Source organism: Pygocentrus nattereri, chromosome 14 (genome assembly GCF_015220715.1).
Source record: "Pygocentrus nattereri isolate fPygNat1 chromosome 14, fPygNat1.pri, whole genome shotgun sequence".
Classification (NCBI taxonomy): Eukaryota; Metazoa; Chordata; class Actinopteri; order Characiformes; family Serrasalmidae; genus Pygocentrus; species Pygocentrus nattereri.
In genome coordinates, this window is record NC_051224.1 from 10,898,116 (window position 1) to 11,033,170 (window position 135,055).

The 135,055-nt window shown below is 38.4% G+C and overlaps 7 protein-coding genes and 1 pseudogene across 11 annotated transcripts; 5 read left to right on the forward strand and 3 right to left on the reverse strand.

Annotated features, from left to right (window-relative positions):
• Positions 1-7,380: 7,380 nt before the first annotated feature.
• ube2z (ubiquitin-conjugating enzyme E2Z) lies at positions 7,381-22,628 on the reverse strand. Its single transcript, XM_017685307.2, has 7 exons — positions 21,808-22,628; positions 19,051-19,123; positions 16,094-16,281; positions 13,011-13,122; positions 11,309-11,421; positions 10,213-10,303; positions 7,381-8,471 (listed from the first exon to the last, which is right to left on the reverse strand). Exons 1-7 carry the CDS (start codon positions 22,239-22,241, stop codon positions 8,295-8,297), a joined length of 1,188 nt encoding a protein of 395 aa, XP_017540796.1. The 5' UTR covers positions 22,242-22,628; the 3' UTR covers positions 7,381-8,294.
• A 2,294-nt stretch (positions 22,629-24,922) lies between these two features.
• On the reverse strand, positions 24,923-35,613 carry atp5mc1 (ATP synthase membrane subunit c locus 1). The gene is made up of 5 exons (XM_017685319.2): positions 35,485-35,613; positions 33,036-33,083; positions 32,605-32,682; positions 27,021-27,208; positions 24,923-25,279 (listed from the first exon to the last, which is right to left on the reverse strand). The coding sequence occupies exons 2-5, from the start codon at positions 33,072-33,074 to the stop codon at positions 25,165-25,167; spliced, it is 420 nt and encodes a 139-aa protein (XP_017540808.1). The 5' UTR covers positions 33,075-33,083; positions 35,485-35,613; the 3' UTR covers positions 24,923-25,164.
• A 15,739-nt stretch (positions 35,614-51,352) lies between these two features.
• On the forward strand, positions 51,353-67,362 carry LOC108412128 (annotated as a pseudogene).
• Positions 67,363-73,711: 6,349 nt separating this feature from the next.
• eve1 (even-skipped-like1) lies at positions 73,712-76,051 on the reverse strand. Its single transcript, XM_017684299.1, has 3 exons — positions 75,980-76,051; positions 75,299-75,543; positions 73,712-74,537 (listed from the first exon to the last, which is right to left on the reverse strand). The coding sequence occupies exons 1-3, from the start codon at positions 75,981-75,983 to the stop codon at positions 74,058-74,060; spliced, it is 729 nt and encodes a 242-aa protein (XP_017539788.1). The 5' UTR covers positions 75,984-76,051; the 3' UTR covers positions 73,712-74,057.
• Positions 76,052-92,143: 16,092 nt separating this feature from the next.
• Positions 92,144-93,353, forward strand: hoxb13a (homeobox B13a). The gene is made up of 2 exons (XM_017684308.1): positions 92,144-92,810; positions 93,106-93,353. Exons 1-2 carry the CDS (start codon positions 92,144-92,146, stop codon positions 93,351-93,353), a joined length of 915 nt encoding a protein of 304 aa, XP_017539797.1.
• Positions 93,354-109,472: 16,119 nt separating this feature from the next.
• On the forward strand, positions 109,473-116,451 carry hoxb10a (homeobox B10a). Of its 3 annotated transcripts, none has more exons than XM_017685346.2 (3): positions 109,473-109,513; positions 111,173-111,770; positions 113,109-116,451. In XM_017685346.2, exons 2-3 carry the CDS (start codon positions 111,179-111,181, stop codon positions 113,384-113,386), a joined length of 870 nt encoding a protein of 289 aa, XP_017540835.1. In that variant the 5' UTR covers positions 109,473-109,513; positions 111,173-111,178; the 3' UTR covers positions 113,387-116,451. The 3 variants fall into 3 exon arrangements, with proteins under 3 accessions (XP_017540835.1, XP_017540828.1, XP_017540820.1); XM_017685339.2 differs by having other exon boundaries at positions 109,490-109,513; positions 109,629-111,770; XM_017685331.2 differs by lacking the exon at positions 109,473-109,513 and having other exon boundaries at positions 109,520-111,770.
• Positions 116,452-120,359: 3,908 nt separating this feature from the next.
• hoxb9a (homeobox B9a) lies at positions 120,360-125,926 on the forward strand. The gene is made up of 2 exons (XM_017685360.2): positions 120,360-121,088; positions 123,748-125,926. The coding sequence occupies exons 1-2, from the start codon at positions 120,575-120,577 to the stop codon at positions 123,981-123,983; spliced, it is 750 nt and encodes a 249-aa protein (XP_017540849.1). The 5' UTR covers positions 120,360-120,574; the 3' UTR covers positions 123,984-125,926.
• A 5,210-nt stretch (positions 125,927-131,136) lies between these two features.
• hoxb8a (homeobox B8a) lies at positions 131,137-133,906 on the forward strand. Of its 3 annotated transcripts, XM_017685380.2 has the most exons (3): positions 131,137-131,427; positions 131,505-132,021; positions 132,820-133,906. In XM_017685380.2, the coding sequence occupies exons 2-3, from the start codon at positions 131,598-131,600 to the stop codon at positions 133,134-133,136; spliced, it is 741 nt and encodes a 246-aa protein (XP_017540869.1). In that variant the 5' UTR covers positions 131,137-131,427; positions 131,505-131,597; the 3' UTR covers positions 133,137-133,906. The 3 variants fall into 3 exon arrangements, with proteins under 3 accessions (XP_017540869.1, XP_017540861.1, XP_017540880.1); XM_017685372.2 differs by having other exon boundaries at positions 131,137-132,021; XM_017685391.2 differs by having other exon boundaries at positions 131,139-132,021; positions 132,823-133,906.
• The last annotated feature ends 1,149 nt before the right edge of the window (positions 133,907-135,055 follow it).

Here is a 135,055-nt window from a genome sequence, read left to right on the forward strand (position 1 = left end):
ATTTTAAGAGAAGGCAAGAAAGCAGGAGAGGGAGAAAGAGAGAAATGAGAGCACATAGTGACTGTAGTTGTACATACTGAGGCTGCACTAGCTGACTATTCCAGAGATGGTATGGTAATAAAAACTGTGCTAGGCTAAAGCTTTAGCCTGTAACTGCTCTATATTCCTTAACGAGTCGAACAAAAAAAAGTTTTCCAACGACCAACGATCAAAACAGCACTATCTGCTATTTACTGGTTACAAAATGGAGAGAGCTGGGGGGAGGGGGCTCCAATCAGGAGGCCAGCTCGACTTCTACACTGTTGACGTCATTAACACACCCCCGCGCGCAGGTCCTCTCCATTTCCTTTAAAAGCTGTTTTCCAGCTTGAATATGAGGTAGGAATTCAACAATTGTCATTTACTTAGAACTTTTCTTTTACCAATGTAGGCTATCTCAGTTGGCTTACGGTGCAACCAACCACGAACTCGTGAAAGAGGAGGTTTTCGCTGAAAACATGCAAAGAAAGGGGTGAAGAGACGGGATTTTCAGTCATGAATGAGAACTCTGGAATGTTTTTTGTACTACGTTTAGATCATTCAGCTTCTTTTAGCTGGTTGGCTTTTGGCCTCTCCCGCCACTGTTGTACATGGACTGATACGCCTGATATAAAAGCCACAGCTGATGAATTGCTTAAACGAGATGCAATTTATTGGGCAAAGCTTTCAAACTACGCGTGTTTGGTGAGCTAGGCTGCATTATTCGCCGTTCCAATGACTTACACGTGGCTGCTCCCACCAAGTGGGCATTTAGAGATAATGCAGGCTTCAGAAAACGAGTCACGGACACACAGCTGCACTTCCACTACAACAGCCTTAAAAATAGTCGTTCTGGCGTGCTCCTGGGTCTTTCCCTCTAAACTGTACTTTATGTTGTCCAGCAGAACCATTTTGTTCGGAACAAGAGGGACAGAGGCTAGCCGGATTGCTGTTGGGGATGGACTGATTTGCAACGTTAAGAGTTTTTACTACTAAATTGTCTCCGATTAATTTCTTACACGCCCCCTTTAATCTCATAGTTATGAATTTCGTTAGCATTGGGCGCGAGCTTTTTTATAAGACTGTGTCGGAAACAGCCAGGTGACTTTACTGGAGTTTATTTAGCTTAACGTTCATTGTAAAAATGAACTGCTCACACAATTTCCATTCAACTGTTTGTGTGTTGTCGTTTTGTGGCTGGCAAATGCGGATAGGCAGCTAGAGCAGTTATTGTAGTTGTCATGACAGTTATCGGATATAATCGAAAATCGTTTAGTAGCGGAACCCGAACACAAAAGCACAAACCCACATAACAGCTTGAAACGTCAACATTGCATCACGTTAACATTTTTTCCTCTTTGGTTACTGTGAGAAACCTTGCTTTAACTGTATAATCAATGGGCGGTTCTGATCTCAGTGTTCTGTACCATGTATTTTTATGCATCTCGTTCAAATTAGTCGACCAACAACAACGTTTGTAAACACAAGTACATCGTGTGTAGATGTAAATCAGCTTCGTTGGGTCGATTTCGTTTGTTAAGAGTTGTTTTTTTGACAGGTTAAACGGCGAGAGACTGACACTGGCATAAGCAGAACTGTAACATTATACTAATGAGTGTGTATTAAATTAAAAAGCCAAATAATAACCAAAAACTCACCAGTTAGTTACGAATTAAATACAACTAGCATAAATAAATCCTCCTGTACTCTCAAATTAAAGCAAGAATTCGTTTAAATGAGAGGTGTAGATAGGGAAACAAGACCCAGATAGGGGAATGAATGATTTCAAAAGAAATGTGAACAGAATCTTGGAATTGATAAACAAATATTGAGCCTATAAAAAGTGCATAACCGCGGGAAGACATCTGAAAAACGAAATCAGGTGACTGTAACGTAAATTTCTGACGTATTTCTGAAAACCAACAAGCAACATTCCTTCTTTTAGGGAGCAAAACGTTTTGTTTAGAGTGCTTTCTTCAGAGGATGTAATGGGGGTAGGGGTGGGGGTTGGGGGTGCTGCTTTATCTGGAGTCCTGTCCAGATCTTTTGTTGTTACCTCAGACTTCTTGTAAAGTCTTGTTTCTAACGTCTCGCAGGGGGAATTTTAAAGCATTTGCGTTCAGTCGAACTCACGTTTGAACGAAATCACAAGGATTTTGGTTTCTGTTGGGTTCATTTTCGTTCGTCTACGCTTTTTCCCTCTAGGTTTGCTCTGTCGCTTCCTAGTCTAAACGAACAGCTTCAAATCCCGCTGTAAAGTTGACGGCTGTGACGTCACCAACGTAAATGTCCCCGCGTAGCCCCTCCTATGGGCGCGATGGCTGGGGCGGAGATGACGTAACAATGGACGGAGTTCTGTAGTTAATAATCACTCAGAATATTGTGCCAAATCACACGGGCTGTTTCGGTAACATCCCTGACGGAGATTCACCGTCACACTGCTAGTCATGAATACTAAATGAATGAGCCTATTATATTGCTTTGTAGAGCTGGATGGCGTCTGCATGCGTAAGAAAAATTATTACCACTACTATGAAATAATGAGTCGAGTAAAACTGAAGATGTTTTTCCAGGGAAGCAGTACAAAAGTATCAAGAAACAAACAAACAAACCAATAAATAAATAGTGGAACTGCAGTGGAACTTAACATATCCAGCATAGATCAGTACAGGAAGGTGCCATTAATCTGGCACACTTTCCTCTAAAATAAAATAATAAAAAAAAACTGGCATGACCAATCAGAAAGCAGTATGCATGTAGGAGTACAAAGTGTAAGCTTTTGAAAGTAGTTAGGAAAAAACAACAAAAATAATTAACTAAATGCAACAAATGCAAATGTAACAGACCTACACACTTAAAGATGGCTCTTCAAAGATTCTTCAGGAAAAGCAATGGTTTTATTTAGAACCATGAGTTCTCTATAGAACCATTTCATGCTTAAATAGTTCTTTGCATGGTGAAATTGTACTTCAGATTGATGGAGAATGTGTTGTACACAGAAAGGCTCTTCGACTGTTACAATGTCAGGCTTGTAGCAGAAGAATCACTTTGGTGCTATGCAGAACCGTTTCAAAAAGGTTCTATATAAAACAATATACAACACCTTCTCCTTCAATCTGAAGAACATTTTCACCTTGCAACCATTTAAACATGAAATGGTTCTATAAAGAATTCTAGGCTCTTTATAGAACCACTGTATTCTGAAGAACCACCGAAAGAAGTTTTTTTTTGTGTGTAAACTTACCAGCAGTGTAATTTCTGTATGGTTATGTTATAAAATATGAGGCAAATTTTGTGATCTGAAGAGCTGGAGTTGAGTCAAACACTTCAGTGAGATTTTTTTACATTAGATGAGATAATAAAACAGTAAAAAATGCATGTCAAATTTGAGGTTTTGCTCAGTTTGAACTAATAATACCCATGAAATAAAGATATAATTAAAGGGGGTATTTCTTTAAAGAGTCCATAGTCTGGTAGTAGATGGTCCCTCTCATTTCAGCGTCTGGACAAGAACAAATTGACATCAACTTTAAGATGCATCTCTCTGCCTCTTTAATTGGCGTTGGTTGGTGATCAAGGTTGTTCTTTGGCTTCTAATCTTGAAACAGTTTTGCAGTTCTATTTATATGGTTTATCGCAGGGTGACTGTAGAGGTAACAGGAATGATGGCAATATAAACAGATAACAGTTGACAGATTTACCTTCTGACTTGTCCCTCTTAGATCTAGGAAGAGCTTTGCAAGATATTGTTTATGGTGTTAACTATGAAATCCAGTTTATTAATCTGTCATTTTTTAATCCTGAGGCATGCAGCCATAACTATTATCAAAATTCTGCACTTGAAGGCTGAAGTTTCTGCCAAAGGGATTTTGGTGGTTCCCACATGAGGTGTTCCAAAGTATCACTATTTTGTTAAACAGGTGCTTCATTAATAGGCAGTTCTGGGAAACTGTTGTAGGATTGGAAATATTTGTGAGCAGCAGTGACCAAGTTTGTTAGACATGTTAGAGACCATCCCTCACACATGGGCTAGTTTGAATCCATTTACTGGATTAAGTGTTTTAGACTGATTTGGAAGTGAGCTTGTGTTGGAAATACAGTATGGATGGGTTTCTAGTAGTGACCACTCTTCCAGAGGAAGAATGAATTTCATGAATTTAGGAATATTTTGGTAAGATCTTTATTTAGAGGGTTTCATTTTAAAGCACATTATAGGCAATTTTTTTGGTGATTTGTTGTTGGTAGCGAGCTTAACACCCACTAAACATATAGATACTATTCAAAATTATTTTAAGTGGATATTTTATAATTTCACAATAGTGAGGTAGTTGGTGTAGAAACAAGGGCAATGTTTATGGTGGGCTGAACGTAAAAAGCAACATAATATGCAAATAAGACAGATTTCACATTAAGTTTTTATATCTTATAATTCATTAACATTCTATATCTATCTTACATACAATTTTGTTACTAAAATTCTTTAAAATACTGTTTTAAAAGAAAAAATGACATTGAATGTTATTTAGTGTAAAGTCTGTTCTCTCAGTGGCTAAGGGGGCAGATAAACAGTCATTTGCAGGAACTTCTAAAGCAGAAATGTTTTTGTGAATCACCAAACTGAAATTTGCTACTGGGTACATATGTTCTACTGCCATCTAGTGACTTCCCATTTTTATTAAGTGGACATGGAGAGAAAACTTCATTTCACCTAGCAGTGATCTTACATTACACTGAACTTTAATGAGCACGTTTTAATATAGACCTTATTGCTTTGTTAATTTAAATGGTCAGTATTCTGATTTTACAGTGAAAAGAGTCTCTCTGTAATATTTTCTGAAATATTTAGGATTTCATGAAATTAGGTGTGTATACACTTTGTTGTGTATATATACACACTGTATTTACACATGTAAGCAGAAACCTAAAAACAAATTAATTTCTGCCCTAAAGCAGCTGGTTGCTGAATATGCAATACATAGAATATATATTTATATATTTAAACACACAACTGAGGTTCTGAGCAATTTGGATCTGTTATATATTTTTATTGTAATAGCATGCTTAAAATAAAAATCATTTAAACTTGAAAATATTCTGCCGAAGCTAGCGAAGTAACATTAACATATAGTAACATTTCAGTTGGATTTCTCAGAATGGCACTAACTAATCTGGGTGAGTTTCCCTAAGGTATTTTAATATTTTTGGGTTTGATATAAATAATCATTATACTTGTATATTACTCGTCCTTTAAATATTTCAGAACACCTCAATAAGTCAAATGTCTGCTGAATATTTTAGAAACACATCTGAGAATGAAGTCTGATCATGTATGCTTATTCCAGGACTAAACAACACAACAGGACTAAACTAAACAACTGGGGGTCAAGATTCGCAAACAAAAACTGTGCCTGGATCATCTGACCACACAATATTGCATATAGTACAAATAAATTAACGGATTCCCAGTACAGAAATACAGTGAACCCTTATACAATGAAATTAACACAAAAATACACTCCCTTAAAAATTTCTCATATTGGCCTTTATTTCCTAGATGAATAATCCTGATTCGATTTAAACTATATGGCCTTATACACCTTTGTGTATTTATAGCAACAATTTCATTTCAAAAATAAAAATACTGAGACATATTTAAAATGCCTAGCCAAACCTATTGAATGTTTAAGATCTCCAATAAAAGAAATCTTTAATTCACAGAATAAAAAGGCAAAATCAAGCTTGCAAAAAGTGCTTACATTTAATTTGCAATAACATGTATTTCTAGATATATATAATTATTTTGGAACTATGTATATATGTGTAATTGTGTATAATACAATTTTACACTAAACAAAATGGCTATTTTTCATAATTGGAGGACCAACCATTTTTTAATCTGAAATTGAAACATCTCTTTTAAAGCTTTCTTACCACTAAAATGTGTTTTTCTGCAATGTTGGCATGATATAAAATCTATCAATCAAAGAAAATATAAAAGTCATGAAATTAAAACATGTTTAATAAGAAAAATCCATAAACAAACCTGCTTTGAGCCAGTGGAAGGGAAAAAAGTGTAGTTAGAATTTATACTATATATTTTGCAGTGGATTCATACATTGGACTATTTACACAACTTGTTCTCAAACTGCAAACAAGGGAAAGCATTAGTACATCACACAAGATCAAACCCACAATTAGACAATTGTCTCCTGTTATAGGGAGTGTTTAGGGACCTATGGCTTTCAAGTGTTCCCCCCCCCCCCCCAAAAAAAAAAAAAAAAAAAAAAAATCAATCAATTTAGAGGAAAAATAGTTGCCTAGTTATAACTGGATGCCATTTTTCTAAGTAAACAACTGCATTAAAACTACAGCACATGCAAAACCACAGGGATCAGTACCACGGTCCATCCTAAGATCAGAAATGCTATTTGTTCATTTTCTTTTTGATGTGTGAGGCCATGACTCATAAAATCAAACCCCATAATCTGACAGAAATTACAATGGATTGGCTGAGACGCCCGTTTTTCCAAAAGGGAGAGATTATTTTTTCTGTTCTCTGGTACCTTTCTGGCTCCCTCAATCTGGGTTACAGTTGCTCACTAGCATCACCCGTTGGGCAGTTTAAAAAGTTGTCTTTAAATGCTTGTATTAGTGTGTCGATTTTGATTGAGAGAGGAGCTTCTTGTTGATGCCGTATATCTGGACTTGTGGACCATCTCATTTCATCTAATGCAATTTACCCTTAATTACGCTGAATCTCTATTGGAGTTTAACAGTGCCTCCACCGTAGGAAAAGAGAGGAAACGTACAGTGCCCAGATGTTTTACTTCTGTAACCATAATTTCTTGCTTTGAATGGAAAGAACACTACACTGTTACAAAAAAATGTTCTGAATGGTCCTTGGCTTGGATACCTTTACATCATATTAAAGTTCTCTTCTCCACTTAAAGGAAAAAAAGGTTCTTTACACTCACATCCATTGAAAAGGAAAATAAAGTGGTTCTTCTATAGCATTACTCTAAATACCCCCCCCCTATAGTTTAAAGATTTAACATAGTCTTTTACAGTGGTAAAGAGGGGATGAGTAGTTTACAGTTTGACTGTAAATATTAGTGGCATGTCCTGAGGGAGTCAATTTCAGTCCACTGGAGATCTGCTGAAGATCATGTTGTGTAGTGTAAAACAAGAGACCACTGTTGCCTCCTTAATTAAAAAAGGAAAGAACAGTGCCAGACATTTCTCATTAAAGCACACATTTCAGGGCAATAATGATGGAGCAGATGGACAAGTCAGTCTCATAAAAAGAGGTCAGTTCAAACTTTTTTTGTCTCCTCATACCCATCTTAAAAGAAAGGAGAGCCCTTATGTTCTTATTCAACCAGCGTATTTAATCAATCAGGCTGAAACATCATGGACAATGTCCTTTGACTGTACAAACAAAAACTCTCATAGGACAACTGTTCCCATAAGCGCAAAACCACTGATCAGTTTACTGGCCGAATATTGATCACACCAGACCCATTCAAAAGCATTTAATGCACATAACATTAAAATAAAACTTTTCTATGCACAATATTTAAGTATATACATTTATTTTATAGTTGCATCAGTTTCTTTTTTTAAATCATGTAAAGCAATTCATTATGAATTCATGTTGAAATTATGACTCCGTTCATAATATTCAAAATATTTTTTTTTTAATGATTCAATTAATGTGGAGATATAAATGTTGAGATTACTATCAAGACATAAGTGAAACAGAAGAGACTAACAAACCGTTTCCAGGAGTGGAACAGGTGCACTAAGTGTATGACGACCTGGTCTGGGGTGAGGTGTCAGTAACTCTTAACCTACCTCTGCATCGTGTGGCTGACCACCAGAAGAACAAAGAGAGGAGCGGGGGGGCACAGAAACATGTGCTCCAGAAGGCAGAGTGTGTTCTGACCTGCTGCGGAGCTTGCATTTACATCAACACTCATACACACAAACACTCATACGCCAATCTTCTAGTCCCATTCTCACTACTCACTGGACTTCTCTCTCTCTCAGAGAAAAAAAACAAAAACAAAATGAAAGGCAGCCATTGGCTAGCAGAGAAGGAGAGGAAAAAAAGGACCAATCAAAAGAAACAGGGGACAGACTAACCCCTGTGCTTCACAACCAGATCTACAACTTCTCTCAATGCTCTGTGCATGTTGCTTACTTTAAAGCGTCCAGAGCTACAAGTAAAGAGAAATGCTTTCTCGTACTCCTGCTGTGTGCCCCTAGTGAGCAACCTATGGCTGGGAGCTGCCCTGGCTGTCTGGGTCTGTTCCAGATGAGCTTGTGTCAGAGTCTGAGTCTCCGTCATTGTCATCTGGTGGACACTTCTCTCGCAAACGTTTCTGAGTGGCACCGAGACGGGTGAGAAGACCCTGGTAGTCAAAGCGACCTCTCTTTTCCCCGAAGGGATCCTGTAGAGAACAGAAAACAATATGGGTAAACCCTAAGCTGAATATTTACCTTATGCAACGTGTTAGAGCATCAGGGCACAAACTGCCTAGAAGGGCGTCAAGGTGAGCTTTGCTTTCCATACAAATTGCACTCATTTGTACATCCAGACTATTGGACTGGACAAAAAAAATCTGGACACCTACACATTACACCCACAGGCGCTTTTATAACATCACATTTTAAATTCATAGGCAATAACATGGATTGGTCTCCATTTTGCAGCTATATCCACCTTCTGGGAAGCATTCTACAAGGTGTTTGAGTGTGTGTCTGGGAATTTTTGTTCATTCATCCAGAAGAGCACTTGTGGGGTCAGACACTGATGTTGGACAAGACGGTCTGGCTCACAATCTCCGTTCTAGTTCATCCAAAAGGTGTTTAATGGGGTTGGGTTCAGGACTCTGTGTGGCCCCGTCAAGTTCTTCCATACAAACTTAACTAACCACGCCGTTATGCATCTTACTTTGTGTACTGGGGCTCAGTTACGCTGGAACAGGAAAGGGCCTTCCCAAACTCTTCCCAAAAAGTTGGAAGCATTCAGTTGCCCAAAATGCCTTGGTCTCCTGAAGTCTTAAGATTTTCCTCCTCCATCAAACTACAGTTGGCACAATGCAGTCAGTCAGGTAATGATCTCCTGGCATTTGTCAAACCCAGACCTGTCCATCAGGCTGCTAGATAGAGAAGCGTGATTCATCTCTCTACAGAATAGATTTCCATTGTTCCAGAGTCCAGTGGCATTGTACGGTTAGTCAACTTTATACCCTGTTCTTCCGTGGTCAGGATCACCACAGAGCAGGTATTATTTGGGATTTAGGTGGCAGATCATTTTCAGCACTGCAGTGACACTGATGTGGTTGTGGTGTATTAGTGGGTGTTGTGCTAATATGAGTGGATCAGACACAGACGTGCTGCTAGAGCTTTTAAACACCTCCCCGTCACTGCAGAATAGTCCACCAACAAAAATATCCAGTCAACAGTGTCCTGTGACCACTGATGGACACAAAGACGTTTAAAAACGCTAGTGTCTGATCCATTTGTAACAGCACAACACACAAACATGCCAGCACCACGTCAGTGTCACTGCAGTGCTGAGAATGATCCACCACCCAAACAGTACCTGCTCTGTGTGGCCCTGTGGAGTTCTTTAAGGGTTAGGAACAAGGTAAAAGGGGACTTGCAAAGTAATTGTAGAACTACGTAGTACAATGGACAATGAGTGTAGATACAAGGAGTGTACTCAAGTGGCCAGTCGGTGTGTGTACACACAGTAGTCATTCACTTTTTACCAATTCAAGAAAGAACTGCTGATTTTCTGGCATGCACTTTTTTCCCCTCACATGTGCCAGAGTCAAATTTCTGTGTAATTAAAGAAAAAACTAGAGTAAATACAGGTACACATGTATCAGCTGTGTTATGCCAGTTTAAACAGAAGGCTTTGCACCAAGTCTCACAATGGCTGCTGAAAACAGAATGGTGTGTAATTAGAGAAATGCATTCAGTATGACTGTGTTTAGGTCTCTGTCAACAGATGTAGTGTGAAATAGCTTCTTTATTGTACTTCAACCCAAAGGGGTGGATTCAGCATTCCATTCAGTTCTATTTTTATGTGTTTTGTTGTGTGGCTGGTAACCAGAATGTATTATAAAATGTCCTTATTTCTGAACAGGCGTGGTTGTTGTAGTCACTTAACACAAAGAATACCTGCATGTTTTGTCCCTGTAGATGCAGCCGTTCTTTGCAAACTCCTTCATAGAAGTCATAGTACTCCAAGAAGGATTTTTCCATCACACTCCTGAAATACAGAAAAACAAAGGAGTCCCTTATTGGTTTTGAGAAAATAATTTTGTACAGAATGAGAACATCACTCCTGCTTAATCCTCTTAAACTCATTAATAATCTGATCTGTGCCAAAACATCAAAGCCTTAGCACAGACAAAATGATGAGAAATGATCTTTGCTAATATAATGCATGCTTATATAGCACCAGCTTAATTTTAGTCCAGTGATATTATTTATACATGGATTCTGTGACCAGTAACATTGCCACTTATTTTTGTTTGTGTGTTTAACAGCGCCAGCTAGAGTCAGACTTAAAGACTGCCAACCGCTACTGAAGATAGAGGTAAGCAATATATTTATCATCATCATAATAAATGACATCACAATATGTTAGTATATACCTTTCTGCACATATTGTGGATTTTGTCATTACTTGAAGAACTGTGGTAAATGTGGTACTGCTGTGGCACTGCTTTTGTCTGTTCCTACTTATCAAACCTAAAATACCTTACAAAACTTTGTATTATGTGTCGTGAAAATGTCCAAGTTTATGGACATATTTCTCACCCCTAACTGAAGGGTTTGCAAAAGAAAGCACAATCAGAGTTTGGGGTAGAAAAGAACACACAAATGCAAATCACTATGTATGTATGTATGTATGTATGTATGTATGTATGTATGTGTGTGTGTGTGTATGTGTGTGTGTATGTATGTGTGTATATATATATATATATATATATATATATATATATATATATATATATATATATATATATATGTGTGTGTGTGTGTGTGTGTGTGTGTGTGTGTGTGTGTGTGTGTGTGTATATATATATATATATATATATATATATATATATATATATATATATATATATATATATAATGTGTGTGTGTGAATGATGTGTGTGTATTATACACTTAACACACAGTTAACTGTATAATATATTGCCATATTAATAATAATAATAAAAACCCACACACACATTACGTCTTAGTGACATGCTGTGTTACTCACCACAAGGCCTCTGGGCATGGCACCTTCCCTTCCAGCATGTCACAGACAGCCACACGCATGGTCTCATGGCGAATGCACTCATTATAGTTTTTGCTATCACCTGGGTGCCTCTCCTAATGAACAGAGAAACACTATGTCTGTCAAGTTTAACCTTCAAATCCAAACAAAGGGCACTCAAATCCAACAGTCTCTGAACATTTAATAACTATGACTGTACTGGGAGAGATGGGGGCAAAATAACATATCAAAGCTACCAAGTAGTCCATTACCTGGGTGTATGATTATACCATTACATTCTCTTATGTTGTGCCTGCCAGCCTGAAACTGTTCCATTCAGCCTGCCTCTGTGCATAATGAAATTCAATCTATTGGGTGGGATAAGAGTATGCCATAGTAAGCAATAATGAGGGCCAAATATACTCTGTCTGTGTTCGAAATAGCCTACTACATACGGCTTGTGTACTGATTGTGCCCAAAAATTGGAAGTAGTATGCAGTATATGACCAACATAGATTATGTAGTTAAAAGAATAACTTAATACATAATAAAGCTGGCCTCAACCAACCAGTCCCCTCGATGTTGGCTTTTCCAAGTTTAAATGTGAAAAAAAAAAAAAAAAAGGAATGACTTGCAAATGGAGGAAAATAGGTATACATGGAAACTATACTGATTTACCTCACATACAAATCCAAAGGTAATTTTTAAAATTATTAATTTATTTATTTGTGTATTTTAAGACAGGAATAAAACAAAATCCTCTACTTGGGCAGGTCACACTGTCAAAAAAAAACTTAAGACCTCTCTTGACCAAAACCTATCCACACATGCTTTTAAAGACCTGACCTGACAAAGACCTGAAAAGCAGCTAGCAACGGTTGCAAAGCAGCACTTGGAGAGCTGAGGGAAACAAGTCTTGTTTTGGGATGGGTCTGACTGACTCATGTTGGCAGTCTAGTCACACACCTTTCCTGTGGTATGGCACATGACTTTTGTTGTATCCTTGACATTGAATCATGTACTACTACGAAGAACAGGATGTATTGTACATTATATACACTTTTATATACTGGTGCAGTATGTAGTACAGTAATATGCCATTTTGAAAACACCCACTATATGTGCAAAACTATTGCCTTTTAATGAATTAATCCTGCTACATAGAAGTGCAGCCACTGCTAACCCATTCAACCAGCTGCTCACACAACTATGTAATCTTCATAGAAAAGCACCGTTAACAGAACGTAATGGCCTGAAGCAGCTATAAATGAGGCTAAGGTCACCAAGCACTGAAACCGCATTCTCTGGAGGGAGCTCCATCCAGTACCTTTGGGATAAGCTGGAGTGGTGTTTGTGATCCAGATCTAATCATCCAACATCAGGTTCTGACCAGAAAATACTCTTGTGGCTGAATGCAATCAAATCCTTATAGCAATGTTCTAACATCTAGTACAAAGCTTTCCCAGAAGAGTAGAGGCTGACACTACAGCAAAAGTAGGACAAATTCCCTATTAATACTTCTGATATCAAAAGAAAAACAGAATGAGCAGTCGTCTACAAGTTTGACATATAATGTACCAAATCACCCACTTTGGAAAAGTGACATTTGTTTAACTTTTTCCATCTGAAAGCTGGTAGTGCAAACCTAAGAGAAGTAATCACGCTGTACTCTATGTACTCTGCACTGAGTCTCAAACTTGAATACCTGCTCAAAGCCAGGCTCATTGTGGTAAGGGTTCTCTGTCATCAGGGACTGGATGGAGATAAGGACTGAAGAAATGCTCTGAGCAGGGCTCCATGCTGGACCTGTCCATGTGCTAAAGATGAGAAACATGACATGGATGAGTCACACTGAAATGACATTTTCTGGCATTTAAAAAGTTAGAAAACAAGCCTATCACAAATGAACATGAGCCTCTGGCCTAAAGACAAACACAACAAAAGATTTTTTGTTTCCTCAACCAGTGTAGTTTCTGAATCAAATTACATAAGAGTTGCAGATATACTTGTCATTAATCATAGGCCAAAAAGTCAGACACATCAGTTTATTTACTTTGATGCCTAACCTTGGTAAACCAATGTGAGGTGTTGTCTCTTGCCATGACATGCTAAATAATTTTAAAAATGTTTAATAACACAAAACAATTAGGCCAGGATTAAGACATACTTCTTCACATAAGTCCATGAATGATTTTGAACTAGATTTCTGACATTCACTTTTCATACACATTACTAGTAATATTGTAATAAAAAGACAATAGGAATTATTTTTGTGTCAAGTAAAAAAAAAAAAAAAAAAAAAAAAAAAAAAAGAAATTATATATATATATATATATATATATATATATATATATATATATATATATATATATATATATATATATATATATATATATATATATAAAATCAAAATAAAATCAAATCAAACTGTCCACAACACTGATTGACAATCAATTTCACAGCTGTTGTGCAAATGGAATAGACAACAGGTGGAAATCATTGGCGATTAGCAAGACGCACTCAATAAAGGAGTGGTTCTGCAGGTGGGGACCACAGACCACTTCTCAGTACCGATGCTTTCTGGCTGATGTTTTGGTCACTTTTGAATGTTGGTGGTGCTTTCACACTCGTGGTAGCATGAGACGGACTTTACAACCCACACAAGGTGGCTCAGGTAGTGCAGCTCATCCAGGATGGTACATCAATGCGAGCTGTGGCAAGAAGGTTTACTGTGTCTGTCAGCGTAATGTCCAGAGGCTGGAGGCGCTACCAGGAGACAGGCCAGTACACCAGGAGACGTGGAGGAGGCCGCAGGAGGGCAACAACCTCGCAGCAGGACCGCTACCTCCGCCTTTGTGCAAGGAGGAACAGGAGGAGCACTGCCAGAGCCCTGCAAAATGACCTCCAGCAGGCCACAAATGTGCATGTGTCTGTACAAACGGTTAGAAACCGACTCCATGAGGATGGTATGAGGGCCCGATGTCCACAGATGGGGGTTGTGCTCACAGCCCAACACACTGCAGGACGCTTGGCATTTGCCAGATAACACCAGGATTGGCAAATTCGCCACTGGCGCCCTCTGCTCTTCACAGATGAAAGCAGGTTCACACTGAGCACATGTGACAGACGTGACAGAGGTGACAGAGTCTGGAGACGCCGTGGAGAGCGATCTGCTGCCTGCAACATCCTTCAGCATGACTGGTTTGGCAGTGGGTCAGTAATGGTGTGGGGTGGCATTTCTTTGAAGGGCCGCATAGCCCTCCATGTGCTCGTCAGAGGTAGCCTGACTGCCATGAGGTACTGAAATGAGATCCTCAGACCCCTTGTGAAACCATATGCTGGTGCGGTTGGCCCTGGGTTCCTCCTAATGCAGGACAATGCTAGACCTCATGTGGCTGGAGTGTGTCAGCAGTTCCTGCAAGATGAAGGCATTGAAGCTATGGACTGGCCTGCCCGTTCCCCAGACCTGAATCCGATTGAGCACATCTGGGACATCAAGTCTCGCTCCATCCACCAACGCCACGTTGCACCACAGACTGTCCAGGAGTTGGCGGATGCTTTAGTCCAGGTCTGGGAGGACATCCCTCAGGAGACCATCCGCCGTCTCATCAGGAGCATGCCCACGCGTTGTAGAGAAGTTATACAGACACGTGGAGGCCACACACACACACACACACACACACACACACACACACACACTCACACTCACACAATACTGAGCCTCATTTGACTTGTTTTAAGGACATTACATCAAAGTTGGATCATCCTGTAGTGTGTTTTTCCACTTTAATTTTGTGTGTGACTCCAAATCCAGGCCTCCATTGGTTAATAAATTTGATTTCCATTGATGATTTTTGTGTGATTTTGTTGTCAGCACATTCAAATTTGTACAGAACAAAATATTCAATGAGAATATTTCATTCATTCTGATCTAGGATGTGTTATTTGAGTGTTCCCTTTATTTTTTTGAGCTGTGTGTGTGTGTGTGTGTGTGTGTGTGTGTGTGTGTGTGTGTATATATATATACACACACACACACGCACACACACACACACACACACACACACAAAGACATAACATAATTTTGAATTTTTTTAAACTGACAGACATTTAAATGGGTTTCATATATGCAAAAAAGTATTGAAAACAAACAAAGAAACTGAATAAATACGTCACACAAAACCTGTTTTAATGGAACACGTCCCAAACAATTTGTGAACAGTTCTTTAATGCATCATGTTGTAGAAACTGAACGAGCTGTGTGTACAGTTTTACAGGTAGTGGAATACATGGAAGTGTGCTGGACATTTTATAGTCACCATAGATGTTTCTCTTTAATATATTGTGTAATGTAACTTTTGCCAATAAATATAATACTATTGTGTAAGCTGCAAAATAAAATGTAGCTAATTAAGTTAAATGAAGCTCAAATACATTTACCATCTTCAATTAAAGCAGAAATTATGCATTAATGTGTTGCATGTTTCAGATTTTCTTCACATTTGTTAATAACACAGAACACAAAACATATTCACTTGCTTGTAATTACCTTGAGATAGCAAACAAATGTGCCTGACAGGCTGTTCCAAGTCATCATAAACAACATGGTCATAACTTTTTTTTGTTTATTGAATGACAGTCCAGATCTTTTAAATATGATTTAAACGACTTTCATTCACTAAATGCAACCAGCAAGTGACTGCAGAAACATCATCAAAAACAAACTTTATCACACCGATATGTTAAAGTACCCAGATCAGTTTATTGGCTGGAGAACGTGACACTCACCCGAGAATGCTGAGGCAGACTTTGCCATTGCGGTAGAAGTTGGGATTAAAGCGCACTGTGTTGTGCCCAGTGGTGATGAGTTTGACACGTGGAGGATGGATGGGGTAGTCAGGTGGACAGCGAATCAAGAATAGAAAGAATCCACCCTCATATGGTGTGTCAAATGGACCTGTGATGAGGGCATGGATCTGCGGTGGAAGACACAGGTAGGTGAGCGCAGTCAATGTTTTAGATATTTTGGTGTATTAGTTCACCCCAGGGTTCAGTCCTCAGTTTCTGGTCCACAGTTGAATTTGTTAGTGGTTCAGTATGGAAAAATGTAACTTTTAGAAAACTTTTGGAAAACAAAAAGCAAAAACAAAAAATGTACGTTAACATCAGCAAGCAGAATAAAACGTCAACTGGAATAAATATGTGAACATCAAGTGGTTGAGCAATTGTACCAAATAGTGTATATAATAAAAAATATATAGAAAGGAAGCAAATAAAATCAAAACCTCAAGTGAAATAAATCTAACCACTCACTTTTAAGTTTTACTTTTATCAAGAGAGTAATCTGATAGAACAACGAGATATTCAGCTACTGTTGCTCTAGCACATTTAACAGTGATAGGAATCTCATTCTCTACAATCTGAAATGGCTGCATATAAGTAAAACTGAAAGGCTGTGAATCAAACATGCTATATAAATACAACACTAATAATAATGATAATTCTTATTATAATTATCATCATTATCTAAAGCTAGGAAGAATGTGTTAGTCACAGGAGAGTTTGGCACCGACTGTAACTGAAAGTGTTGGCTGTGCCACCAGTAACCTGCACACACTGTATTCAGAACCGTTATACCACTGGTAAACAGGGAAAGAAAAAAATATCATATTTGCACTATATTGCCAAAAGTATTAGCTCGTCTGCCTTCACATGCACGTGAACTTGAGTGACATCCCATTCTTAATCCATAGGGTTTAATATAACGTCGGTCCATCCTTTGCAGCTATAACAGCTTCAACACTTATGGGAAGGCTTTCCACAAGGTTTAGGAGTGTGTTATGGGAGTATTCCAGAAGTGCATGTGTGTGGTCAGACACTGATGTTGGATGGGAAGGCTTGGCTCACAATCTCCACTCTAATTCATTTCAAAAGGTGTTCTATTGGGTTGAAGTCAGGGCTCTGTGCAGGCCAGTCAAGTTCTTCCACACCAAAATCGCTCATCCATGTCTTTATGGACCTTGCTTTGTGCACTGGTGCGCAGTCATGTTGGAACAGGAAGAGGCCATCCCAAAACTGTTCCCACAAAGTTGGGAACATGAAATTGTCCAAAATCTCTTGGTCTGCTGAAGCATTATGAGTTCCTTTCACTGGTACTAAGGGGCCAAGCCCAACTCATGAAAAACAACCCCACACCATAATCCCCCTCCACCAAACTTTACACTTGGCACAATGTAATCAGACAAGTACTGTTCTCCTGGCAACCGCCAAACCCAGACTCATCCATCAGACTGCCAAACAGAGAAGCATGATTAGTCACTCCAGAGAACACGTCTCCACTGCTCTAGAGTCCAGTGGCGGTGCTTTACACCACTGCATTTGATGCTTTGCATTGAGTAATGATTGACTCTGCAGAAAATCGGCGACCTCTGTGCACTGTGTGCCTCAGCATCCACTGACCCTGCTCTGTCATTTTACATGGCCTGCCACTTCGTGGCTGAGTTGCAGTCGTTCCCAATCGCTTCCACTTTGTTATAATACCACCGACAGTTGGCTGTGGAACATTTAGTAGCAAGGTAACTTCATGACTGGACTTGTTGCACAGGTGGCATCCTATCATGGTACCACTCTGCAATTCACTGAGCTCCTGAGAGCGACCCATTCTTTCACAAATGTTTGTAGAAGTAGTCCGCATGCCTACGTGCTTGCTTTTATACGCATGTGATTGGAACACCTGAATTCAATGATTTGGATGGGTGACTCAATACTTTTGGCAATATAGTGTATTTAAAACGGTACTTGATTTTTGTGGTTTAATAAAGAATCCATCAATATAACGTGTGGTCAAACTGCCACCAGTGTAAAGTACTTAAAATTATGCTTTTCAGTTCTATTTTAATCACCGACATGATAGGAAATGTTTATAACCCCCATCCCTATTCCACAAGCGCTCACTTCAGGAACATATTTAATGCGAGGTGGAGAACAAAGGAATGAACAAAACTGTGTTTTCCAAGCTCAGATAAGCTAATATTAAGTAGATTAGAATACAAATTCATGATGTCCAGATTAAAACTTCATTTCAGGCTCATTCTCAACCCAATATGCTACCATTATTTAGCTCCCCTCTGTGTTTCCAGATTATATTTTACTTGAGAGTCCCCACTTCACACACTTGCCCAGTCAGATAAAGCTCATATGTTAAGTTTTAACAATTAATTTGAGCGTGTAAACCCACCAGGCTATAGAATATAATAACAAAATGGAAGTTTTTCCACATGTTTCAAAGGTAGCTGACTTTGCACTATTTTTATAGACTGTATGGCTTATTCTGTGTATTTATGAAGGAACCTGATTTTGAGCCAATATCAGCTGAAGCTCCTGAAACATTATACCTACAGTATAAATTTACATTGTATTGCACGGATATAGGGGACAGTGCTTAGGCTAACAGTCTTTAGGAAGAACAAATGCAAGCAAATATTTTTTCACAAGCTTTAATTTCATCACAAAAATAGGTAATGGACAGGTATGGCAGTGACAGCCTTCACCAGCCTAACATGTTTTCAGTTATCCCTACTGTACATTAATAGCAAATGTATGAATAATCCTTATTGTATAGACAGGTCATCACACAGAGTTAGAAAGGCAAAATTACTCACAACCTGTAACAAGTTGTTAAAATAAAACATAATTTAACATACAACTGGAGGTTTTAATTATAGCAAATTTTAGGCAAAGCTTACCTTGGTCATATCATGAGGATCAGGAACCACAAACATTCCAGGGGGAGGCTCCTTATAGATCGACATAATGTCTCTGTGTGGGAAAAAAAAAACAGATAAAGATTAAAACACAATAAGGGTGAAGAGAGAGGGTACAGGAGGAAAACAAGGAAGATCTTTCTCCTTACTCTCCTCTCTGCCAAGATATAAAAATAAAAGGCTTCCATAACTGCATCCCAACACCCCCTTCATTAGCACCCAGTCCAAGCTGAGTCTTACAGCAGGGAAGCTTTGTGCCACGTGCCTTTTGAGGTGGCCAAAAATGTGTTGGCTGCTCTGGAAGATTATATGATTGGGTTCAAATGTACTGGAGATGTCTACAGGTTTTTGTCTCCCCTTCCCTACAGCTGATACTGTGGGCTAACAGGGAAAAGTCCAAATAAATAAACTGCAGTAGAACAATTTTCAGACTATTTTAAACTACTCATTTACCATAATGAATGAATTATCATCAACAGGTAAGCACCATAAAAGGCAAAGTTGTGTAAAATGCACGAAATAGTATTTATACATCTATTTACCCCCATTACTCTTGACGTTGCCTCCTTTAAAAAGGATCCTGGCTATGCGGAGGAGCCCCCGTTTTACACATTTTGGAAATACTCAGCACTTTGTTGTATCAATTTAAGATTTGACAACTGAAAATGTGTATGGGTGTTGGGAATATTACAAAAGCTATTTACCCATAAAGCTTACAGTACTGCAATAAATACTGAAGTCCTGTCAACAATCTCTGGAACATTTCAAAATGACTAAGCTCTGTAGTTCAGTCAATATGTTATTTCCCTTGACCTAAGGTTTTCATGTACACACAAAACAGATAAACACCATCATAATGTCATGTAATATTTACACTATTTTCAAACAAAGGGTTTGCAAATTCATGCAGGAAGCAGGATACTGGGTTGCATCAGGCCTCGTCCGAGATCCACATCTCTGCATTAAGGAAAAGACACAAATATATAGTGTATTGCTCTGTACCAAAACTGTACATCACTGAGCCAACTCAATTTTAATTCACAGGATCTGTGACCTTGCCAAGTCTGTTAACAAATGTCTTCACAGTCAGTGAATGAATGCAGCCTCAAGCACTCCAACACACTCCTGACTCCTGCTACTTCCACAACCTTGTCCTTGAAAAATAATTAAATTTAATTTAATGATATCAAATGCATAACAAGTGATTGAATAGCTTTTATCCCCAGTTCTTTGTCTAAAATGCTTCAGTAGTTAAATATAGTGTGTATATACATATATATATTAAAAAGTAAAAATGCTTTTCAGTTTGTCTAACATGTCTTTTAAAATCTAAAAGGAATAACTGTGACAAACAGGCAGCAACAGGAAAAATCTGAAAGTCTTTTTTTTTTTTTTTTAAATAGCACTGTATACTCACCTGTTCCCCAACTTAACCAACAGTAATCAACTTTACAGAATGAATTATACTTTCTACCTGTCTACTTACTGGTGTTTTTATTTCATTCCTATATGTAACGTTGACAACAGTGACAGACAAAGTTTTCTTTGGGTCCTATATACAATGCACTTGTTTTGTGGGAACGTATAGCTATCTACAAAACAAGTTTAGAGGCATTTAAGAACTCAAAACCTTTTTTTTTACCTTGTTAGTTTATGTCCCTGCTCATATTAAGCATGATTCACCATAATGTAAATACAAAGACTAAACTCTTGCTTTCTTGGGTCTTCCATCAAATTGTAATGACTTTTTCCTGTCTCTAAAATTTTGCTTTTGGCTACATGAAGATGCACCACCAAGCAGACAAAAATTATATGATCCAATATAATGCCCCCACCTATCACTTAGCAAAACGTCCTTGATACTCTGCTTTATTTAGAAATAAGTTAAGAATGTAAGAATCATGCCCAGTAAATATCTCTAGAATGGTGCATTTCACCTCAAAACACTGAATTACTGGTGAAATTCCCTTTCAGGTTGCATGTCACACTATTGTCCGTGTACTGCATGTTCTGCAAGCTGTAACTTTATACTGTGAAGTACATTTCGTCCAGCGTGCTACCTACAGTCCTGGTGTGTCACTGCGTTTGTCTGTATTCCACTACAGGCTAAAGTGTTTAATTCGTCCCTGGAGTCTTTATCTGAGCCCACTCTGGCCTTACTGGACTGGAACCCTGCAGCAGTTGTTAGGGCTGTTTAGTTCTGACAGGTTCGTTGTGTGTTACTGTATCTTTGGCAGGCAGGCTATAGCAAATATGTCAAGATAAATTGCATGCAGGTGACTAGTGAATAAAAGTGGCCTGGATGCTGCCAGTTTAGATGTCCCACTTGTGAGAGTTGCGAAATCTTCCAAGAACTTGTGCGCCATAACCGCTTATTGCCTTCAAGAGCTAAACTAGCAGTAGCTGTGATAATAGCGTGTTTATTTTATCGCTGCTCATTAGTTTGCTTCTGGACAACAAGAGTCAACACGGCTATCCGATGTAGTCGAATACGGATGGTTTGTTAAAATAAGTTAGTTAGCTAGCGAACTAGTCAGAATAAAGCAAACTGTCAGCATATGGTTGGACAAACACGGCTAGCTGAACAACTTCCCAGTGAGCTAGCTGGCTAGCAAGCTGTTTGGCTAACGTAGTTAGCGAGAGAGCAAAAGTTCAGTTTACCTCAGCCGAGCTACAGCACTTTACTAAGTTACAAAGAATCTCAAAACCCACCGGATTAGCCAGTTGACTTCACGTTACCTTTTTATCCGGAGAATGCACTGCTGCGATGCCTTTTCGTTATCCCAGTCGGTGCTCAGTGTGGGGTCCCAGGACGTGGCGTGAATCTGGGACAGGAGGCCCGCTCCAGCTAGACTCGCAGGAGCCCCGGTGACCCCCAAGCCGATGCTGGGCGGTAGCGAGGGAGGCACGTTCGCTGGCGCCGAGATGTTGGCGCTCACGGCGTGGCTGAGGACGCCGACGCTCTCCATGACCGAAGTGATGTTGTGCGCAACTGCAGGAGACACCGCGGCCAGGCCAGTCTCTGCGGCCGCGGCAGGAGGCGGCGAGGCCGGGTTAGCTCCGCTGGTCGAGTGCCCCGGCAAAGAATGACCTAAACTCGCGGACAGCTGGGCTCCATTCCCCTGACTCGTTCCAACGGCCCCGTTGGATCCCTCTCCAACGCTGTCCGCCATTGTCGCGCACTTTGATAATGGCCCCAGTGATCTGACGGCAATTTTGAGTTGTCACTTCGACCAGTTTCTCCCCGCAGTTTCTATTACTCTTTGCTCGGGAACCTGATCTACTAGCTAAACGTTACAGTGCAGCGGGACGAAGAGAGATGACTCCATCGTCCCTAGCTTCTTTTCCACCCTGAAACATACCGTGTCGGTGATTTCTCCCCGAAAAAAAATACTTGACGCTGACTGACCAAGCAATTACCATAAAATCATATACACCATATACAGCTGAAAAACCACACCTTTTCAACCACACACTCCAACGTCGTTCTCACCTCCGCTTCGATTGGTCTTTTCATTACCGTGTTATTTCTCTCAGCTACTTCCTTGTAGTGTAAGGAGGAAAAACAGGACGCCGTCTAGCGGTGCACTCCTAAAACGAAACTGAACAGTGAAGCTAAAATGACCAGTAAACTCCTCCGAGGCTTGGAAAGTGCGAGTCATGTTGGAACAATGTGCAGTCTGCCATGTAGAGGGTATTCCTGTTCGCTGGATTGAACAGCCAAATGCATGAAAGCAGACATTTCATTTTGTTTTAAAACAAAACAAAAGTTCTGCGTTGTAAAATGAAGGCAGAGTATTTCACTTTAAGAACTGCTCAGGCCTAAAACGTTTTAGCCAGGTCACATGGATTTATTTTTCTTTTCAAAGTAAATCAAATGCCTGCAGTATTGAAAATACTTGTTTATTCATTTAAAAAGGTAAATCTTGACACATGTTAAAGAAATGGTTTACAAGAACAAGAACATAAATGAATTAGCCATTACTCCAAAAGCACTCATTTTTGATTAGTCTTCTATGTTTCCCAAGCAGATTTGAAAGCGTATTACTTTTTCAATAGGCTTACCTAAGCTGAAGCCTAAGCCTGTATATATACTAACCACAAATGTTACAAACAACAGCTTTTTTGGGAGACTTACCAAATAGTCATGTAACGTTGATGCACATAAAACTCTCCAGCTTATAATGACTGAGGTATTATAGCAGCAGTAAAGAAGCAAAAAATAAAGTCCCTTATATACACACCATTAGCCTTAGTGAAAAAGTATCATAAAACAATATCTCAGGTATGCAAGTGTTTACTGTGAGGTAGCTTTTAGTGGCATTGAACCCTTCACCACCGCTGTGAACAATAATGACTCGTTTTGGCATCATGGTGCACATTGTTTGCACCAAGCTGAGTGACGCTGATGGATTTTCACAAAGAACATTGTTTGATGTGCTACAATGTGGGGCTGCCTGACACAAAGTGAAGGATATCTTAGCATCATTCTTCACTAGGCTACCATTTTTAAAGAGCCCCTGCACTCAAAAATGTGTTAAATTGTTAACATTTCCTAGCTGGCTTACTGTAATTGTACAGACTTATATTGGCATCAAATGTGTTATTATAGTGTAGAATTCACATTTTTCCACTGAGAACACTGACTTACTCAGGATATCGGGGGGAAAAAAAGCAACACATAGGGCACTACATAGCATGTAGTGTGCCACAAATGAACTCATCACAAGCCAATATATTAAAATATGCTAATGAGAGGCATGACGACAGGAAACCTGCTTTCAGCTACAGAACATGTCTGTACTAGTGTAGTTTATTTGTTTGAGATGTTTTGACTGTGCAATAGCTGTTAGTTAAAATACATAAATGACATTGGTATTCAAAATTACATCAAATTTGACATTTCTATACTATATAATAACAGTCAAATGTAGTGTGAACAGCTGTTCTGGTAATGAGTAGCATTCTGTTGTAGTAGCTTAACCTGCTATGGCTTCACCATAGGACATGTTTAGTCTGGCTCACCAAAGCTTCACAGCTACAAGCTTTGAGAATAAAGCCTCAGATCCATCAGGTAATTTGTGGTGTATGTGTGGAGAGGTCAGCTTAAGTTACTTTTGCTTTAATATGCCTGTCAGTACTAGAAGTGAATCCTAGTTTAGTGAGAAAGCCTGGACAATTTTACACCCAAACACACAACTTCATTCCAGCTCACTCACTGACATAAGCTTAGAGAGTGTGCAGGTAAGAAAGTTTTGTAAGAATCATCTACTTTTGATTCAGAGGCTAATATTAGTTGTGAGAAAGCTAAACCTGCAATTCCAGCTCACAGCTCCAGCTGGTGCAGAGGATAGATACTCCAGTCTAAATGAGTGAAATCAGGTCACTTTCTGATTATTAAAAGTTCAAGCGGGAGCTTTGTTGCTGCTCTTCATTTAATCTGTTCAGAGACTGTGTGCAGGGCAGTGGGTGAAAGGGTGGGGTTTAGAAATAGCACAACAAAGGGATATTGTGCATATTCATAGATCTTCACATTCTTATTGAATGTTGAGGTTTTGGGTTTTTAGCTACTTTTGTGGGCACAACAAAAATTGTGTTTTTTTTTTAAATTAGGACTTCAGGGGTACTATAACCTTTGCTTTGTGAAAATAAATAAGATACACCTTTATTAATCCCACAATTGGGGAAATACTTATAAACCTCCCACAAATGCAAAGATGATTTCTTATTTACTGGATTTTAAGGACAGAAATCATGCGAACTACTGAGGTTGGATTAAATTTTTTTTTTTTTTTATAAAGACACCAGTTACAACCTCTATGACTTGATGTAAAAAGAGAAGATAAAAGGCAGATAACATTATCCCAACCATTTATTTAGACAGACTGTCCAAAACTGCAGTGAGATCTTACATAAAACTTCATGGGGGGGAAAAAAAAAAAAAAAAAAAAAAAAAGTTACACAGGAACATAAAAAGGTAGATCTAGTAGTTTGTTGGAATGGCAATGCCACGACCTCGTGAGCTGCACCTCAGATTTTACTCCCTGGATGGAGGGAGTTGACGGAAAAGGGAAGGGAACAGGACAGGTGTCTAAATTACATGGCAAACAGGATCAGGAATGCCACCATCAGACAGAAGAGCCCCATGGCCTCAGACAGGGCAAAACCCAAAATAGCGTAAGAGAAAAGCTGTTGCTTCAAGGAGGGATTCCTGTAGGGGGGATATAGTAAAAAGAAGTAGAGAAGACTGTTAATTTGCTGATTAGGAGGAGCTGGTTACACAGACCGTGGTATCCAAAAGTTTGAGACACTAGTGAAGATGCATCCATTTTGATTGTTATTTAATACAAAATGTGATTATACACACATTAAATTATAATCAGTATAACAATGAGTGGAATCCTTGAAATATTTACACAAATTTCACACTTACTATTTGTTGTGTCCCCCTTTTGCATTAACAGTATGCATGTTAAACAACGGCTGCTAGTTAACTAAAACAAGGCTTCCATGAAATGAATGAAAAATCCAACCTCTTTATACAAAAATCTCAACATGGGCAGTCATATATTTGCCTCAGAAGGACGAATGCAGAATCTTGAATATCATTGTACTTTTTGTTTTAATTTAACTATTGTTCATTTCCAGATCCAAATAATTTTAAAAATTCCAGTCTCTCTCTCCCTTATATAACTATTTTTGCATAGTCACAAATTGTCTCAGAAAATGAACGACAATACAGAACATCAGCATAACTCAGTATTTGTTTACTTTATGAATTATACAAGACATGCAATTTAAAAAATGTTTATATTGCAATATTTAAGCAAGTTTGTCAGCAACATTATTTGTGACAATGTTATACATAAACAAAAAAAAACTGCACAGTGCAACTCAACAGGTCAGTGGGTGGTAAGTGTTTTTTTGTGGAAAAACAAACAATTAGTGCATGTATAACTTGAGACCCAGCAAAACCACAAATTTTAAAAACACTGTAGTAGCCATTCTTAGGACTGATATACAAATTCAACATCACCTTCTGCAAATGCAAATTATAATGAGTAAAAGTACTTGGCAGAAGGAGAAAGCTTGTACAGTTAGTTGCACATGGCATGATTCCAGACCTGCCAACCTTGGATAATATTTGGCGTAGCACAGTGTAATGCTTTTAAAAACACGCAGGCATTTCCCCACTTGCCATATCAAGTTGTGTTATCTAACAGGGTTTGCCCACTCTCCCTCCCTCGCTCTCTTTGTGTAAGTGTCCTCTCATCTGATGACAACGCACGCACATACCTCCTAGTAACTTTCTAGGCAAGTTTCTGCAGCACTTGCACTCTCTCTTCAACCTGCTATGATCTGCGACACAGACATTATAACATTTGATCTCTCATAAAAATTGATCCTTGTAAACAAGCAAGCTTGTAAATGACAAATGTTAGGCTAACCTCATTAACAAGAGATTTTTCCAAGGTTGCCAGACCTGCGTTGAGTTCACCCAATTCACAAGGTCAACTTTCCACATCTATCCCAGCCTGTTTACCTTTGTAAAGGAGTCAGCGCCTATAAACATTGTGTTGTCAGTCATTTAGAGATTGTAAATTGATATTACATATTTGTCATCCTGGAGAATGAACCCCATGCTATGACTGGTCAAAACCTTCTTGTTTTTCAGCACTGCTGCCTCTTGCTGTTAGATTTGTGTACTGCATGTGCACAATTTAACTTAGAGGCATCACCAGCTTTTAGCATAGTTTAAAGTAACCTATCAGATCAGCGTACTCTGATGTCAAAATGCATACTTGCTTTGCAAAATATGTAAAGGCTGACAGGTCTGTGATTCCAAGATTAAGGGCAAATAGGACGTAAATTAACCAAGGCGCATTACTAATACAACAAAATTCCTTCCCATCAACTGGCTTTGTCAAATTATCCAATCCTGAAGAACATACCTGGCATAGCCAATGATGAGACTGCCGAACACCGTTCCGATTCCAGCTCCTGATCCAGCCACACCAACTGTGGCAGCACCAGCACCAATGAACTTGGCGGCAGTGTCGATGTCTCTGGACACAGCACTAGTCTGGAAGCGTCGGCTCACATTCAGAAGGGATGCTTCACTCACAGGCAACAGGGCTGCCTAAGGGATGAAAGGGGGTTAAAAAAAAAAAAAAATTACATGAGTTTTACACAAAAGGGAACACTCAAATAACATCCTAGATCTGAATGAAATACTCATTGAATACTTTGTTCTGTACAAAGTTGAATGTGCTGACGACAATCACACAAAAATCAATGGAAATCAAATTTATTAACCAATGGAGGCCTGGATTTGGAATCACAAAATTAAAGTGGAAAAACACACTACAGGCTGATCCAACTTTGATGTAATGTCCTTAAAACAAGTCAAAATGAGGCTCAGTGTTGTGTGTGGCCTCCATGTGTCTGTATGACCTCCCTACAACGTCTGGGCATGCTCCTGATGAGGTGGTGGATGGTCTCCTGAGGGATCTCCTCCCAGACCTAGACTAAAGCATCTGCCAACTCCTGGACAGTCTGTGGTGCAACGTGGCGTTGGTGGATGGAGCGAGACATGATGTCCCAGATGTGTTCAATCGGATTCGGGTCTGGGGAACGGGCGGGACAGTCCATAGCTTCAATGACTTCATCTTGCAGGAACTGCTAACACACTCCAGCCACATGAGGTCTAGCATTGTCCTGCATTAGGAGGAACCCAGAGCGAACCGCAGCAGCATATGGTCTCACAGGGGGTCTGAGGATCTCATCTCGGTACCTAATGGCAGTCAGGCTACCTCTGGCGAGCACATGGAGGGCAGTGCGGCCCTTCAAAGAAATGCCACCCCACACAATTACTGACCCACTGCCAAACCGGTCATGCTGAAGGACGTTGCATGCAGCAGATCGCTCTCTACGGCGTCTCCAGTCTCTGTCACATGTGCTCAGTGTGAACCTGCTTTCATCTGTGAAGAGCACAGGGCGCCAGTGGCAAATTTGCCAATCCTGGTGTTCTCTGGCAAACGCCAAGCGTCCTGCACGGTGTTGGGCTGTGAGCACAACCCCCATCTGTGGACGTCGGGCCCTCATACCATCCTCATGGAGTCGGTTTCTCTCCGTTTTTGCAGACTTGCACATTTGTGGCCTGCTGGAGGTAATTTTGCAGGGCTCTGGCAGTGCTCCTCCTGTTCCTCCTTGCACAAAGGTGGAGGTAGCGGTCCTGCTGCTGGGTGGTTGCCCCCCTACGGCCTCCTCCACGTCTCCTGGTGTACTGGCCTGTCTCCTGGTAGTGCCTCCAGCCTCTGGACACTACGCTGACAGACACAGCAAACCTTCTTGCCACAGCTTGCATTGATGTGCCATCCTGGATGAGCTGCACTATCTGAGCCACCTTGTGTGGGTTGTAGAGTCTGTCTCATGCTACCACGAGTGTGAAAGCACCACCAACATTCAAAAGTGACCAAAACATCAGCCAGAAAGCATCGGTACTGAGAAGTGGTCTGTGGTCCCCACCTGCAGAACCACTCCTTTATTGAGTGTGTCTTGCTAATTGCCAATAATTTCCACATGTCTATTCCATTTGCACAACAGCATGTGAAATTGATTGTCAGTGTTGCTTCCTAAGTGGACAGTTTGATTTACTTGGAGTTATATTGTGTTGTTTAAGTGTTCCCTTTATTTTTTTTGAGCAGTGTGCGTATATATAACGAGAGAGAGAGAGAGAGAGAGAGAGAACCTCGAGTGACCGCCAAAGATTTGAAGGCGTCATTGGTACAGGCTAACGTGTGTTCATGAGTCTACAGTCCATAAAACCTTGAACAAGCAGGGTGTCTATGGCAGGACACCACAAATAAAGTTGCTGCTTACTAAAAAGAACACTGTTGCATGTGTGAAGTTTGCAAAAGAACACACTGACTCCAGAACGGTACTGGAAAAATGTTTTGTGGACAGATGAAACCAAGATTGAACTATTTGGAAAGAACACGCAATGCTACATCTGGCATAAAAAAAAAGGCACTGCACATCATGAAAAGATCATCCCAACCGTAAATTATGGCAGAGGGAACATTGTGATTTGGGCCTGCTTTGCTGCATCAGGGCCTGGCCAGCTAACAATCATTGAGGGGAAAACGAATTCTACAGGATAATGTGAGTCTGTACGTCAGCTGAAACTCTGTAGACGCTGAGTGATGCAAGAGGACAATGACCCAAAACACTGGAACAAGTCCACAACAGAATGGCTTATGAAAAATAAAATCCAGGGAGGGGGATGGAGGTCAACCAGCTATTAATTCCAAGGGGTCACTTTGAATGTTGAATGAGTGTGTGCAATAAAGACCTGCGAGATCATTTTTAGGGTCCAAGCACACACGTGCACAGGACCCTATTGTATTTGCTCAGATTTTTCTTCTTCTTCTTCTTCTTCTTCTTATTATTATTATTATTATTATTATTATTATTTTTCTCCTAAAAACATGTTGTGCAGAAGAGACTGCAAGTCATCCAGACACCAAACTTGGTGGGTAGGTGTAGTTTGTGTGCATCTCGCCAGGCAGCAAAAATGACCCCAACTGACGAAGGGGGGGGCGCTAGAGTGCCAAAACACGTTTCGCTTTATAACTCCTAAACCAAGATGTGCACAGAGAAAATTCTTTTTGTGCCTCATTCCTTGGGTCAAGCCAAACAACTTTGCCACTGATACAGTTTAGCCCCGCCCACGTTTTGGCTAATTTGCAAAACCTACTTTTGTGAACTTCTACAATTTTCACTCAATCTTCAATTTTCTGGTATCAGAAAACTCAGAAGAGTCTGTTTATCAATAATAAATCAATTTAAATTTGAAAAATCCTGACATTTGCAAACAATATGGCTGCCATATGCCAATTAGCCCTTCTGACAAAATTCAAAATTCATTTAAGACTATAACTCGAGAATGCAACTTCACATGCTTATTCAAGACAGGATTCGGTGGATGGCTTTCAATTTTGATGGGAATGTCATTAGGGGCCGGGCAATTGCCAATTAACTTTCTCAGCATCCGTACATCCGATCAAGCTGAAAGTTGGCAGGCATTATCTACTACACATACTATAAGTGAATCTTGAAGGCCAATTTGATACATTGAAATGTATGGCTGCCATCAGCCAATCAGTATTCAGCAGGCCTTTGACAGGCTTAACATTGACCAATCTAATGAAACTTGAATGATGTCTCCATGTGTGAAATGGCTATCACTTTCTAACAACCAGTCAAGTTAACAGATTTGGCCACTTGGGGCGCTAGTCATGAAATTCACTTTACATGTTATGGCTTAATTACAAATTCGTCCAAAAGTCAAATGTAGAACAGTGCGCCAAACAAATTTGCAGTTACAATTACATTTCAAAAATATAGTTTAGTAATTGTTAACTGTTTGAAAACCATGCTTTGTGAACTAGTCTCTGGATTTTGAGGCAAACTTTTTGAAATTCTAGAAAGTCTTGAAATATTCTGCAATGTGTCGGAGTAAATAATTATCAATAAAATTTGGACTTTTTCCACCCAACCTTGTTTTGCTCCTTCAATTCATCACTGTGGCCATGGTATTGCTAGCTTGATTTGCTATAAGTCATCAGTCTTTTGTCCTACCCTCTCTAAACTTCATGGCTTTATATAGGTTGACACACAGATGAGGTCGACAAAGTTTGGTCGAGATACACCTTTAGGGGAACCGTTAGCACTCAAGAACACAAATCTACAAAAATGCGATTACAAGGATATTACAAAGTATACACACAAACAAGTGATGCCATTTGATTCAGTTCAGTGAACTCAATAACTTTGTAATTGCATGTTATGTCAGAAATTGCACTCATTTTTCTGTATTTTGGCTTAAATTTGTTTTGCTTTTCACCAAGGTTGCCCATACGGTCTAAATGGGCTCCTGGGTGATTGGACCCGCTCATCACCGCTTGAGGCTATATTCTGCGTTATTATTATAGGCACATTATTTTTTTTCCAATATGCTTGACTTAGATGAGGATCAATTGCATTTTATGACAAATGAATGCAGAAAACCATAAAATTCCAAAAGGTTCACATACTTTTTCTTGCCACTGTGTGTATATAAACACACACAAGTCATTACATTTGTGTGTATGTATGTGTGCATTATGACTAGATAGCACGACACAACCTTACCACCTGCCCATTTCTGACAGCAACACTGAAACCTTTACCATCAGCCCATACTGACACTGATCCAATATTCTTTAAAATCAATTAAGCTTTAAAATGAGCATCTACGAAGTACGTCTACGAAGTACGCCTTCATAGTCAAACAATCTAGTATCCCACAAAATGAAGTACAGCTGACATATTACAGAGCGTGAGGGTGTAGCCATTTCAGATCTTATTCGTTACAAGATTAGATTGAAATTCTCTCCCCTCCCAACATCTGATGCAGCATTTTCTGTGATATTGGCTGAATATCAATATCAAGCCATCTCTAATTGCGCTGAAACATACTTAATATAACTAATATATCTATTTAATATAATTAAGATATATTTTTATAATATCTTTCGGCTGCTCCCTTTAGGGGTCGCCACAGCGGATCATCTGCCTCCATCTTGCCCTATCCACTGCCTCCTCTACTTTCACACCAACCATCTCCATGTCCACCTTCACTATATCCATAACCTTCTCTGAGGTCTACCTCTTCTCCTTCTGCCCGGCAGCTCCATCTCTGACATTCTTTGACCAATATTACTCAATATTATTACAATATAACCACTATTCCTCCTCAACACATGTCCAACCATCTCAACCTGGCAACTTGGCCTTTATCTCCAAACTGCTCCACCTTCACTGTCCCTCTGATCTGCTCATTTCTAATCTTGTCCATCCTTGTCACTCCCAATGAAAATCTCAGCATCTTCATCTCCGCCAACTCCACCTCAGCCTCCTGTCTTTTAGACAGAGCCACATTCTCCAAACCATACATCATAGCAGGACGCACTACTGTCTTGTAAACCTTCCCTTTCACTTTTGCTGGTATCCTTCTGTCACACATCAGCCCTGACATCTGTCTCCACCCACTCCATCCTGCCTGCACCCTCTTCTTCACCTCTTTTCTACACTGTCCATTGCTCTGGATGGTTGACCCAAGATATTTGAAGTCATCCACCTTTACCACCTCTACTCCTTGCATCTTCACCTTTCAACCTGCCTCCCTCTCAAGGAACATAGACCAACAACGCAAAAAAGCACATTTTGATCTGAGGTTAACAAAATGTTAAGCCATGGACATGACCAAATTATCATGGATATTATCAAATTCTTTACATGGGTACACAACTCTGGTCCTGGAAGGCCAGTGTCCAGTACAGTTTGGAGGCTTCCTTACTCAAACACACCGACTAAATCTGGCAATTAACAGGTAAATATAATCAGTTGTGTCTGACACCAAACTGTGCTGGACACTAGCCCTACAGGCCCAGATGTGTACATCACTCCTCTAGCAGGACTACAAAAACTTACCTGCTCAGTTCTGGCTTCAGGTCTGTTGAAGACACACACAGATACAGGCCGGGCCAAGACCCTGGAGCCTCCACGCAGCTGAGAGTGAAAACAGACAAGTAACCCAAAAAAAAAAAAAAAAAAAAAAAAAAAACACACACACACACACACACACACACAACAACAACCCACAACCCAGTGTTACAGAAATCAAACACCTAATTCTCACAAACGTACCACACATGTACATTATAGTGGTGAATAAGATCATTATTGGGAATTGAGAGAGATTAGCTTAATTTTGGACATCTCATATCCTCACCCCCTCTATTGCAAGACAAGTGTCAAAGCAAATTTCAGTTTAACTTAATCTGATCTTTTCCCTTTTAAGGCTTAAGTAACATCATATAATTTGTCTAAATTAGTAATTGACTTGCAGAAACAATACATACCACAGAGGGAGAGGTGACAAACTTAACACAGGCATACATGTCTGAAGCCTACAGGAGGAAAAAAAAAAAAAAAAAGGTTAAAAAGGTCAAACAATGTCAACCATACAATCTTAAACTTGATGTATCAAACTGGTCTATAACTGAGTACAATGGAAGACAACCACAATGTATGTGTGTGTGTGTGTGTGTGTGTCAGGGTGGGGGATATCACTTGTTTGGAATATGGTATAACTGAGAAGCCCCAAAATAAGTAACATTGGTCATGTCAAAATGTGTGGCAAAAGGGAGCTCAGTACAAGACAAGGTTACAATGTTGTAGGCAACCCCCCCTACACTTATTTGCATTAGTTAATTCAGTAATGCACAAGCAGACACTAACTGTTGGTAGCCACAGGGGTTCTTAACACTGGTTAAACAGAGCCTCAGCAAGACTTTGCATAAGTCTCGTCACTGCAAATGTGTGGCCATGGGGCCTTTCACCCTTCTTGACCTTTGTAATACTTCTGGAAATCAGGAAGTTGGAGTAGTTTTGAAATGATAAGACTGTGATTATGCTGCACAAAGATTTAGCCATCAGGCATGGTGTTTGTTTCCCAAATCTGTGATCATGCACACCTGACAAACTGCATGCATGTGTTCCCTTATAGTAGCCATATCCTACATTTTTCTTGTATTTAACATTTGTGATCAAAATCAGTACTTACTCATTTTACATGAGCGCTTTCCAACTTTAATTTTTAAATGCTTATAATTTAAACATGTTTTGTTTGCTCCTGTTCTGATTGGCTGCCCTGCGTTGAGGCCATTGTAAAAAGCAGTCCATACTGAAACACTCCAGCGTGAATGGGCGGGGCTAAACTAGTGTACGCTGAATAGACAGATATGTAAAGGCTTTGGTTTTCATAATATCACAAAAACAGTGAATTCAAAACTGGCCACTTTTGCAGTTCGGTCCTATAAGTATGGGACTGTATGTACGTATGTACGGAGCGAACAATATATTTTACAAATTACATCAATGACATCAAACTACGTAAAAACTATAAGAAAAAAAAAAAAGGTTGTTGAATTTACATGTTTCGAAAGTGTACATTGAATTCCCAAAAATGAAATGTTGCAGTAACTCAAGTTACTTACACATATGATAATTATGTTGATGTAACATTTCATTCATGTTGAGCCAATGCACACATTCAATTCGTGTAAATTAAGCAACCTTTTGTCAACTTCTTAATTCCTCCTCCAATGCAGGGGAATAAAACATGATGGCATTAGTCTGGCCTGTCCAAAAGGCAAAAATGCCAAATAATGCAGACAGTTAACAGTATTATCCCCAATGAAAAGGGCCTACAGGTTGTGGCCAAACCTATTAGAGGTGAAGTGAAGCTTTCAGTATGTGTTTAACGGCTGGCAAAAGAGAACTCTCGAGCTATAAATTAGAATAAAATGAATTTGCGAGGAAAGCTGCCACATCAGTCAGTACAAAGCATTCCTGATGCCTGGTGAGTCTGATCCAATTAAGCGGTCACTGAAAGCCCGTGAACTCGATGCGTCTTCGGAGAACATAAAACAAGAGACAACTGTTCAAAATTATTATTGCGAAAATGGCTAGAAAACATAAAAAGCCGCAACACTTAAGCAGGTCTGAGGCTATGGTCAGCGAACGCCCTCCGTGTTCAATGATAGTTCTTTGCACAACCTTTCGAGCAGGTGACGTGCAACAAATGACCTGCTGCAGTTTGAAGAGTGAGCTGCAACGAATGAATAAGAAACATAAATCAAAGTAATATCGCACACTAAAACTGAGGCAGAACATCTAGTTACCTCCAGCGGTACCATAGTTAACAAGATAGGCTGCACTTGCATGATAACAGCTATGAAGACACCAAAAGACTCCGCTGGCTACGATTGAAGGTCACCAAGAGCTACTTATTATTTTTCACTGAGAATCCAAAACGATATCTAAACGCTTTCATAACATAACCAACGACAGCACAAAGTATGAGGTACTAGCTGGCGTGCCCTTGACAATCACAGCACTTATGCCTTGCACCTCCTGAAGCGGCCAGCCTGTCTAACTAGGCCCTGGAAGATCAGCGTTAAGTCAGACATTTTGCAAGTGTCAAATGAGACTGTAGCTAACCGGTCACTACTAAACCGCCTGCGCACGTGATCTGAGCAGTAATGATTTTATGTGCAAACATGTTCATCTACCCAGCCGACACGAAAACCGTGAGACGTATCCACTGGCTTTGTCATTTACTTTAGCAAATGACCGGCTAGTCTGCTAGCCTCAGGGAATGGCCGCCTAACGCAGCCCGTCATTCCCAGCTTTGCTAGCTGCAGCCAGAAAGCTGCACTCAGTCGGGGCTGTAAAACCGTCTGGGGCAAAATGCACACGAGGACTTTACTGTGGAACATGCAACCGGTAGACACACGTTTCACTCACCTATTTGATACAGAAGGGCGCGGGGAACTGGAGACAGGCTTGGCGCTACAGTCAATGAGTCCAGCGTAAAACTGTCACCTTGTCATTTATAAGCGTATGAAGTGCGTCCTCAGCAGCCATTGGGCGGAAGCACCCGGTCTCCTTCTATGATTGGCTGTGCGCGATGTCAAACCCCGAGCTGTGACCTATGAGGTGTCTGATAAGAGCCTGCGCGCATGCTGATTGGTTTAAAATATTTAATGAGGCGGGCTTTTTCAAAGCTCCCAGTCTAATTGGATGAAACTGCTGAGAAAGTTTTAGAAGCGCATCCCGTGTCCCCTGCCTCCATTGGATGTGCTGACGGAAGTTCTGCCCATTGGAAAACGCAGAGGGATTGCGTGTAATACACGGTTCGTTGCTGTAGATGGCGACATTCTACCAAGGTCAGTTTGGTCGCTGTACACGGAAAATGTAAATGACGGAAATGAATTCGAACCTATTCAATTTTATACATTTTGATCTACTTCTGCTTTCTAAATCTAGACCTGCGTGGAGCCCGCGTCATGATCTTGCAACAGTTCGAGGTATTTACTTTAAAGCTATCTGGACTGAAACAAGGCCGTATAATATCTCAGAAAACGTCAGTGAATACGCTGTACACAAAGAGAGGAATTGGGGGCCATAATGGAAAAGTCCTAAACACATTTTCCCATTTTCAAAGATTTGTAAACTGCACAAATGTACACATACGTTGGAAATGACAATAATATGTTTTCTTACCAATTTCATGTAAAATTTATTTATTTTAATTTTTAAATGAACTCATTTTACTCAAATAAAGTTTTCACATAACAATAAATGTAACTAAATAGCCGATTTCTAGCAAATATTAATTAGAAAAAATGACTTTTGATCCTGAACCAAAATACTTATGTACTTTATGCATTAACAGTTTACTTAAAGATGGATAAAGATTGATCTGTAGACTTACCTTGAAATCAGTTTAGAGTGTATTTACTTAGCAAACGTGAGGCCTTATTTAATGTTAACTAAATAGTGACAGATTACAATGTAAGGCTGCATCCTGTTTGGTGTCCAAAACTACAAGCATTCACAATTCAACAACATAATGACCCTGGGGTTTTGTAAGAGTTATGTATTTTAAAGTATTAGCTGTAAATGGTAAGATAAAAAACATCATATACACATTAGCTTCATAGTTCTCCAGCCATACTAGCTTCAGTTACTCATGTTCAAGTTATAGGAAATGTTTTACACTCACTCTAAAGGACTGCAACACAGGGACAAAGATTAAGTATGCCTAGCAAGCCCACACAAAGTATTTTGCGGATAAAAGTTCTCTCAAAAGTAAATAATTCAAGAGTTAAATAATAATTCAACATTTTTTCACCAGATTCATGAATATTATACTGTCTCACAACCACAAAATTGTTGAAAATATTGATCATCTTTTTGACATAAGTCAAATTTCAGAATAGTCTGCAGCAGAATTTCTTTACATCATCTTTCATTTGCGTCATCCCTGTATAATACAGAGCCAGTCTGTCTTTCAGTATTGTGTGGGTGTGTGTGTGTGTGTGTGTGTCTGTGTGTGTGTGTGCCCTCATACCTGTGTTGTATGATACACCCATAACACACTTTTCATATCGTATGTTCATGCCTTTGTCTATTATGAACCCTCTCTTTGTAAGTGTATGTTGCTGCCAGGATTTCCCTGCCACTCTCTGACTGCATCATTCTGTATATCATTTTAACTGCCTGTCCAAACACAGGCCTTTCTAAGCCTACATAAATCATCTCAAAATATTTCCTCTTTGAGCTCCTGTTCCAGTTTAAAAGGGCAAAAAGACAGTTTTTTATGTGTAATGTATTCTGGGTAAAGGAGAGGTGACACAGAGGCATATCCAAAATAGTAACGTTACAGAAGAAGGCAAATACATTACTTAATTTTAATGTATGATTACTTCATAAATGTCCCATACGGATGAAATATAAACAGATATGTTTACTCATTTTAATTGATGTTTGAAAATATATTTCAGTATATTTAAATATATGTACATATGTAGATAAAACATTATGTGTAGTAGTGTCAATTTTTTATATTTACATATATGTCAAACACATTCGGAAATATATTGCAATCTTGGCATATATTTGAAAAAATATCTATGAAAACATGTATACGCAAAATAGTAACATTTATAGGAGAGGGCAAAAACAGAGATTTTATAAAGTGATTTCGGAGCATTTCTATTGGTTTTCATGAAATTTCTATGACATTTTCATGTGCCATAAAGGACAACTGTTTAAATGATGTAGAAAAATAAAAATCGACCAATATGGAGATACATGTTTTCCATTGGACAACAAATATGTGGAAATATATATACTTTTCATATGGAATTTAACATAATCATGTTTGCTTAACAGAATAACTCATAACATCAGACTGATGGTAGACTCTCTGTGTGAAGAAAACCTGGAGATGAATTCTGACCAGACAGCACCGAGAGAACTGTAAAGCACAGAGGTGGAAAAAAGTCTGAGGCTGTTTTCTTTTTTTCCAGTGGTGTTGATGAGCTTTTGTTTACTGATGGGATCTTGAACTTAGACAGGTATAAAGGTATATTGTAGAAGTCTGCAGAGAAACTGTTCAAGCAGCAGAAGTGAAAGTGGATCAGTAGGATATTGATCTGAAATACATTAGCCAACTTTTTAAATTTCCTATCAGAATGATTTTATTACAAGTCCAAAACATGCAGTTTATGTTTGTTCACGGTAGAAGATGTGTTGACTTATTACTGTTGTTCTCATACTACTGTATTTGGATAGTTTGGTCAAAAAAATCAAATTCATGCAATTTTCCCCTTGATTGGCAAAAAATAGTTTGCTGCCAAACAATGAAGCTAATATAGCTAGCATATTGTTGCAGGAAAACATCCAAAAATGGCAAAGAACAAAAACATTCTTAACTTTTAAGGCTAATGCAAAGAGCTGTGCCTGTCTAAATCATCATACGCTTTCCTCAAACCACATTGAGTTGTTAAGTAATCTAAAACAGACTTGTGGTTGGAGCATTTCTATTGGTCCATTTATCATTACATTTTCACACAATTTAAACGCAGCTGGTGAGGCAGAAAAATTCTAATTCTTGTTTTGTTTTTTTTGGACAGTCACAATATAATGGACAGTTAGGACAACGTAGGACAAATTGTATGCCTAAATCATCACATACTAACCTAAAACTGCATAAAACTGTCCTTACTTGTGTGGTGTCTTCCATTGACATCTGTGAAAATGGACAAATGCCTGTTGTACAGCTAAAAACAGTTGTAGCCATCTTCAATTCTGAATGCTGTCCATACTTCTCTCTTTATCTAAAGATAAGAATATATATCAGAGTGTTGGAAATTAAATGAGTAAATGTTAGATTAATAGTTCAATGCAGTTTGAGACAAGCAATAAACTCACTGGCTACTTTTGTTGGAAGGGAAAATCATTTAATTTTGATTTTTGTCAAACTAAAGACGAACTGATTACTGCAATCACTAATTATTTGAGTGATATACGTGATATCCATCTGCTCATGCTTTCAAAAGCGCTCTCTGATATGTAAAGAAGGCTTTTCACAGTGAAAATACCATCAGGACATAATGAGCAATGCATAATGTAGACTACCTGTCACGGACTTTGATACAAAATGAGTTAGAACACATCACTCAAGTAAATGTCTTTTTACTCACACAAGCTGGACAAATAAACATGATTTATCCTTACTGGGCCAGGTTATGCTTTGAAGTCATTAGCTACAGTTAACCATTCATCAAAGGTGTCCAGCCAGCGGCAAACTGCTTTAGGTCCCATGTGGACCAAAGCAGAGGAGAAAAGGAACTGCAGAGAACCTTCTGCTGCGATGGAGAACTGCTTCCTTATATGAGGAAATGTGAAATGATTTCCTGTGGGCTCTGAGGCTATGTTTATTTAATGATGATACAGTTATTAAAAAAGGAGCACATTAAATTCAGACGGTCACTAAAGTCTAATGTAGGGAAAAAAATGCTGGTCTATATCTCCATCCTTTAAAATAACCTGCAGTGAAATATAGTCCTATAGCCATAGAATGTCCATAGCCAACAATATATTACATCCATAACAGAAAAAGTGTCACTGTGGCGCAAAAAGCAGCCACTGTGGCAAACACTGTGTGATTAATGAATAAATACAATTAGAAAAGAAATGACCAATGAAGAAAACCTCACCATACATAGGACTGCATTTCGGGACTAAAATTTCCATTTTTTTGTTTAATGCTGAATTGAAGTTCTTTAGAGTTAAGCAGTGTGTAACTGCTCTCTCTCAGCAGGAGGTAGATTTGATAAGTTTTACAGTTGACAGGGGCAATAAATTACAAAGCTTTAAAGAGCTGAAACAGGCAAGATTCTCTCTCAGCTGGAATAAGGGCCAGTAGGCTAATGCACCAAATTTTAGTTCTCCATACATTACCAAAAGTTCTTCAACAAGCTTGTCACTGATTGATAAATATCACAACTTTATGAATTTTAAGAATCACGTCTCATGTGCTTTCAACACAATAGCGGCTTCAGTAACTGCACAGACTAAGCAGTTGGGAAAACCAACCGTTTATTCTCAGTAAATCCTTCCAAAATGTTTCTTGCCATGGAAGTTCAGTGCTGTGCAAATGTCAGAGACCACTGTTTATTTATTTAATTTCCAGTCAAGAATGCCTTTAAGTACTTCTTTAAGTTCATTTTTCAGCTTTAGGAAAACAGCTGGAAATTACAGAAAATTTCACGCAAGCCCCAACAACTAAATATGATTTAAATTTGAGTATGTAACATATCCACCCATCCATTTCAATTTTAGAAAAAAAATATTTTTCCACACCTTCAAAGTTGATTCTTAGAAACTGGTTGCATGCTCTGCTTCTTAATGTCCAATTAAACTCATAAAGTAATCACATTCAGTGATGTTGGGGTCTGGATTCTGGGGTAGTCAGTCAGTTGTTCTAAGATCACCAGCAACTTCTTTGTTTGATTTGCAAAAGTTATTCTCTAGAAAAGTCTTTTCTCAGTAAGAGCTTCTTAACAACTACACATCCTTTCAGACCCATAGAGCTGACTTGTCTTCTCACAGTGGAATGATGGACAGAAACAGCTGTGGATTTTTTCAGATTTCAGCAAAAGTGGAGCTTGATTTTCTCCTCTGTGTCAAAGATGAAAGCCGTAAGTTCTGTTTATCTGATGGTGACTGTTTTGTTGTCTGCCAAGTCTTGCATGGCTGTTCATTCACTAAATTCATTTGGCTTTCTATTTATTTTACACCATTTAATTGCTGTTTATTTGCTGAGTTTAACATTTTGGAGAAAAACGAACATAAAATGTAGCCCCAATATTTAAAACTAAGCAAATAAATACATATTATGGCAGTTCTTTAAATCTTAAAAAGTTTCTTTATATTCACATCTTCTTAAAAATTTTCTTTAAATAATCATTCATTTAAAGGTTCTTTTGGCGTTTGCAATGCAGTGATGGTCAGTGTTGTAAAAGATTTCTCTTGCTTTGGTTGTGTGGCCTACTTATGCTATTTGAATCCAGACAGTACATGGTAGTTTGTCAGTGATGGAACGTGACAGGGCACATTGAGGCAGCCGTCAAAGGAAAACTGTTTACTCCAGTTTGAAGCCTGTCTCTTTAGCTCAGCAGTTAAATGAGTCACCACTGTGACAGGCTAGTAAGAAACATAATATCTCTGGATTAGTTTGGACCTCTTTCTCCACCCTTGGCTTAATGGAATCTGAAATGTACAGTCAGCATCAACTGTCATAGGACTATAGAAACTAGAGAATAGATTTGTGCTTTATTTGTTGACTGATCTTGTGTATGGTTCTCAGCTTGATCATGCAGATCTGGGAAAGCCCTTTAATTTAGAGCCTTACATTAAATGGAGGTTTCTTAATTTTTGAAAAGTGGTTCTTTACAAAAATATATTGAAAGGTTCTTTGGGAAAATTAAATTGGTTCTTCTATGGCACTTCTCTGAAGAGTGCTGAAGTGAATATTTCTCTGGCGGTACCGCTTTAATGAAAAAAATACCAATTAAATTATATCAGATATTTCAGAGACTCAACACTGTGTGGTCATCCTTCTATTCATTAGTGAACTGTAAGTGCTGTCTAGGCTAGATCTTTGTTGCCTCACCAGGACATTTGGTGAGTGAGACAGTCATGCCATGGGGTCAAAGGGCAGTTTTTTCATAAATCACACCTGGCGTGTGGAATGCACAGATGGGCTGCATCTTATTCAGACTGAAGAATATCCTCTTCCCTCACTCTCTTCCCTCAAGGGAGCTTTTTAGTGATGTAATGATTATATTCAAATGGTGTTCCAGCGAATATGGCCTTCACATGTGAGGGTGGATATACTGAGGGGTCATATCATACCAGGTTCATATGAATGTTCAGATATGATCTTTTGGCCCTAAGTGAACTGTGTTGTCAAAATGACATTCATTTAGAAACTGGCAGTGTATGAAATCATAAGTGAAATGTGATTCACACTGAGCACAAAATCTGTCCTGGTCATGTGACTAATTCTCTGTGGAATTGCTGTGCAACACAGTATGCAGGGATTTCTACATTACCAAATTTATATTAGGCTATTGTTTTTGTTTGATAGAATGTTCCAGTCTTCATACAGGTCAAATGGAGGCAACAGAACAAATTCAAGATTACAAACATGAAAGTGGTGGAGATCAGAACAAAATGATTCAGAGTGGTTGCATTGACTTGCATTTCTTCATAGTGGTGGTGATAGAAACCAGAGGTCATGATGTGTACGACATAAATATGTCTTATATTTATCTTCACCGCATAATTATACAGAAATTTTGAAACATCATTGGAATTCTCCTTTCAACCCCTTACTATCCCAGGCTTATTACATACTAAGGCTTAGTGATCAGTAACCACAGGGACTTTAATGTAAACTGGCTGAGCTATTCTTAGGTTATTGAAATTGCATAATAAACATTGGGCCAGTTAGGGGGTTAATAAAACTAATCTCACACTTAGATTTTGTTTATATTATTCAGTCAATATATGAAAACACTTTACCAGCCCCTCTATATCTGATCTGACCAGATCCAACTCCATCTTGTCACTTTCTACTCAGGACTTTTGGTTTTGTTGCTTGTTAACTTTTAATGCTAAGTTATGCTTTACTTTACCTTACTTAACTTTTTTGCATTTGTTTTTTGTTTTTTGCTCAATATATTTTGCCATTATTGCATACTGCAAAAATAAGATCAAAAGTTACAATTGATATATAATAAAACAATATAGAAAAACAGCAAAAATAAAAACAACAACAAAACAACCTATTTTTAAGTAATCTCTACAAACCTGCTATAGTAATTAGTATGAAACAAAGATGCAAGTTTCGTAGATATTTTTGCAAATGAGAATTGTAGGATCACATACAGGCTTTTACAGATTAAATTGTTAATTATAGCTGTTAAACTGCATCAACAAACTGTTTGCATTTGAGCATAATTCACGTCCATATTCTTATGAGTGGTCAAGCAGATAATATGTTTGTATTTGATCATTGTGAAATGTGATGGTAAGGTCTTAACTTGTGATGCATTAAAGAGTTCTCCACTTCCCTCACAAGAGCCAGCGGCTAAAGGGGAACCAGACCGGACCTTGTAAATTGCCTACAGTCGCCTGTGTCAAATGGCCTTTGCGTGTGGGACGAAGTCAGCAATAAATTGTATAATGGGGACTCAAAAGACAAGGAGGTTGTTGGGGTGTTGGTGTTGTATGTTTGTGCGTGGGGGGCAGGGAGCAGGTGTCAGTTACTTGCCTTAGTCACATACTTGCCTTCTGATGACTGTACAAGTTTCTCATAGAAGCAGCCTTTTTATGTTAATTTAGGGCTAATTAAGGATTTCAAATAGGCCACCAAGACTCCCTCTTAGCTACTGTGTGTCTTTCAACAGACACTGTTGAGGTCAGTCTGAGAAGGCAAATATACTAGCTCCATTTTAACTAGTGATGAAGCCAGTAAACGGTTTAATGGAACAGTCTAACTCTTTTTAATATAATGTCAAGTGAAACAACTTACTACTTTTGGGTAAAGTGCATGTGCTAACTGTTCTGTAACACAGGCCTTTTGATCTGTTGCGTAAAGTCAACTCAAATCAAAAATGGGAATAATTATAAGGCATATATCGTTGACAATCAACTATCCTAGCCTTTTTTTTCTATTGAAAGAGTTTGATATGATATGCAAACATTGTTTCAAAACATGTTGTTCACTTCATAGTTCATACAGTCCATATATAAAAACTAAGCTACAAAAACAGCATGTTTTCAGTTCATTGTCTTCAAGCCATAATCCCAAAATAGCCTGCTTAATTCAGAGAGAAAAAGACACACTGAACAATGTTATTCGAAAATGATTTATGACTGGGTTGGTACATAAGCCTCCAAAAACAATGGATTTCAGGGGAATGAAAAGAAATCAAAATACTAATGTTAAGCTGTATTACAGTATAATTCCTTTTTAATGTAATGCTAATTTGCACTACTGTACAAAAGTTAATTTTTACAATTGTTTATATCATTCTGTGATATTATGTATGCAATAAGTATTATACTATTTGTCTACTAGGGCTTGCATATGTATAGCTTTTTTATATATGCATGTGTACAGATATTCACACATTTCTTTAGCTCCTTTTACATGGCTCTTTACTATTCTTTATTCTATTTATTGCATTTTTTGTACATATCCCTCAGTTGAGTATTTTTTAACAGTCTGTGTGCTTGCCTGGCCTGTTCAGTATGTTGCATGCCATGCCTGCACTCACCAAGACAAGGTCATTCTTTGTAAAACATACTTGGCAAAACAAAGTCATTCTGATTCTTAAAAATTAAATCATGGCATTTTCATGATTTACACATGGTTTGATACTGTAATAAACAATAAGGTGTGCACTCGTTTAAGAAGGATCAGATGTTTAATCCTTCTTTGTAATAGGTCTATTTTAGCAGTTTATGTAAGAAGCTCATGTATTCAGTTTTATTCCATTTTTAGGCCCGTCCTCCAGTGTAAACAACAACCCTTTTCAACACCTGCCATTAACCTAAGTTACCAATGTTTAGGTGCTACTAATTAAAGGCCAAAGGCACTAAATGTTACGGCTCATTATCACTGCTGCATGCTATAAGATGGGTGTGTGGAACTGGGTTCAGAAAATGAGTATGCAGACCAGCTGCTCATTTCTCAGCTCTACAGGAAAGAGGGGGAGACGGATGGGTGGGGGGTCTTAGTTATAGCTCTCTATAAATAAGGCTCATTCCACTAAAGTTGATGAGACAGAGGGATGGCTCATTAGATGGTGGTGGGCCAACCGTGTCAAACCATGCATTTACATCACTTTAGCTTGAGAATGTACTATTAGTATTTGTATTACTGTTCCACACAATTTGTTCAACACGCATGTATTCATATGTTTTCCAAATAATTGTTGTTCTCTGGAAGTGTATACCAGTGTTGATGCATTAGCCTCCAGCATTCAACAGATTTCCAGCAGCTCCAACAACAGCAATCAATGAATGGATACAATGCTGCCCATCCCTTTTGTCACCAAGCTCCAACAAACCCTCTCCAAACTCATCAGCACCCACCACTCCAACTCAACCCCCACCCCCCAACTCCAGTGTCAGTTTTGTGAGCTAGTGTCTACTCGAGAAGCTGCTGCTTTTTAATAGGCTGGAAAAGATGTGCAGAGTGCGAGCAGTCAGTCAGTCACAGTGTTATTACACTCCTGGGTTACACGCCGCCTGCTCGGCCCGGCGCCGAGGCCGGCAGAGATGGATGGCTCGCTGGAGCTGCAATTAATAATGTTTTTACAAGAGCAATGGAGGCACACAGAAGCGGTCGACAGATCAGGCGTTGTATTGAAATGTGCAGGTGAATTGATTGGCCCATCGGATTTCCCGTAGAAATCATTTGGATTAATTGAAAGCACAGGGAGGAGAAAGAGGGGGGAAGGAGGGAAACAGGGAGCACCGTGATTTATAGGCCCTGCTCAGAGAGGAAGAGAAAATGGCTGCCTTACAGCTGGAGACATGAGGAGGCGGGCCTCACCCTGAATGTCATTCACCCATACATATTGCCCTTATGGTTAGTATTGACAGACAGACATATTCATGGCCATAGGGGGAAAAAAGGGCATTGGGCAAAAATAAGTCACCCAAATAATGACTGTTAGGGAAGAAACAATATAAGCGCCACAATCAAAATAAGCTTTTTGGCTTTATTGTGTTATTTTTAATAATTGATCAAACTAAACTGTCAAATAAACTATCAGTGAATCAGAGAGTGATATATTGGTGAGCCAACGCAAACTAGTAAGACTGCATGAAAAGGAAGCCATGTGCAAGTTAAATTTATGTGACAAGAAAATCAAAAAGCTGCTCAAAGGTCTCTTTTTACACAATAACCTCATGGTTTTTGTAGTCAGGGGTGCTGTGTGAGGTTTCTCCTCTGGGGTCCTGCCCGTGTCCCTCATATTATGTTATCAAATGAGTGTCAGAGCAGTCATGGAAATAGCAATATTATAAAGTTTGCAGATGACACAGTGATTGTTATCCTTTAGTGGGCCAGGACCATGCTCACAGAGTTGAAGTTCACAACATTGTTTCATGGTAGGAAAAAGGTTATGAAAATAGTTGTTGTTTGATGATTTGATGATATGATTGTTTTAGGAATTCTTTGCCTAGCTCTATACCTACAGTCATTAAAGGCCCCACAAAAGAACTGGTGGATAGTTATGAATATTCTGGTACATTTATCAATAACAAACTCTGCTTTGAATCGCATGTAGATTTTAATTGTAATAAAAGCCAGTACTGCCCTTTCATCCTGTTTGTACTTATATGTTGACTCTTTATATCAAAGTTTTACTGACTCTGTTTTAATCTTTGGCTTTGGCCCCAACTACCAGGAATAGACTCAACAACCTTGTCAAGGTAGCAGCTAAAATCATTGGGCTACAACATACCTAGCTTTCTGATATAAAAATGATATATTCAATATTTCCATCTGGTCCACATTTTACAGTACCTGCTGGAAGAACCAACCATAATGAGGCATTTTTGGTCTATACAGCCATCAGCATGTGGAATCAAAGCAGTTACTCACATTGACCTTTTTCAACTTGGTTTGTAGAATCGGTGGGGGAGGTATGAGGTGTAATGTTGTATTATGCTGTGTTGTGATGTGTAATGTTATGTGTACGTATTGTGTAGATTGCAAAGCTGTCTAAACTACAAAACTAATTTCCCATATGAGGGTAAATACATTCAAAATGAAAGGATTCTCTTAGCCTATCATTTTTCTAAAAATAAATGTGTAGTTCCACTAATTCAATTTGAATGTTAAAAAAATATATTTATAATGTTTAAGAATTTAACTAGAAAGCAAACTGGAAAGTGAAGATCTTTCACAGACACTACTCCTAGCTTAAAGCAACCTCAATATTTAGCTAGCCATACCCACAAATGGCATTTATTTCATGCAGTAATCATGGTCTCTAAAGGTTGTGATGTGTTCAAATGCCAAAATGACAGGTAAAAAAGATTTACTCAACACTGCTTCCTATAGTGTCCACATGGTTATCAGCTGTTAGAGAGCTATTGTTTCATTATTGTCTACAAGGTCTTATGGTAGGTACCATCTCTATCCATCAGCTTGATATCACATGTCAGGGCATGTATGAGGGTAAAGACTGACTTGCATTTTTGAGATACAAAGAAAAGAGTGGAGATAAAGTATAGTAAAAGCTCTAAACTCTATCTTGCATAACCTATCAATGTCTGCATCTTAAATTTCCTTAGGCCCATGTGTTCTTTGATCTTGCTTAAGGATATCTGAGGAATTTTTCAAATGACCACACCTTATGGGTAAAAAAAAAGTACTATATTACATTCAGTCTTTTGGTCATATAGGTCTGATTGATTGTTAACATAATATAAGATATAATATAAGTCCACATTTGGTTGTGAATAGAAGCATCGAAAATGCATATAATAAAAAGAAAACTAAATGGTTACTGGCACAAAATTGTCATTACTTCAAAACAATTAGAACAAGTTCTGTGATTTCCTGCTTTTCTCTCTCTACACCAAAGACTGCACCTCTAAGAACCTATCTATTAAACTCTGTTAAACTAGTAAAAACCCCTGAGCACTTCCTACAAATTCCAACAGCCCTATGTCAACCATAGAGACCTTCACGTTTGTAGGAACTACCATTTCCCAAGACCTGAAGTGGGGGACCAACATCAAGTCAATCCTCAAAAAGACCCAATGGATACTTAGATGATGAAGTTGGGTCTGCCACAGCAGCTGTTGAGCCATTTCTACACTGCAGTCATTGAACCCATCCTGCGCACATCCATCATGGTCTGGTTCAGAGCAGCCACAGATCAGTATAGGAACAGACTGAAACGAGAAAGAAAGCTGAAAAAATCACTGGTGCTCCCCTGCCTACCCTCCAGGACGTGCACTCTTTAAGAATCGGGAAGGGAAAATCATTATAGATTCCTCACACCCTGGACAAAACCTTTTTCAACTCCTCCCCTCCAGCAGGCACTACAGAACCCAGTATACTACCGCCAGACACAGGAGTGTCTTTCCTCATGCCACCACCCTCATAAATAGCTGACTAGTAATATCATCTACTGGGCCATGGATACTCCTGTTTTTTCTCCAGAATGTTATAACCCCCTGCTTCAGGCTCATACAATTGTGCCATGTACCATGCAGGTACATGATTCCTTCATCAAGGTACAGTGTAAACGTTCCCTCAAAGGTACAACAGTGGTTTTAAGGTACAATTATGTACCTTAAATAAGCTTTTCCTGGTGGAAAAGTAGATATTTGTATCTTTTTATAAACTAATGTTTTGAAACAGAAAGATTTAATAAAAAGCCTGGAGACGAGACGGCGTGTGTGGAGTCAGTACAACTTAGAAAGTGTCATTTCAGTGGATTATGGTACAGTTATGTTCCCTGACTAATGGTACAGAGGTGTACCCCTGAGGGCAGCACCCCACTGACAAGAAGGGTACTGCCCCAGTGACAGTGTCGCACCTTTTTTTTGAGAGTGTATGTACAGTAATTTTATACTACTTGTCTATAGCCTGCACATTGTATACTGTGTATATTGTGTATTGTCTGTAAATTATTTGCTATTTGCATTTAATGCTAGAAAGACTGGAACCAAATTCCTTGTCTGTGTCAACATACTTGGCCAATAAATTTAACTCTGAACATAAATGGATTAAATGACTAATTTTAGAAAGCCTGAAAATGCTGACATTTGGAGGCCTTGAAGAAAAAGAAAGAATATATGATTGTTTTTGATTGAGAATAATTATGAGAGTAGGATTTGAGTTCTTTTGGGATTAATAGTGCCACCAACAGTCCACGAAACACTGACTAGCACTCCCACTGACTGGAGCTGTGAAGTGTAGGCTAACAGTCGCCAGGACAACGAGTGGGACGGTATTTAGGTCTAAATCTAATGTTATGCACATTTGATACGGTGCAGTCTCAAGTGTGGGTAACGAGAGAAGTGATGAAGCAAAAGACATTCTCCTTTTCGGGTCTTGGCTTGATTGTCTTTCGTCCCTTGAGGATGCTGAATCATCCATAGCAACGACGACGTCTAGTGGAACACTTAAATTATTGGCGCCGAAACGCTTGTGAACACTCCGGTTCCAGCCGGTGTAGCAAACAACGCTGATTATTGGTACCAACCGTCTGAGGTACATGTAAATTTAGCTTATGGAGAGAAGACAAAAGAAGTGTCTGGCTGCTGTTAAGGGTACGTTTAAAGATTGTGACAGCATTAATCTTTTCTTCGTAGTGTTTAGGCTACGTGCTCTGTAATGCTAATACCACCATTCAGTAGTCAGATCTAAAGTGCTAGCATACCAGCTAACCCTTCACTGCTGTGTTAAGAACTAAAGAAGAGCAAAGTTCAATAAACTATAGAGCCATGAACGATGTTTAGCTGGTAAAGGTAATATGTTTAACAGAAGAAAATTTGAGTCATTTTTTACACTGAAAAGGGCTTCAGTGAAAAATACAGTTTTTATATGTTAAGCTCAACAGGTAGGTAACTAGCCCGTCAACATGGATTATGGTGTGTAGGGAAATTAGCATATAGATTTATGCATGTTGAGTTGGTTTTATAAAAAATGCTATTGGCATTAAGCCATAACACTTAGGCTGTGGAATGAATTACTATCAAATGAGGCCCAGGTAAATGCAAATTAAATTTCTTTTTAAGATAAATACAACTGGTGAAATTGATGCCTATGTAGGAATAGGCAATAAGGTGAAAATATTGTATCATGGTACTTCAACACATTTTTATGATACATGATATGTATTATGGTATTTAGTTTTTCTGAGTTTTTCTGATTTAATAGAAACAGACAAAAGAACACATCAGAACACACAGTAATGATACTAATAAAACACAATAATAATAATAATAAAAAAATAATGATGTCTACAACTACACTGTCTTGTATTCAGTGTTTTACAAACTGCATTGTTCTCAATCCAGTTAAAAACTTAAATTTCTTCACTCTCTAATAAAACATCTAGTCAGTGCTGTTTAAGTACTGACATTATCAATGATGTGCTCAGAAAACCGTGTTGTGACATAATTTAGCACTATAGCTTTAAATGGTCATATTGGTCTATGTCAATAGTTTTAATGTCTTCATAATTATTCTAAAATATTGATTTTTTTTTCATTGTGAGTAGATGTGTCTTTCAGCTAGTACTATATAAAGCCTTTCCTTTGCCATAGCTTAAATAATCTTCACAATAATATGATGCAATACGTGATTGTTTTGGTCATTGCTGGCTTTGTGAGGTGTGTGAGTTAAATAATAAACTGCTGTGGCACCAGTCATGTCATAAAACGTGGCTGACGTCTTCTCTGTCAGCTCTCCGTTTGATATTGTAGATAAGATCTGGTGTTGGTTTTGATTGACTTGGATAATCATCAGCCATGACAAAGAATGACATATAGATTTTATTGCTTTTTGCATTTCAGGTCATGCTGGTAAGTTGAGGTTGCTTTTTGTGACCTAATAAAGGCAGACATTTTTGCCAACAAAAGTCTTCTGAAACTGAAACAGAAAACTGCATGTTTTTGAAAGTATGCAAATAGGCTTGATAATTTGTAATATTGTTAGAAGTTATAGCCTGTTTGTGTTCATTGTTACCCTCCTACACACTGATTGCTATGTCCAATACCACTGAATTCTTTTTATTAAATAAACTCTGCTAGTGTGTCAGCATTAAGCCAGGGCTATGTAACCTTTGCTTCTCTCTCTTATTTGTGTAATAAAGTATTAATGATGTATAATACTATAATACACTGTGAAAGACTTAAATAATGGGAGAATATTGAGTATTAAATATGCTTATATTGTTAAAATGAAAGGGGTTGGGTCATTGAATTAACATACAGCCTTTCAAAATATGTAGGTATATGAATTGGACACCAGAACTTGAACACATACTCATTGTCATCTGACCATGTAACAAACACTACAGAAATGACTGTATGGTATGCAATAAATGTATAATAATGCTTAGAATCTTAGTACAGTAGACTGAATCTCACTAAATGTGAGAAGTGAAAGAAGTGCCAAAACATGCAATAAATGCCTCATATTCACCTTGGGAAGATGTTAATGTGTCTCTACATGTCCACTATTTCATTTTCTTAATTTTTTGTGTTGTTCAAGATGAATTCTACTCAGGAATGTCTAAGTGAGCAATCAGCCTTGCTGAAGTTGTCTGACTATGGGCCCACAGCAGAGGGGGAGCAGGATAGTGGGCAGGACCAGAATAGTGTTTGTCCAACCAAACCACTGGAGAAGGCGAACTCCAAGAGAAAAAGAAAAAGAAAAAGAGGTCGTGGAAGGGACTGTCTTGAGACAGTCCGCACTTGTGATCCATATTCTCCAGTGATTGGGATATTTGCCTCTGACTAAAACAAAACTCTAAATACACTATGCGATTAATGCATTATTACATTACTGCAACTGTTCTTACAAGACACTCACTTATGGACATGTTATTGTATCAAATCTGTCAAGTCTGTTGCTGATTCGTCCAGTCTGTAGAATGGAAAGTGAGGGAGGTCGTGAGCAGAGGGTGGTTGGGGTCTCAAGCCTGGAGGCAGACATGGGTTATGGGCAGCTGTGTGTGTGTAAAGACAGTGGTCGACGGTGTAGCAGGCAGGAGTGCGCCTCTCCGATTACAGTACCTGTCTATAAAAACCGATCCAGCGTCAAGCATCCTTCTCTCTCCTGACCCCCCTGGGGTCCCCAGAACCGCACGAATGATGAAAGCTACATCTGGGGTAGCAGTCTCACAAACCTACCTTGTTTATTAGTCCACTTTTGATGTCTGCACCTAGTTAAGGCCTCGCTTCCCTAAATAAGACTAGGCAGCTACGGGGTGGCATCTGGGGTTTCGCCTTGGGAGGCATCAGCTTGATTAGGGACAAAAACGTGCAGTGATCAGTTTGATAGACATATTTTATTGGTGTGTACTTTGTATTAATAGTGTAGTACAGTAGTTACTCAAATTCTGTGGTGTAATGCTTAAATTGTAGATTGTAACTAAAAATTAGTTGATTATGAGTGCATCTATTGCACCTATGCAGGTTATATGATGGTTAGAGCTTTCTGATTATTGGTGTCTTTCTTATAAGGCTGAAGAGCATCTTTTGGTGCCCACTGAATAGCATTTCCCTATTAAAATATCTGACATTCCCCATGACATTCAGGCCCTGCTGAAGGACTCTGTGGAAGCAGAGTTAAAGCCCGGCCTCTTATGTAGCTCCGACAAAGGCTGTTTATTGCGGATTTCTTTACTGCGCTGTGTGGTGCACACCTTTTTTTACTGCACGGAGAGAGGGCTTAACAGTTGGGGAACGAGTAATAAGCGCCATGTGAACGATGCAGGTCCGTCTGAATGAGCTCCCTCTGATGCTGTTTACAAGAGCCGGCCCTTTTTAAGAGTCTCTTCCCCAACCATGGAAAGTCAAATTGCCCTCTGCTTAATTATTGTCAGGGTGTATGATTTTTACAGAGGCCTGATCACAATGTGATACGCTCAACAGTTTTATGTTGAGATTTTTTTTTTGAGTATAGAATATCTTTATTCTATGCGGATTGATTTCTATGTTCCTCTGCTGAGTTTGCTGACTTCACCTTTCTTCACTCTTCACTCTTTCTCTCCATGCTGCCCAATGTTTTTATTTCTTTACTTTACCTGTTTGTTCAGTCATTCTGCCCCATAAATTTCATTTTCTCCTGGTGTCTGGAGTTGGTGGTTTGTCTTTAAAAGCTACAGAAAAAGAGCATTTATCATTTGACCCAGAAACAGGTATAATTCTACACTCTGAATTCTGGTTTTGAAGCCAATTATGGAAAACTGGGCTGTGGCCGCTAAGCTTGTGGAAGTGTATTATGTTGGCCAGTAGGTGGCATGAGAGACAGTATGAATGGGCATCAAACAGCAAGACGAATTTTCCCCTGCTCCAGTTTTCATGTTATTTTCAACCATGCAGGACATAAATGGCAATTGAAAATAAAATTTCCTTTGGGGGGGAGGGTTAATTCTATATAATAAGTCACTGTATGCCTGACATTGGTTAGTGCTCACTGTGTAAGGCTGTATTTTATTATTTTAATCATGTTTTTGGTCAGTTTGGATTTTCAACTACTACTAACGCCCAGTCACTAATTATTACTGTCTGAGCAAGCAAGAGCAGCAGCTGTGTGGAATGAATGATAGACTTTACCTTGAATACTTTTATAGCATGTATTTAATCAGTAGCACAGTTGTACTGATTCTCATTATACTCGCTCTACATTTTGACTCTGTACTACTAATCTTATTTTGTTTAGGATGTTGTTCAGGCTCTTAACCTACTGTTTCATAGAGTTGAGGGTGCGCTGTCCATGTCTTGTCTCTCTTTCAGATGACTGTCAATCAACTTCATGAACTGCAAATATGAGAGCGGTGAGTGTCTTGTGATTAACAGTGAGCCATAGTAAGATAATTAACTGTCAAATGAATGTTGTAAAGGTTTATGTTACATATAACTAGGGGTCAGAATTAGTCTTTTTTTTATTATCTGCAATCAATAAATACATTTATATGGTTGCATTTATAATGTGTTAACTTTATCCTTGTAATATTAAGTTTCTCCTATGTCTCTAAGAGATCAGTGGAGTTCATTTGGGTTTTCATTAAGCAAGCTAACATTTTTTAAAGAGACTGGTTTCAGAACACCAAAATGATGGCCTAGTTTACTGATTTGTGTTACAGTTGAGGGGATAGTTTTTACCCCATACAAATTCATAGAAGATGCTTGTTTATACTTCATTGTTTGCGAAGAATGGAATCAAATCCATCATATTTTGGGTTTTAGGGAGGTAAGAAAGCTCCTCTAAGCATGCACTTGTCCTGAATAAATATGGAGCTGTGTATTCACAGTATATGTGGTGTAAACTGTGCTCAAAAACACAGTGTATGGCTCCAATAATAACACAAAATTACAGAATTTAGCACAGGGAATATTGCAACCTGGAATGCATCTGAGCTACTTCCATTGTGGGGTCAGCCATATGAGCTGAAATTTATATCACAGTGTTTTCTAATATCAATGGAAATTGACAATATGACATCATGACAAATTAAACACAGTAAATAAATTAATCAAATTAATTTAAACAAACAAATAAGTGAAGGAATGAATAAATTAATTTTGAAAGCCATTCCAAATATATAAATAACCTGTTTAAGTGCAGTGAGAGCACAACTTCAATGCTTTTTGACACACACGGTCTGTTAGCTTCTTCATATTCCTATTTATGCACAATTTTAGGTAAGGAAGAGTGTTACTGCCATTTCCACATTAAGCTACACAGTGCAATGACATAGCAGTGTCCACAACATGGAAAAACGCATATCATACCATAACATACCATATCACACGGTTACTCACATTTATGCTGATATATCTTTCACCCCTGTTACACTGTCATTAGCATCATCTCTCCCACAGTCCTTTTCACAGTCTGTAAATGAAGTTGATAAGTTCAGTGGTCGGGATTGTACTTTCATGCATTTAAAATAGAGATGCACCAATCATGAACACTTTGGTTGATTCCAGTGTCTTCATAGCCAGGTCTGTGGAGAGATGATTGTTTTTTTTAACAATTCTATTTATTTATTTAAATATATTTAAATGCTTGAAGCCTGCACTGTGTGGTGAGTGAACACATGAAACACACTAGTGCTAGTACTTTTTATTACTCAAGCAACATAAATAACATCATTTTCTCTTGAATGGGTGAAATTGATGTTTTAAATTTTTAAACAAAACATGAATCAAATAAATTGTTACATCAAATGCAAATGGCAGTTGGCCATTTTTTAATTTAGTGTTTAATTTAATAAGGCAGGTCTTTAAGGTCTGCCAAGCAGCAGAAGCCACTTTTAGGAAAAGGGAATTACAAAAGTGGGATAAAAGTACAATTGGAGAGCAGCGCACAAGCTGATAAAATGACAACATTAAATGACAAATACCAAAAATGAAAACACTTGCAATGGATGCACAATAGGCCTAAAATAATCGCATAGCAGAGAAACAGGTACAAGTATCAATAAAAATGTCCTTTATATAGTTCTTAAAATTAGAAATCAAAATTTTCAGTGTTTTTGTAGTGTATTCCAATTGTGTGCTGCAGCAGACTGAAGTGATGAGGAGCCATTAGAGGTGTTTGTTTTAGGGACTTTTAAGTTCAATGTAAAGAGAAGACCTGGTCTTATACTTAGCACATGCTGCTGTATAAGAATTGGTAAATAGGGGGGCATCTGACCTAGAAGAGTCTAAAAAATTAATGTAAACCACTGTATATTGTGAAGAGTGTGTGAGGAGAGTCAATTAACAAGAGAGTAAACAGAGCAATGATGAGTTCTAAAAGGGGCATTTGTGACAAAACGGATAGCAGAATGATAAAGAACATCAAACTTTTGAAGTGCATCTTTGCATGACAGTCACCATAATGTGGGAGCGGAAGAACAGCCATTTGAAATAGTGATTTTGGCAGCATGAATGAAGGAGAAATTGTTTCTGTATTAAAAATTGTTTAGCACAATGACTCATACATAATTATACAGGTACAGTGCTAGTGCACTTGCTTGGCTCAAATAACTCGTAAAACTGCAAAACAACAATTGGTCCAAAATCATACAATGCTGACTGATTGTAGCAAAAAGTGGGTGATTCAGTTTTTATCAGATTCTGATTGTGCCCCCACCCCTCCCCCCAATTTAAAATATATATCATATGGTTTTGATTACAGTGAATTTTTGATTCTGCTGTCACAGCAGGTCATATTCAATCAAACGTAATGTACTCATATTAACATTCTCACTGCACCAACAGTGAATAGAACATAAGCCAAAAGTAAATCAATAGCCTTTAGGACCCTGGGCATACTCTGTGTCTGTGGAGGCCAATAAAAGTGTGGCATGTCTTGTTGGCAGGCTGTGTGCACAGACTGACTGCTCTGTATTCAGAGCCAGTGGTGTGTTTAACTTACTGTGTCTCCTACACACTTCAGCTCCCCTGCCATTTCACAGCATATGCCGATAACATGGAAACCCTTGCATTTTAACACACATGGGCAACCACAGTACACAGCCACAGAAAAACACTCGGTGCATTCTGAATAACACAGTACCCACAGGCATATGCACAACACACACACATGTTGCTGTTTGAAGCTATAATTTGTGTTTTTATTTAGAGCAGGATTATAATAATAATAGAGAGAAAGATATACTGATAGATGTAGAGATAAAATAGGTATTCCATGGATAAGACAGGTATTTAATCAAGCCAAAATTAAACACATAACCTGTACAACTAGAAGACTGATAAATGTAACATGTCTGCAGATGTAGATGAAAAAATATCCAGACTAGACTAATGTTACAATTTGACTGTATCTGATGTCAGCCACCATATTAGAATTTTGGATGTCACTTTACTGTAGGACAGCGTTCATAAAGCTACTACGTGAATATTTATTAAAAGTGTCTTTTGTAAAGGCTGCTTTTGTCAACCTTAAACTATTGTATTTTTCTAGCATTGAGTTGTGTCATGTACTTTTGGGGTGAAATGACATAGCAAGTTACAAAAAACTGACTTTGTAGCATTGTGTGCTTTATGCTGATGATATGACATAACTTAAATCTTAGAAATGGTAAAATGAAACTCAAAATAAATCTCAGGACCACAAAAAAATATGTTTTTTCAACCAGCCTCAAATAGCAAGCTATGTCATATTCTCAGCATTGTTTTACTGTGACATACAGTGGGGTCTTTTCACCCCAGAAAGTGTAAAAAATTATTGTCATCTGAGATCGATGTTTTATCAACTTGATATCAAACCTGGAAAATTCAACCTTCCTATTAGAATATGTGTTTATAAATGTTTATGTACGTTTATGTCAGTAGTCATAAAGGGCTCATGTAGGTGTCGTTTAACCTTATGAACTGACATGCAGTAAAGTGGTACTGAATTTGGCAAGATGTTCCTTTTAAGAATAGGATTCAAATGCTTGGATTTCAGTAACTACAACAGTCAGACATTTGTACCCTTGTTCATTACAGAAAGTCATATAATAGGTTAAAAGTATTAATTGTTTTTCCTGAGCCAATAATTTAATACAATTTTAATTTGTCCACAGTTGGATGGCTGTTTACATGGTGAACCTTTTTTTTAAGTTCTGGTAGATTTATTAATCCTGATCATGTGTCTGTTTCCATAATCCACTTGTGCATTTTGTAAATGTGCCAATTTAATCTTTTTCCTCTGGTACATCAGTGATGCTCCTAAGACGCTTGCTGACCTGTTGCCATGTAGCCTTCGCTGAGGTGCAAATAAAAGTTTTTGAATCCTTCATATGCTGAATTCCATAATGAAGTGGTAATTCTGAAAACCTCAACTTGAAATGAAGCTGTCATTTCTCCTATGTACATAGTCCAGACCATGCCTTGTGCCTGTGAAACTGTTCACTGTGGCTGTTTAGCTGCATTGCAGCTATTAAACATTACTTTTGCATATCAGGTTTCTGATTGCTGATGTCATGTTATAAGAGTACATAAATTACATCATAGTGTTTTTATTCTAGCAGTCAGCAGAACATAACAAAAACACAGGCCAGATACTACCCTGTATAGCATGCATATGAAGTTGCACTGTCTCATAATTGTTGAATGAAACTGATTGACTTGACATATTCTTTATATTTATTTAAGAAAAATGCATTACCAACACCTAGTGTACAGGGACTATAAACGGTATTAGGACATTTTGAACCACTGTAACATTGGTAAACTATAATGAAGTTATTTCAGGTGCTTAACAATATGTTTGCCAAAATGAGACTTGTTTCAGTGAAATGCTTTTATCATAACATCAAACTGATGGTAGACTTTTTGTGTAGAGAAAGCCTGCAGAAGAATTCTAACAAGACTGCACAGCGAGGGAAGTGTAAAGCATAGAGGTTGAGATGTCAAATTCTGGGGGATGTTTTTCTTACATTGGTGCTGGTGGGCTTGTGTTCAGTGATGGGATTATGAACTCACATTTTTGGATGCAAATCTGCAGAAATCTGCAAATAAACTTCTCAGATGATAACAATCTTAAACACATCATCTGCATTTTGAAAGAATACTTGAGCAGAATTTCAGTCTTGTAATGGCCTGTTTAAAGTAAATGCCCCTTTGTTATTTTGTTTCCCAACACAGTTAATCTGAGACATTTTAAAGTATGGCACAAAGGTTCAAATACCTTGGGGCCACTGTAGCTCTGACTTTTAAAAAAAAACTCTTTGTTTATAGTTGTTACTAAGTTTTAGTAAATGTGACCCACCGATCTTTGCAGTTGCAGCACTCAGACCTGGCTAACAATGGGGATGGTTCAGATCTTTTGGGGTAGAACACTCATCATTATGTTTTTTTATTGGTTATTTCTCTGTTTTTATCAGTTTGACATGCAGCTTGTAGGTGTGGTCTGAAAGAAGTACTAGATGGCGAGGACTGGACTTTGTACCTGACAGACCTATCAGTCTCTCTGGAGCACCTTGTGGACATGAAAATTGATCAGATATGTCATGGATCGATGCATTCTTCACTGAACTATAGACAGTATTCACACAGCTCCAGGCACAGTAGCAAGTTCCGTGCAGAGCACCAACAGGAATCAGACTTGGATGATCTAATAGATTTGGTCTCAGCAGACACTGTTGCATTGAAACTTACTTGATATCTATTGTTTTTAGGTCTTTTCTTAAGTGTGGTGCTAAATCTAATTTCAATTTTAGCGTTAATATAGAAAGGTACATTATCATGTGATACAGAATCTTTTTCTTTAAAGCATAGAATTACTTTTACATCAGACACATTTCATAGTTTGTTGGTTGGATGTTGATTCCTCTCTACAGAAAATCAACCACTTTCATGTTGGCACACAATATGAATCGAATGTTGAAGCATTTTCCCAAAGAGTACAACATCTTTCCAGAGACCTGGTGCTTACCAGCAGAGAGAGTATGTGAGCTGGTTTATGTGCTCTGGGTCTGCATGGCTGTTTCTGTACTATGTATTATACCATTCTTTCTGTATTCACTTTGCATTAATCATGGGTTTGTTTGTTTTGTTTTTTGTTTGTTAGTTTGTTTTAGTTTTTTTTGTTTTTGTTGCATATATTCTACTGTCATTTAAATTTTCACTCAACTACTGAGTATGGAATGATCTGCATTCTATGTTTTTGGGGGCAATGGAGGAAACATTTTCTTCTTCTTCAGTTACAGTGACTTTCAAGCCTACAGTAGGGGTAAAAATCAAAAGACCTACATCTGCAAACCGGACACAGGTTGCAAGGCCGTGGGATCTTTCTCACCAAATGCAGGAGGGATATTGAGCCTGGACAGCACATGATTTGCCAGGACTACATATTCAGGGTAAGGTCATCCTGATGGTCATTGGATGGAAAGTGAGCATTCTGTATACTCTGATCTTTATGGCTCTTATACTGGTATTGCACCATACGAAAAAAATACGTTATCAGCGTTAGTAGTCTAATATCTACTAGTATTAATGTTATCTAATAACAATTCCAAATTAATTCCAAATAAAAGACCTTCATGTAGTCATAATTGGCACAGAGGAAATTAATACAATTTTATTCAGAATAAAAGTTGAAATTGAAACTCTATCTGTAATTAATACCAATATAACATTTTTCTATATCAGACAAGAACTTTGTTTATAAAGCATATGTCAATGTAATATTATAGTACATTGCCTACGTTAATAAACCAAAATCAAGATAAGAACTCAAACTCGGGTGAAAAATGTATGCAATGAAATACTTGAAGTTTTAAAACTATGTTTTTCATTTCTATTAAGTACTTAATGGCAGTTTGTGTAATTTTGAGACATGTCACGAATGTTAATAATGCATGAATAATCACATATACGTCATCTCAAATAAGTTACTATAAACATATTGTATTCTGGCATGTAAACAAATGACTTAGACAAACTGGTACTGTGGGTACCTAATAAAAAGGCTATTTTAATTCTTTAAAGTTAAATTAATAAAATCATTGTAGTAACAAAACATGCAGTATGTAAGCTTGAAAACTCCAGAACTCCTTCTGATTTAAATTGAAATCTGTGTCATCTGTCTGTGTTTTAGATATTTCCATACAAACTTTCTAAATGTTTCTTTACAGCCATTTCTCATTGATGGCTTCAAGTTTGACTTGCGTATCTATGGCCTGGTGACATTGATTGACTCTTTGCAGGTATTTCTTTATGAGGATGGCCTGGCTCACTGCTGTACCAACCAGTACTGCTACCCCAAACACAGCAACATGGTGAGACGTAGAATATACACAGGCTTATGAAGAAAGAGGCAATTAGAAAAAGATGAACAACAGTGTTTCCATATTAAGACATCGTTTAGGTAGTGTGAAAAAAGAGCATATTGAAAATCAATAGACATAAAATGACGGAGAAGCGGCTTAGAAAATGGATGGATGGATGGATAGTACTGTGCAATTTAGTGCAAAAAAATAAATAAATAAATAAATTGAGTGGAACCTAAAAGGCTGATGTTTTGAAAGCATGTACATTGCAGTTAGACATTTTGAGAAGGTAATAAATTTAGGCCCTATTTGTTTTTTTGTGGAGCACTTGCCAGTTCATTTATTTCACTCCAGTTTTGCTGTAATGTAACTTGTTATTTAAACATTTTTCCAAAATTTACAAACTATGCTTTATGTTACTTTTTAATATGTTACCTATTGAATTATAAATTTGACTATTTATTGTAGATTTTAATTATTGTCCTTAAGGTACATAGAATGATAGAAAAATCAAGGGTCACTTTTTATTTAGAAAGCAATTTAATAATAGTAGAGAATCTTGAGTGACTTCTGGAAATAGTCAAAGCCCAAATTTCCATGTAGATAAAGGAAGGCGCATGAAGAAGGATAATGACTGATCAGCACTAAAGAATGTCAGAACTTTTTATGCAGTTATTTATGAGAGGTTCAGAGACTGTAGCAGTGAGACGGTCAGGTTTCAACACACTGTCTGTCACTGTCTATATCTGTCCTTTACAGTTTTTTAAAAGCTACAGTTTACACAGACCACAATTGTAGGTTTTACTGCCCCATAAAGCATAATATTAGCTACCATATAGATTCATCATACACAGTCATCACTTGCTGTCTCTTTCTTTCTCTTTTTTTCTCTCTTCCAGCATGATGTTTGCATGCACTTGACAAACTATGCAATCAACAACAACAGAGAGAACTTTGTGCGATTTGACAATGCAGGCAGCAAAAGTTAAGTTCAGCTTTGTTGATCTAATTGTCATTGCATGACAGAATGCAATTGGCCTTTATTTCACCCTTGCATAACCTTGTGGTTTAATTACTATAATGTATAACAATGAACAAAACATGCAACCTATCCATTTGCCTGGGTAGACTTATCAGGAATTGGAATAAAAGTCTTTGAATGTCCATGTTCAACTAAGACACTCAAGTGGTATACTTATCTGTTATTCTGTTGAGACCTGCTAAGATCTATGATTAGCTCTTCCCTTTCCATGCAGTCATTAATTAGCATAGTCATAAAAGATTGTTTTCTGAAGGCAAGGCCACACCCCCATGCCCCTTATATACAGCTGATGGTTCCTGATCAGCAGTCGCAGATGACTTTTGCCTAAAAGGCGCCTGCTGGAAGAGATGAAGTGTGACACAGTAAAGCTATGGGCAGATATTGAAGATGTGGTGATTAAAGCACTGATCTCAGCACAGTACCTACTCTGTCACAACTACCACTTCTGCTTCCCCTGGCATGCAGTTAACCCAGCTGGGGCCTGCTTTGAGCTGCTCGCCTTCGACGTAATGCTGGACCATCGTGTCAAACCATGGCTATTGGAGGTGGGCTGAGGGTATGTCTGTGGGTGGTATGTCCACATTGGGTGTTTTAGTGGTGTAAATCTCACTATAAAATTCTTTAGGTAACAATTAACCATTTGCAAAATAAAGATTATCACACCGTTCAGCCATGCAAAGTAGTTTCTAAGGGCCGCTTCCTCTGTCAAGCAGGGATAGCGAAAAAGATGATATTTTTATTTTTTATTTCATTCTTGAAGCTGAAAGAGTTTGGGATAAACTCTTTTCAAGATCAACATTTTTAGCTCAGCATCAAAACTAATAACAGATAGACTTAATCTAGCATTAAAGTAAGATAAACTTTATCTGGATTACTGTATTTGACCACCTATTTTAATGTGATTTCTAACAGTGGTACAGAACAAAGTTAAGATCAGCTGAGTCAGCTGTTGACAGAAGCTTGATAAAATAGTCATATTAAAACAGGATGGGTTGGTCAGGATGATGCATTTGGGATTTAAAAACATTCTGTGTACTGCATATACTGCACTCTTGTTTCTATGTTTTCATGGAAGTTATGCAAGCTAAACTTGCTTGCATTTAAGTTCTCCTCTGCCTCTCCTCAGATGCCCCGACTACTTCCAGTAATAGCTTTTGCATTAGCTCATCTGAAAGTGCTCTTTTCTTTGTTCTTAGTTCAAGCTTATTAGACCTGAAAACCTGCCGCTTTATCTTCCAGTTGCTAAAAAGGTTTTCCTGGTCTGATACATGTAAACACAATTTCTGGAATCCAAAATAGCGTACTGTTAGTATAGTATAGTTGTATTGTTAGTTCTTAAACATGTATGACTCCATGTACTCCTGTCTATGTTTTAGCATAAGTATACAGATGCTACCAGGAATCCTGAGATGTAAGTTTTGATGTTCATTACAACAGTAACTAAAAGAAGTGGGTGCTGTCTTTATCTTTTACCATGATTCAATTTCATCTGATTATTTTGGGCTGATTCAAAATTAGAGTACACAAATGTGACTTGAGAAACTTCACACAGAAGTGTAACATACACTGTAAAAGCAATAAACCAAGCTTTTGGTTTTGAATCTTGACCATAGGATTCAAACTACTGTTTTCCCTAAGACAGGCTAAAGACAGCTGTTGGCTGAACAAGGACACAAAGTGTCATTCATGCGAAGCACCAGTATGTAGTACCCTATTAGTATTTTTTTTTTGTTTTGTTTGGTATGTTTGTTTATTTTTACCGGTCAACATTATCATAACCCTGCTGAATTATATAGGCTGGGATAGAATAAAGTGAGAAAGTGACATTCTTGTAATGTCAAATTATATTTTTCTGAGCTGAGGACGTCTAAAAGTCACACAGACAACATCATAATCAGAGAAAAATTAGGACACCAGCAACGCTGCTGTTTCCGACACATGAACCACTGCAATACTGCATCTGTGCTGAGAATGATCCACAACCAAAATGATACTTCTGTGGTGGTCTTCGCCCCTGAAGAACAGGCTAAAAGGGGCTTAAAAATGTATACAGAGAAACAGATGGACTACAGTCTGTAATTACTGTATATACAAGGTGCTCATTTATGGTAAGTGGAGCTGATAAAATGGACAAAGAATGTAAATACAAGGAGGTGTACTTAATGAAGTGTGTACTCATACATGCAACACATAGCAGATCACATTATAATTTGCTTATGCATTTTATTGTCACTTTCGTGCCTTCTGTAGTTTTTTTTCACGGTGCCTTAAAAAAGCATGTATGTTGCAGCTTCTCACTCAAGTTCATCCATGCATCCTTGAATAAATCCATGCAGTGAAGCTCTGGGAAAAATCTGAGGTTTAAACTGTAAGTTGAGAAATAAGTGAAGTTCTGTAAATCACCTTGGTATAACCTATAAAGCAGGGCTGGACTGGGAACTAAATTCAATCCTAGACTCCAACCACAGTGGCATCCCCCACAATATTTAAGTAACTTTTTTTTTTTAATCATGCAGGCCCCCAAAATGCTTTTTAGAGATTTTTCCCCCATCTCTCTGTAGCTAGCCTTCATCGTGTATCTTTCCTGGTTGTTATTATTATACTTTGTTCTGGGGGTAGCATACTGAAAATGCAATGGGCCACTGATATGTCTAAGCATGTAAACTTTAGAATTCGCGAACACACTATTTGTGCTGGGTGGTTTCCATTCTTTTTATATAGTGCTACATTAGAAAAATATTTCTGTTTTTGAATTACAAGCCAGGTACATCAGATGCTTCACATCATAAAGCATACTGTTGTATTTGATAATTGATTTTAACCTTATTAATGGTGCTGTTGAATCTCCATCGTCACATCAATGTAGTACATTTTTAACAGATTGTATATCTATTTTTTTTGTGTCTAGTGCCATCTGAGCAAAACCTTCTATCTCCAAAATCGTATGTTTACAAAAGCAAAAAAAACATTGCTAACTTATAATGGAAGTTAATGTAAAAGATGTTTTTTCAAACAATTTTGGCAGCAGGTGTTTTTCAAATTGAATAAAAAAAACACAAATTAAGATTTTGTCTTGAGAGCAACAGTGTACATGGCTATGTTTGTGGGTGTTTTGTGTATGTGTGTGTGTAGGTGAACCACTCACCCAGCTTCACCACAGACTCGTGGCTTGACAGGGAGGTAAAAGATGAACTATTATATGACACCCTGGTTCTGGTCAATCTGGGAGCCTGTGACAGGCAAAAAGCCAGTGAAGTGGAGAGATGTCACATACAGAAGAGGCTTCAGCCGGCCTCCAAAAAGGGTCAGTACAGAGAGAAAAGCAGTTGCATATTTGCATGCTCTATGTAAAACATGGACTAGTTGTCTTAGCAGACAAGCATGAATCCAGTCCTAAGTGTAGAAGAAACCAACCATGTGCTTGTTTTAGGCATGTGTTAAAGTATGCACCACTGAACTGAATCCAAATTTAAAAAGTTAAGATATGCTAGGAAGCTAGATGTTTTTACAGTTGATAGAATAAATCAAACAATAAGGTATGTTGTAGAATTAAAAATGTCTGGTTTAGGCCTGAAGTGGCTGAAACGTCAGCCTTGTACACACAGTTGTGTGAGAGTTTATGAATTCAGAAGTTGTCTGATTTCTGTATGAAATCTGAATGTCCTGTTTAGATTTCTTTATTTTTATTGAATAAATAATTTGGACAATTAGAGTTATCATTGATGGAAGAAGTATGTAAACCTCCAGGATAATAAACTCTTGACAAGAGAGTAATTAAAGTTAGGCATATCAGTTAATTTGGAAGTGGGCTTGACTTACTATTTCCATAAAATAAAAAAAAAAAAATCAACACCAAAATCAAACATGAAGCGGGTCATTCAAGCAACACATCAAAAACTAAACATGAACTGAGCTGAACTGTTTTGTATAGTGAATATAGTGTATATAATGGATAAAATACCCCCTAACTGATGTATAGAACTGATAAGCGACTACAAAAAGCTTTTGTTTACATTTTTGACATTTGCTAAGACAGTAAGATTATCTTTAGACTCTACCTGCTCAGGAGACTGAGGTCATTTGGAGTGCAGGGGCCACTCCTGAGGACCTTTTTCGACACAGTGGTGGCATCAGCCATCTTCTATGGAGTGGTCTGCTGGGGCGGCAGCATCTCCACTGCAGACAGGAAGAAACTGGACAAACTGATCCGGAGGGCCGGCTCGGTCCTAGGGACTCCTCTAGACCCAGTGCAGGCGGTGGGAGAAAGGAGGATGCTGAACAAGCTAGCATCCATGCTGGAGAACGACTCCCACCCCATGCGTGAGACTCTGGCAGCACTGGGCAGTTCCTTTAGTGACCGGCTCCTTCACCCCAAGTGTGTGAAGGAGCGCTATCGCAGGTCCTTCCTTCCTGCTGCTGTGAGACTGTACAACCAGCACTGCTCCCAGTAGACCACATACAATACAATATACACTTACATTCAGAATGCGAACATTTTTCATTGTGCAATAGGCTAAGTGCAATACAGATTTATATGCAACTCTTATTTTGTTTTATTATTATCCTTATTTTGTTGTAAATAGTCTAGAGATTTAGCTTTAATTTTTATTATTTATAATGTTGATAATGTTTATACTGTTTCCTGTTTCTACTACTGAGTGCCTTACTCCTGTTACTCTGCTGCTGCTGTAATACTGTGAATTTCCCCGCTGTGGGACTAATAAAGGATTATCTTATCTTATCTTATCTTATCTTATCTTATCTTATCTTATCTTATCTTATCTTATCTTATCTTTAATTATTATGACTAAGATGACAATCCAATGACATTTTAGAAGCTATTAATGCAGAAATCTAGATAATTGCAAAGGATTACAAACTTTTTCTCACAACAGCATGCTAGATTAGCAACAATATACTTACTTAGCCAGAGATTATAAAGACGGGTTAGAATATGAAAATATGGGACTACCCATACTGAAGACCCAGATGTGTCAATTTAGACTATTATGTATTTGAAAGTTGGGTGTATTCAAGTCTGCAGTAGAGATCCTATTTCCTCAGGAGCGGAGATCAGCAGGAACTACAGGCACGCAGAATGGAACAAGTCTTCAGGTATAAAGATGACCACCTGAGAGGCTTCTGAAGGATCCTCCCCCGCCAAGACAGTGTGGACTATGACAAGTACCTCAAACAATGCAGCTCTCTGTTCCAGGAGACTGCTGCCTCTCAGGCCCAAGAGAAATGTACAAGGTAGAGAAACATGTATCCAGTTCCATTCAAAAACATGCTGGAAACATTATATACTCAAACATGACATGTGAAGTGCTTGTTTACCTAAACTGGTGCATTTGCTGTGGTTTAGTGTGTGTGTGTGTGTGTGTGTGTGTTTGTATGTGTTGGTGTGCAAGCGTACTTGCAGGCAGCAGCTGCAGGAATTGCAGGAGAAGCAGGTACAAAGAAAGAGTCATAAACTAGGCCTGCAGGGAAAATCTGCTGGAGTGAAAGGAAAACCCTATCACAGTCATCCAAATTCTATGTGCTCTGACACAGACTTCCGCTCTTTCAGTCTTACACAGCCACAAATACACAGTTTTGTGAATTAAACTTTTGTGTAGAAGACAGAAACACTTTACCAAAAATTTGTCATTCATCTGCACGTGGTATGTCTCAGGACTTCCTCCCAGGTTTGACTCTACACATGCCCAGAGGCCCAGCAGCCATAAAGGAACAGCAGGGGCTTGATGCCGAAGAGGAGGAGATGGAGACACAGCATGGACTGCAGTATAGAGCTGGCTTACTCAGGAACATGGATATAGTGGAACAGGTCTGTCAACTCTTGAATGACACCCCATCATCAAGAAAGGGACCAGCACTTAATGTCAAGGAGGACCAAACTTACCAGCTAAGGTCAGCTCATATACAAGGCTGTTGAACTGAAGATGCAGTCAGTTAGTTAAATTGGTGCAGTTTTATTTTTCATTTAAATCAGTGAGAATTACTGTTTACTTTTTTGCTATTCTTAGGCATTCCACATTAGAATTTAGGTAATGTGTCAATTCAATTAGGAATAAGGAAAAAAAGCATTATAAATTTGACTATATGCATTTTTACACCAAAGATCATTTAAAATAAATTATGTATGTGCTTTTAAGATACGTTTCTTTTTTATTTGTTCTGTGCACATTGAAAATAATATTCTTAGACATTTGAATGTTAATGCCAGTCATTGAATTCATAGTCTCTTGGCAGACTGAATTGACAGGTCAGAATGTGAAATGTTGTCCATGCAGCTGGAGTCATTGGGGCACCACTGTGTGAATAGTGGGAAGAAGACTGCGGCATTAACACAACCAGTGCCAGATACCAAACAGCAGCTGTGGCCTGTACCACACCCTGCACTAGGCAGCCTGGCAGAGAGCCTGCACAGCAGGGTGCATTGCATGGTGTGAAGTGCGGACAGTTACAGCCTCCAAGGGTGAATGGCAAGCACTGTTTCCAAGTGAGTGTTACCAGGATCTTTGTCTTGCAGCTGTTGTGAAATTCAGCTAAGTGATATGCAGTTCTGTCTTTTTCAGGAGGCAAAAGGAATCATCAATTAGTGTAACTATTTTTTTTTTATTTTAAGCCTACTTAATAAAATAACACTGGTTTATATTAATTATAGTAGGATCAATTCAAGACAAATTAGTTTGATGTTAAAGCCAAAGGCTGAACAGAATTTTCTTTGGCTAGGTGTTAGCAATTATAAGGCCTTTTGATGGTGGTGAGTCTTTCAAATCGAAGGTAGTAATGGCAGAGGATGACCACAAATCTTAGATGCAATCCTAATCACCCTCTTGTAACTGTTATTTCTGTACTAATTGCTCAAACACCTTTATTATTACTGAGGTAAAAGCCTGTTAATTCAAGCATGTCGCATTCATTTTTCTTAGGAAGAGGCACTACAGGGTTAATTGTTGAAAAAACATCTTTATCTAATATTGTAGCATTATATGATTTTCATTCCGGAGAAATGCTTGGATTGTTTGCTTCACTGCAGTTTTATAATGAGAGTAACTGGAAGATACACAAAAAATGCCTGGTCTTAGGCAATGTCTTACCTGAAAGGTCAGTTTCTCTTTTTTTATTTTCAGTGGATCAAATTTGTGGACAGACTTTAATCTGTCACTATGGAGAAAGACACTAGAACTTGACGACTTGTTCCAATATGCTTTTCTTACCTCCTCTATCATATTTCTCTCTATTTTGCCATTTGTCTTTTGCAGTTAGTGCCTCATTTAGACAGCTGGGACTCATGGCACAAACACTGTCTGTGCCTTGGCAGAGATAAGGATGATTGGCTATTTCTGCAGAGATGAGGGTGATTGGCTATTTCTGCTGCTCTGAAGCCTCAATCACACCCAGAGCTTCAGGTAATCTCAGGCACTGCTCCTGTGGCACAAAGGCAACTCATAAAGCCTGTCATATTTCCGTATATATTGACAGAGAGGAGTTCAGGTGAGTCGGTGGTCTGTCACATGCTTACATAAGACAGTTACATATTTAAGGAGTTGAAAATGACTGGTGATGAGGAATTTTTCTATCATTCTCGCCTGACTCTGATGTATGAGGATATACCAAAAAATTAAAAAAGCAAACAAAACTGCCTCCTTCATTTTTACATAATGTTTAATTATTTATGTCTTAAAGGTGTTGAAAATGTTGTTGTGAAGTGAAGTTGTTTAGCAACTAAAAGAAAAGGACATACATAAAGCTTACAGATTGTAACTTCACTGTGATCTTTGTTTAACTACTGAAGTGATTTTTAAGTTTTTAACATTGTTATTCCATTATTGTGGCCCTGTTTTAGCAAAGGCACAATGGGTTTAGGTTTTCAAAATTTGCTTACAATACTGCAGAATAATAGATTGTTATCCATTTAGAAGTGCAGCCACCACAGAGATCAATGACATCAGCAATGCTATTCAGCTTCACCATTCATTCAAGTGACCCTTGAATTACCCATGTTAGAAGGACCTCAAAAAATTATATGACTATGGATTTATTTGCTTTTGAGCTCTTATCACTTTTGGTTGTCGTTTGGAAGTAAGTGTGATCTCTTTTATTTTCATATGTGTGTATATATATATATATATATATATATATATATGTTAATGTACACTGGCAGTCAAAAGGAATTGTTCGGTGCACATTGTGTGCTGATGTTTACAGCTGTTTTTGATTTCTTTGTTGGGCTCTGTCTCTTTTCTTCATCTGTTCACTGAAAAGAGTGAACAAAACAATAAAATATGACTGCATGTTCAACAAACACAATACAAGATGCCATGTGAGTGGTTTTAGGATATTCAGGTAACGACACAGCCAGCACAATCAGCCGGTTTAAGTCTGACTGAAAACTTCAGGGACGAAGTTTGGAAATGTTCAGAGAAAAAATATTCAACCACTGTGTGGACTCTGTGGACAGCAGTGATGAAATTAAAGGGATGTTGCTTAATTATCTTTAAAAAATACTGTTTGCATTATTTTTTTGGTGTTAACAACAATAAAAAATTGTGTCTTTTTAGCTATCATCTCTTTTGGTTTGGGGACGCAGTAACCTGAACACCACTCTCAGGAATCACCTCATCAGCATTTTTGCTTTTTCAGGAAAAATTTGAGTCAGTGAAGTGGCATGCCCTCTTGCACAATCATTTATTTCTATATGCAATTATTTATATATATTTATTTCCCATGTCTAGTTCCATACTTTTAGATATGCTTCCCATTTTTCCTGAGTCTGTTTTCTTTTTATCAGCTTACATTTGGTTCAGAAAGTGATAAAGAGCATTCATAATTCTCTTGGGTAATTTGATTTGCTGTAATGGCAGCTTTGCAGTATGTGATCCCTTGTAAATGCTTCCTGCACAGTTTGTGACTAGCATTATAGCATTCCAGACATCTGTGTACTGCTATTATCATAGCAGAGCTTATACTCAGTCTGTAGCACTCATGTAACATCTTCCCCTCCACTCTTTTCTGCCTGTGCGTTAAGACTGTGGAGCAGCTGTTGTCCAGACTATGACCTGCTTGAGAGGCGATATGAGACTAGTAGCCCTGCAGTCTCTAGGAATCCTCTGCTCCCTAACTGTGATAATTGTGCCACAGATGATGAGTCTACATGGTTCACCACAAATCCAAGAGTGCGCAAAGAAGCTGCAGATAATTTTACTATGATGGATACCAATACAGCATACTATCAGATGAAGCAGACGCTGCTGAGGCACCCACATGACATCAGTACACACCAGTATAAAAGTCATAGCATACTCCACCACAGTCTCTGATGATAACACCAAAGAAAACCTGTTACTTAGTGCTGCAAAAGACTATTACTGTGGCACTGAAAGTACTTATTGGTTCCAGCCACACTTTCGATACCATAGGTTCCTTTCCACACAGGAAAGTTCATGTGCAATAATGCACTTTCCTTAGACTTTCTTTTCTCTCATTCAGCCAGTTTCAGAAAACCAGCTCCAAACAGGTCCAAGAAGAATTTATATGCATTTGTTTTGTCATTTTTTCTTGACAGTTCTATTTGGCAATTAGAGAACATTTTAAATTTGATATAATAAAAAAGGATGAGGACTTCTGAATCCTGGATCCACTCCTGGTGGAATAATATGAAGCTATTTTTCTCAGATCTACTGTGGTGCGTTAGATGTAGTGTAAAAACTGATGTCTTGAAGGACATGCGGCACAAAGGACTACCTGTCATGCCATCGTATCCATCTCCTGACTCCCCCAGGGCCAAGGCCGATTTAGCAGCAGGATGTTGTAAATATCACACCATGGTCCTTGCTAGACAAAAGAAAGCTTTTACTATGTGTCCTTTGAGATTTCTCACTGCCACCAGAAACAAGATCTTTTTTACAGTCAGTCCCTATTAGCCACAATTCTCACTATTCGCATGGAGAAGACCATCTCTTTTACTATCAGTTCCCACCTATTTGCTGTTTTATTGCAGACATTACCTGTTGAGTTATTGTCTTTCTTGGACCAGGATGTGCTGATTAGGGCTATGTTCGTCTACATATTGCTTCAGGTAAGCAAAGGTAGTTATCAGTGTCAAAGAGGAAGCAGTATTAATCTGTAAGTGTGTGAAGTATTTGCAAATTGTTTATTCCTGACTGATCAGTTGCATTTCAGCTTGAATGTGTTACAACACTTAGAATGTTTGAATGTGTAGAATGTTTAAACCTCCTACTGCATACCACCTCTAGTTCTTATATGACCCCCACGCATGCATACACACACCTTGCCATGATGCATTTGTAAGACATTTAGCCTTGTTGAACCAGACTCTCTTAATACATTTAATTTGCATATGATGACTCATCAATGACTACTGAGAATGACGTGTTATGCTGTATAGAAGAGAGTTTTAGAGTTTTACATTTTTTTGATTGTCTGGACCTATATTTAGTATATGTAGTTTATGTGCTGAGAACTGACTCAGAAGGTATGTTGTTGAAGGTATGTTGTTGCAAAAGGAATAAACATTTTATCATGAGTTGCCAATATAGGATACTTTGCATGCAGTGCTATCCAGAAATCTGTCAGTAACTTTTTAATAAAAAAAGAAATGGAAAATTTGTAGCTCTTTTAATGACACTCTCTCTTGCTTAGGAGGTTTAAGTTAAGAAGTAGCACAGATGTTTGTGCGCTTCATCTGTGGGATATACCTTTATAATTTAATGGTCAGTTAATTTTAAGTAAGGTAAAATCTCAGAAAATTTGACATCCTTCCTAGGATCATATACTCCAGTTTGGGAATAGTGGTCCTAGAACAATGCTAGTACTTGCCCATCACTGACTTGCAGTTATCAAGAGATGGCAAAATTTTGTATGCTTGATCCATGTTTCTTGTTCAAATTTAATGGCAATTTTCCTTCTGGTAGTCATCTGGCAGTCTTGTTTTAGCTGGCCACAAAAGGCATATTTCACATGAAAAGTTAATATTTTTTATGTGAAAGATGTAAATTTAGGAAACCCAATGAACCTGAATTAGTTCAGGCAGCTTACCTCACTAAGACCTGAAAAGCAGCTGAGATTTGTGCCCCTTAAGGGCCATGATCTCAAGGTGAGAATTAACAATGCACACCACCAAGCTAAAATGAAAGGGGTTAATTTTAGCTTAGCAACAGATGAAGCAGGCCCTCTGCATTTTAAATCACCTGTAACAGGTGCGGCTCAAGTAAGCTAACACACCTGGATCACGGCAGGTGCCCTAATCCATACAACCTTGCTGTGACGCGTCAGTAGTTTTGTATTAGTGCTTAAATACAGGCTGAATCACTGCATCTGTCCTGTTTTTTTTAACAGCACTGCTACTTGAACATAAACTTGAAGTTAGCCCTGGCATGGCTGTGCCATTGTTTCTGCTGTTCTTTTTTGGGGCTGAGAGCAGAACAGTTTGAATCGAGGTAGACTTTTCAGTAAGCAGTGCCCTCAGTGTATGATTTTGGCTCATCATTAGATAAAGCACTGAACCTGTCTTTGGTGATTAGTGGTCTCAGACAGCCCTGTCCACCTCCTGTTGTTTTGTCTGGCTGGACTCTGTTTTAAGGCACGTCGGACCCATACTGCAGTGGGTTATGTCTAGCGTGGGCTATAATGACAGGATTAGTGTGGTGTAGTATCTGTAATTTTGATAAGTGTCTCTTAGTTTAGCCACTGTCTGGGTTGACAGGCTGGAATAAAAGACAGCTTAACAGGTGCAGAAGATTTGACATCACTGTAGAGATTTATATGTTTTAGTTGACAAAGATATTGCTTATGAATGTCTGCCAGAATGTCTGTTTTTCATTTTTCTATCATGTTCAATATCAGGATCAAATGTGATAAGACATATCCACATAGAATAGATGTTTTATACAACATCAACATCAGTTCACAATGCAAAAAACTTAATCAAAATGCTTTCATAAATATTTTAATAGACTTGTTTGTCATAGAGCTTTTTAAGAAGCAAGTATATATACACTTGTTAATCTTAGTGTTCAGGAGCAGCATTCTTTGTAAATGACAAGCAAATAACAAAACATCACCTGTTTTAGGAAGGCCATAAAAATATTTATCTTTAAAACATTTCCACATACATGAAACTAGAAATAGCATAAAATAAAAATAATGTGGCAGTACCCTTTCTCTAGCTTTGGTTGTGCCATTGCAGTGTGAATCTGTATTAGATGATAGACGAGTGGCTACCAACCCTCTGAAGATCTGCCATGCTGCAGAGTTTACTCCTTGCGCTAACTGATCACATCTTGTGCTTTTTGAAGATCTTGATTAACATCATTTGGTAAATTATGGTTCCCATTAAACTCTAAAACAGGAGGAGGGTTGGTGACCAATGATGTCCAAAAATTTAATGTCTAATATTAAATGGAGTCCTTCCTTCACTGAGGCAAAGGAACTTCTTCTCTGCATTCTATCAGTGCAGCTGCAGGTTTTGGGCTGCTGGTCAAACTGAGCCCAAGACTGGGTCCCCCTCTGGCCTTGAGCAGCTGGTCTGGTCCCCAGTGGAGGCAATAGGGGCAGGGACAGGTTGGAGGATGTTGCATTGTGTGCACTGGGGGGTAAAGTACTGGAGAGGGAAGCCCACCAAGCCTAGGGTAAGGAGAATGTGAAAGGCGCAGAGTGTCCAGTGGTCTCACAGAAGCAACGCTATATGGACTGGACAGACTGGAGAGTGGTGGCATGCCTCCCATACTGAGATGAGAGTACAGATTTAGGGGAATATGAGGCAGTAGGGGGTATGGCAGCCCTGTAGCTGCCTGGCTCACCATGAAGGCACACAGGTTGGGGTCCAGTGGGTGAGGCCAGCTCAGACTGTGGCGCTGTCGTTTATCCTTCATCCGTCTGTTCTGGAACCACACCTGCAATTATATGGAGGAAGGAGGGTCCAAGTTAGACAAATAGAGCAGTGCAAGTACATTCTTTGAAATAAAAGTTCTGTTCAGGTACATTTTCCACTCATCAAGGTACAAACAAATGTGCCCTTAAAGGTACAACAGTGCTTTTAAAGTCCAATTGTGTAACTCAATTATGTTTTTTCAGGTAAAAAGTATGTATTTGTACCTTTTATAACCTAATGTTTTAAATAGAAGAGTAGAATAAAAAGCCTGGAGACAGGACAGAGTGTGTAGAGCCCATACAACGTATATAATGTCATTGGATCATGATACAATTATGTTCCATAATTAAGGTACTGATATGTACCCTTGAGGGTACCACCAAAGTGACAAGAGGGGTACTGCCCCAAGTAACGGTCTCTGAGAGTGTACTGTTTAGTCATTGGTACCTGCATCTTCTTGACTAGATTCATTCTTAAACTGAGAATTTTAAATTTAGTACAGAACACTTGTTACTGAGGTACTTGGTACAAACTTTCAGCATAATATCTGATAAATCTTAGTTTAAGTTCAAAATAATCCAACTACAAAACTAATTGTCCACTTTTTTATTTTATTTTTTAATTATTTAAGCCCCTAAACTGCTGACTTGTTTTGTTGTTGCTAAGTTATGGCTTATTTGTTGGTAACAGTAATTATTCAGGGACTGAAGTGGGCCAACTCAGGGAGCCTTGTTTTTTAACAGGATCAATATTTTGACTTCAACTAGTAAGTCGTATAGGGACCTTTATGGTAGTCTCGGGGAGGTTGAGTGCTGCCGCTAGTTCACACCGTCTTGCCCGGGACACGTAGCTCTCCTTGCCGTACTCCTGCTCCAGACGGGACAACTGTTCGCGGGTGAACGCTGTCCTGTGCCTCCGGCTCTGCTCCACTCCGGCCAGTAGGGCCATACGCGGGCAGGAATCCTCCTCCCCATTATCACTGTCGGCATGAGCAACGGAGGAGACTGGAGCCTCCCTGCCGTCCGCCACTGTCAAGCAGACAAAGCACGAACTCTGTTATGAAGGTCTTATACTTTTATTTCACAGTATAGCTACATTAGGTTTAAGTCCCACGAGGCCTTGGGAGCATTTCTGATACTTTCAAGGCCAGAAAGCACATTGAAAATAAATGTTGCCAGCATGTATCTGGCATTAACGGCTTCCTTTGCAACACATGCATACTAGCACATGCTATATGTCCCATGGTAGTGCCCTACACTCCTTAGAATGGGAGTAGGCGGTTTTGGGCGCAGCTGTAGTTTTAACAGAGCGCCAATGAATGCACCCTGATACCAGTGAAACGACCTGAATTGTTGCAACACAACAGTAAAACTTATTCACCTGAGCTAGCAGCGTTACAAAGTGTTTCTCAGTCTTGCAGCATCACAAATAAAGCGCAGTGAAACGGCCACATAGTTTACTTACGCATCTTCCTCGGCTGATTCCTCAACTGAACTTTGACCTCTGAGCAGTACACGAGATGATATCAGTGCAGATATGTCCAAAGTGGAGAGTTCAAAAGTTCCTAAATAAGTAATCAGTGCTCGCTGCTGTCCCCGCCGCTGAAGACACCTTTGTAGACCTGAGCCAAGTTCGTTTATGGGGGAAACGATGAGTTGTTTTTGTAGCCTCTTTTCACACACCCCCCCCCCCCCCCCCTCCCTGTATGCGCTCCCTCTCCACTCGTCCCGTCTTCCACTAATGAGAGGCGCGCGCTATCCGCCGCGGCGCCGCCTGGGCGCGCGGACACAGGGAGGTGTTAAAGTGCCTTTGGTCTCCGACCCGCCTTTGTACTTTTTTGTTATGGAGAATTAAGATCGACCTCCCTTTGCTTACTGTCAGAGAGAGAGAGAGAGAGAGAGAGAGAGAGAGAGAGAGAGAGAGAGAGAGAGACAGACAGAGAGAGAGACAGAGAGAGAGAGCTTCGCGCCGTTTGATGTTTGTATTTTTGGAAGTCGATCATTGGAACCGTAATGTCCCTAGATAGCGCGTGCAGAATAAAGTTGGTGCTTTGAATTTAGTATGATTGAAACAGGTCAGATGGTTCCACATTAATATGTTACGTCAACACAATTGTTGACCTGTAAGTTTGCATTTCGATCAAGTCAATTCAAAGCACTTTTTCAGTTTATTGCGCTTACAGGACAGTCGCAAGTTGCCTTGTGTGTCAGTGTTCAGCTGTTCAGCGTGGGTAGACTGAGAGAAAGGATATTTATAAGAAAGATAGTGGAAGAGGGGGAGAAAAGAGAAGAGAGCGCGTGGGTAGGTTATGTGTCCCCTCAGGCCTATTCAGGTTTCCACTATCCCATGCGGCGCAGAGAAGGATGGGTGATTCCTCATGGAAGGGCCCAGCATAGATCCATTTAAGGTCTAGTGTGGGGGTTTGGATTTATGAAGAGTTTTAAAACAACGTTGTAAAATGCGCTAAATACATTAAACTGAATTGAATTCATAATTAGAAATGTTAGGCTGATTAACATCACAGTTCTTTGTCCAGGCAGCACCGAGGTGGAATAAAAGTCAAACAGGCTAATACAGATACACAGCAACATGCTCAGATGAAAGTATACTGTATATTGTCTTGTATTCGGTCTTACAGAGTTCATCAAAGGTTAGCTTGACAAATTTTTTAGGTGTTAAATCAGCACTGATCATTTTATTGTGTACCTACTGGTGGGTGTAGTCAATGTAATTGCTTTTCTGTGCTCCATAATTGCCTAGTTCCAAGAGGCGAACATATCGTTTGCTTTTTAAGGTTTGCTATATTAAGACCTTTTCATTAATGATATCAGCGTGAAAGAATATTGTTATATTAAAATGCAGCATAAATTCATAACTGTGAAATGAACATCAAACACAGAAGCTACCTGAACACCAAAATATACACCAAACGCAACTTGATTTGGCTATACAATGTAATTCTGTTTGCACGTCGTAAACAAATTGCACGTGTAAATTAAATTATTATTATCAAAGATTATTTTAGATAAATTGTGGGCATTACTGACTCACCGTTCTACTAAAATGGGCTACTAGGAAAAGTACAATTGTCTGATATTCAATAAACCCACCATTATTTTTTGTACTGGTTGGCTTGCGCAAATTGTTACGCCCCCTTACTTGCACTGGGCACATCTAATGGGGTGACAATTGACTGATGTGTGAGCTCTGAAATGGCCCTCATTACGGAATACAACTCACTAATCCCTACAAGATTGGCAGTTACTTTTTTATGCTATGGATTGAGGCAAATACGACAAACAAACCGACCATCGTTTGAATCATTGAGCTGACTTTAGCAGACAGCATGGAGAAATGAATCTTAATCGTTCACTCTTGAGTCGGAACCATTCAGTGATAGAAATTAAACTAAACACGAAAACAAATGAAACTAAACACAAAAAACATAAATTGCCCTCATTTTAAACCAACCAACTATTTGAAAATTCCATAAGAGAACGGCTTTTGGTTCCTTCAACAACTTTTATTATTTTAAGGACAAGTGTTGTTAATATGTGCGACCACGAAGAGCCTTTTTGAAGTTGTAGGAACCTCTACATAGGCTATAGGACAACGGTTCTGTAAGGTGGGTTTAGTTGTTCTGGGACACAAGATACACGCTTAAAAATAAAGCAGCCAGAAATTGTTCATATATGCGATGCCATAAAGAAACCACATTGGTTCTCTAAAGATTAGAGAACCATTTTTTAAACTGTAAGAGTCACCAAATAATTTTAAAATTCTAGAAAGAACCCTGAAATTTGTGAAGAACGTTTACCATCGTAGATTTAAACGTTTCTTTACACTCACAAATCTGTTTTTCAAACACACGAAATATTCTTCTGAGGCATCGCTCAAAGAACTCTGTGGCACTTGTTTTAAAGAGTGTAGTTACGGAAACTTCAGGAAATGCTTGTTTATTTCACTGTCTGCTGATGCTCACTACATTGTTTACCACAGATCCACATCCTAAATGAGCAAAAGATTGAACTGTAAAATCTAACTAAACCGCTTTAGTTCCATAATGACAGAATTTACGCCAGCCTGATATTTGCATTTCCACGTTAGTCTGCAGTCATTTTGTGGCTCCGTGAAGACTGGAGCAATTCTCACGCCTTGGTGGCAGAAAGGCGCATTATAAAGGCGAACAATAGGCTTACACACACCTGGGTTCGTTTGATCAAACAATCCAGGTGCGCGGAGGCCGATATGTGTTGGTTTATACCGTGGGTTTAGCGCTGTACGGGTCATAAGGCTGGCTTGAACCAACACGGTGCAGGGTGATAGAATACATAACATATTTAATACATGCATACATGTTCATTGGTGAAATAATATCAACTGCTATACTGTAAAAAATGTATTCAATAGGTAAGGCACAGGTGGAAGCTGGTAGCAGAAGCTTGTCTCAGATCAGGCTCTTCTGTGGGTGTGGCGTGATGGCAGAGACGTTAATATGACGTATAGCTAGAGCACCTTGACACGTAACAGAAAGAGAGGCAAGAGAGAGAGAGAGAGTGTGTGAGAGAGAGAGAGAGAGAGAGAGAGAGAGAGAGAGAGCTTCGCAATTGTGAACGTGCCCGGATCTAAAATGATTAATTGTGGTCTTAATGCTACAAATGTAGCGGGATAATTAATTAATTGGGTCTGGGTCTTTACATTACGACCTTGTAATAAACCGATAGGCTCCTGAAAAAGGTAGTTCACGATTTTATTGTGCCAAGTGGTTGTACACAAAAAGATATGTTACATGAACAAAGTAGCTCTCTCTCTCTCAGTCACGTGTTCAAGGTAAGTTTACTTGTTTAGGCAACGATTGTGTTTATGCAATATGTTTTATTCATGGGCAACCACTTGACACATTGTAATCATGACAAAGTGTCATTTTTTCACTGTGCACGCTAAAAACAACAAAACAAATATTTGAATATTAACACAGTCTATTATTTCACTATTCATATTTACACTCTACCGTCCTTCTGCACTTGTATGTAAATAATACTGTATACTATATCGTGTAATACTGTATAGCGGTGCCATAGAATGTTTGTGCCATTTCAAATGGGCACTTCTTATGTTAAAAAGAATAAACCAAAGGGCTTTTCACTTCTCCATTTAGCTTCTTATCTACGGACAGCAAGATCACATTCACCATGTTAGATCGCTCAGCTGACATTCCACTGTGATTCATTTTGAGCTCAGAACCAGATTTTCAATTATATGAAGAGGAAAAATATTTAGGATGGAGCCTGGGTTGTCTTTATCTCGGGCGGGCATTTCTGTTCGCTGCGTGTCTCGGTTTCCATAAAACAGACAGCTTCTCTATACATCATCTCGTCTCCGTCAGCATCATCTCCCTTTTCGCGCTCCCTGCTGTCTGTATGTGTGGGGGTGGTGGTGGTGGGCAATAACAGCAGAAGCGCATTTTTTAGCCTGTGCCCCTCCGTCTCCCTTCACTGAAACTGAAGTTTGTTAATTTAATAACAGTTGGCAAACGTCCATGGCTCTGTCGGTGAAGTTTAACCAGATGTGTTGTGTTCAGTGCGCTGGCCTGTCTTTTTCGTCTTGACGTGCCTTATTTGTGACACGCAAAGCAGAGAATAAAGTCATCCTCAAATGAAAGCATCACATCCGAAATAATGACTCGCGTACACGCGACCAAAACGTTTGAGTAAACAAACGACTGAAAACAACCTTTACTTCTTTAGGTCCCTATGTTATACATTCATAATCACCCCAACCCGTCAAGATGTAACTATTCAGATCCTCTAAAACAACGAAGCATCCTTCATCTTTTGAAAATGCACATGGCTTAGACTGGTAGAAATGTTTTTGTAGCAAGAAGGACTTTGTGAGTACCTCACCTGTCCAGTGAGCGTCCCTCCCCGCCTTTCTGCGCAATATATTTATATTTTGTAAGCTATATCCTAGTAGCTCTTGGAAGACTGTAAACTAAATCAATTTTAGCAACCACTTACGGCAGTTGCACTGCTTTTTTCCAGGTAACCAGGTTAGTAATGACATTGCATTCAGCACAGTTTATACAGAACAGCATTTCTTTAACTCAGCAATAAAAAGAGGGCGCTTTGAATTGGCATGATTAAAATGTGTAAAGTGGATGCAAATTAATAAAATGTATTTCATTAATATACTACACATATAACACAATAATCGCCGAGACAAGTCAAATTAAAGAAGGAAATTGTGTTTATACATTATTTATGTATTATATATTATGAATATTGTGTTCATATGTATGTTTTACTTGTGCAACCATTTAACCCAACAAAATCATGCACCATTTGTCAGTGTATTGTGAAAGATCAATATTTTTATCCCAGTGCTTTATATGTAACTTTAAACGTCATTAATTATCTCAATGTATTTATTATTTTCAAGTAAATGTATCTGTTGTAGCATTTCATTTTGCTGGAACTTTTAGCTTTATTATGACATTGAATCACTTTAATCTCATTAGTTCATCGAAAATGAATGTAACTTTTTTTTCTATTTTGCGTAGGCGGGCGCTTAAAACAGAATTTATCATTTATCATAAAATGTTAAGTTGTATCATAAGGTTCCAGTTTGATTCATTTCAATTAATCAAATTAAAGTAAATTAAAGCCATTCCAGTTAAGCAAATTATGTATAGCACTACCTGCGTCATTAGTCTGAATATCATTTCCAACTTTTAATAAATCAACGAACAAATAAATAGATAATCAACAAGATATACAATGGGTGAGATATAATGAGGCATGTATCATTTCTGACACAGTGACTGAGCTTGAGCAGTGTTATGCACGGTGAGATATAAGCGTATTCTGTTTATAATCTGTTAATGACCTTGAAAGACTGTTAGTATAAAGAATTAAACTAAATTTGAATTTTGATGTCTCGTTGAATAAAATATCATATGCCCTTTATTCATCATTGCTTATTTTTATAATGACTATTATTGTTTAAATTTGCTTCCGACATTGCCCCTCCCTCCCCAAAAGCCAAAGCAAGTAATCCAGATCTTGCCTAAAACCGTAGCAGCCCCTTTTGAACATCTCTGACGTCCACCCTGTATATCCCAGCAGTGACTTTATTAGCGCTATGGGTCGACTGTAGTTGACGAATAAAAAGTTCCACTTTGTTCTGGCCTTTATTCATAGTTTGCTCAACAAGTATTGGAGGCGTAGAAAAGATCTGAATATGGATTTCATGGTCAGGCATTTCATTTTTTATTTCCCTGTGTTTGAAAACCTCGAAGCATTGTGCAAATGGCGATTCTCTGGCTCACCATGTGAAGAAGCTGGAGTACAGCATAGCTCTCATTCAGTCATAAAACTAAATTATTTTCAAATGTTTGTGTGATTTTGTAAAGTTTTATAATGGCCAGCAATGAAAGCTAATATAGATCATTATAACTCATTGATTGCCTTTACAGAGACAGCAGAAAGACAGTAAAGATGCTTCTTTAGACATTTTAGCCAGATTTGTCCCTCAGATTATTCCAACATTCATCCCATTTTGGACTTTTACTTGATGGCCACTGCAGCACAGTCAGTGTATCAAACCATATTCAGTATATTGTAGAGGGATTAGTCAAAATGTTATCTTCCAAGATAAAAGGCGATCAAGGCTTTTTTGATATCCTTTTGACAAGGTGTTACATGTGTACCATGTACCATAGAAAGAAGACACCATCCTTCTTCTAAACACTGATTTAGAGAATTGGATTAATTCCAGATGACTTTATATCACATGGCCATATGTTTAAATATGCTCTTAAAAATAATGGTTCCTAAATGTTTCTTGGCCTGGATGTATCCCAGAGATTAGTCAGATCTGGCTTTCACATGTGAGTGTCTGTTGGCTACCGGGTAGATCTTCGCCACGCATGCCAGAATAGGGCCAGATCCTGGACAACTTAATAACCAACCAACTAAAGAACCAATTCTTGCATGAATGGTACGGACTAGCAATGTAGTTGGGTCAGATCTGGGCCAGATCTTTTATTCTACTTACTTTACAGTGTCTGTACCAAATATATGCCAAAGACTCACCTGTACACTTGGCCAGAACAAATACAAGGATGTGGCCCACAAGTAGCCCAGACAAATTTTACTATCTGGTTATGGTTCAAGGATAAAGGTTTAAATAGGGTTGAACAAGGGTGTAATGCTTCATGACATTGTGATACTGGCAAAATGTATTGTTACATCCCTAGTGTAGAATCATTACATTATATCGTGGTTCTTTAAACTTTGAAAAGGTTCCTACACTCACACCTCATTTATAAAAAACAATTCTATAAAGAACCATTAATGAAAGGTATACTTTAGGGAATCAAATGTAGCTCTTTGTGGCATTGTGCCATAGAATCCTTTTCTGCACTTTTTTAAGAGTCCAAAAGTCAGAGATCACCCTTTATTTATTTCATTTACAGTTAGAATGACCAGTGCAAGTTATTAATCAGGAAAAAAGGCAGAAAGCATGTATTTAACAGAGAATTACACAGTTAAATATAATATCAAACTTTTCACTCTTTAGTGTGTCCACACTTTGTAACAGCTTCCAATAATTTTTGGAGATCAGTTTCTCAAAGAAATCTGCAGGGATATTTTTTTTTCAAAAAGTACAGTCTTAGAAGTTATTTTGTTCTTCTAATGATCAAAGTAATTCAACACTATCAGTGATGCTGAGACTCTGGGGTGGCCTTTCCATTGTACTGAAAACACCAGCAACTTCTTTGTTTGTAAGTTTTCTTGATACTGTTAATGTCCTTTTTCCAGTGTTGGCTTCTTGAAAGCTACAAATCCTTTCAGATCCATAGCATTGAACTGTCTTCTCACAGTGGAAGGGTGCTTTCTCCTGTCTCTCAAATTTTAAAGATTTAAGTGCTCTTTAACCAGTAGCCACATTTTAGTGGTGTACCACATCTTGCATGGTTGTTAGGAGTTCCATTCTGTCTATATTTGCTAAGAATTTTGTGAATTTTATTTTTACTGATTTTCCTATTATTTTACCCTTCGCTATGTGAGGGGATTATCTCATATCAAACCTCTTTAGAAATATCTTCTAGAAAATTATCAGCTTGTTCTAATTGGCAGTTTTTTTTCTGGAAATTAAAGGTAAAGTGTGGTTTCTTTTGCACATACTGTATGTAGCAAATTTGACGTGTTGTAATGTATTGTTGTAATGACATGGTGTCTTGTAATCATTAGTTCCATATATATTACTTTTAAGTTACACAAACATGAATGTTTTGCACATTAATTAGGCTGTCTGTCTCAAATGCCTGTGAGCAATTCAAAAGTTTTTTCCACACCAAGCCCCGCCTGGCATACAACCTGATGTCATCCCCACAGCGCCTTCTTTAGTATTTTACAGTAATGTTGTGAGTGACATGAGTATAAAGCATTAAGATGGTTTACTTTGGCATTGAACATTGAACTTAACAAAATTGCTTTGTTAAAATGTGCATCAGGGTTCAAGCTGTACCCATTTGAACTGACTGTGTTCTTTGAAATCCTTAATCCCTATCTTCGGAGGTTATAAGTAGGTCTTGATGTTTCTTCTTATTATTTTTTATCACAGAAATAACACAATATATGTATATTAAACAGCTTTAGCATATGAATGAATTTGTCTTACATTAGGACATTTTAATTAACTCATTACCTTATTTTCAATTGATTTATTTATTTTTGGTGGTGGTTGGAACTATGCTTTAGTTTTCTGTCTTTGCTTCAGAAAAACTGTTTGCAGCAAAGCATTTCTTTTGAACATTCATGAATTACCTCCTTTATTTATTAGTCTTGTGAAAAGCTGTATTACCCTTGAAAATAGGAAACATAGAGTGAACTGGAAGAAGAGATTAAGATTTCTCAAAGAAAGTTGAGGTAAGTTGATTAACTTCTATGTGGCAAGTTGCTGGAAATGGAGTTGCATGTGATATGTATGTAATTCAGTGAAATGCAAATGAAAATGACTGACACCTCAACAACTAAATATGATTTATACATTTTCAAAATGTACTGGGTCCACCTTTTGCCTTTATTACAGCTTGCATTCTTTTTAGGAGCCTTCTGTTTTTCAAAGAAATCTGCAGGGGTATTTTTTATACCTCAGAAGTTCACTTCTAGTTCATTGTTCTGAGATCACCAACAGCTTCTTTGTTTGATTCACATATGTTCTTTTGTCTCATTCTTTTTCTCAGCTTCTTGACAGCTACTCATCCTATCAGACCCATTGTGTTGTGTTCTCACAGTGAAAGGATGGACAGAAACACTTGTGGATTTGTTTTTATATCTTTACCGAGAATGGAACTTGATTTCTTGTATCTCTCAATGATGAAAGCTTAAAGTACTGTTTGAGTTTGTTACAGAGTCATTGTAGAATGGAGTAGAGAATGTTTTCACCTTCTTACATACTGACTATGTGTCCACTATTTCATTTGCTTTGTCTTCATTACCAGAGCCCCATTTTCTCTCTCAACACCCCTCTCTAGTTTCCCAGATCAACACTCCATTTCATCTTGTCTCCTTTAATAATTTTACTTGTGCGTGACTGATCAGAACTCATTCTGTCAGCAAGCAACACCTGTTCAAGTGCACTATTAGAAAAAAAAAAGTTCTGTGCAGGTGCATTTTCGTTTAGCAATGTAAATGTAAACAATGTAAATGACCCTTCAAAGGTACAATAGTGACTTTAAGCCAGAAAGCAAGTGTGCAGCTTAAGCATGTTTTTCTAGGGAAATGGTGCATAGGTTTTATCTTTTCATAACCTAATGTTAAAAACAAAACAATAAAATGAAACCTGAAGAGTGGAGTTCCAAAATATAATTGCAATGGAATGTGATACAATTATGTTCCCTAGCTAAATATATTGAAGATCTTGCAATCATCTGTAAACCACATCACATTTGAAACACTTGCCACTTCATCAAGGTTCATTCTGTTTCTGGTTTTGATGAATTTGTTGTAAAGCTTTGGAACAGTAGCACTATTACCTGCAGTAACTACATAGAGCTGCGAACCCCAGACATTATGCTTGTGCATACTCTCTGGTTTCCTCTGTCTCTCTATTCCTTTTTTTGGACATTTGTACTCTATTGTTTTTGTACATACTAATGAATCAGCCTCAACATCTTTGTTCAATGTATTGTTAAAACTTTAGCACTGGACAGTGTTTTGTATTGTACACTGTAGCTTTAATTCAGTTGTGTAATCCATTGTGTATGTTTTCTGTGCCTAAAAGTCATTTTCAGCTCCTTGTAGTTTTAGAGTTTGGATCACAATTCAGACCAGTTGTTTTCTTTGGCTGATTGACAGTTTTTCCTCTCCATGATACTTTACATTGCTAATTATGTCATGTGCAGTTTCTATAAGGTCTGCTTTTCCAAAATCATGTTTACATTATTGTGCAGAGAAACACATTTAAGAAGGTTTTGAATTTTTAAGATAATTATAATATTACTATATCACTTTTGGGAAACTGATGCCAGATTAGAGGAACAGGATTACAGAAAAATCTATTAAGTTTTTCATATTTTCACCATTATGTTATAACGTTTTGTGTATCTGGTTGCAAAGTTCTCCACATGAGTTCGTAAAATTTTGTTGCTCCTTCCACATAACCCCCCCTCACCTTTGCCCTCCATGGCACCTACACCCACCAAAAGATTTTATATCTATTTTGCCCTTAGTACACTACACTTACTATACACTTTTTAGCTTAGCACAATAATGTTATCATGTAAGCTAACTAGTCAGACAGTAAGTTATTATATAAGTTAGCCAAGTAAGACTTTACTTGAAATAGTAAACTAAAATAGCCACTACTTATTGAATTCTAACCTCTAAATTCTTCTAATCTTGATTACTGTGCATCTTTTTCCACCTAATTGCATGTCAGTTTGTCAGCAAATGTATTGAACTGACCAATATACTGAAAAAAGTAATGCACTGAATTTACATGATTCAAATGTGTTATTTACACAAGAATAATAAAATATCAATAAAGTTATGACCAAAAGTGTGTCAACTGAAACACAAAATTGTATAATATATGTGCATATTATGTTCACATTTGAATTAATGCAATTCAATACAACTTCACTGCATTAAAGTTGAAAATTTTGAATCGTCTAATCGTCTGGAATGTGTTGATTTATTTTATTTAGCGTTTCCAGCCAACATAAAACATGTTGGAAACACTGAAATATGTGTGGAGTTATCAGGCTGCCCATGCCATAGCTTGTCTTCCACAAAAAATATTTCTCAAATATAGTACCACTTATTGATGTTTGATTTAATTGTTTTGCTATTACATTGTTTAAAGTTAGACTATAGAAATAGCCACATGAGCCGCATGGTGCAGTGCATGCTATTGATTTGTCCCGGATTTATTATGGAATTTTCTCGTCCCAGTTTAGCCCTTGCGCAGTCTGCGTCCATTGTGTTAACAACCTGACAGTCATGACACCGCGTCTCCTTAAATATGATTATGATCCTATAAACACACGACTTTATCTCGGGGCGACGCAAAAGTCAAAAACTTGCATGTTGAACAAATGCTCAAATACTCAAAACCCACAAACAGTATTTATTTCGGCGATGATGTGACCATTATCACTACTTTTAATCTATTGGTCTTCAGCTCATTTTCAGTTCATTCAGGTGTATAAAGCGACCGCATCCTTTTTCCACTTCTATTTTCACTTCTATTTTACAACATATATCAAAATAATGTTGGAGTAGTGTGTCTGAGTGGTACACTATCAATCGCTCTCCGAGTGATAGTTAATCTATCATTAAATTAAATGAATTATTTAACGTAGACAAGATAAATAACAGCTTTGTCTTAAAAAACAAATATATGATAATAATATTGTTTCCAATAAATGTTTCCGTGAAATGTTCATAAAACGACGTTGGGGGTAACGTTTGAAATTCGGTTATCAATTGCTTTTGTCAGTCATAATTGACATTAAATCGAAAAAGAAAAAAATTGTTTTGTCTTAACAGCAATTATACAGAGCAACTTAGAACATTAACTCATCATTGGTGGCAACAGACGCCCGTGGTGTTTTTGATTGAGTAAATTAGTAACAGTCCTCTTCCCGGTTTAAATCGTTTAGGGAACTACCATTTGCACTGGTAAACACAAAAAAAACTGGACTACACTGCACCCACAGTCCGACTCACATAGGACTAAGTTGCTGCCCGTTCAGCTTTTTTCAGTGTTCAGAGATTACATAAAAACATAGTGAGGTTACAGTGAGTATTTGACTGTGGTGGACAGCGGATCCCTGGTCACGTGACGAGGAATAACGCATGATATTGCACCTAGTGATGACTGACTAACTGTAAGCTTTTTATCAGTATCAGTTGTGTGACTTGGATAAGTATCTTATTTGCACCTACATGTGCATCATATACCACCCTTAGAAAAGAAGGTGAATAAATAGCTCTGTGCATTTTATATTTAACGCTTTAGCCCGTCGACGTAATCTAATTGACGCATAAATGCATTTCATCTGAAGATTCAGCGCAAACCGTGCGCAAAACGTTCATCGACAGCGGGCAGTTTTTAATCTTAAGAAACGAAAAAAGTGTTTACAACTGCGAAATATTGACGCTGGAGTTGTAGGTCAGATTTGCGTTTGTTTACAGAATAGAACTGCAAACGGAATAGCAATGTATCATAGCATGCAGCTGTTGGTTGTGGCTGTTCATATAAACTTTACACCTTGCATAACGAGAAAAGAGCGTCGTATGTTAGATAGCAAGCTTACCTCGACTCGTGGAAGTAACCTATGTTTAGTTTCGAAGTTGGTATGGTGGTATATTTCGTTCTTGAAGGACGGGGAGCTAAGCAGATGTAAGCTGCTTAGCTCAACGTGGACTCGTTATGGGGCTTTACAAGTGGGCAGGAAGTTTGACAATAAGACCATTAAGGCATTTCCTGGGTACAGTAGCTGCCACGAGGCAGCAGCTCGTCCATGTGGACATGGCTACAGAAAGCACGGCTGCGCTCTGTGGACTCACATGGACTTTCAATCAGGACGGTCTGAAAAATAAAGAACAGGGGTTCAGTTTATCGCTTGCCGTCTGAATTGAGGGAGATCCCGCGGTCTTATTTATGTCTGTTGTACGCTGGCTGCTTTGCCCTCAGGCTGTATCCCTCTCTTCATTGTATTTGACTGTGATGACAGGCGCAGACCAGAGGCCTTGAACTTGGACGGTTTGTTTAAGGAGGGACTGCGTCTATTGCTGCCGCCTGAACAAACCCTTCAGGGAGGGCCAGGCTCGTCACTTTAAACTTGGCCTTGACCTTGAAGGCCCCGCCTGACCTGTAAAAGACGACCGTCTGGATCTGTGCGTGTATGTGTGGGGGGAGAGAGAAACTAGTGCTATGAGGAATAAGGATTAGAGGGGGAGGGTTCGTGCTCATCCCTTTTAAAAATATTTCAAGCGTCAGACTTACTTAAGGTAGAGGCTTGTTTTAAACATAAACCGCTGTTTTTAACAAACAACAAACCGAGAGAGCTTACGTTTAAAAAACACGTTAATTATTGACGCTAATCTTATTCAAAATCGAGTGGCGCAGTGGTGGCGATCCTTTCACTGTTAGAATTAAAGGTATACTGTGCAGGTACATCTTTCGTTTAAGGCACACACAATGTAAATGTACCCTCAAGGTTGCAACTGCGGTTTTAAGGCCCGATTGTGTACCTTAAATACTTTTTTCTCATGTAAAATGGTACATATTTGTACATGTTCATAACCCAATGTTTCAAAACAGAATAAAATTAAAGACCTAGAGACGAGACGTGTGGAGCCGATGCTTACATACCAATAATTTCAATGGATTATGGTACAGTTATGTTCCCAGACTAAATGTACTGAGCTGTATCCATGGTTTTATTTCTGAATGTATAATGTGATCATAGGTATATGATGATCATTGCCATGAGCGCATAAACTGACAGAAAAAGGTCAATTTTTGTTCATCAAGGTATAAACAATGTATATGTACAGTTCAAAGGTGCAACACTGGTCTTGAGGTCCAACTATGCAGCCTACCTTAAATGTTTTTGTTTCCTGAGGGAAAAGAGACATATGTGTACTTTTTCATAACTTATTGTTTTAAAACAAAACAAAAAAAATAACAAGCTTATGGTCAAGGTGTATACACTCAGAAGAAAAGGTACTACACTGTCACTCGTCATTGGGGTGGTACCCTCAGGGGTCTTCATAAGGCTTTAGTTAGGGATCATAAGTGTACTCTAAGTGTAATATATTTTAAGTTTTATTGACTCCACACACCCAATCCTGACTGTAGCTTCTTTATATTAGTGTTCTGTTTTAAAAAAATTATATCAAGAAAAGGTATATATATATATATATATATATATATATATATATCTTGGGAAAAAACGTGTTTAAAGGACACACTTGGAACTTAAAATCAGTGTTGTACCTTTGAGGGTACATTTGCATTGTTTTTACATTGATGAATGGAGAATCTGCTTGCAAGGTATCTTTTATTCTGACTGAATATTATGTAATACGTTCACTAATGCCGCGACCCTGACGGAGAAGCGGCTTAGGAAATGGATGGATGGATGGATGGATGGATGGATGGATGGACGGACGTTCACTAATGAAGGGTAATCTTGAAGGCACCGTGACGCAATGGAAGCCACATCAGTAACAGTTTCATACTCTTTTTTTCTGACAGTGCAGTCTTAAAAAAAAGCCCAAGAAGGACTTTCTGAAGCTATTCTGTTGAAGATCCCGTTTTGGTTTTCTGCAGGACCTTTCAGTGTGTGGTTTCAATTAAGAAGGTTCTTTACTAACTCCAACATGCTTTCCCCTTATATTGCTCCAAATAGCCCTTTGGCACATTTATTTTTTAGACTGTACTATCATAAGAAAGATGGATAATCATAATTTCTACCATCACATAACAGCTTTAGCTCTTTTTTCAGTAGTTCATTTCACAGTAAGTGACCTGCGCATGTGTTGGCATAAGCTGCAGAAATATCGCCGCGCGTGATGAGGGAGAAGATGGAAAACGTATTTATGTACAGTACAGTCGTGTCTGAAACCGCGACTCATGTATGCATCCATATATAATGTACATCATGCGAGATGTAAATAATGCACTTGGAAAAATGTTCACGCATTTAGTCTGAAAAAACCCCTTGTTCTAAATATGAGTCGTACAATATTCGTTAACAAATAATGATACTCATACGGGGGAATGGGGGAATGGTGCACTCGTTTGAACGCTCGTTTAAATGTTTGATATAAACAGTTTAAGCATATACGTCTTGATCTCTTGAGGCATTGAAGTATGACATATCTGTGGCAATCACTGCGGACTGAACACGATGGTTTCGCCACTGCTGTACACCAGCCCTTGGGCTTTCAGAAGTGCATGTGCGATTTTAGTATGTATAAAAAGAAGGCTTTTTAAGCGTCATAGCGCCGTGGAGACCGTCGGAAAATAATTTTGGAGAAACTGTGAAGTAAGGTTTCCACAACGCTTCATTTTAAGCTTTATTTCAAGGGTTTGATTAAATAGTGGTTTGATGTAAGTGAATGTGACATTTTAAGCCTGTATATGTGAAATAGCAAGTTATAAAGGAAAAAAAAAGTTTATGGCGATGATAAATCAATTATGCGTTTGGCACTAACAATTATACATACCACTTATACATATCATAGCAGTTGTGAGGTATTCAAAGTAGATTTTGTCCAATGTATACTTAATGTATTAAATGTTTGATTGCATTGATAATATGTGCGTTAAAATATGCATACTGCATATATTTAGGTATATTTTATACTGTATAGAATTTTACATTCTATGATTTATTGATAATGTATCATTTGTATTTTTTGAAGACTTACGGGCACCCTGTGGACCTGCTTATTTTGTAGAATATCCTCCTGCATTTTATGTGGTATATTCATTTTGGGACATTAAAATGCATGTGATGCATATAACTTGGTCTCTAGCAAACCTATACAAGTTTCAAAGGAGCGAAACGTGATTTTCACAGTATTTACGTCTTCATATTGCGCCTTTTTAAATGATCTGTTGGTGCAAGAATACTTCACAATATCACAGCTAGAGTGCAGGACTTCTCTGATTAATGCGTCCTAAAATAAGGCAACATTTGCACATTTACGGTTGTCATTTTCATTTCGCGTCATGATATAGGCAAAGGGATCATGTGTATATTTTTATTGATGTTTCTTTGTGGATACCGCTCCATTAGAACGCCAGTTCTTTAGAACAATGAAAGCACTGAAGAACAGTAGTGCAGTAGATGTGAGATGCAGATGCGCACCTCCACCTCCATTTCGGTGGGACCGGACAGCAGCCGGATAAAAAATTGAACTGAAGTTCCTTCGTCGGGGTCAGTTTTGCGAAGCACGTGACCTGCCTGTCATCCAATGAACGATCGCCGATACCGACTTTTCTCCATTGCGTCAGTGCAGCTGTGTCGATGTAACTGTGTGTCCTCCTCCGTGCTCAGGTCTTTGTAAGATAATTCTCCGTCCGAATGGTGAGCGTGCTATGACCACCTCTCTGGTGTTGAATCCTCGCTGGGCGGATACGGTAATGTTTGTGTATGAAAACAACTTGGATGAGCTGAACAAGAACATGGAAGGTCTGGTTGGTAGCGGCAATTTCGCGGCCAACCAGTGCAGGAATCTGATGGCCCACTCGGCACTTAGTGCTCACCCTTCCAGCCTCGTGCATGGGTCCAGCTATTCCACCGTGGACGTATCGACTTCGAGTTCGTCCGAAGCGAGCAAGCAGTGTACTCCATGCCCGACGGTTCCCCAAGCCTCGTCTACCGGGCCTATTCCTTATGGCTACTTTGGCAACAGCTACTATCCCTGTAGAATGGGGCGGGGTTCCCTCAAGTCTTGCACCCAAGCGAGCGCGCTCAGCTATTCTGCAGAGAAATATATGGACACCGCGGTCACGTCTGAAGAATACCCCAGCAGGGCCAAAGAGTTCGCCTTCTACCACGGCTATCCCAGTCCATATCAATCTATGGCCAGTTATTTGGACGTGTCGGTGGTCCAGACGCTGGGAACGGGGGAGCCTCGACACGATAGTCTCCTGCCGATGGATAGCTACCAACCCTGGGCTCTGGCTAACGGATGGGGAGGTCAGATGTACTGCTCCAAGGACCAGAGCCAAGCAGGCCATCTGTGGAAATCTGCGTTAGCAGGTATATACAACATCTTGTACACAGCGCTCCAGCTTAAATTAAACATTTTGTCAAAATCACAGTGAATCATTTAGTTTCTTAATCTTAAAATAATAAGGCAGTAGAGGTTGACTCGGTACGCATTTTGTGTGAAGCAACAGTGAGCAGTCTTCTATTTGCTTGCACTAGAAGGCAAAAGAAGATTCGACGAATGTGTCATCTATTAATGTAGACTGTTAAGATGTGTCCTGGGTTGTGGAATTGATAGTCAACTAGCAAGCCCATCAATAATAACCCTGTTTGTTATTCGTTCCAGATGTTGTGGCCCACCAACATGACGGGGGCTCTTTCCGCCGAGGTAGAAAGAAAAGGATACCGTACACCAAAGTACAGCTAAAGGAACTGGAGAAAGAGTACGCAGCCAACAAATTCATCACGAAGGACAAGAGGAGAAAGATTTCTGCGGTAACCAACCTGTCCGAAAGGCAGATCACAATCTGGTTTCAGAACAGGAGGGTAAAGGAAAAGAAATTTATCGCCAAAGTTAAGAGCAGCGCGCCATAGCGAGGATTTGAGCAACCAGACTTTTTTTTGCTCTGTGACTTCAGATTGAAGAAAAACAAAATGTCGACTTGATTTTTTAAAAAGCTGGGCTTATTTGTGCTCTTGCTTGCGTATTTTCATCGCGAACGCATAAATGGATGGACTAAGATAAGACAACGATAAGACAAATAAGAATGAATAAGGACTATATTCATGTAAATATGCTTGCCTACATGTAACGTCGTGTTTGCTTGAAACCCCTTTAGTTGTGTTTTTATATGAATTTTACGTATAGATTAATTGTTAGGCATGCCAGTGTTGTTACTGCAGTAGGGTTATAGTTTATTACACTATGCCCATAAATATTCCTTATAACTGTTATGTCACTTGTAAGACAGTATGAAAAAATCTATATAGAGAAATGCTTAATAAATGTTTAACTCTCACAGACCTATAGGGTTTGTAAATTACATAAGTGAATTTATATTGATTTTTTCCTTCTTGATCGCATGCTGAGTTAATACAACTAACATTTTTCAAGAGGAATTTATTTGTCCTTTTCACCGACCTCAACGTTGATAAACTTGTGTTTTGTTCCAGACCTACAAGCTTGTGCTGAATACATTGGAATCAGGTGTATGTTTGGCTGCATCCTATTTATCTGATGAAATAACTGACTGCCTTATTTCATTTCTGAATAGTTACGCCAGGTGTTGTCCGTAAATGTAGCATTTATATGCATGTTAATTTCAATCAGATTAGAATGTTATTGGTGCCTGTACAATCCTTCAAGTCTAAACAAAGTAGCCTCCTATACCTTTGCGTAAATTGTGTTTTGTTGCTTTTTTTTATGCAATTTTCTCATGACAATCTTCACAAAAAATCTTTTTAAAAACATTTTCTTTCAATATATTTTCGGCTCATTTGGATCACACGATTCATTGGAAAACTGTATGAACGTATACTGACTGCTTTTCAATGGGAAAATAAAAGATGAGCGCCCATGCTCAAAACGCAGGATCTGAAATTTTCCTCATCCCTGTCGGATTGTTGGGGGTGGGGCGTGGCGAATTTTCCTCCTGAGTTGGGGGGAAGGAGCGCGCGACTTGTAGACAGACCTACTAAATCAGCCCTTAACCTTGACCTTGAAAGTCACGTGCTCTTCAGATAAGCAATGCCTTTTTCTCTTTCATCAGCCCATGAATATCTAAGCATTTCTCTAAAGCTCAGCGTAGGTTAGGGTCTGTGCTCAACCTCCACTGTCCGTTATTTGCCGGAGGGCTGTTCTTGTTGGGATGCAATTATCCTTCATTTCTCTTTCGCCAAATGAAATGCTATTAATTCGTTTTGCGGTTGCAGCAGGTCCTATCATTTAAAAAGCACCCTCTACTTCCTGCCCACCGAGAGCACTTTATGGTGCCTTAAACCTTGAGCTGAAAGACATAAATATCCTCCTTTTGCGTATCTCATTCAGGTAAACAGATTTACGCACCCTGATCTACTTTATAATCTCCCCACATGCGTAATTTACGTTCCTGTCCGAGTTCGAGCAGTTTAACTGTGTGACAGTTAGCAGAGTCGCGGCGTGCTGCCTTTGCAATTCTCTTCTTTACGCCGGCCTGGATCAGTGGGGATATAAAAGGTCCATAATTACTCATCGTCACCTTAGTCACCCTGATCCACGTATTTCATATCTTTACTCTGACCAATGCATGTTCTCACATATTAACATCCCAGGCTTATTGCATATTAAACGTATAATTCAGTAATTACATAGAAAACGATGCAAGCTGTCTGATTCATTCTAGGACTGAAGGTGTAAGCCTGGACCTGCCGGCGGAACCTGGGCCTGCTCATGCAGTCCAGCGACATTGTGACTCAGATGGCAATCCTGGAGATGATAAAAAAGATAAGAACAACAATGTAAAGCCTGTGCTTCTTATAATGTCGTAAGGATGGATGGAAAGAACATTAAACAAACAATTTCCCAGACATAGATCAAAGCTAAATGAAACATCATTGGCATTACAGTTTATTCCAAGACTAAACTTAATCCAAACAACGTATCCAATATTCTTCGTCACTTTTCTCATAAATTGTGCAACATGAGACCTAAGCAGTCGCCAGTGTTTTTATTCCATTTTATGCCAGTTTCAGGTCCCTTACCGTTGCCTTGACTTCCAGTCACATCAATGGTAAACTGCACTGACAAACCTGGGCATGTTGAAAGGGAAAAACTGAAAGAACAATGATTGTATGTATTGATTCTTCCTGAAGTTGAGATCAAAATTGCATCAGTTTGGCACAGAAGCTTTTATCCTTCGTGTCTTAAACCAAGAGTCTGTTTAATAGCATTGAACTATTTCGCAAAACAGAAACGCTATTTGAAAACAACAATCCTACCACTACTGCTAATACCAACAACTACAACAATAACAGCAACAACAACAACTCAACAGCAACAACAACAACTCAACAACAACAACAACAACAACAATAATAATAAAAAAATGAAAACGTTGTGTCTTCTCAGAGTAAAATTTCCATTGTTCCTCAATACATCCAGGCCTAGCAACTCTCAGGGTTTTCACCACACAAAGCCACGAATGTCGACGTGATTTCACTCACAGTCCGGCGACAGAATGGCCAATAAAGTGCTCAAGGCCTTTCCTTCCACTTCTAGTTAACATTGAACTTGACAAAAGCATTGTAACAAACGGTGCGCCTGCTTGATGTTTACACTGTGATTTAACTGTGGTTCCTCTCCTTTTGCAAATTCACGATGCTCAACCAGACACAGAACTCTGTGGACAAGCAGCAGTAAAGCCATCTTTACTGAAAAGCTGGATTTCCCAGACAGCTTTTTAGAGCTGCGTGACCAAGTTTTACACATGTTTCTGCAGTGGATGAAATTGGTTACGTGGATTAACTTGCAGAGAAAGCTATTGTAAGACCTTTTGTTGACGTTGAAAGTCTTCTTTTAGCTAATGATTGACTTATACTACAATGTGACTGCAACAACCATGTATGTCTAACTAGGGTGCTAGTGCGTTCTTTTTCAGACGCTACTACTGCAGTATTTATTTGAGCAGACTTTAGTAGCATTGGCTTCTTGCTTGGCCAAACTGTTGGTTTTCTTATCTGCCGCCTCCATAAATAAGTTGCCATAAAAGTAATTCAAAACAAAAGATATAGGGTTGCTGTTTTAAGAATAAGTTTAGGCTGTTTAATTACTGCTTCTTGTCCTGGAAAACCATCATAAAATTGTCTTAATCTGTTTTCCGATCAAGTATGTTTTAAAATAAACCATAGGTTATTTTTCATATTTTAGTTGGTGGGCGGTGGTTTCCACATGTATAACTGATTGAAACCTTCCAAACACAGAAAAGCTGGTGAGCTAATGAATATATTTCTGCTGTTGGGTCGAGCAAGCACTGACATTTTTATTAGCGCTTTCTATATACTATTGATTTAATTAATTATGGAACCACAACCAAGCTCGGAGACTGTAATTGAAGTCAAATAAAATGTATTAGGCCAGTGTTACATTATCATTATGACTGACCAGAGCTTAAGTAGAATGTTGGTCAGGTTTTCATGGATCAATAACGAAAAATATATGGAGTCGGAGATTACCGAGCTAGACGCAATGTTTTGGCGACCACGTCAATTGTTTTCTTAAATTAATATTTTATTTTTAGAGAATGTTTAATGCCAACGTTCTCAATAGTGAACCATTAACTCATAATATAATTGTGTTCACTTTGCTAAAGTTTCAGTGTTATAAAATAAAACAGTCACATCTGTCAGAATCTATAGACACAAAACAATGTTTTTATTTATAAAAATGTCTTCATTGGGGGAAAAACTTGAGAACGATAGTGATTGATGCCATTTAGCCTCTTCAAATCTTTCCAGTTGACTGTCGTACAAGCACCGTTCGCTTCTAAGAATGTTGGACACATCTCTCTCAAGTTCATGTCCAGTTCCCCTCCCCCACCTTATGACAACCCCCCCCAAAGGATCACCCACCCCTACAGCCCAGTCTGCGCCTCGGACAGGCTTTTGTTACGCAGCGGACTTTGCAGTTGAACTTGAGACACCTTGTAAACAATAAGTAGTCTGGCCCCTGTCTGCTTCCCGGGCACACTGGCCAGCTCTGTCCAAAGTGGCAGGAAGAGAAGAAATGACTTCGCACGAAAGCCCCCCAACGACGCGCGGAGAAATGTTTAACAACGAACAAATCTGACCTTTGAGAAAAATAATGCGCTGCCCTGACAGTTATGAGTTTAGGACTGGATCGTGTTGATGGTACCGCGGAAAATGTTGATCTCAACTGGGAGTTTAGAGGTTTCACCAAACATGTTCAGCTTTTTTGTAAACCACCGTATGTCCTTCACTGCAGCCTGAAGGTTAAACAGAAACATTCACACTCCTTAGTCTACATTGTCCTGTTTCAAAGATGAGAACCTTTACTGTTCTTGATGATTGAGGTAACACTGTGAAACGACAATGTTTCAAATAAGAAATAAATAATTTGAATAAACTTTTCCAATAGACTAACTCATTTGTCGTGCATTTGTTCCGAAGTCAAAATAAAAGGCAATATACACCAGCACACAAGTAGCTGAATCGAACCAGTTTTGGACTGGTTATTGAGGTAAACACTTACCTCTTCTGAAGGCAATTTGCAGCGGCAAGTGGAGGTATTAATTGCCTCTATTGCTATTTTATTTCCTTCAACAATAAAAAAGCCTGGACTCACACATCGAATATCGCATTGTAGTTTACGCATACATAATGCATGGTGTATGGCAACGTATTGAAAATGAAAGAAATTATATTGATTTTGGTGTTAAAATGGTGATATAACAGGTTTTGTCTCAGTGCACGTATTATGTTTAAACTTAGCATTAAGGTAAACATCAGGCTCTTTTGGATGCTGGAAGAGTTGGAAGAGCTGCGTACAATGCAACAGGCTGTGCAGGCTCCCCTAAGAAAATGTGGGCTTCCTCAGTCTATAATTTGATATTTGAAGCTACAGTGCATAATGCCTAAAATGTAAAATGTTACAGAAACTGTACATTACATTACAAGCTTTTTAAAGAAATGAACAATAGTCCTGTGCATTACATGTGCGGGCTTTGCCGGTCGACATAGTCCATTCACATTATAAAATTCACAGTATGATATGCTAGAGATATTTAACAGATAATATAGCATGGTTTTTTTTTTACTTATGCAGACTTTCTTTAGACTAATTTTAAGTTTAACAAAAATTGCCAGATAAACATTAAATCAGTGCAAACCTGTTTAACTAAAATTTGGACCTCATTACTGCTAAAGTAGTGATCTTTATTTTCACTTTAATCTAGGACTTAGTTTCCAAATCGAGTGACTTTAATGTGCGATTATTTTCTTAAATTTAATTTCAATCTCTTTTTCAGCAGTTTAATAATGTTCCCAAACACACAGGTCTGCAAGTGTTTTGCAGCTTTTATACTGCATGGCTAACTTTTCGATTAAGTGTATGTGTCTAATGTTTTTCCTCCCTTGAAGTGATGTCAACAGAGAGCTATTTACAAGCTTCTCTTTATATTCCTTCTGCATTAATGTAGCTCAATGTACGTTCAGTCAATTAGGGTTAAGAGCATTTTAAATATATTGCCTTAGAATAGCTCACCTTTCAATTTAATCAGATTCTGCCTAGCCACAAATATAGGCTAATGTAGTGTATTGTGTAGTGTAGTGTAATGTAGTGCAAGCAAGTGATTTTTGGATTATGTATACTGGATATACTAGATTTTTGCATACCAAAAAAACAGCAATGAAAAAAAGAAACTGCTATTACTGAGCCTCTGGTATTTATTGTGTTTCAGAAAAGACGGGAACATGACAAAGACTCCCTGACGGTGGACGGTTTGCAACGCGTTCCATTAGCTCGTCTTTCTTTCGCATTCAGTGATAATGTAGATATTAATTATACCCTAATTCTGACATAAAAATTACAACCCCTCATCACTGCATTAATGAAATAAACATTATTTGTATCAAATATTTCGACAACAAGTGAACATATATAAGGTACCTGTTCGAAAACAAGTATTTAAAATATATTACAATAGAACAGGCAATAAAATAAAGAAATGGAAATGCTACGCATTATTTTTCTTTCTGCCACAGTAAATGTTTCTATCAATTACTATTCGTCATATATGGACTATATAATCACCAGTCACGCTATTGATCCCGCGCTATCAACCTTCTCTTTTTCCTTGTTTAGTCTCTTTTATAGCCACTGTAATATGACAAGTATCAAAATCTAAACGAAAGTCTCAAGTCTAGTTTAATCCTTGTGGTAAGTACCTTTGGCAGGTGTGGACTAATGAGTCGAGCAGTGGCTCGTGTTGACAAACTAACATACAAAATGCTTTAGGTCGAGCTAATGAGCTTTAGGCCACCCGTGAGTGGTGAGGTCACGTGATGTTTCTTCTCCCTTTGCAACTAAATGGCAGACTGCTTCAAACACCATCAACATAACTTTAGGGCAATGCAATAAAATAACCAAATGTATTGGCATGCAGAATGCAACTCGTGTGTGAAATTTTACAGGGCGTCACAATTATGTTGACCTTATAAAGTCGAGTTGTTTTGGAATTGAGGTTCTGGGGTATGATGACTCTTATTTGTTCCTTTATTTCCCGTGTCACCGAAATCATTTAAGCGGCGAAAGGCGCAATGATTGCTGAACGTAAAATTGCATTTTAAGGACGTGTTAAGGTTTTCATGGACATGCACTTCATGTGCAGGAGGATTTAGATTTTTTTAAACTTCAACTCTGGTTTTGAAATGATCAGCACTCTGTTTAAACTATACTTGAAAATAACTTAATCAAAATATGAGACTTAAATATACATTATAATCGACCAAGTAATTATAACCCTCATTTCTTGTGAGACGTTGGTCAGTGCATGAACGCTGGTACACTCCTCATCTGCATGCACCGAAATGAGCGCCCCAAATGTTTGGCAGCAGCTGCTCCAACCCGCTGGCGCTCTGTGGATGTGATCCAGATGTAGCTCGCTGGATGCACGTTGAAGTGTAGATCTGCCCTCCCTAATTCTTTCGCAGCTAAATACAGTGTCCCCTTCAGCTCAGTGCTATTTCTTGATACAAAATTTGTGTAAACTATTTTAAATGATCATGATGTTCATGTTGATAATGGTAAGAGCCAAGTCAGAAGAAGTGACAGCAAATTTAAGCTTCATCTTAACAGGTATGAATAACTGGAATTTTGCATTTGGTTTGTCAAAAAGTTGTGAACAGTTTAACACTTTGTCATGCATTACTGAGTGTGCAATGCAGAGGTGTCACTCAAATTTAAGTGTAAAATGATTAAATTAAAGTCATGTAAAGCTCCATTAATGAATCACTCTTGTATTCTGTTCCTAAAAAAGCTTCTTGTTTTAATATTGAAGATGTCTAGCTTCAAAACTCATATAAATGAAGATGTACTTTTAGCCATGATGTTTCATATTATGTGCTATTGTATCAGTGAATGATTTGTTAGTCTGATATTTTTTCTTCAGATAATTAAACCTGCACTAATAAAGAACTTGATGCAAATTGGAAAGTCATCTTTACTATGGCTTAGTATTCACTTGTGGGCAGATAATCTAAGCTATGTTTCTGTGCCATATGCCAGTAGGACTAAGCAGTTGTGCAAAGTTAGAGCCAGGAATTTGTTGCTTGCTCCTGTCCTCAACAAAACAGCTCCAGTCTACCAAATTAAGAAAACTTGCTATAATGTATTTTTATTATAATTTGAAAACAAGTAAAATATCAGAATGAACTTGTCATTGAGCCTGTACTGCACCTTTTGTTGTAAAAGATTAAACTTTGATAATATTAATATTATCTAATAAACTTTGATTGCAGGCTCAAATACTGAGAATTGTATTTACTTTGCATGTTTTAACTGAAGTTCACACTTTCTGCAGTTTCTCTATTTGACCTTGTTCAATATGATATAATGTCATTGTGTTTGTTATGTATTTAATATCTATACTTTTGCATGGATGCATGTTCTCTGACTTCAACCAACATGTGAATCCCACAAATTACATCAGGACGGGCAGGTTTGTGGCCCTACATAGTACTGTTTTAAAATCACTCTTACAGTGAAATCCAGCATGTTCTTATTTTACCCTGTTGTTGGTATTCATTAAACATTTAATTACATCACTGTGGGACAACTTTTTACTATCAAGTTAAAGCAATCCATCCTCCCTTAGCCAGCTGGGGAAGATATTTTACTGCTATGTTATCGACAGGACAAGTCTTGTTGCAAATAGATATCATCATGCTGCACTGCAACTGGCAAATATATAACTTCTGAGATCCTGTGTTTGTTAACTTAATATTACTATTGATTGTATTATGATATCAGTCTAACATCTCTCAAAATACAATATTTGATGTATGATTCATAACATGATAATATTTTCAGGGCGATTTAGTCACACAGACTAAGATGTATAATGAAATGGTGATATAATAATGCACAATTCCCTAAACTCAGTATGAAACTATAGTACATACATTAAAGATATACAGACTTCGTAACAGGCTTCATATACATTAGTGCTGAATAAAATATTTATGAAGCAATGCTTGAGTATTTATGAACTTGAGTATTTATGTTTATGCCAGTAACATGACATAAAGTTATGAGCATTTGTTCCATAAATCATTTTGCTATTTCTAAGTAATTAAACTTAGAGACTGATAGTCTCCTTGATAGAAACTGTGACACTGACATTATACAACATATTATACTACACATAACTAATAACTACATTATGTTGAAATGATGCTTTATTACTGTGCACCTTTATTTGTAGGAAGTGTTGATGCATGGCTTTGTGTTAGTTGCTTGTTTTTTTGCCTGAAGACTGCCCTATCAAACTCAATTTATATCATTCTTTATGCTGTAAGATACAACTCCTTTTATCTTTGTGAAATCATATTGTGCCCTAAATAAAACATTAAATACACTGAACTGAGGCATCATTCTAGCTGTACTAGCTTGAAATTAATAATTAGAAGTCATTGGCTTTTTTAATTTACATGTGGTTGAATTATGTGTTACAAGTAATTTTAAAAGAGGTTAAAAAAACAATCTTATACGGTTTCTGGAAAATGCAAATAAGCTTTGACAAGGTTCTGTTCTTGTGCCATTACAATTCACATGATGTGCATCAATGAGATTAGCAGTTTGACTGAAAACTGTAAATAAATTTCTGTGCAGACAACAATCTTATTTATCCTTGGGCCTCCTCTAATACTGGTTTTGGAAGAACTGCAAATAGCAGAAGAGCTGGCTCGATTCAGTGTTCCTGGTACAGTTTCATGTTAGTGTTGAATAAAGCATGGACAGAGTACGCTATTCTCAGAGTCAAGTGAATTTTCTGACCCTTATGGTCTGACTGTCCACTGTTTACACAGTGCATCTTTGACTGAGTTGCATGACTGAGTGCATTTTATAAATATCTGAGCATGTGGACTGATAACAAAAGGCAAAACATAAGACTGAAACTAGAACTTCCATTCCAAAACAGCATGTTTTGACAATAGAAACAATAGAAGTTTATTATCAGTGCTTGATTATGTAATGTACATACATGTTTGTGGAGTGTCCAATCTTATTTACAAATAGCCATTGTGGCTGCAAGTTTTATGCTCCTGTTCCTACATGCTCCTGCTTTGCTTGAATGAAAAAAACCTCCTGCCACACAGTCCCTTTGCAAAAAATATTGGACACCATTGTTTTATATCATAGAGCAGTGTATTTAATGACTAGCAAAAGGATATCTTCCCATCACTGCAAGCTGTATTTTAATGTGGGCTGGCCATCACTGTTAAGAACATGAGTTTTATTTGTTTTTTATATTGTATTATGTCTTGTATTGCCTTTAGAAGTATACACCAATATACCTGATCACACAATAGTTCATAACTCCATGTTCCTGAACATACTTGAGAAAGATTTCTTTTCCCTGAAGTGCCCTATGCTGATTTGCAGTGACCCACAATGTTTTACTTTGTGTCACTTTCAGACGACCAGTCCATTGTGCTCCATAACTTGTAATTAGTGATGTTTTAGTACACCCAGTTTAATCTACTGTATTATGTAAATGTCTGAGACTGTGCTTCATTTCCAGGGAAAGTGGCCAGTAATTACAATTTACTTTTATGTCAGAGGAAAAATATATGAATATATAAACTCCAGCACTAATAATAACATATATTCTGTATTTAGGATGCCCATCATCTGCCTTTATTACAGCTTCCATTCTTTTAAAGCAACTTGCTGTTTTGGTGCTCTACCAGATCTACCAGGTTGTTTGGAATTTTCACTGTATCTTTGAATAATTTGTGTAACTCCAATTAGACTCTCAGAAAAAAATATGAAACTATCACTGGGGCAGTACCTTTCTTCTCATTGGGGTGGTACCCTTAAGGGTACATCTCAATGCCTTTAGTCAGGGAACGTAACTGTACCATAATCTACTGAAATGATATTTTCTAAGTTGTACTGACTCCACACACCCCATCTCAGCTCCAGGACTTTTAAGTTTATTGTTCTGTTTTAAAACACGGTTTTTCAAAGCACGGTTGTACATTTGAGAGCACATTTACATTGTTTGTATCATGATGAATGAATATGGACCTGCACAATATCTTTATTTCTAGCAGTGTATGGAAAATCTCCTTTGTCTCCTCTGTGTTTGATCTGTGTTTTAACATATGTTTGCATTTTATATGTCAGTGACAACTTGGTCTTCTTGGTCTTGGATTTCTTCCCCTTATAATTTATTTTCATTGTTTGCAACACATCTGACCAAGAGAGGAGCACATCCGTCCCTGGGCAGCATAACAGAAGCTCATGCATTAAAAGTTGTAGGCTATTGAAAACTAGAGTGTATATCGTGAATAGGGTATTTCTGAAGCAAATACCCTCTTACTGTTAATATAAACGTGCAAACATACATTGATTAAATGTAAATTTTTAATGAACAGTGCATGACCACGTCGATACAGTTAGTCTGATTCCTCTTCTGCCACCTTCCGGCCAAAAGCTGCCACCACAAGCCTCAAGCGACAGTAGATGTGCCCTTGGACACGATTTTAGTTTTCTTTTGATTGGAGTGTTGGAATGTGCTTTGAAGTGACCGGTGTTTTGTGATAAGAGGCTTCAGTCAGCCAGAGCGAGGAGTTCTTCGGCGTTCGTCCTTCACGGGCAAACAAGGTCACATCAGAGGTCTGTGTGAAGCTCTGATTTGAACACGACTTGGAATTTTACGATTCTGAAAAAAGGGGGAAAAACGGTTAGCCTCTCAATGACGACACTGACTGGAGGTTTTACAGGACGTCTCTTTATTGAATTGTTCTCGCTCTGATAGTCACCCGGGACATTGTGCGTGTGTTCTTTGACTTAATTGTCTGTTGGCGACTGTAAAAAAGTCACTGAAATACACAACAATGAAAGAATTCATCCGTGTCCAGTGATAAATGCTGACTGTCCAGTTCGCATAAAAATGGAACACAAAATTTGAACCTCTTCCTTTTATTATAATTATTTAATTAATGTTTTATTTTTTTCTGCGTTTCCATATTCCAGTTTATATCGTGGGCTTTGGTGATGTGTGATTAGTAGTATGGATGGTGATTGCTCAAGACATCTTATGATGCTAAAACAAGCCGACCAAGAGAAAAAGGGTATTCAAATGTGCTGATTTGTCGAATATGTTCTGTCTTTCTTTGTGTCTTTCTCAACCTGCGTCACGTCTCCATAGAGATTGTGCAATATCGACATCTTGTGGCCGTCGAGCAGTATGACACTTGTAGGACTTTACTGCTGTTCATTATAATTCCTGAAAATATCATACCTTACCAGTTCAAAACAAGCCACGTTCCACCTTTATTGCTACTTAGTATTACGCTGAAGGGAGTCCTGGAAAACTTTAATTTGATGTCGTTCATTTAAATAAGCACAGAGTATTGATAATAACAAGTAAGTAAAAAGACAAATGTGATGTGCAGGAAAGTAATATTTATACCAAGGTAAACTAAGCCAGAGTTGAAATGGAAACACAATGGTAACACATTATTTTTGCTGTTAAGCAAAACGCAGGTAATTTATTTCACTGACAATGTTTCACTGACTCAATACATAAACACACGCGGTGTGCACAAACTATACATACAACCCCAATTCCAATGAAGTTGGGACGTTGTATAAAACATAAATGAAGAATACAATGATTTGCAAATCCTTTTCAACTTATATTCAATTGAATACACTACAAAGACTGGATATTTAATGTTCAAATGGATAAACTTTATTGTTTTTTGCAAATATTCACTCATTTTGAATTTGATGCCTGCAATACATTCCAAAGAAGTTGGGACAGGGGCAACAAAAGACTAGGAAAGTTGAGGAATGCTCAAAAAACACCTGTTTGGAACATTCCACAGGTGAACAGGTTAATTGGAAACAGGTGAGTGTCATGATTGATAATAAATGGAGCATCCCTGTTCACAAACAAGGATGGGGTGAGGTTCACCACTTTGTGAACAACTGCGTGAGCAAGTAGTCCAACAGTTTAAAAACAACATTTCTCAATGTGCTTTTGCAAGGAATTTAGGGATTTCATCATCTACAGTCCATAATATCATCAAAAGATTCAGAGAATCTGGTGAAATCTCTGCAAATAAGCGGCAAGGCAGAAAACCAACATTGAATGCCCGTGACCTTTGATTTTTCAGGCATTGCATTAAAAACCAACATCATTCTGTAACAGATATTACCACATGGGCTCAGGAACACTTCAGAAAACCATTGTCAGTGAACACAGTTCGTCGCTCCATCTACAAGTGCAAGCTGCCATGCAAAGCAAAAGCCATATATCAAGAACACCCAGAAACACTGCTGGCTTCTCTGGGCCCAAGTTCATTTGAGATGGACTGATGCAAAGTGAAAAAGTGTCCTGTGGTCTGACAAGTCCATATTTCAAATTGTTTTTGGAAATCATGGATGTTGTGTCCTCTGGGCCAAAGAGGAAAAGGACTGTCCAGATTGTTATCAGCGCAAAGTTCAAAAGCCAGCATCTCTGATGGTATGGGGTGTGTTAGTGCCCATGGCATGGGTAACGCTGTTAATGCTAAAAGGTACATACAGGTTTTGGAGCAATATATGCTCCAAATATATACTGGTCTGCCTGCAGTCCAGACCTGTCTCCCATTGAAAATGTGTGGCACATTCTGAAGTGCAAAATACGACAATGGAGACCCCAGACTGTTGAGCAGCTGAAGTTGTACATCAAGCAAGAATGGGAAAGAATTCCACCAAGCTTCAATAAAAAAAACAAAAAAACAATTAGTGTCCTCAGTTCCCAAATGCTTATTGAGTGTTGTTAAAAGCAAAGGTGATGTAACACAGTGGTAAACATGCCCCTGTCCCAACTTCTTTGGAGTGTGTTGCATGCATCAAATTCAAAATGAGTAAATATTTAAAAAAAAAACTAAGTTTATGCATTTGAACAGTAAATATCTTGTCGTTGTTTTGTATTCAATTGAGTATAAGTTGAAAAGGATTTGCAAATCATCGTATTCTGTTTTTATTTATGTTTTACCCAACATCCCAACTTCATTGGAATTGGGGTTGTACAATTTAGAATGACAATCAGGTCTTTAAAACAGATGTCTCCCCTATAGTGCTGCTTACATAGCACATACATCATATTGGAAGAGATATAATAAACAATATATTAAAACATATTTATTAAAAAGGACAATTTATATGCTTAAAGGTATCTTTTGTATGGTGAAATGGTTCTTCAGATTGATTAAGGATATGTTGTATATGATTTGTTTGAGAACCAACAATAGAAGAATCCTTTCTGTTGCTAAACCTTTTCACTTCTTGCTATATCATTAGTTAATTCCTCACATGCAGATGAGAAGAGATGGGGGCTACCTCTGCAGTAGACATCAGGATAAGTTATGGGTTCTACCTGGGGCTTCTCTGCATTGCTTACAGCTGGTGCTTATGTGGAAAAATGTTTAGCTATGCTTTGGCATGTGGCATATGGATGTCCTCTGTAGTACTTTAAATCATATATGTGCAGATCCTGCACTGAGAAAAACTTCCCATGCATTTTTCCCAGTAGTGTGAATGGACTGGCCTATCAAACCAAACAATGATTCCCATCACGTTTTCATGTACACCTCATGGACATGCCCACAGAATATATAAAATAATCTGTTTATTCATCGATAAGCTATTTGTTTATTAAACTTTATTTGAATTTATTAAACTATTTATTTGAATCAAGCTGTACACACACACACACACACACACACACACACACACACACACACACACACACACATATATATATATATATATATATATATATATATATATATTGCTGTGGGTAAAGGGAAAATTGTAAATAAAAAATAGTAGTATTTTATTCAAATAACATTATTGCTTTATAAGTCAGTTGTACATTTGTCCAACAAAGAGAAAAAATGTATTTTTTTTAGGATGTTTTGTAAATACTTTGTACAACATATATTTAACCGCTAATATCAGTATCTACATGGTCATATAGGTCACAAAGAGAATATGCCAAATACCCTGACGCGACACTTAATGCAAAAATAAAACGTTTTCCTTTTTTCTTGAGGCCTATGTATTGCTATACTTTAGCATGCAATTTTTTATATATATATTTTAATCACTTTCAAATCTTTGTCAGTCTTTTTCAATCGAGTCCAAATTCTCATGAATATGCAAGAGTTGCTTCGGAGAAAAGGATATTTTTTTCAATACTTTTGGTATAATTATGATCAGTTGTGCTAGTTTATGAATTGAGCCAAAACACTAAAACAATGAAACAATAAAAGCTTCAGTATGGTAGGGCCTTGCTGACACTGACCATCCAAAATTTAGAAACAGTCGGCTGTGTGAACTTGTAAGTAATTTCAGAATATAAGCGTAATTTTGAGATGGTCTTGATCCTGTTTAATCAGCTCAAAGCCATTTCAGCTTTTAATGAGTTATATTAGTGCATAGCCATTACGCACAGTATACGCACAGACTTCGCTTTTCAATCTACATCGCATTTAACTCTGAACATAACTTAAATATTGAAAATATTGATTCTTACTCTTGAAATAAGCGATTTAGGATAATTTTGATAGAAAAATATTACTGACCATCAAGAACTCATGGCACGTCACAGTTTTGTTATATATTTAACAATGACCAAACTACTTAATACCATTTATTCTGTTCATCTAGAGACATTGTGAGGAATGGATTTGAGAGTAAAATATTTCAAATTCATTTTATACCTACATGCTCTCTTTGGACATAAAGAGAAATGCTTGGTAACTCAGATTAGACTACGGACCATATAAACTGCAATCAAATCGCATCCTTACGCAAGACTTCGAAGTTCGTTATCTGATGTGACTCTCCAGTTTGATACCAGTGTGCATTTGCTGCTCAAACAAGATCAGAAAGGATGGTGTTTCCTTTATTAAAGGAACTATATATCACAGATAGCGCAGGAAAACCCTAAATAATACTGCTCTCTTCTCTTTTCCACACCAGGCACATGCTGTGTAGTGTCTGGCAGTAAAACTTTACAGCAAATGGGGGGTTCAGTTGTCATGGCTACAGTTAGCTTACATTCGTTTTGGCCAAAGATCGCCTCGTCATTTGGGTGGGACTAACGATTCTGTTTATGATTAAAAACTGGAAGGCATGCTGTGCAAAATGAGCCTTGTGTTATCCTTTCTTTGTTGCTTTCTTTCACTGGAAAACAAAACGAATGTGTTGTCCAGGATTTCACGTCCATCCCGCCGTTAGTCTGTCGTTTCTGGGTTTACTGCAGCTGGCCAGACAAAAACCAAACAACCGCTACTCGACGTCCTTCCGTCGTCAACGTCAAAATTTCTCTTTTGGGTGGAAGACTTGAAGAGCGAGGCCTACAAGAGTCTGGCGCAAGTTATTATGAACGGAGTGAACATGTGAAGAAATATGGATACACATGTTATTCTCCTGCTGATCGTCGACTCATACCTAGAATGTGCTGGATTAGAATGTAAGTTGTATTTTGTTTTGGTGTGTTTCGTGTTTCAGAAACCGCGCTTTTGAATTTGAAGCTTATGTAAAAGTCTCCAACACGGACGTTATCCTGTTTTGTTGTTTCTTTTTAGCTTGCAACAACTTGATCGTTCCTCAAATGGCAAGCCCAAACCATATCACATTTACATTTGGTTAGCCACAATTTAAATATTGTCCAATGACAAATGGACACGACGCAAGAAAACAGTAGGCGACAAAATAAATAATTAAGCAGAATAAATCTCTTTTATGAAACAATTTCACTGAATAACCGACATGCTATTCAGTTCATAATTGCGAGTCTGCTTATATAGACACGTTCGATAAGCGAGTTTCGAACCTAAATAACAGTTCACTTAGGCTATGCATTAAATTCGATGTGAATGAACACAGAACTCGTAGACTCAACGTGGACTTGGCTCTTGTGATTTCAGTCGTACAGCGACATCTGGAGGTGAATGTGCTCGATAAAGAGCCTATAAGACAACGTATCGTGTATTTTAGGTTATTTATGTTAATCATTTTAGCACACTTTAATCAATAATACATATGCAAATATACTATTTCGAAATGTTTAACAGCACAAAGTTTAAGACATTTCCTTAAACCCAACGCAACTCACTGTCTATTCTAATACAAACAGCAGCTGATTTAATTCGGCAAACAATAATCCATTAATAACACCAAAATGCTCCCAGATAATAACGTACTGATAAATACATTCATGTAATATTATATTATTTTTTTATCTATGCTGAGTTACCGAGAGGGAGAAAATTTGGTTTTGCTGGAAGGATGTAGGCCCACAGAAATGAGGGCAGTTTATGTTTATCAGATTTGTGAGTCTACTGTTTAGAGGATCCCCATAATAGAGAGATACCAATTTTGAGCTATGTTTGTAAAAGATAATAATAATAATAATACTAATACTACTACTACTACTACGACTACTAATAATAATAATAATAATATGTACTTACACATTCAGTATCGAGCATGAATATATCCACAGCTAAGATATTTTTTTTTCTTGAAATAATGTTATTTATGCCAGCAAAACAAATATTACATTGATATATCATTGTGACATTAGTCGATTACAAAGGCGTTATATTCTCTAAAAGTTCCGGTCAAATTATATTCGACCATGTCGTGGTCTATTTTTTTAATTGCTTTATACACATTATTAATTGTTTGATATACAGCTTTAAGGTTGGAGATTTTTTTTAGGGTTAAGGATTGATGTAAAGTGTATGTAACGGAGAGTAAGCCATCGTTTGATCAAGCACTTGAATGAAGGAGTCCTGCAAGGGGAGGAGCTTGCCCGTGAACCACAGTCGCTATTGGGCTCTGGGCTGGAAGGAGCCTGCGAGCGCCGAGCTGGCTGAAAAACGAACCGTGAGCGATCTTTTCGCCTTGGCAAAAATATGCCGTAGCAGTGTCATACTCTGAAAGGTCTGTTTTCGCGACCGCCGAGGTTAATTCTTTGGCTAGCCAAAGTCCAAAGGGACACTTGAGCATGACTCAACAAGACGCCCGCCCTGACACGGACTGTCAATTGCAGACTAACTGGGCAATACTGTCAGAGTCTTTAGCATTCCAGAGATTAAACCAGCATCATCTGTCACCGGTACAGGAAGCTATGGCTCTTTCGCGGCACCAAATCCACCATGGAGCTAGGACCTGGGAAGATTCATGCTTGAGTTCTGCTCGATTTCCACAGGTCAGCGCATGTCCTTTTAGTGAATTAGGTCGAAAAACCGTCTCGTATCTTACCCTGGACTCGGACAGAAATTCAACGCAGCAGCCTCTTGATGTCCCAGTGTTCAGTAGATTCATGACAGAGGTGGGCTCCTTGAACAACACTGGCCACGTCTCGGGCTATTTCCGTCCGGAACCGTCCTGTTACCCCGGACACAAAACCCCCACATCGCATAGCACTGCCGGCGCTCTCCCAGTCAGCCTGCCGCATTCCCACCAGTTGTACAATATAAGCTTCTCACGGCAACCTTATCCGGACTCTGACAACAAACCTATAAGCCATAACTTGACATTCGACTGCACAGAATGCCCAAGCCAAGGGAGCGAAAGCTGCAGAAGTCGGGACGCTACACTCGTCACTTCAGACAAAAGTCAAAGCAACACAGACGCCACAGAGCCGCCTTGTTTACAGCCAGACAAACCTTTTATAGACCTTTTCGAGGACACCAAACCTCCCCGAGACGAGGCACAAGGTGGGTATACAAAACTGTAAGAAATAACACAGGATAGCACGTCTCCAGCTGACCAAAAGCACGTTTTATTTCTTTTTACGAAGGTTGTTAACAGTAATAGACGAGGGAGCACAAAAGGAGTTAGCGAACTGCTAAATTAATAAATTAATTTATTGCACGAAGCCACCCCAGACAAAGTGAATTGCTCTTTCACACAACGCTTCAGAGAACATCAAAACAGCGGAAGGCTCCATTGTCAATTGGGAGTCGAGTGGGCCAGGTGTGTTATTGCTTTAGGGCACGCGAACATAGCAAATAGACCACAGTCAGTTCACAGGATAAAACAAAACGCAGTGTGTAATTCTGGAAGCATTGGTCTTCATACAGGTGAATATAGCGCTCGGTTTAAATACACTAATTAGCAGCAATGTGCATTTAGTACAGGACTAAATGAAAAATGGAACCCACAGCTAAATTCTTGCCATGTAGTTAAATCTTGGAACTGAATTTATTTGTGGATTTCTCTTTAGCTGTCTATGTTTTTGAATTTCTCAGTAAGCAGTTCCTTCTTTCAGTTGTAGAAGAACACACTTCACATATTATTTATTCGTGTTTCACTTTACATTTATCACTTTCGAACAAATGTGACACATGCCTGGGACTGGAAATCTACATGCAGAAGCTCAAGTGTGGTTGGTAAATTTGCCACAGTTTCGGAAAGATCCACTACTTTATTTTAATGCCTTTTTCTTGGGTTCTTTTACGAAGGCAGTGTCAACAACTCCAGATCCAGGGTGGGCAGGTGAATTCATGTTCAAACACATCCGAGGGGAGAGATATTTAAGTGAGATATTAGGCGCACAAAGTAACATTTTCATTCATTGTTCGCTTTCGTGTTATAAGCTTGATTAATATATCCACTGTGGTGTGTGCAAAGACACTGGAGTAAAGAAAACCGGTTAGACTTGCCCAAATAGACCCAGAATAATGCTCATTTTGGTGCTTATTTTCTTTGAATACCTTTTGAAGGAGTTGAGTGTTTTTGTTTTATTTTTCAAATGCAGTTGAACAAGCTCTTTTAAACAAAACACGTGTTTTTATTTCACAAAGAAAGCAGACTCCCAAATTCATGTATGAAACTTCAAGGCTGTGTGGACATACTTTAATTGAATTCGTCTGTACGTTTCAGTTTCTCCCACTACCACACGAACTCTTTCAGTCCATGGCTCAGTGACACACAATCCATAGCTGAAGGCTAATGGGTTTACCTCTTGTCGTAAAATATTTGCTTTTCGTCTTGTCATAAAACTAACCTGCTAGTTATTTTTGTTAAAAAGGCGTCTGTTCTCTCATTTTCAGCTGAAGACGTGACCTTCGATAACGCTACGAGTGGCTGGTTGTCGGCGAAAGCGGGGAGGAAGAAGCGGTGTCCTTACAGCAAACACCAAATCCTGGAACTTGAAAAAGAATTCCTCTTCAACATGTACCTGACTCGAGAGCGCCGCCTGGAGATCAGCCGCAGCGTCAATCTCACTGACCGTCAAGTTAAAATCTGGTTTCAAAATCGCAGGATGAAACTAAAGAAAATGACGCGGGAGCACAGGACGAGGGATGCGGGCACTCATTTATCAATGTGATTTGTTGTGGGTCATTGTATAGACTTACCAAGACTGTAGCCAATACAGCAAGGACTGAATGTTCAGCACACTTGTTGGATTACGTTAAAGCTGACGGATTAGACAACTGTTTTCACATGAAGACGAGAGCATTTTCTCAGCATTGCCAACAGAACGCTTTTCAAAAAGGTTCAGTGCTGGCTTTTAAAATCTTTCATGAACTTACGTGCACTTTATTCCTTCCATTTGAGGCATTTCTTCTTCCCTCAAAAGAGACCAAATAGTTTTCTTCTCATTCCATCATCAAGACTGTTGTTCACAGTTTATGTAAAGAAAACCACGAGATTATTTATCGGTTTTATTTATTATGGATAGGGCGAGCAAATAAAGTGGGGCCCAATAACAAAAATAGCACAATAAGTGGCAAGTTAAAACAGAAAATAAAGCATGGCTGCATCAAGCACAGGTAGATTAGTTTTTGGGAAGCTGAAAATTAATTATAGTTGGAGGTAAAGTTTGTCTGCTTCCATGCCTTGGATGTTTTTTTTTTCAGCCGCTACTGGTTGTATTTGATTATTTCTGATTATTAGTAATTTTCGATGTGGAAAATATGGTATTTTGAAATATTAATAATAAATGTTGTAGATAATCATACAAGTATGAAGCCTATTAAAAATTCTCAATAGAACATTTCCCAATATTTTGATGTGATTTAGCACGAAATCTGATTTATTGCATTCAATTGCCTAGTGCACTGCAAAAATGTTTTCGTGTTTTAACAAAAAAAAAAAAAGAAAAAACAGGCGGCTTAGAAAAAGTTTTGAATGAACTTTTGTGAATCAAAAGAATGTAGAACAGAATTTGGAATGTTCTGTTGATTAACTTTTCACTCAAAAATTAAAAAGCAGCCAGGTTAATTACATTTCTCTTTTTTGACGGTGTAGTCCCACTACAGTAGATCAGATTGCGGACACTAAATGCGTGTATTACCCATGTGTGGTCCATATATTGCATTTTTTACATGGAGAAACTGAGTTGACTGATTTACTTTTATTTTGTTTTTATTATTATATTTTAAACCAGAAAACCATGTTTTGAAATTATGCTAGAAGGTATTCACTTATCAGGTTTTAATTTAGAAATATTTAATTTCAACTGATGCTAGGAGATATTCGCTTTAGCTGGTTTTGAAAAAAGTTACTACAGCGATAACATCTATAAGTGACATGTCTGACTGGTGTACACTCATTTCCTTTTTGACGCACAGCAGTATTGCATATCGTTGAGTTTTAACATGTCTATCGGATTCCAGAAAGAAGACAAGCTAGTAGATCTCCAATTGGAATTCGACAGGTTAAAGTCAGATTTAAAAAAAGCCCATAATAACGTTTCCTACATTTAAATAATGGCTCAATGCTGCTGATAAAACCGAGAATGTAATCTTAGTTACTGAGTGTGCGCGTGCACAACAGATGTCTTTGCTTTTTCTGGAATAATTGTTGAACTCTGCCTCGTAATCTTGAAAATACAACCGTACGAAGTTCAAAAGTCAAGTTGCAAACAACAGGATGTTCAAGGATTTATTAATTCAGCCCACATGGCCTACTATCCTGAGCCCTTGTTGAAGACCAGTGAAACGTCCGCCTTAAAGAAACGTTAATAGATTATCTTTGTCTTGGAAAGGCAGGAGAGAATTGACCTTGTGTATATCTCTCAGGGAATGCATGGAAAGACATGGCAATTTACCAATATCAAACGGAGACATGACCTTCATGTTATTCTAATGTCAGAGAAGTTTTGCCTTCCATCTCTGTTTGAAGCGAAGTTAAAATGTATCTCTATTATGGTGTGTACCTTTCATTTTTCCCAGGATGCGCAGCTCGCTCTGAATGGTTGGAGCGTTAAAAAATAATTTAGAACATATGTGGATACAACGCACAAAATACAGCCTGCTGCCCTTTTGTTTGAGCCAGTGACTACGTATGTGCTTTTGGGAGTCGCCATGTTTGGAGTCCACAGTTCCCAGCGTCATTGGCCACACAGGGCCCCCCTTTTTAACAGGGGCAATTGAGTCGCTTTTTATTACTAAGCCAGGCTGCTAAAGTCAAAGGACCGGATGTGCTTGTGAACTTAAATGACTTTATACCGGGTAACTGCTTGAACAATCCCCTGAAATTTCGGCATCATAAATTAATTTAACCTCACAACATGTGCATGTTAACAGCATCATTCTGGGCTCTATATATTGTTTTATCTTCTTTTTGCTTTAATGTATATGTCTTGTGGTGTTAGTTGTACACTCTGAAGAGACACATGATTCCCTGCATTTGGACTACGTTGCTAAAATCCGAGTGGACTCTCCAGCACTCCAGCTCCGTGTTTCTCTCCGCTTGCCGGCCCTCGTCCACAGTTTCGTCTTTGAACGCACAGAAGGTCAAGCTGGTGTGTGATTTAGGTAGTTTCACGTTGTTGGGCTGGACGTTTGATAACACAGGAACCTGAAACTGCCTGGATTACTCCAGCTGATACACACCAATGCACCGCCGTAACCAAGAGTTGTCCCTAATAAAGAACCTAAGATAATTTGTGCAAAATTATACGCTTATAACAGTTTTATCTTTTGTCTCTAGCAGATCCAAAACAGCTTGCTGACATTAACCGACCTGTTGCACGCAGAGCAGCGTGGAGGCCTGGTATGACTTATCCAGTCCGTTCCTTTGCGATCATCGGTTCATTTACAAACATAATACCTTTTATGAATGTTTCAGCGCGCAGCAGTTGTAAATCTTACCACCCAGAACACATCAGACTTCTTCATTTTCACACGAACTTGTTTTAACTCCTGGCCGTGGAGTTGACTAATATATGTCTGAAGGCATGGTTTAGAAAAAGCTTCTTTTGATCAGTTATGGTATTAATCTTTCATGCATTGATTTGTGATTTGCAGCCATGATATCACTGTGACAAACTGTGACATAGTCTAAAAATGGCTAGAAAGACATTGTCAGCTAATGTGATGAACTGCTAGGTCAAATATGCATAGCTAATGAGAAAATCTAATGAAAATAAAGAACAGTTTAAATTAATCTTTGATTATGCGCCACAGATGAGACACGGTAGGGAATTCCACAGATATTTATTTATTTATTTTCCAAAATTGTTGCATAATGTAAACAAATCTTTCCGACCGGTTTGATGTAAAGAGATTCACTGTAGTGACACACACCGACTCAGATTTATATGGTGGTGATAGGAAATGGTCGCAATATCTGCAGATCTAATATCCAAAATGAGCAGTGAACCTACACGTTTTGAGTTTTGTATATGCAGTGAGTATTATCATAAAACAATGGTAACTCTGATAAATATGTTCTTTAGGAGCTATTTGTCCTCAGAACGTCATGCATGTAATTACGCCATGGCTAGATTTTAAGAACATGTTGTAGGCCAAAACGTATTCTGAAGACTGTCAAACAGTAATAGATCAGCAATCAAGAAACAAATAATAACTTTCTGTAATGTTCCTTTTGAAGACACTGAACTCTTCAGACGTCTGGTTCTTATCGCCACTGCTGCGAAATGTTCTGACTCCGCGCCATTCTCTAGAATGAATATCCACTCTGAATGATTACATGATATTGTTTACGCTTTATCAACTTTATCATGAAAATATTTTGAAAAATCGCAAATGTGCAAGTGCATGCTATTTCTTAACTCTATTTCACCATGTAAGTCCATTAATGTGTGTGTGTGTGTGTGTGTGTGTGTGTGTGTGTGTGTGCGTGCGTGCGTGCGTGCGTGCGTGCGTGCGTGCGTGCGTGCGTGCATGCATGTGTGTGGTTAGGTTTATGTGCTTGTCTGGATGAGTAGTACATGCATTCAATGGATCCTGTTGCCGGGCGAATAGGAAAGATTCTCGATGTGTTAGATAAGTATGGCGTAGGCTTAATTAAAAATAAACTTTTTAAAATGCTCAGTGGTGTTGTTTTGCCAAACAACTTCAATGTCATCGGAACTGCCAGACTGGATCCCCATTCCCCAGCATAAAGACGTTTTGAGGTTTGGTATCTAAATGTTACAAAAATCTAAAACTTCATTTAATAATTAGCACACAGTACACAATGCTACCCCCGTTATAAACGTTATGTCTCGGCAGCAATTGATTTAGGATGCATTTTATTCAAGTAGACGTTTGAATTAAGATAATTCAGTGTAGTACTTTTAGTGTACTGCTAATTTTTACAAAGCACATATATTCATTTTTTGATATGTCTAGACATGCATAGTGGAAAATCGTGCTTTCTTTAATCATTCCGTCCAAGTAGCATATACACTGATCTGTAAACAGGTCATGTTTAGTTTATGGATGTTTTATAGCCTCAAAATTTGCCCAGTTAGATTATATGAGACATTAGATTTCTTTAAAAGAATCTCATTTATTATTTTTTTTAAATTTGCAACATATATAAAACGAGTCTAAAATGTGACAAGTGCAACCGAACGTATATCATTTCTACGTTTACCACTAACTTAGTTTAAATGTTGTTAACACTTGCAGTGTACATACCACTTAACGTACATGCAATGAAATTATTGTTATCTCTGGTGTTGTTTTTGCTGTTTTTTTGTATTGTTGTTAGTTCCCATTAAAACTTGAAAGATTATATACATAGACCTATGGTGCCTGAGCGGTGAGATTAGGTATTATGATCATTGTGTTGAAGTTTATGTATATACACTCTTAATATTAAATCACGCTGCTCTTGGGTGTATTAACAGCAGTTGTATGGTGTACCACGTTTGTAGCAATTGCCTTCGCCTTGTTTAAAGCCAGGAATAGTAAACATGATATTTTTGGATAACAAAGTAGATACAATAGTGGCCTAATTAACATAATCTCGCCTTTGAATAGATAGATAGATAGATAGATAGATAGATAGATAGATAGATAGATAGATAGATAGATAGATAGATAGATAGATAGATAGATAGATAGATAGATGTTGGTATTTTGTATGCAATACTGCAGATCAAAAATAACCTTTGTCCACAATCAAATGAAAGACTGTAGATTGAGACGTGGTTAACTTTGTTCGTTCATACCGTTGACAGCTGCTTAGCGAAGCAGGGGTGTGATCCTGTGCTGGTGGTGATGTGTTAGGGAACTGAATATGATCCAGGCAGAGGGCAATTCTTTCCAGAGGTGTGCACAGTAGTAGAAGAGTTGGTACCACCTTGGAATTGCGGTGTGGTCAATGCATAGCCACTGCAGCTGAACCGTTTACACTTAAAAATTATTATGCCTTTATTTTATTAATATGTAAACTTCGCCATATATATATATCATATATATATATATATATATATATATATATATATCAAAGAAGACATTCATCTCCAAACAAATAGTAACTTTGCAGCAGTGTTAGCGTAAGTTAAAGAACTTATTTACAAGCATTTTTAAGCATTGCTATTGATACATTTATACTTGATTTTTCACGCAACCTAAAGGACATCTGCAGGGTTCAAAAGATATAGAAAAATAAAAATCACAAAAATTGATCTATGTGCTTTTTTGTACTGCAGCAACCTTCAAAATTCTAGAAGATAAAGACACAAATGCAACCCACAGTGTTTATTTTCTAGGCCTACTATTAATTATCTCAAATGACTAGGAAAGCAGTAAGGTTTTAATTTAGCCTTTAGGTGCTTCACATTTTTGTGGCTTTCTGGTTTTCCCAGAGCTTATTGCCCGAATGTGTCTCATTATGACATTGGCCCTGTTTGCTCATAGTTACAGGGTGTGCATAAAATTAGCTCAGCGCCAAATGCAAAATTAAAATTGTGTTCGCATTTTTAAAAGCTACATGTAATAGCACAGTAGTAACTAAACTACTCTGTTATCTTAAACATTCAGAAGACTTTTAAATTATTTTTTAAATATCTGTCACAACTGTGCATTAAAAAAAACACAAACTCTAAATACTTTCACCTTTATTGCGTGAACTATTCCGTCATTGGAAGGCACCTTGTTTTAGCTGGGCATGTAAGGAGGTAATATTGTTTATATGCTGGACGTTTACGAAGACAAAAGAGGCTAATGTGCCACGCAACATACAAAATGTGACGTCACAATCAGCATATAGCGCTTGTAGCGCAATTCTCTGTATGGCGATTGCAAAAAAAAAAAAAAGTTTCAAAGCAAGTGTGCCTTAATCTGACTTTTTCTCTGGAGCGCGTGCACGGAATGCTACGGCACACTCGTTTACGGTCTTCGCCACAGGCAGTATATCAGGTCTATAAAAATCAAAGCTGCCTGATGTAGTATTTTATTATAGTATTAAACGACCAAAAAGTTCAAGTAGTTTCTTCCATAAATACAAGAGGATTGTCGCTGGGTACTGTTTAACACACTCGTTAAGAAAAATTACTGTTAATTTCCTAATAAAACTCAATATTATCTCCACGAACCCTGAATAAGACCGGTCTGCAGCTTAAGAGCACAGGCAAAGGCTGTGAAATGTTTCAAAAGAATGTTACAACAGAGCAAACTCTTAGAAGATTGATGAACTTGACAGACTGATGATTTTGTCTTCATTTAGGCACCTTAATGTCTTTGAAGGCTTCAAGGCCTCTTGATACATTTTCCATATGCAAGCTGAGAATAACGTGATAAAACTGTACTTTAGCATTGTGAATGCTCCTGAAACATTAAGCATGCGTATGCTTATTAAAAAGAAGAAGAAGAAGAAGAAGAAGAAGAAGAAGAAGAAAATTAAACCAGCATTCTCTCACTTCTTTGTGTGCCATTGCTTCGAATAGGCTTACGCTTTTTATTCGTATTGTCAAAACGTTGTATAATTTAAGCGGATATTTCCCCGGCAGGTTGTAGATATCGTACGATATATAGACACACTCCCATTTTGCATATTACATAAACAAGACAGTTTATTTAGAGGGGAAATATGGATAGAGCAAGAGGAGGAGAGCTCTGCGCAGCCCCTTGGCGGATTGATTTACGCCCCATTGACTCTTTATCAGGCTCGCGAAAAAGACTGACCAATCATTTCGCTCGAAGCACACAACATAGCAGCCCAGCTCTACTTTGTAGGCGAACGAGTGGAGGCAGCATTGTGGTGAGGGGGGAAAGCCCAGTTCTATGGTACACGTTTTCCCTTCAATGAACCGTACGTTGTATAATGTCCGAGAATGTCCATTTCTGGAACTCTAAGCAACTACTATGTCGATTCCATCATAAGTCATGAGGGAGAAGATCCGAGTGCTGCCCGATTCTCCAATGTACAGTACTCCAACTCCAGGCAAGCGGGAACTGGGGAGCATCCCGAATTCCCGTCGTGTAGTTTTCAGCCAAAGCCTCCTGTGTTCAGTTCAACATGGAGTCCTTTCAGTCCCCACACGTCCAACGGCTTACCAGCGGTCTATCATCCTTACATCCCAACGCAGCCCATGCCTTCGACGGACACCCGGTACCTCCGCACATGGCTCGACTGCGCCCCGAGAGCCGAGCCACTGCCCGGCCAGAGCCAGGTCAAAATGGAGCCACTGTTGGGACACCTCGGAGAGCCCCCAAAAATCGGAGGACAGCATGAATATGTTTTGGAATCCTCCTCGGCTCGGGAGATGAATCCCGGCCACGGCTCCGGATTTGAAGACAGTAAGGACATTTGCGAAGGTAGCGAGGACAAAGAAGGACCAGATCAAAGTAAGTTATAAAACGAGGAAGCGAACAGTCTGTAAAGCTTTTAATGCTGTCATAAAACGCGAACAAAGCGGCTGAGACCCACAGCCTCCCCACCCAGCTAAGTCTGCTCATGTGGCAGGCAGAGTTCGAGAGACAGCTTGTTTGTTTGTAGACGACACGAATATAGAACTTTATAAGTTTTCGCATGCTTTTGAATTTACAACACCATGATCTCCGCAGACGATTTTTGCTTTTCTTGGTATTTTTTTCTGTCGAACCTGAGCCACGTAGGTGGGAGTAAAGGGTATTGATTGTGACTTTGTTTTTCCTCGCTTTCAAAATTGGAATTTTGGACTCTGTCTATGTGTGTGTGTGTGTGTGTGTGTGTGTGTGTGTGTGTGTATTTGTATAACAAAGCCTGTTATTCGCGCTTCAGCGCACCTTAGGGTTAAGCAGCCTGTTTTTTTTTAGATTAGCAGTGAATGATTTTTCCCCAAAGCTTCTCTGTTTAGCCTTCCTAGCTCATACATTATTTCGAGCATCCCTGGCATGTTAGAACACGTATTTGTTATTTCTATCGTCTTTTGTTCACAAATATCTTTCTTCACAAATAATAACAACCATAATCAATGGTCCAATTGACTGCCCCTTCTTTGATATTACCTCTTTCTTCAACGTGAAAAAAAAAATCACCAGTAGACGCATTTGTTGTGGTAGGTGTCTGGATGCTAGTCATTCTGGTACATGCGACAGTGGGCTTCAGCCAGTCCAGAGAATGAAGGCTTTCTATCCCGGAAACAACAGAGACGCATACTATAAGCAAGGATGATTCATCAAGATGTACCCTACTGGTAATTATTAATAGTTGCTGCCATACAAAAGGGACAGTTAAAAGAAATGCCTGGGTTCTTTTGAGAGCCTAACACTCTAAAAATATACTTTAATCCTTAATCGACGGGGGCATGTGTCTTGACAAACGATTGTATTTGATTTGGGCGGACTGACGTGGAACGAACATTGATTTTAATTCGCGAAGTAGTCTCGATCAACACAAATACTAATGGAATGGTGCGCAATAGAAATCCCCATTGTGCTGCCCTGGGCGGCGTTCCAGTATAAACTGTAGGAAAAAGCAATGAAGTTAGGAATTACATGGCCCTCTTTGTGCTTGCGGCTGCCCATGAGAAGATATTGCCCCCCACCCCCCAGTTTATTAAGTTACAAGAGGAGCCAACATATCCATTAATTGTTGTATGTGGGCTCTCTGGGACGTATAGTGCAAAAAAGGTCTCAATGAAAAACGATGCAATCAAAAAGCAAGGAAATGTAATAACGTGCTTTCTAATATGAAAACCCCCATTTCTGCCAAAACAATACTACAGAATTATCAAGAGGCGTTGCCATAAATGAGACTGTAAACTTTCACTGCGTTGTTGATCTTTTTTTCTGTAATGGATTACATCATGTCCCCTTTTAATGTTTACTGTTAGAAATTATGTCTCAAAACTGCCTCCTAAGTAAGAATGTGGTAGACTACACATATCTCAGACATGTCCTCGAGGCCTACCTGACTGACACATGCATTAATCAATCCTGATAGGAAGGATATTCCTATTCGTGATATAAATAGAATTGCGTCGCAAGATTTAGGATATCTTAACCAGTTGATGTCGAACTGGAGTGCATATTTCGGAGTGTTAGATGATAGGGTTTCACGGGTGAAAAAAGAATTGCTGCATCCAGGATAGCTGGGCTGGGAGTTCCAAACTCACTAACGTTCGTGCTCGTGACCCTCAAGCGCTAGGGCCAAGTTATGTGCCCAGTATGCTAGATTCACGAGGCAGGACAAGACGTTACAATGGAAGCGATTCTGAGCTGGGGAAGAATGTCAGCCTCTTTAGGGAGCCATGGGTCAAAACGTACTTCTACCTCGCCCGTTTTCAAGGTATAGGCATATCCAACATGTTTCTAGAGATAAGAGCGTTCGCAACATTGTGTCTGACAGTGCTGGAGATGCAGTCTCCTTATATGTCTCATCCCAAAGGCGACTCAGTGGAAACATTTTTGAACTCCCATCTGCATTCCCGAGGAAGCCACTGAGGGAGAATAAGCCTCTTTAGAGAAGCTCTTCCGTCATAATTCTCTCCACATTTCTCCCTAAAAGGAGATAATATCATGTCACAAGCGATCGCGGTTTAGAACGCGTTCCACTATGGTTAAGCTGTTGTAGGGTGAGTCAAACATAATTGGAAAGCCGCGGCAAAGATGAAATTCATAATCTGTTTCTTATATGAAGCTGTATTCACTGCTACCATTGCACAGGTTGTGGACACCAGTCATTTTCCTGGAGCCATCAAGCCTAACTCAATTGGGCCGACACCTCAATGTATCATTAACTCAATTTCTCCAGCCTTATATAATAACACGAAGGTGTCTGTAAGTCATTACGAATGCTCAAAAGTAAACAAGGCTGACAGGGCCTCTATGGAACTGTACGAGTGATGCTAGCCTGTAATAATGCATATACAGCTCCAGAGGTTCCCCAATATGTTTTGCTCTTATTGTATATTTTTAGCAGTGCTGCCTGTCTGTAAACTCCAATTATAAATGTCTGTGCGTAGGATATATTTAGCCAGTGTTGAACGTTGTGTTCACAGTTGAACTGTGTTGTCATTTGCAGATGATCCATCGGCCAACTGGTTACATGCTCGCTCGTCCAGGAAAAAGCGATGTCCATACACGAAATATCAAACCCTGGAGCTCGAGAAGGAATTTCTCTTCAACATGTACCTCACCCGAGATCGGCGACACGAGGTAGCGCGCTTGCTGAACTTGACGGAGCGGCAAGTTAAAATTTGGTTCCAAAACCGAAGGATGAAAATGAAGAAAATGAATAAGGACCAGCCCAAGGAATGAGGGCAAAAAGAAGCTATCCCCAGTCTCTAAATACCATCTTTAATCTGAAGTATGCATACCTCTGGACAATGATACAAGGAGTGTTTGTAGCCTGTGTGTTTACCCTACCACCCTTTCAAAAACAAACAAACAAAAACAAAACAAAACAAAACAAACAAAAATTCTGGGATACAGACCAGCAGTGAATACTTACGCATACATTTTCTTCATCGGTATTCTTTTTATGAGGCTACTTGGTTGCAAAGCTGAACACTAGTCACTAACTCGACCTAGAAAAAAATGAAACTATGTAATTCATGCCTACTATTTGTCCTTTATTTTGAATTTGGTTTCCACCATTCCTTCTAAACGTAAATATACCTACGGCTATTTATATTTGTACTAAAAGAAATGAAAATCATAATTTTTCTTCTTTATTTCCACATCTTGTAATGTGTTATTTTAACAGTTGGGGTGTTTACGCTGTTAACAACATTGCGGCATTATTATTATTGTTATTATTATTATTATTATTATTACTATTATTACTATTATTATTTTTTTTTTTTTCGTTACATTTGATGTTATCCTTAGATCAAGTGAACTCATTTCAACGCCATTAAAACAAATATTCAGGTATTCAATCATTAACAGGCTAGCTCTTTAACGTTTTTTCTTTTTACATTTCATTATTTTATTTGAGGGTCTTAATACTGGAATAAAAATAGGAATGCTTTTCCTTTAGTTTTGCCATGCTCATTTTTAATTGTATTATAGCAACATATTCCTTCTTATAGGATGAAATCCTTTTACTATAATACTTTTGAGATTACATTTGACGTCTACCATCCTGTGTTACTTTACGTTTAATTAGACATTAAAAACTAGATTTAAGAGAAATTATGCTTACATTATATACTAATCTAAATGATACAGTAACAACTTCAACTTTGTTTTATAATTAGACATTAACTGTACAGGCCCTTACATACGCCAGTATATATTTAAATGTTCCCCCAATTATGACGTCAAGAAACGAGTTAACTTATGGACTATATCTGCTGGATGTGTTTCTATGCGTGTAGTTAGCGTGTTAGTAACAAATTAATTCGGCCAAAATGACGTATAATATAAACCCAACTGAGTACAGATTCAGTCGCATTTACGTGTATAAATGTTTACATCCATTAGCGCATGTCTTGTAGATAGGTTCAGTTACCCTCTTATGTGATTTTCAATTAGCTAGTGAAACTGAAAGTTCTTTCATATGTAGTCTTAGTATGAGAATTCTAATTTATTGTAAATAGGATGTTTTTCTTCTCTCGTTTTCGGTGGATTGCGTTTTACATTGTGTTAAAAGGGATGAGCTTTGAAGAGTTCTTATACTTGAATAAGCAGGTAAACGTGTTCTTTATACTTTCAGATATTGTTTACATGTTGTTGTCAATTTGTGTTGTCTGAGATAACTATTATGTTCCAATGTTGTTCGCTCGACTTTGTATTGCTTTGCTTGTGCAGAAATCCCAACATGTTTGCATATGTCTATCTTCTGTCAACTAAAAGACTGGACTTTTCTGGAGTCGCGTGCACGTCTGTCTGCTACTTTCAACAGTATTATTGGAGTGTGAGATATCATTAACCGACCCCTCTCTAACTATGACACTCAGACACACACACACACACACACACACACACACACACACACACACACACACACACACACACACACACACACACTTCCTTTGGCATGCTGAAATCGCTCCCCTTTTCCTTTTCCTTCATTTATTTAATCATTTATTGTAGAAAATAACAAATTCCCTGGATTTTGGAAATCTCAATGAAACGCTCTCCCAGTAACGTAACCCAGTGCTCTTTTTGTACACAACTGCTCCTGTTTTTCTCTCTGTGCGATGGCACGGTGGATGCTGGACTCGTATTAAAAGTTTACATAGAACGCAATATGAGTTTTTACCTGGGTTCTTGTCATTATTGTGTCTGTGTGAATATACACTACAGTGGTTGCACACAGTGGTTATTGTCAAGCGATTGCACACAGAAAATATGTTGTTACACCAACCCAATTGCTTTTAAGTTTACTTGTTTGGCTAATAATTGTGTTCATGTAACGTGTTTCATTCATGTGCAACCACCTGACACATTGACACATTTTTTTAAAATGTCAATTCAGTCGTCTTTGTCAGTGCATGCAGTAGCTTACACGTTTTCTTTGAAGTCTTCCAAAGGGCCTCTTTTAATGTTATAAAAGGGAAATAGAAAGAAAGAAAACATAACCACCACCAAAAACAGCAACCATGTTTATGAACAAGAAAAGCTAACTTATTTACAACGTAAGCGTAAACGTCTCCCTGTAATTCCTGAAGTAAATCAGCGCTTATCCTTAAGTGCCCTCATCCGCTGCATGTCGAAGAGAAATGCTCTGTAGTTTTCAGTACCACATTTATTTTGTGCTGTAACGAGGGGCATGTGTTGCAAATATGCTATCGTGCGTGGAAGCATTTGTCTCGCATTGAGCTTGAGGGGAACGTGCGTGTCATATGTGGACAACCGAAGGGATTTTGAATACTTTTTGGATTGACTTTTGTTTTGCTTAACATCAGGCTGTAATTAATAACGATGTCAAACTAAACCATCTCTGATATTTCACACTCTAAATGGAGTCTCTCTTAGACTAGGCTAGTCTTCATATATTTCATTATGTTTAAGTTAATTCAACATAAATGTAAGTGCAATCTTCGGTGTTTAATCCGGGCACCACTGTATTTATCTTAACTGCATTAAAAGTACACCTAGGCCTATCATAGATCAAAGGCTTTATTTTCCTTTTTTGTCCATGTTTGCACAAATTCACGAACATCTTGGTGGGAAAAAGTAGCTATTTTTAAACCAGTAGCCGCTGTAGATTTTCCTAAAAACAGAAGGAACAAATAAAGAGACATTAAACGAAGATGCTAAAATCCTCTACAGACCGTGACAATTAAACAATTCTTGTTTTGAAGGCAGAGCCAGCAGTCCTGTCCCGCAGATGTATCAAAATTCATAACCGTATAACATTGTAATCCATTCTGTTCTTCTTTTGAGGACATAGACCTATATTCAGAGGATGGCCTGTACACCTATGTTCTGGCACGTTCTTTTGGATGTTTTGAAAGGAAACAAACTGCTAGAAAGGATGTGCACTCGCACTTTGGAGGAGGGAATGGGAAGTCGACCGTCATAAAAAAGAGAAAGAAAATTCAATTCAGTGTGCCGCAATAAAATAATATGACTGCAATAAAACTTTATAGGGTATACATTTCTGAAGGTTAAGAACTAAATGGCTGTAAAGCAAATACTGCGCAGGAAAAGAGAGCAAAAGCGTTCGCATCTCCAATAATGATTAGGCAGGGCAATTCGACGGCTCATGGTCTCTGGACAGGGGAGACCTGTTGACTTGTTTCATTTTGACCCTTTTCTTGCATTTGTCGTTTTATTGTTCGCAGCGTTTGTTGTTCAGAGCGCCAGATTCCTCGCGGAGTAGGGGGCCTCGAGCAGTGAGATCTGGACTTCCAGATGAGAGCTAGGAGTCCAGTTCGCTCGACGCCCACCCTTTGTTCCATTTCCGAGCGCACCACAGCCGTCTTATAGTGGGGCCATAAAATGACACAAAAAGGATCTCTGGCGAGACGTCTGGGATGACCAACCTTAATTTGTTTACAGCCCTTGCGACCAAGCTCGACTCCTCCATTTTGTGGACTCACATCCGATTGGGCCGCGGTGAGGCCTGATACAATGGACGGTTGCTAAAGAACAGCTTTTCTCTCCCTCAAAATGCGCGTCCTATCCAATTCATTCTACCGTTGCATTCCTTGGAGAAGCTGAAAAGGTTCCGTTATAACAGCAGCAGAGCAGACAACTGAGGATAAACGGTAGATGTAGATCTTTAAATATAATCAGCTTGAAAATACATTGCTGTAAGAGGTGTTTATATGCCGGAGTGCTTGAATGGAGAGGGACAAGAGGACAATGCTCATTTCAAAGCAAACCTTTTGAGAGCTGAGCTTGCTTTGAATGCAGTTATTAAAAAGCAACATTGCACTTGATGTACTGTACAACTAAGCTTTTTAAGCTGTCATATGTAAGATAAAAAAAGGACATAGACTAACTGTTCTAGTCCTCATAAAGTGAAGTGAAAAGACCAGGACTGACATTCATGTAATGCACACGTAATGTCTAATAATGTTGCACAATCATTTAGAAAATATGAAATAAATCTTTGTAAAAAACATTAGCGTATAAACTATAAATAGGAAACGTTTTGTGTGTGTGTGTTTGTTTTTTTTTGCTACATGTACATCTATCTATCTATCTATCTATCTATCTATCTATCTATCTATCTATCTATCTATCTATCTATCTATCTATCTATCTATCTATCTATAATATATATATATAATATATATATATATATATATATATATATATATATATATATATATATATATATATATATACGCACATAAACACTATATATATATACTACTGCTTCTGCTTATAGTAATAACAATAATAATAATGTATATATATAAAATGATATGACTGAATGCGCCGCAGTAACTTACCAAAATTTTAAATGATAATAGATGCGTTCAAAGTAGCTTTCGACAAAGACAAATGCAAGCATAGAGTATTTACTTTTAGTTATACGTTAAAATGTACTGCAACGAATGTAATTTGAACATTAAAATGTTATATCTCATCAGAGATTGCTGTAAACGCAGAGATTTTCTACGCTTTACTTCTGAAAAAGGTTGATGGTGCATGTTGGATTATTTTCTAAGAAGGTATGAAAAAACTGGACCAGGTTTTATAAGTAAAATAATCTTATAAATATAATAAACATTTAAGAAATTAGGCTAGTTAAAACAATACAAATGTATTTTTGTCGGAGTGTTTTTTCCTTGTCGGTTTTGTTCATATTTGAACAGTAGTCAGGACAGATAACCTACAGTTTAAACTGATCTGCTTGTTATGGTGAATTAAAAATAATTACTCAGCCTCTTACATGACTGGATTTGCACTTACGGAGCTGTTAATACCCTCATTTCGGGTTTATGTCTGTTGTTTATAGAACCATTAGGTCCTGGACTTCCGTCCCGCAGAGGCTACACTTCCTCACGGCATTACGCGCAGTGGCCACATGATGGCAATGTTGCTCTACCAAAAAACAATCTGACTACTGTTTTTTTCTTACAGCCAGAACTCACTGAGACCGTAGAGAGCCTGTTTTACACTTGATTAAAATTAGTAGAACAGTGTCACACCACAGAAGACAGACGTCTTATTGATTCTGGGCAAAAAATGTCGTTTCTGCTTATCACTGTGTTTCGTATGTGAAAGTATGATTAGAGCTTTAGGACTTTCCAAGGATGTCGTGACTGTCAACATCTGTGACCCGTTATAATGTACATATTATTTACGCGTTCATTTGTATTATGTAAATAATAATGTGAATAATTAAACATAAACCAGAAAGTAAAATAAAGCAAAACACATATTACATGTTTTTCATTGTTTTATTAGTGTACTACACAAAGAACGTTTTGCTTACAGTAGAAGAATCAAGAAATGGCAGAAAATATTGTCAACTTATAAATACGTTCATAATGAATAGGTTTTAGCTTTATGAACATTTCAGCAAACCTTTTCCTCGGGAAATCTCAATTGTTCATTAACAGTTGTGGAAATTAGAGAAATGGGCTCTTCTTCCCTTTAGACTTTTAACAAGCTGTCGTAATCAATATAGCCTACATAATTGCAATTAAAATCAATGCCTATGATTCAGCAACATAAATCATTCTGCTTTTACAGAAGTCACGATTGGAATGCATCTGAATTTATATTGGACACATGAACAATTTTGAACATTTGACTTCATTCCGTCATACAACAGCCACGTAGAATATTTAACAGCAAAGAATATAAACATTTCACTGCACCAGTGACTTTCAGAACGGGAAACAAGCGTATTCTTCTGTGCTTCTTTTCTGTCTTTATTTTATATACTTACGCATTTACTACTTCATTAAAACTAAAAACTATGCTAATAACAAATTAGGTTAATTCATAGCTTAGTGTGGACAATATTCTTCCAAGGCTAAAGGAAACTTTGACTGGCTTGGTCACACCGCTCATTACACAATGCGGTAATTTGACAGAAGGAAAACACGCCACAATTGTGCCTTTTTTCCTAAAACAAGCGAGTCTCCACATTAATCTTTCACTTTTTTGGTAAGCATCGTATTTTTCTCAGTTTCTGCCCCTATATGAAGTCATCAACGTGTAAATCAGTCCAGACTCATGTTATCACCCGTCAGTTTTTCCAGCACAATACTATTGGTTAATTTGAGATTTTCTGGTGCACATTGCGAGCTTATGGGGAACAGAGCAAAATGACAATTAAATACTTTTTACTTAATTTCATTTCTACTACGGAGAAATTACACCGAGCGAAGCATTTACAGCTCTGGTTGTGGGATCTCATAAAATCCTAACAGCTTTTTTGATGCACGATGTAAACAATAAATAGGCGAGGCGTTTATTGCGCTGTATAGTTTGTTCAACCGTTTACAGATACGTTGTCCATTATGCCTGCTGTGCACTTCATTTTTGCCGTCTTAACATCTTTACAAATATCATATTCACAAAAAACAGAATTATCAAAACGTTACATGTGACTGCCTCGTTTGTTTTCGAAAGGCGCCTGAGCTGTCCAAGAGGATGCTTTGAGTAGTTGTTTAAGGAAGTTCGTTAGGTTCGTAGTATTTGTTTAAACCGATATCAATTAAATCGTGTGCTTCTGCATTTCGCCACGGCGAGCCTGGCATTTTCGACACTATGTCGTTAGGGGACTTGGTATTAATGATTAAATTTGTAGCCCTTTAGGTTGTATGTGATCAACATCCAGCAAAAAAAATCAATCTTTGAATGGATAGTTTAGAGCGGCTGAGTTGGGTAGGGGAGGGTGGAGGCTATGTATTTGATCTGATGCAAAACGGCAGATTTCTCATTAACTTACCCGCTTGAATATATTAATGGGCATATTCTCCCCTCCTCTCTCCCATAGCCCCCCTTTCTCTCTCCCTTGCTCCCTCGCTCCCCACCGTACCCTCTCCCTTTCTCTTTTACTCTCTTTTTCATTCTCTCACTCTCTCCATATCAGAAGCGCGCAGAGCGGTGGCCGTGTGGGGACGCAAGAAGCCAATGGAATGAGGACTCGATAATAGATGCAAATGATCGTGAAAGGACACAGCAAAATATGAAACAACTCATTTGCAGCGGAGTAAATCACAGAAAACTGTTTGAGAACTGGCTTCCTACACCGGGATTGTGATGCTGGATCTCCTGAGCGGCGCGTTATCAGTGGAAGCTGAACAGCTGTGGCTTTAAAGAGGCAGTTCAAAACAAGGTATACAAACACAGGCCATTCATTGATTGGAAATCAGTGCCTATTCTGGTATTTCTTTGTTTTTTTTTTTGCTTCAGAATCTGTCCCTGACTGACAAACTGACACAGTTGAACAAAAAACAACCTCCTGCACAACAACAATAACAACAAAACATCGACGGCAGAAAAAAGATGAGCTCCTATTTTGTCAATTCACTCTTCTCCAAATACAAAAGTGGAGAGTCGTTACGTCCCAATTATTACGAGTGCGGTTTTGCGCAGGACCTGGGGACTAGACCCACCGTCGTGTACGGTCCAGGCACCGGGGCAACTTTCCAGCATGCGCCACAGATCCAGGAGTTTTACCACCACGGCGCGTCCACGCTCTCCGCTGCTCCTTACCAGCAAAGTCCGTGCGCTGTCACTTGTCACGGCGAGCCGGGAAACTTCTATGGCTACGATGCTCTGCAAAGGCAAACTCTCTTCGGCGCCCAGGACGCCGACTTGGTCCAATACAGCGACTGTAAATTAGCCGCGGGAGGCATCGGCGACGAGACGGACAACACGGAGCAGAGTCCGTCCCCCACGCAGCTGTTCCCTTGGATGCGACCGCAAGGTGAGCTCTCGGCACACACTCAACTGCCAACTCTCGTGTGTTTGTGCTGGTGGGAGTGCGATCAAACTTAGCTGCCCGCGCGAAAAATCTTAGGGTAATTTAGAAGTCTGAGAGCTGGATTTCCTGTATGCGCGTGAGAGGGGGAACAATAGCGGGATTTTATTGTTTTATGGTGTCCAAAACTTGTGAATCACTTTACAGTTTAATGACCCTGCTATAGAAAGAGGGGAGAAGGAGAATGAGAGTGAGCCAGAAGGAGTTCCATTCTTTTCCCCCCAATACCCTTGCGTGAGACTCTGGCCTACAGCTGATCTTTCACTTCTCACCCCAGTCAAAGTTTTACTGCAGCTTTTTTACGACTTACAGTGATGTCAAGGCTTATTTCACTACAGGGTGGCCGTTTCACACAGGTTCTGTCTTTTACTGCGCTGCACATGTGACGAGATGTTAGCCTGTCTCATGACAGCTCTGCTACACCTTCTGACGTCCATATTAGTGGCTAATCATGTAACAATATCGGAACACTTCTGTATTTGATTGTTGGGCTGTTCTATTTCATCACTGTAAAACCCTTTGGGAGATCTCCGGGGATACGCCGTAAGCCCAATCATAAACCCATAATGTGCTTGCACTTGAATAGCGGATTAGCAAAACATTTGAATAAGACTTTTTAACACTACAATGGGATGCCTTAGCAACAGTGGTATTACTCCTAATCGTGCGAAAATTTTCTCTACTGTGCTGGTTACTTTACGTTTTCTGAAGCATCTCTGACGTGTTTGACCTTGTTTTTGTCAGTAGCTGCCGGACGCAGACGAGGCCGCCAGACCTACAGCCGCTACCAGACACTTGAGCTGGAGAAAGAGTTCCTCTTCAACCCCTACCTTACTCGCAAGCGGCGCATCGAGGTGTCGCATGCCTTAGGACTGACCGAGCGGCAGGTTAAAATCTGGTTCCAAAACCGCCGCATGAAATGGAAAAAGGAGAACAACAAGGACAAGTTCCCCAGCAGTAAGTCAGAACAGGAGGCGATTGAGAAGGAGAAGCGGGAGAAGGAGCAGGCGGCTGGAGCTCAGTCTGCAAGCGAAGACTGCGAGAAGTCTAAACAAATATAGAGTGGACGTGGAGGGGGGCAGACAGCAATCAGAAGCGCGAAATTAAAAAAGTATATTTAAAAAAGAGAGACATTGAAAAGGCGGAGAGGGGTTTTGTTGAATAGACACAGTCTACGACGGGTCATTACATGTTTCAATCGATGGAGGGAAAGATGGTGGCGTAAAAGGACCCTAAATCTAATGTGTGACCACCGAACTTTATGATGACGAACGACATGAAGCATTTCTACGTTTTGTTTTTGTTTTTCTCTAATGTTCAGAGAGTAGGCCTATTGTAAACTAGCCTCCTTTCTTCGTGGAATAATTATTGTGAAAACTCAGTTTCTATTGTTAGGATTTTGACATTAACAATTACCTTGGCAGCTGTATAGTTCTTAAGTTAAATGGTGCACTTTTAACTGTTCTCACTTATATGTTATGATGATGACGTAGCGATTAATGACTTCCAACAACATGAAACTGCCTATTTATGCCGTAGAATATCTTTTTACACCCCTTTAGTTTTCTCTCAGATTGATGGTATTTTGTTGTCTTCCTTTCTTGGGTTAAGCATGCGCACAGTGGATAAAAATAAATAAAAAAGGAAATAAAAAAAGATGTCATGTGACCCATTGTTTACTGTGAAACAGATTTTTGTACTGTACTCGTGAATTGGTTCTTGGGAATTTGACGATATGCTTTTATTGTTCTTCATCACTTTGTTCTCTTGTCTAAACCTGAAGAAGACGAAAAAAGTGGGCACAATAAAGTTTACAAGCGAGAATCCATGACAACGCTTGTTTTCTCTGCTTCATTTAAATTGTGCATATGAGGAACAGTGTGCTGTCAACGTCAGGCCAACACTAATTTGTACTTCTAGGCCTCTAGCCATAATGCAGCCTCATTTTAAACACAGAAATGTACTGGAATTACTATTGACTGGGCTGCAAAGCTAAAAAAAAACATTACTACTGCATAACAAATTGCCCTGCGCAGGTGAGCACCGTGCACTTGTCATATAGTGTGGTTTGAACTTGGATTTACAGCATTAGTTGCATGCTGAGTAGGAGTGGGCATGCTGAACCACAATTTAAACGCCTCACAACTATTTTGACACACCACGAATGTAATACGACGCTTTATGCGACCAAGCAGAATCAGACTAGGCCGTGCGTTATCGAGAAGACACAATGACTGAGCATTCCGTTCTGGTTTTGCAGAGGAATGGGGACATTTGCATTGCTATTAACGATTTTTTATCAAGTGAGTAGTTGGCTTGATATATTCTGGTCTTAGTTAACAGTTAGTTCTGAATTATACACCGTTATGAATGATGATTCTTCACTTAAAGCACAACCTAGTCCAGGACTAGGCTCAATCCCTGCCTAAAAAATCAACTCTAAGATAAGTTATTTTGTTATTTACACAGAGACAGATAGAAAGACACCAACAGACAACGGTAAAGGCAGTGGAAAAATGTGCTTGCAATGCACTAAGCCAATTCGTCGCCGTGGAAATGGCTTGCTGGTGATGATTACTCCATCTATAGGGATGCTCTGAAGCAGAAACTTCCTTCAAGTAAGGGCCTGAACCATTCTGCCTTATAGGGGTTTCTAAGCAGGCTCACCCGAATGTACACACAGTGCAGACTCCAGTGATGACGTTCGGGATAGAACTGTGGTGAGGTATCTACAGTGTCTAAAATCAATACGGAAGTAAATAGGTTTTTGTTATTTGCGTGGTGTCCACCGAAAAAGGGAGCACCTTCCTAAATCTGGGCTGCTTGATGCCATACATTTATACAGTTTCTGGGTGGTTTATCGCTGAACATGGCGTCATGTGATTACAGAGACGTGGGCTGCTCAGTAGTCCTTCGATTTTTATGCTCTGCTCTGCTTTTCTGTTGACTATGGTTATCCTTGTCTGGAAGTGAATAATTT

Coding starts and splice junctions, on each gene's coding strand:
- atp5mc1 (XM_017685319.2), bottom strand. CDS start 33,074: ATGTATGCCTGTGTTAAGTTTGTCACCTCTCCCTCTGTG. Junction 27,209..32,604: donor CTGAAGCCAGAACTGAGCAG/GTAAGTTTTTGT, acceptor TTCATCCCTTAG/GCAGCCCTGTTGCCTGTGAG. Junction 25,280..27,020: donor CTCATCATTGGCTATGCCAG/GTATGTTCTTCA, acceptor TCCCCCCTACAG/GAATCCCTCCTTGAAGCAAC.
- hoxb9a (XM_017685360.2), top strand. CDS start 120,575: ATGTCCATTTCTGGAACTCTAAGCAACTACTATGTCGATTCCATCATA. Junction 121,089..123,747: donor CAAAGAAGGACCAGATCAAA/GTAAGTTATAAA, acceptor TGTCATTTGCAG/ATGATCCATCGGCCAACTGG.
- hoxb10a (XM_017685339.2), top strand. CDS start 111,056: ATGACTCAACAAGACGCCCGCCCTGACACGGACTGTCAATTGCAGACT. Junction 111,771..113,108: donor TCCCCGAGACGAGGCACAAG/GTGGGTATACAA, acceptor TCTCATTTTCAG/CTGAAGACGTGACCTTCGAT.
- ube2z (XM_017685307.2), bottom strand. CDS start 22,241: ATGGCGGACAGCGTTGGAGAGGGATCCAACGGGGCCGTTGGAACGAGT. Junction 10,304..11,308: donor CCATGCCCAGAGGCCTTGTG/GTGAGTAACACA, acceptor TCTGTATTTCAG/GAGTGTGATGGAAAAATCCT. Junction 8,472..10,212: donor TACAGGGACAAAACATGCAG/GTATTCTTTGTG, acceptor TGTTCTCTACAG/GATCCCTTCGGGGAAAAGAG.
- hoxb13a (XM_017684308.1), top strand. CDS start 92,144: ATGACCACCTCTCTGGTGTTGAATCCTCGCTGGGCGGATACGGTAATG. Junction 92,811..93,105: donor GTGGAAATCTGCGTTAGCAG/GTATATACAACA, acceptor TATTCGTTCCAG/ATGTTGTGGCCCACCAACAT.
- eve1 (XM_017684299.1), bottom strand. Junction 74,538..75,298: donor TCCCCGAGACTACCATAAAG/GTCCCTATACGA, acceptor ATATAATTGCAG/GTGTGGTTCCAGAACAGACG.
- hoxb8a (XM_017685372.2), top strand. CDS start 131,598: ATGAGCTCCTATTTTGTCAATTCACTCTTCTCCAAATACAAAAGTGGA. Junction 132,022..132,819: donor CCCTTGGATGCGACCGCAAG/GTGAGCTCTCGG, acceptor TGTTTTTGTCAG/TAGCTGCCGGACGCAGACGA.